The sequence below is a fragment of the Cucurbita pepo genome, chromosome LG03, assembly GCF_002806865.2.
Source record: "Cucurbita pepo subsp. pepo cultivar mu-cu-16 chromosome LG03, ASM280686v2, whole genome shotgun sequence".
NCBI lineage: Eukaryota > Viridiplantae > Streptophyta > Magnoliopsida > Cucurbitales > Cucurbitaceae > Cucurbita > Cucurbita pepo.
Genome location: NC_036640.1, coordinates 9,351,655 through 9,477,948, shown reverse-complemented (window position 1 = coordinate 9,477,948; position 126,294 = coordinate 9,351,655). Strand labels below are relative to the sequence as shown.

The 126,294-nt window shown below is 35.7% G+C and overlaps 23 protein-coding genes and 1 pseudogene across 27 annotated transcripts; 6 read left to right on the top strand and 18 right to left on the bottom strand.

Annotated features, from left to right (window-relative positions):
- The first annotated feature begins 4,849 nt into the window (after positions 1-4,849).
- Positions 4,850-20,352, top strand: LOC111790273 (protein TPR3-like). The gene is made up of 49 exons (XM_023671137.1): positions 4,850-4,996; positions 5,489-5,616; positions 5,725-5,904; positions 5,983-6,096; positions 6,166-6,324; positions 6,569-6,746; positions 6,820-6,946; positions 7,068-7,177; positions 7,295-7,460; positions 7,588-7,697; positions 7,776-7,845; positions 7,925-7,998; positions 8,076-8,171; positions 8,259-8,354; positions 8,446-8,573; positions 8,699-8,933; positions 9,032-9,193; positions 9,286-9,387; positions 9,534-9,680; positions 9,854-9,964; positions 10,052-10,231; positions 10,314-10,442; positions 10,526-10,646; positions 10,735-10,790; positions 10,878-10,973; positions 11,065-11,192; positions 11,318-11,552; positions 11,651-11,812; positions 11,905-12,006; positions 12,153-12,299; positions 12,473-12,583; positions 12,671-12,850; positions 12,933-13,061; positions 13,145-13,240; positions 13,500-13,688; positions 13,782-13,871; positions 13,990-14,117; positions 14,243-14,477; positions 14,576-14,737; positions 14,830-14,931; positions 15,078-15,224; positions 15,398-15,508; positions 15,596-15,775; positions 15,858-15,986; positions 16,070-16,165; positions 16,425-16,613; positions 16,707-16,873; positions 17,203-17,473; positions 20,300-20,352. The coding sequence occupies exons 2-48, from the start codon at positions 5,537-5,539 to the stop codon at positions 17,414-17,416; spliced, it is 6,456 nt and encodes a 2,151-aa protein (XP_023526905.1). The 5' UTR covers positions 4,850-4,996; positions 5,489-5,536; the 3' UTR covers positions 17,417-17,473; positions 20,300-20,352.
- Positions 17,488-20,308, top strand: LOC111789695 (protein TOPLESS-like). The gene is made up of 10 exons (XM_023670350.1): positions 17,488-17,563; positions 17,656-17,757; positions 17,904-18,050; positions 18,224-18,334; positions 18,422-18,601; positions 18,684-18,812; positions 18,896-18,991; positions 19,251-19,439; positions 19,533-19,699; positions 20,029-20,308. The coding sequence occupies exons 2-10, from the start codon at positions 17,746-17,748 to the stop codon at positions 20,240-20,242; spliced, it is 1,245 nt and encodes a 414-aa protein (XP_023526118.1). The 5' UTR covers positions 17,488-17,563; positions 17,656-17,745; the 3' UTR covers positions 20,243-20,308.
- A 976-nt stretch (positions 20,353-21,328) lies between the features above and the next one.
- LOC111790977 (COBW domain-containing protein 1) lies at positions 21,329-25,794 on the top strand. Its single transcript, XM_023672126.1, has 10 exons — positions 21,329-21,781; positions 22,384-22,449; positions 22,537-22,717; positions 22,847-23,043; positions 23,783-23,833; positions 23,921-24,012; positions 24,281-24,417; positions 24,831-24,913; positions 25,229-25,333; positions 25,568-25,794. Exons 1-10 carry the CDS (start codon positions 21,464-21,466, stop codon positions 25,703-25,705), a joined length of 1,368 nt encoding a protein of 455 aa, XP_023527894.1. The 5' UTR covers positions 21,329-21,463; the 3' UTR covers positions 25,706-25,794.
- Positions 25,795-25,914: 120 nt separating this feature from the next.
- LOC111790978 (triphosphate tunel metalloenzyme 3-like) lies at positions 25,915-27,119 on the bottom strand. The gene has a single exon (XM_023672128.1). It carries the CDS (start codon positions 27,018-27,020, stop codon positions 26,232-26,234), a length of 789 nt encoding a protein of 262 aa, XP_023527896.1. The 5' UTR covers positions 27,021-27,119; the 3' UTR covers positions 25,915-26,231.
- A 417-nt stretch (positions 27,120-27,536) lies between these two features.
- LOC111789606 lies at positions 27,537-29,238 on the bottom strand. The gene is made up of 2 exons (XM_023670227.1): positions 28,103-29,238; positions 27,537-27,818 (listed from the first exon to the last, which is right to left on the bottom strand). Exons 1-2 carry the CDS (start codon positions 28,448-28,450, stop codon positions 27,696-27,698), a joined length of 471 nt encoding a protein of 156 aa, XP_023525995.1. The 5' UTR covers positions 28,451-29,238; the 3' UTR covers positions 27,537-27,695.
- A 112-nt stretch (positions 29,239-29,350) lies between these two features.
- Positions 29,351-32,175, bottom strand: LOC111789605 (calcineurin subunit B-like). Its single transcript, XM_023670226.1, has 6 exons — positions 31,735-32,175; positions 31,515-31,639; positions 31,296-31,392; positions 30,376-30,485; positions 30,186-30,260; positions 29,351-29,617 (listed from the first exon to the last, which is right to left on the bottom strand). The coding sequence occupies exons 1-6, from the start codon at positions 31,802-31,804 to the stop codon at positions 29,567-29,569; spliced, it is 528 nt and encodes a 175-aa protein (XP_023525994.1). The 5' UTR covers positions 31,805-32,175; the 3' UTR covers positions 29,351-29,566.
- Positions 32,176-33,025: 850 nt separating this feature from the next.
- Positions 33,026-36,977, bottom strand: LOC111789722 (NADH dehydrogenase [ubiquinone] flavoprotein 2, mitochondrial-like). The gene is made up of 10 exons (XM_023670394.1): positions 36,855-36,977; positions 36,746-36,778; positions 36,570-36,635; positions 35,561-35,677; positions 34,654-34,731; positions 34,430-34,535; positions 34,080-34,126; positions 33,720-33,797; positions 33,552-33,617; positions 33,026-33,424 (listed from the first exon to the last, which is right to left on the bottom strand). The coding sequence occupies exons 1-10, from the start codon at positions 36,909-36,911 to the stop codon at positions 33,317-33,319; spliced, it is 756 nt and encodes a 251-aa protein (XP_023526162.1). The 5' UTR covers positions 36,912-36,977; the 3' UTR covers positions 33,026-33,316.
- Positions 36,978-38,545: 1,568 nt separating this feature from the next.
- LOC111790745 (pentatricopeptide repeat-containing protein At1g52640, mitochondrial) lies at positions 38,546-41,033 on the bottom strand. 2 transcript variants are annotated; one of them, XM_023671777.1, is made up of 2 exons: positions 40,943-41,033; positions 38,546-40,788 (listed from the first exon to the last, which is right to left on the bottom strand). In XM_023671777.1, exon 2 carries the CDS (start codon positions 40,754-40,756, stop codon positions 39,164-39,166), a length of 1,593 nt encoding a protein of 530 aa, XP_023527545.1. In that variant the 5' UTR covers positions 40,757-40,788; positions 40,943-41,033; the 3' UTR covers positions 38,546-39,163. The 2 variants fall into 2 exon arrangements, with proteins under 2 accessions (XP_023527545.1, XP_023527544.1); XM_023671776.1 differs by having other exon boundaries at positions 38,546-40,771.
- An 858-nt stretch (positions 41,034-41,891) lies between these two features.
- LOC111790746 (DCC family protein At1g52590, chloroplastic) lies at positions 41,892-43,819 on the bottom strand (the record flags this gene model as incomplete). Its single annotated transcript, XM_023671778.1, has 5 exons — positions 41,892-42,150; positions 42,236-42,328; positions 42,913-43,020; positions 43,347-43,404; positions 43,594-43,819. Coding segments are annotated over 5 exons (567 nt in total), but the record flags the coding sequence as incomplete, so codon positions are not given.
- Positions 43,820-44,876: 1,057 nt separating this feature from the next.
- Positions 44,877-47,822, top strand: LOC111790744 (protein FAR1-RELATED SEQUENCE 8-like). The gene is made up of 2 exons (XM_023671775.1): positions 44,877-45,004; positions 45,475-47,822. The coding sequence occupies exons 1-2, from the start codon at positions 44,936-44,938 to the stop codon at positions 47,638-47,640; spliced, it is 2,235 nt and encodes a 744-aa protein (XP_023527543.1). The 5' UTR covers positions 44,877-44,935; the 3' UTR covers positions 47,641-47,822.
- Positions 47,823-48,864: 1,042 nt separating this feature from the next.
- LOC111791755 (signal recognition particle 54 kDa protein 2-like) lies at positions 48,865-54,330 on the bottom strand. Its single transcript, XM_023673226.1, has 9 exons — positions 53,976-54,330; positions 52,371-52,470; positions 51,873-52,026; positions 51,221-51,371; positions 50,992-51,140; positions 50,553-50,653; positions 50,312-50,469; positions 49,628-49,742; positions 48,865-49,515 (listed from the first exon to the last, which is right to left on the bottom strand). The coding sequence occupies exons 1-9, from the start codon at positions 54,204-54,206 to the stop codon at positions 49,187-49,189; spliced, it is 1,488 nt and encodes a 495-aa protein (XP_023528994.1). The 5' UTR covers positions 54,207-54,330; the 3' UTR covers positions 48,865-49,186.
- Positions 54,331-55,202: 872 nt separating this feature from the next.
- On the top strand, positions 55,203-56,791 carry LOC111791721. The gene is made up of 2 exons (XM_023673191.1): positions 55,203-55,504; positions 56,521-56,791. The coding sequence occupies exons 1-2, from the start codon at positions 55,295-55,297 to the stop codon at positions 56,710-56,712; spliced, it is 402 nt and encodes a 133-aa protein (XP_023528959.1). The 5' UTR covers positions 55,203-55,294; the 3' UTR covers positions 56,713-56,791.
- A 76-nt stretch (positions 56,792-56,867) lies between these two features.
- On the bottom strand, positions 56,868-59,408 carry LOC111791720. The gene is made up of 5 exons (XM_023673190.1): positions 59,065-59,408; positions 58,583-58,715; positions 57,703-57,923; positions 57,356-57,529; positions 56,868-57,218 (listed from the first exon to the last, which is right to left on the bottom strand). Exons 1-5 carry the CDS (start codon positions 59,233-59,235, stop codon positions 57,132-57,134), a joined length of 786 nt encoding a protein of 261 aa, XP_023528958.1. The 5' UTR covers positions 59,236-59,408; the 3' UTR covers positions 56,868-57,131.
- A 1,136-nt stretch (positions 59,409-60,544) lies between these two features.
- Positions 60,545-63,830, bottom strand: LOC111791627 (PTI1-like tyrosine-protein kinase At3g15890). Its single transcript, XM_023673032.1, has 4 exons — positions 63,477-63,830; positions 62,920-63,067; positions 61,485-61,747; positions 60,545-61,409 (listed from the first exon to the last, which is right to left on the bottom strand). Exons 1-4 carry the CDS (start codon positions 63,518-63,520, stop codon positions 60,779-60,781), a joined length of 1,086 nt encoding a protein of 361 aa, XP_023528800.1. The 5' UTR covers positions 63,521-63,830; the 3' UTR covers positions 60,545-60,778.
- Positions 63,831-67,206: 3,376 nt separating this feature from the next.
- LOC111790061 (SNF1-related protein kinase regulatory subunit gamma-like PV42a) lies at positions 67,207-69,229 on the top strand. Its single transcript, XM_023670850.1, has 3 exons — positions 67,207-67,634; positions 68,169-68,508; positions 68,581-69,229. The coding sequence occupies exons 1-3, from the start codon at positions 67,207-67,209 to the stop codon at positions 68,911-68,913; spliced, it is 1,101 nt and encodes a 366-aa protein (XP_023526618.1). The 3' UTR covers positions 68,914-69,229.
- Positions 69,230-72,318: 3,089 nt separating this feature from the next.
- On the bottom strand, positions 72,319-73,566 carry LOC111790062. Its single transcript, XM_023670852.1, has 2 exons — positions 72,680-73,566; positions 72,319-72,359 (listed from the first exon to the last, which is right to left on the bottom strand). The coding sequence occupies exons 1-2, from the start codon at positions 73,512-73,514 to the stop codon at positions 72,325-72,327; spliced, it is 870 nt and encodes a 289-aa protein (XP_023526620.1). The 5' UTR covers positions 73,515-73,566; the 3' UTR covers positions 72,319-72,324.
- Positions 73,567-74,606: 1,040 nt separating this feature from the next.
- LOC111790105 (palmitoyl-monogalactosyldiacylglycerol delta-7 desaturase, chloroplastic-like) lies at positions 74,607-79,284 on the bottom strand. 4 transcript variants are annotated; one of them, XM_023670912.1, is made up of 5 exons: positions 78,985-79,284; positions 78,566-78,913; positions 78,353-78,459; positions 77,715-77,743; positions 77,534-77,626 (listed from the first exon to the last, which is right to left on the bottom strand). In XM_023670912.1, the coding sequence occupies exons 1-5, from the start codon at positions 79,267-79,269 to the stop codon at positions 77,544-77,546; spliced, it is 852 nt and encodes a 283-aa protein (XP_023526680.1). In that variant the 5' UTR covers positions 79,270-79,284; the 3' UTR covers positions 77,534-77,543. The 4 variants fall into 4 exon arrangements, with proteins under 4 accessions (XP_023526682.1, XP_023526679.1, XP_023526681.1 ...); XM_023670914.1 differs by lacking the exons at positions 77,534-77,626; positions 77,715-77,743 and adding an exon at positions 74,607-74,742; XM_023670911.1 differs by having other exon boundaries at positions 77,346-77,743.
- Positions 79,285-84,822: 5,538 nt separating this feature from the next.
- LOC111791262 (palmitoyl-monogalactosyldiacylglycerol delta-7 desaturase, chloroplastic-like) lies at positions 84,823-86,861 on the bottom strand. Its single transcript, XM_023672533.1, has 4 exons — positions 86,478-86,861; positions 86,036-86,401; positions 85,842-85,948; positions 84,823-85,120 (listed from the first exon to the last, which is right to left on the bottom strand). Exons 1-4 carry the CDS (start codon positions 86,802-86,804, stop codon positions 84,907-84,909), a joined length of 1,014 nt encoding a protein of 337 aa, XP_023528301.1. The 5' UTR covers positions 86,805-86,861; the 3' UTR covers positions 84,823-84,906.
- Positions 86,862-91,468: 4,607 nt separating this feature from the next.
- LOC111791453 (palmitoyl-monogalactosyldiacylglycerol delta-7 desaturase, chloroplastic-like) lies at positions 91,469-92,856 on the bottom strand. Its single transcript, XM_023672805.1, has 4 exons — positions 92,560-92,856; positions 92,204-92,476; positions 92,020-92,126; positions 91,469-91,720 (listed from the first exon to the last, which is right to left on the bottom strand). Exons 1-4 carry the CDS (start codon positions 92,854-92,856, stop codon positions 91,525-91,527), a joined length of 873 nt encoding a protein of 290 aa, XP_023528573.1. The 3' UTR covers positions 91,469-91,524.
- A 3,862-nt stretch (positions 92,857-96,718) lies between these two features.
- On the bottom strand, positions 96,719-98,917 carry LOC111791331 (palmitoyl-monogalactosyldiacylglycerol delta-7 desaturase, chloroplastic-like). The gene is made up of 4 exons (XM_023672622.1): positions 98,615-98,917; positions 98,221-98,517; positions 97,846-97,952; positions 96,719-97,064 (listed from the first exon to the last, which is right to left on the bottom strand). Exons 1-4 carry the CDS (start codon positions 98,909-98,911, stop codon positions 96,848-96,850), a joined length of 918 nt encoding a protein of 305 aa, XP_023528390.1. The 5' UTR covers positions 98,912-98,917; the 3' UTR covers positions 96,719-96,847.
- A 3,739-nt stretch (positions 98,918-102,656) lies between these two features.
- Positions 102,657-105,039, bottom strand: LOC111790272 (annotated as a pseudogene).
- Positions 105,040-107,014: 1,975 nt separating this feature from the next.
- Positions 107,015-108,821, bottom strand: LOC111791868 (palmitoyl-monogalactosyldiacylglycerol delta-7 desaturase, chloroplastic-like). Its single transcript, XM_023673370.1, has 4 exons — positions 108,493-108,821; positions 108,112-108,408; positions 107,691-107,797; positions 107,015-107,310 (listed from the first exon to the last, which is right to left on the bottom strand). The coding sequence occupies exons 1-4, from the start codon at positions 108,787-108,789 to the stop codon at positions 107,115-107,117; spliced, it is 897 nt and encodes a 298-aa protein (XP_023529138.1). The 5' UTR covers positions 108,790-108,821; the 3' UTR covers positions 107,015-107,114.
- A 3,232-nt stretch (positions 108,822-112,053) lies between these two features.
- On the bottom strand, positions 112,054-113,817 carry LOC111791869 (palmitoyl-monogalactosyldiacylglycerol delta-7 desaturase, chloroplastic-like). Its single transcript, XM_023673371.1, has 4 exons — positions 113,524-113,817; positions 113,160-113,429; positions 112,722-112,828; positions 112,054-112,355 (listed from the first exon to the last, which is right to left on the bottom strand). Exons 1-4 carry the CDS (start codon positions 113,815-113,817, stop codon positions 112,160-112,162), a joined length of 867 nt encoding a protein of 288 aa, XP_023529139.1. The 3' UTR covers positions 112,054-112,159.
- Positions 113,818-119,063: 5,246 nt separating this feature from the next.
- Positions 119,064-120,581, bottom strand: LOC111791870 (palmitoyl-monogalactosyldiacylglycerol delta-7 desaturase, chloroplastic-like). The gene is made up of 4 exons (XM_023673372.1): positions 120,310-120,581; positions 119,867-120,163; positions 119,501-119,607; positions 119,064-119,385 (listed from the first exon to the last, which is right to left on the bottom strand). Exons 1-4 carry the CDS (start codon positions 120,541-120,543, stop codon positions 119,190-119,192), a joined length of 834 nt encoding a protein of 277 aa, XP_023529140.1. The 5' UTR covers positions 120,544-120,581; the 3' UTR covers positions 119,064-119,189.
- Positions 120,582-126,294: the final 5,713 nt, after the last annotated feature.

The following is a 126,294-nucleotide window of genomic DNA, read 5'->3' as shown; positions in this document are numbered from 1 at the left end:
AAAAAAAAAAAAAAAAAAAAAAGATATTGCCGAAAGTGATATCCCATCTCATCAATCCTCTTGTCCATTTGTGCATCAACTTTTATCTCCCAACACTTAATTTAATCATGTAATCAAATTTTCTTAATTTCTTTTTTCTTTTAATATTTTAATTCATTATTATTTTTTATTTCCCAAATTAAGTTTTAAATTATATTCATACCGTATTTGTCGAAGCGGGTAAAGAATAAATTTAGTTTATAATATTTTATAAAAAAAAAACACGAACTTTAAAAAAATCAAGTGAACGTGTACAGTATAGAACGATGATTTATTTGGCATTATTTAAGTCAATTCAAATTTAATACTCACTCTATTATACTATCTTAATTAATTAAAAAAAAAAATTGGATTTGATAAATAAGGGAAGCTAACAAATATTCTCATGAGTGATTTTATTCTCAAATTTGTTTATTTTCCAAAATTTGATTATTTTTTATCCCATTTATATAACTACACTTATCATAATCTCCTTTATTTTATATTTTAAATAAAAATATTTTTTAAAAAAATTAAATTTGACCCTAAAATTATCGGGTCGTATCAATTTAAATTGTATAGTTATTTAGTTCGTTTTTTATTATTCATTTACTCGGTAATTTTTATATAATAAAGTTTCCATATACAAATTAACTATCAATAATTTTATCGAAATTTTTAACTCTTAAATAAATAAATAATTTTATTTTCATTTAATAATTTATGAATCCTAAAATAATTGATTAAAAAAAAAAAAAAAAAAAAAACTAGGAATATCTTTTGCTTGATCTCTTTGTTAGGGAAGGTAATTATTAGTTCTTTAATAGGACCACCATGCCCTACTACTTCCTAATTCTTTCTTTTTTCTAGAAGAATATATTTTTTTAATTTCATTTAAATATTTGATTTAATAATTCATCTTTTCAAACTTTATATTCAATTATTAATTTACCTACTTTTTATTTTTTTTAATATATACTTTTTATTTATTTTATGTGAATTGTAGCGATTTAATACTTTGTTAATAATAACTAATAATGTATTATTCAATAATTCGTGGGTCAATTATAATTTCTAAAATTACGACATTAAATTATTTTATTTATTGTAATTATGTTGAGAATAGTGAGATAATAATTGAGCTGAAAAAAATAAAAAATAAAACCAATAAAAAAATCCACACGATTAGTTTCTTTATTATTATTATTTTTATTTTTTACTTTATTTTTTTGCTTTTTTGTAAAGGACTTTTCTTTGTTTAGCAAATGTTTGTTCTTGTAAAGTATTGATTCACCTAATAAACAATAAAAAGGAAAATTTTGGAGAACCCGACCTAATAGACTCACGTTCATAACTTCGATACGAGTTGATACCGACAACGAGCCTCTGCATATTCATTGTGAGCATAACGTCTCGTGGTTTTGATATTAGATCTATTCTGAAAGGCCCGTATCACTGAATAAGAGTCATTACTTATATATACCATAGAACTCTCCCTTATCTAACGAACATGATTTTTTTTCGAGATCAGTAACATGTGGGCAGAAATTTAAATATTTGATCAACTAGTTGAAACTGTAGTTTAGTTGACGTTTGACTATTTAGATTAGTTGGGTCGGATTGATTTTTGTAAATCTTTTTAAATACATATTTTTTTTACAGTGAGATTCGACCTTTGATTTCAATTATAAAGAAAATTAACGGGTATTTAATTTATTGAGTTGGGCTCTAATTGACATCTTACACGTTTGAAAAATGTACTTTTTTTTTTTTAATTTTAAAATTGATTTTTTACAAATAATGTCTCAATCATAAAACCAATAAACAAATTCATTTACCGGTCTACATATATAGTACAAATTATTGCTCCCTATCAATAGGTGATATCAAATGCGTGGCACGACATAAACGTACGTTGATGTGATACTCATATTCAATAATTTTTTTCAATATTTATTAATGGTAAGAACTATTAAAATTCACGAATTTCAGTCCCGAGAACGAAATTGAATAAAAAAAGTTCAAATTATTAGACGTAGGCTTATTCGTATACTATAACAATTAATTTTTAATCAGAAATTAGTGGTTTGAAATTAATTTTTTTAATAAATTAATGATAGATTTTCATTTAAGATTTGTTCAAAATATAAAAAATTACTTTAGATTATTATAAATAAATAATAAAAATCATAACAATTATAACCACTAGGGTTGAGATAGAACATGTGGGACCCACCAGATAGATTAAAAAAATCACACGCGCTGACTGACTGACTAAAAAAGATCCAACAGTCACACGGAGAGAGATCAGTATTACATACAATCGTACGGTTCTAACTTACCCCCGACGGTATCAAATCTGCTTACGCCCACACCGGATTATTTTAATTTTAAATTATTTTTTTTCTACTTTTACCAATTTTTTTCGGGGGGCAAAAAACAGTCTGGGTCCCACCTGGCACAAAGTCCTCCGGTCATTTTTGTTCACCTGTCAGTCAAATCCGTGCAATCACGCGCTTCCAAGGCGCGTTATGACTTTGTCGGCTTTTTTTATGAGTACAAGTCGTCCTCTCTTTTTAATGTTGTCTGTTCGGCAGGAATGTCTAATAATAATAATAAATAAATAAATAATATTATTATTTCATCATTTATGGAAATGGATTTTCATTGTTATTGTTTTATCTCCAACTAAAAATGGGGGGAAAAAAAAAGAACAAGAAAAGAGAAGAAAATGGTCCCGCTACCTAATTCTCATTAATAGCCCGGGGTCCCGAGGACGGTCCAATTCTATCTACGTTCGGTCTAGAATTAAAGTTCAATTGGTATAGCTCGATCTTATTCATTTAGTCAATGAGTTGGCCTATTTAGACCATATCGACCGATCCGTGTGAACTTATCATTGAATTAACTTAATAGGCACGTGTATATATAACATTTTATACAAAAGTAAACTTATTAAAAGCAGTTAGTATTCAATAGGTTGACCAAAGTTCGACGCAAGGTTCGATCTAATGAACTTATTGCTTCGTATTTAGTGGTTAGTTACTTCTGTAGGCTTGTGTGAGTGTATGCAGACATAGTGTCTGTAGAGATACTCGTATGGTAGGTCTAATGTGCACGTGTTAATGATCAGATGAGTAATGCACATTTAATTATACCGAAAATAGAAGTGATGGTCAAAGTCGGTATGTGTTTGTATTTTTTTTATCGTTAACATTCGAGTTATTTAGTGGATATTTTAAAAATATTTTAAAGCTTAAATTTGGAAAATATTAATATTTAAAATTTAAATAATAAAAAAAAATAATGGTTAGCCAATCAGAATTCAAAAGATGGGGCGCTAAACTCAAAAAGCCATGAAAATATACGTACTGCTGGAAAGGGACAAGGGGCCCACGCTCACCTCTCTTACCAAACAGTCCCTACACATGTTTATTAATTACGATTTTGCCACACACGTATTGATCTTGATTTGAAACAAGTTTCTCACGAAAAGTCGTGATATATCGTATTTATCCTTCTCGTCTCGCAAATGATGAACCGTAAAACTGTATCACGTGATATAATGAGTAACGCATCTCTTTGGAGTGGGTCCCACGGCTGTGTAAATTTTGACAAATCTGGGGGCCAAATTTTGCGGGTCCCTCTCCCGATAAATCTTGTCGTTTATTGGGGGATCTGAGCGACTAATTAAATTAATTAATTAATTAATTAATTTATTTTCTGAATTTAGGAAGCCGGGAAGCCATTGTGGAACTCGCCGCCACCGTCTGATGCGGCGGAGAGTTGATCTAACATGGTTGACATTTTAATCCAACGGTTTGGATACTTAGAGCTGTGGATCCGTTTCACATCCGACCAGATCCATCTTAATAATCAAATTATTAATAAGCTTAATTAAATCGTTTAATATACTAATTTTCCGTTAATAAGCAAACATTATTTAAAAAAATTGGTTGAATTATATATAGAAAAATATATGAATATATATAAAAAAAGAAAATTTTAAAGCATAACTAACCCATTAAATACCAATTAATGGCAAAAAAGGTTATCTGTTATTTTAAATATTTATTTGAATTTTTTATGTTCACAATATTTTATAATTTGTTTTGTGAGTAATTAGTAAAAATATGTTTTTATTTAAATACGTTGACTTATTCTTAAAAAAAAAAAATGAGAATTTACAATTTAAAATTTAAAATTTTAATTTTATTCTAAAAAAGTTTAAAATTTTATTTAAAAAATGGAAATATATAGATCATGTTTGAGAGTTCTATATTTTTGTTCTCTTATTTTACTAAAAAGGAAAAGCCTAGATTAGATAATTGCGGTAAAAAAGAAAAAGAAAAAGAAAAACAACATTTTAAGAATAAATTAATAAAAGAAAAATAAAATGGGAATTATTTAAAAGATTTGGAACCGTATTTTAACCACGGAGGTAAATAAAATATTTTATTTATTTAATTTTTTTTTTTCCTTTCCTATTCTTAGCTTGCAGATTCCGCGCCGATGAAGTCGACAAACTGAAGCCGGCTAAGCGGGGCCCACTGAAACTGCACTTATTACGAATCGGGACTGTAGTTATAATGATAGCTTATTATATTTTTAATATTTTTTGTTATTTTATCCGTTGATAAGTAGGTTCGCTTATCATCTGCTTTAGCTGTCTTCTGGTCCCTATATAAAAATCACCATTCTGCAACTTCATGAATTTTTCTCTAGAGAGAGAAAGAGAGAGAAAGAGAGAGAAAGAGAGAGAAAGAGAGAGAGATAAGCTTAGGAGAGAGAGAAGAAGAAGAAGAAGAAGAAGAAGAAAGAAGAGAGAAGAGAGAGTGAAAGTCTTCATTCTTAGAGAGAGAGAGAGAGAGAGAGAGAGAGAGAAAGTGAGAGAGAGAAAGCTTCTCTTAGCTCTCTCTCTGTTCTGAGTTTCTGTTTTTTTGTTCTCTGAACCAACCCTTCTCGTTTTGCTTTCAAGGTATGAGGAGAGCCTCTCTCTCTCTCTCTCTCTCTCTCTCTCAGTTTCTCGATTTCTCGCTCTGTTCGACGAATCTATCACTTTAAGATAATCTTTCTTTTCTGGATTTGTAATTTTTTTAATTTATTTATATGGTTGAACTATTAACCATCCTTTCTCTCTCCATTATTTGTTCTTTTGCATCTTCGATTCCCGTAGGGTTTAAAGCCGCTTTCTCTCTCTGTATATAGAAAACCCTAAAATTATTTTTGACTTTTCAACCAATTTTAGTCGAAGTAATATGCCTCTCTGCTAATTTCTTTTTGTCGTAATTTTATCTATTCCTTCGATTTTGTATCTATTTTGTTGGTTGCTGAACCCAATTTTGTTTCCATCGTGTTCTGATTTTCGGTCTGAGGAACAAAATTTCAGTGCTCCTTTTAATTTTCTGTTTGATTCTTTAGGTATTTTGCTCGATCTCTTACATATCTGTGTTTGATTCTTATTTTCCAGATCTAGCGGTTTTTTCTGCTAATACTGATAAAAACGGAGGCGGTAGTGATGTCGTCCCTCAGTAGGGAGCTGGTGTTCTTGATCTTACAGTTTCTCGATGAGGAAAAATTTAAGGAGACAGTTCACAAGTGGGATATTTTAGTCTTTTATTTTGGGTGCTTTTTCTGTGGATTAGTTTGTTTTTCAGAATTTGGTGCTTAAATTTGCAGCATTAATTGCTTTGTTTTCCATAATAGGCTTGAGCAGGAATCTGGATTTTTCTTCAATATGAAATATTTTGAGGACGAGGTGCACAATGGGAACTGGGATGAAGTTGAGAAATACCTCTCTGGTTTTACCAAAGTTGATGACAATCGCTATTCAATGAAAATATTTTTTGAGATTAGGAAGCAGAAGTATCTCGAGGCATTGGACAAGTAAGCGCACATTTTCCATTTTGATGCTGTTCTCTGTTTGCAAATTTGTTTTTAAAACTTCTTTTGCAATTGTATCAGGCATGATCGCTCCAAGGCTGTAGATATTTTAGTAAAGGACTTAAAAGTTTTTTCCACGTTTAATGAAGAACTTTTCAAGGAGATTACTCAGCTATTGACGCTGGAGAATTTTAGGTATGGCATTACATTCATTGGATATGATTTTTAGAACAGCTAGTTGTTAATGCACTGCCTTATTAATAGGGAAAATGAACAACTATCTAAGTATGGCGATACGAAGTCTGCACGAGCAATTATGTTGGTCGAGTTGAAGAAGCTAATTGAAGCAAATCCTTTGTTCCGGGATAAATTGCAGTTTCCTCACCTTAAGAACTCAAGATTGCGTACTCTTATTAATCAAAGGTGATTTATCCTGCATTTCTAGTTTTTATTCCACGAATCATTCACATTCTAACAATTATCTCATTCCAATACAAACACAGTTTTTTTGCTTAATGAAAATTTATTTACCTGTGATTCAAAGTGTTGATTGTTAACATATGTCATTACTTACTGACGTTTTCTTGTTCTAGAAACTCGAAGCATTCATTTGTACTTAACGAATTTATTGTATAAATGAAACACTAAGTCAAATTGTTAATTGCAGCTTAAATTGGCAGCATCAACTTTGTAAAAACCCTAGACCAAATCCAGATATTAAAACCCTTTTTGTGGATCATTCTTGTGGACAACCAAATGGTGCTCGGGCTCCTTCGCCTGCAAACAATCCACTTCTTGGATCCTTACCCAAACCAGGAGGTTTTCCTCCTCTTGGAGCGCATGGGGTGGGTTATCTGTTGTAACTGTTAATCTCATTGACTTAACATGCACCTTAAAAAACTGTGTTTTTCTGTTCAGCCTTTTCAGCCCACGGCAGCACCAGTTCCAGCACCTCTTGCTGGTTGGATGTCCAATCCCTCAGCTGTTACTCATCCTGCCGTTTCTGGTGGAGGTGCCATTGGTCTTGGTGCTCCATCTATCCCGGGTAAGTTGATTTCCTATGTTTTTAAGTGCTTATAGTTATTGACTTATCATGCTGATGTAAGCTACTGTAAGGGTCTTGTATGATTGAGAGTTTTTTTTTTTTATAAAAAATTTATTTGTAGCTGCTTTGAAACATCCACGGACTCCTCCAACTAATCCTTCTGTAGAATACCCTTCTGCTGATTCTGAACATGTTTCTAAAAGGCCAAAACCTATGGGGATGTCTGATGAGGTAATTTAGTTTTTCCTTCATTTTATGTTCTCATGATTCTAGATCAATTCCAGGAATGTCAGACCTGTGCACAACTTATGTTTTGTTCATACTGCCTCTTTTTTCCATATAATGAAGGTAAATCTACCAGTTAATGTTCTGCCAGTATCATTTGCTGGTCATGGTCATGCACAAGCTTTTAATGCTCCAGATGATTTGCCGAAGAACGTTGTGCGAACACTGAATCAAGGGTCATCTCCTATGAGCATGGATTTCCATCCTGTCCAACAAACTCTGCTTCTTGGTATATTTAAATTTATTTGGTATTATCTAACTTTTAAACTATCAATATAATAATGTATCTGTAGATGATATCTTTATTTGGGCATTCCTATCAAAATTGACAAATATGAAGAAAAATCTCTTTTCAGTTGGCACAAATGTGGGTGAAATAGGCTTATGGGAAGTTGGATCTAGGGAGCGACTTATTTCAAAGAGTTTTAAAGTCTGGGATCTCAATGCATGTTCAATGCCTTTACAGGTATTCTGTGTATACTAATGTTGCAGATTACATCTTATCACAATTAGTGAAATCTGAGTTTATCTTGATGATTTCCAGGCAGCTCTACTTAAAGAGCCTGATGTATCAGTGAACCGTGTTATTTGGAGCCCCGATGGTTCTTTATTTGGTAAGATAGTATGTTTCCTTGTAAATTTTATGTTATCAAAGTGAGCGTTGGTTGTTGAATAAATGCCAATCTGGTATAGGTGTTGCCTATTCGAGGCACATTGTTCAAATATACTCCTATCATGGTGGTGATGACATGCGACAGCACCTGGAGGTGTGTATGATTAAGTGTATCGTATCGTTTGTTTACTCTTCCCGTTTTGTAGAATGACACTGAAATTTGTAAATCAGATTGATGCTCATGTCGGTGGAGTTAATGATCTAGCATTCTCTAACCCCAATAAACAACTTTGCGTCATAACATGCGGGGATGACAAGACGATTAAAGTAAGTCTTATTTCTTATTTGGGTCATTAAATGAAGGGAAAAGGGATTCCGTTTGTTGACAATTCTCTTCTCTTTGGATGTTGTTAGGTCTGGGATGCTGGAAATGGTGCAAGACAATTTACATTTGAAGGCCATGAGGCTCCTGTTTACTCTGTTTGCCCTCACTACAAGGAAAGCATTCAGGTTTGCCCTTGATGTGCAACCCAAGTTTTTGTGAGGCTGCTTGATGCTTATTCTGCCTAATCTGCTACATGTATGTTTTTGTCTCTCTTAGTTCATCTTTTCAACAGCACTGGATGGAAAGATAAAGGCGTGGCTATATGATAATATGGGCTCACGAGTTGATTATGATGCTCCTGGACGTTGGTGCACAACAATGGCATACAGTGCAGATGGTACTAGGTGTGTCATACTTACTCAGTTGTATTGGGGGTTGCTTGGACTTGCCTTTTTTTTGGTCCATAGTATAGAAGTTTAAAGAATTGTTATTTCTATCTCACTTTTTCGTTTGGTCATGGGTGTTTTAGGCTCTTCTCATGTGGGACAAGTAAAGATGGAGAGTCCTATATTGTTGAATGGAATGAGAGTGAAGGAGCTGTTAAGAGAACTTATCAAGGGTTCCGCAAGCGGTCTCTAGGTGTTGTACAATTTGATACGACGAAAAATCGGTTTTTGGCTGCTGGTGATGATTTCTCCATTAAATTTTGGGACATGGACAATGTTCAACTTCTAACGACTGTTGATGCTGATGGCGGGCTGCCGGTAAGTTTTCATGCAAGTAAACTGGAAAATTGAAAACTACTATAGTTGACAGTTGCTTATTTCTTACTGTTTTCTTTTCATTCCTCTCAATATCATAGGCAAGTCCACGCATCCGCTTTAACAAGGATGGCACCCTTTTAGCTGTTTCTGGCAATGAGAATGGAATTAAAATCTTGGCTAATGTGGATGGAGTCCGGCTACTAAGAACATTTGAAAATCTTTCATATGATGCATCTAGAACGTCAGAGGCTGGGACAAAGGTAGATTGATTGTATGTTTTAATTAATGTGACCCTTCACCATATTGTTAACTCTTCTGCTAAATATCTAATTTACCTTGTTTGAATTTTCAGCCCACAATAAATCCAATCTCAGCTGCTGCAGCTGTGGCAGCAGCAGCCGCAGCTGGTAGTGCCTCCGATAGAGGCGCCTCTGTCGTCACCATGGCTGGAGTGGTTGGTGTTGCTTACTAGAAAATTAATGTTTTTAGTAGGAGCTTGTTTATTTTTATGTCTCCATGCATGTATGAATAAATCATGATAACATTAATTCACACTTTTTCTTACCAATTCATTTAACATCAAGCCTATAAATCTGCCAGGCTGGGGATACCCGAAGTTTGGGGGATGTGAAACCTAGAATTCCTGAAGATTCAAATGACAAGTCAAAGATTTGGAAGCTCACTGAAATTAACGAACCATCTCAATGTAGATCCTTGAGGCTGCCTGAGAACGTACGAGTAAACAAGGTAAGTCATTCACGCTATACGTTGAAATTTAGCTTTCATTCCTGTTCATATGGCTTCTCTAAATTGTGTTATAGAGTGTTTTTTGGGTTTAGTCTGAGCATCGGTAGCTTGAGATTTTCTGGGGATCCTTTGTTATCTCTTCTCTGACTATGCCTTGTTCTTGATGTACTCAGATATCTAGGTTGATCTACACAAATTCTGGAAGTGCAATCTTGGCATTAGCATCAAATGCAATTCATCTGCTATGGAAATGGACGCGAAGCGATCGTAATTCAACTGGCAAGGTATCATAAGATATTATGTTGTCAGTTTTCTGTTTGCTATCTGGAGCCTCTTTCATTCGGCATAATCAACACTTTCCTATCTTGCAGGCAACTGCAAATGTTTTGCCGCAATTATGGCAACCATCAAGTGGCATTCTAATGACCAACGATGTTGCTGACACTAGTTCTGAAGAGGCTGTGCCCTGCTTCGCTTTATCTAAAAACGATTCTTACGTCATGTCAGCTTCTGGTGGAAAGATATCCCTCTTCAATATGATGACATTTAAGGTAACTTATATTACCTTTCGATCGGTCATTGCAATTATTTTCCGGTGAGTTATACCTATGTCAACCTTCCTTGCAACTGCAGACAATGACGACTTTCATGCCGCCACCACCTGCTGCCACATTCCTTGCCTTTCACCCACAAGATAACAATATAATTGCCATTGGCATGGATGATTCCACAATTCAAATTTATAATGTCCGCGTGGATGAGGTATAATATCCTCTGGAACCCACCTAATTCTCTAATTAAACCTTGTGGCAATCATTATGCAATCAAATCTTTGGATGCTGCAGGTAAAGAGCAAGCTTAAAGGCCACTCTAAAAGAATAACTGGCTTGGCCTTCTCTCACTTACTGAATGTGCTAGTTTCATCCGGAGCTGATGCACAGGTATTTGACTATGCCATATCGTTGGGTCTGTGAATTCTTTTTGTTGTATGGTTTCACCTTATTCAGATATGTAGCAATCTAATTATGTGTCGAATTGCACGGGTTGACTGAAGACTNCCCCAATAAACAACTTTGCGTCATAACATGCGGGGATGACAAGACGATTAAAGTAAGTCTTATTTCTTATTTGGGTCATTAAATGAAGGGAAAAGGGATTCCGTTTGTTGACAATTCTCTTCTCTTTGGATGTTGTTAGGTCTGGGATGCTGGAAATGGTGCAAGACAATTTACATTTGAAGGCCATGAGGCTCCTGTTTACTCTGTTTGCCCTCACTACAAGGAAAGCATTCAGGTTTGCCCTTGATGTGCAACCCAAGTTTTTGTGAGGCTGCTTGATGCTTATTCTGCCTAATCTGCTACATGTATGTTTTTGTCTCTCTTAGTTCATCTTTTCAACAGCACTGGATGGAAAGATAAAGGCGTGGCTATATGATAATATGGGCTCACGAGTTGATTATGATGCTCCTGGACGTTGGTGCACAACAATGGCATACAGTGCAGATGGTACTAGGTGTGTCATACTTACTCAGTTGTATTGGGGGTTGCTTGGACTTGCCTTTTTTTTGGTCCATAGTATAGAAGTTTAAAGAATTGTTATTTCTATCTCACTTTTTCGTTTGGTCATGGGTGTTTTAGGCTCTTCTCATGTGGGACAAGTAAAGATGGAGAGTCCTATATTGTTGAATGGAATGAGAGTGAAGGAGCTGTTAAGAGAACTTATCAAGGGTTCCGCAAGCGGTCTCTAGGTGTTGTACAATTTGATACGACGAAAAATCGGTTTTTGGCTGCTGGTGATGATTTCTCCATTAAATTTTGGGACATGGACAATGTTCAACTTCTAACGACTGTTGATGCTGATGGCGGGCTGCCGGTAAGTTTTCATGCAAGTAAACTGGAAAATTGAAAACTACTATAGTTGACAGTTGCTTATTTCTTACTGTTTTCTTTTCATTCCTCTCAATATCATAGGCAAGTCCACGCATCCGCTTTAACAAGGATGGCACCCTTTTAGCTGTTTCTGGCAATGAGAATGGAATTAAAATCTTGGCTAATGTGGATGGAGTCCGGCTACTAAGAACATTTGAAAATCTTTCATATGATGCATCTAGAACGTCAGAGGCTGGGACAAAGGTAGATTGATTGTATGTTTTAATTAATGTGACCCTTCACCATATTGTTAACTCTTCTGCTAAATATCTAATTTACCTTGTTTGAATTTTCAGCCCACAATAAATCCAATCTCAGCTGCTGCAGCTGTGGCAGCAGCAGCCGCAGCTGGTAGTGCCTCCGATAGAGGCGCCTCTGTCGTCACCATGGCTGGAGTGGTTGGTGTTGCTTACTAGAAAATTAATGTTTTTAGTAGGAGCTTGTTTATTTTTATGTCTCCATGCATGTATGAATAAATCATGATAACATTAATTCACACTTTTTCTTACCAATTCATTTAACATCAAGCCTATAAATCTGCCAGGCTGGGGATACCCGAAGTTTGGGGGATGTGAAACCTAGAATTCCTGAAGATTCAAATGACAAGTCAAAGATTTGGAAGCTCACTGAAATTAACGAACCATCTCAATGTAGATCCTTGAGGCTGCCTGAGAACGTACGAGTAAACAAGGTAAGTCATTCACGCTATACGTTGAAATTTAGCTTTCATTCCTGTTCATATGGCTTCTCTAAATTGTGTTATAGAGTGTTTTTTGGGTTTAGTCTGAGCATCGGTAGCTTGAGATTTTCTGGGGATCCTTTGTTATCTCTTCTCTGACTATGCCTTGTTCTTGATGTACTCAGATATCTAGGTTGATCTACACAAATTCTGGAAGTGCAATCTTGGCATTAGCATCAAATGCAATTCATCTGCTATGGAAATGGACGCGAAGCGATCGTAATTCAACTGGCAAGGTATCATAAGATATTATGTTGTCAGTTTTCTGTTTGCTATCTGGAGCCTCTTTCATTCGGCATAATCAACACTTTCCTATCTTGCAGGCAACTGCAAATGTTTTGCCGCAATTATGGCAACCATCAAGTGGCATTCTAATGACCAACGATGTTGCTGACACTAGTTCTGAAGAGGCTGTGCCCTGCTTCGCTTTATCTAAAAACGATTCTTACGTCATGTCAGCTTCTGGTGGAAAGATATCCCTCTTCAATATGATGACATTTAAGGTAACTTATATTACCTTTCGATCGGTCATTGCAATTATTTTCCGGTGAGTTATACCTATGTCAACCTTCCTTGCAACTGCAGACAATGACGACTTTCATGCCGCCACCACCTGCTGCCACATTCCTTGCCTTTCACCCACAAGATAACAATATAATTGCCATTGGCATGGATGATTCCACAATTCAAATTTATAATGTCCGCGTGGATGAGGTATAATATCCTCTGGAACCCACCTAATTCTCTAATTAAACCTTGTGGCAATCATTATGCAATCAAATCTTTGGATGCTGCAGGTAAAGAGCAAGCTTAAAGGCCACTCTAAAAGAATAACTGGCTTGGCCTTCTCTCACTTACTGAATGTGCTAGTTTCATCCGGAGCTGATGCACAGGTATTTGACTATGCCATATCGTTGGGTCTGTGAATTCTTTTTGTTGTATGGTTTCACCTTATTCAGATATGTAGCAATCTAATTATGTGTCGAATTGCACGGGTTGACTGAAGACTGACCCAGTATAAAGATTCTTGTAATTTGAGCTCTGCACCATTTATCTCAACTTCTTAGTGAACACACTTTGCCCGTGTTTGGGCCTATCGATGTTTGGCGAATTCTTACATTTGAGCCACTTATTTATTTGTTGCTCATCCAGCTCTGTGTGTGGAGCTCTGATGGGTGGGAGAAGCAGAGAACAAGAGTCTTACAACTTCCAAATGGGAGGCCATTATCCTCCCAGTCTGACACTCGTGTACAGTTTCATCAGGACCAGGCGCACTTTCTTGTCGTGCACGAGACTCAGATTGCAATATACGAGACTACAAAGCTTGAGTGTGTAAAGCAGGTCCTTCTTTTACCCCTCTCCTGTTCGTTCATCTGTTCTTTGTTTTTTGAAACAACGCCTTACCCACTTCTCTGTTGTTAATTTACATTTTAGTGGACGCCACGGGAATCTGGTGCACCAATCTCTCATGCAACATTCTCTTGCGACAGTCAAATGATATATGCCAGCTTCTTGGATGCAACTGTCTGCGTGTTTACCGTTGCTAATCTCAGATTACGTTGTCGAATTAGTCCTTCAGCTTATCTTCCTNTTGATGCTTATTCTGCCTAATCTGCTACATGTATGTTTTTGTCTCTCTTAGTTCATCTTTTCAACAGCACTGGATGGAAAGATAAAGGCGTGGCTATATGATAATATGGGCTCACGAGTTGATTATGATGCTCCTGGACGTTGGTGCACAACAATGGCATACAGTGCAGATGGTACTAGGTGTGTCATACTTACTCAGTTGTATTGGGGGTTGCTTGGACTTGCCTTTTTTTTGGTCCATAGTATAGAAGTTTAAAGAATTGTTATTTCTATCTCACTTTTTCGTTTGGTCATGGGTGTTTTAGGCTCTTCTCATGTGGGACAAGTAAAGATGGAGAGTCCTATATTGTTGAATGGAATGAGAGTGAAGGAGCTGTTAAGAGAACTTATCAAGGGTTCCGCAAGCGGTCTCTAGGTGTTGTACAATTTGATACGACGAAAAATCGGTTTTTGGCTGCTGGTGATGATTTCTCCATTAAATTTTGGGACATGGACAATGTTCAACTTCTAACGACTGTTGATGCTGATGGCGGGCTGCCGGTAAGTTTTCATGCAAGTAAACTGGAAAATTGAAAACTACTATAGTTGACAGTTGCTTATTTCTTACTGTTTTCTTTTCATTCCTCTCAATATCATAGGCAAGTCCACGCATCCGCTTTAACAAGGATGGCACCCTTTTAGCTGTTTCTGGCAATGAGAATGGAATTAAAATCTTGGCTAATGTGGATGGAGTCCGGCTACTAAGAACATTTGAAAATCTTTCATATGATGCATCTAGAACGTCAGAGGCTGGGACAAAGGTAGATTGATTGTATGTTTTAATTAATGTGACCCTTCACCATATTGTTAACTCTTCTGCTAAATATCTAATTTACCTTGTTTGAATTTTCAGCCCACAATAAATCCAATCTCAGCTGCTGCAGCTGTGGCAGCAGCAGCCGCAGCTGGTAGTGCCTCCGATAGAGGCGCCTCTGTCGTCACCATGGCTGGAGTGGTTGGTGTTGCTTACTAGAAAATTAATGTTTTTAGTAGGAGCTTGTTTATTTTTATGTCTCCATGCATGTATGAATAAATCATGATAACATTAATTCACACTTTTTCTTACCAATTCATTTAACATCAAGCCTATAAATCTGCCAGGCTGGGGATACCCGAAGTTTGGGGGATGTGAAACCTAGAATTCCTGAAGATTCAAATGACAAGTCAAAGATTTGGAAGCTCACTGAAATTAACGAACCATCTCAATGTAGATCCTTGAGGCTGCCTGAGAACGTACGAGTAAACAAGGTAAGTCATTCACGCTATACGTTGAAATTTAGCTTTCATTCCTGTTCATATGGCTTCTCTAAATTGTGTTATAGAGTGTTTTTTGGGTTTAGTCTGAGCATCGGTAGCTTGAGATTTTCTGGGGATCCTTTGTTATCTCTTCTCTGACTATGCCTTGTTCTTGATGTACTCAGATATCTAGGTTGATCTACACAAATTCTGGAAGTGCAATCTTGGCATTAGCATCAAATGCAATTCATCTGCTATGGAAATGGACGCGAAGCGATCGTAATTCAACTGGCAAGGTATCATAAGATATTATGTTGTCAGTTTTCTGTTTGCTATCTGGAGCCTCTTTCATTCGGCATAATCAACACTTTCCTATCTTGCAGGCAACTGCAAATGTTTTGCCGCAATTATGGCAACCATCAAGTGGCATTCTAATGACCAACGATGTTGCTGACACTAGTTCTGAAGAGGCTGTGCCCTGCTTCGCTTTATCTAAAAACGATTCTTACGTCATGTCAGCTTCTGGTGGAAAGATATCCCTCTTCAATATGATGACATTTAAGGTAACTTATATTACCTTTCGATCGGTCATTGCAATTATTTTCCGGTGAGTTATACCTATGTCAACCTTCCTTGCAACTGCAGACAATGACGACTTTCATGCCGCCACCACCTGCTGCCACATTCCTTGCCTTTCACCCACAAGATAACAATATAATTGCCATTGGCATGGATGATTCCACAATTCAAATTTATAATGTCCGCGTGGATGAGGTATAATATCCTCTGGAACCCACCTAATTCTCTAATTAAACCTTGTGGCAATCATTATGCAATCAAATCTTTGGATGCTGCAGGTAAAGAGCAAGCTTAAAGGCCACTCTAAAAGAATAACTGGCTTGGCCTTCTCTCACTTACTGAATGTGCTAGTTTCATCCGGAGCTGATGCACAGGTATTTGACTATGCCATATCGTTGGGTCTGTGAATTCTTTTTGTTGTATGGTTTCACCTTATTCAGATATGTAGCAATCTAATTATGTGTCGAATTGCACGGGTTGACTGAAGACTGACCCAGTATAAAGATTCTTGTAATTTGAGCTCTGCACCATTTATCTCAACTTCTTAGTGAACACACTTTGCCCGTGTTTGGGCCTATCGATGTTTGGCGAATTCTTACATTTGAGCCACTTATTTATTTGTTGCTCATCCAGCTCTGTGTGTGGAGCTCTGATGGGTGGGAGAAGCAGAGAACAAGAGTCTTACAACTTCCAAATGGGAGGCCATTATCCTCCCAGTCTGACACTCGTGTACAGTTTCATCAGGACCAGGCGCACTTTCTTGTCGTGCACGAGACTCAGATTGCAATATACGAGACTACAAAGCTTGAGTGTGTAAAGCAGGTCCTTCTTTTACCCCTCTCCTGTTCGTTCATCTGTTCTTTGTTTTTTGAAACAACGCCTTACCCACTTCTCTGTTGTTAATTTACATTTTAGTGGACGCCACGGGAATCTGGTGCACCAATCTCTCATGCAACATTCTCTTGCGACAGTCAAATGATATATGCCAGCTTCTTGGATGCAACTGTCTGCGTGTTTACCGTTGCTAATCTCAGATTACGTTGTCGAATTAGTCCTTCAGCTTATCTTCCTGCTAGTGTGAGGTATTTCTCTCACTCCACTTTGCAGTTTAGGTAATGCTCCCGCTTTAAGGGTATGCATAAGTGGGTAAAGTTTTGCTGTAATGAGCTCTCTTGGAATGGGCTTGTTGACTTGATCTGTTGGTTTATTCTGTCACCTGTTCGTCATCTTTTTTATTTTAAAAAGCATAGGATGAGTTAAAAGGATACAAATTGTGTGCTGCGAATGGAAAACACAATGTTAGCTTCAGCTAAACACGATGAGAATTTTCTGCTCGGCGGTTCTTACTCGTTCAAAGTTCAAACTCACCATGTCCATTTTTTCTTACCTTTCATTCTATCATTCTTTTCAGCAATGCTTCCGTACAACCACTAGTGATTGCAGCACATCCCCAAGAAGCAAACCAATTTGCTTTAGGGCTGTCAGATGGCGGGGTTCATGTCTTCGAACCCCTCGAGTCCGAAGGAAAATGGGGTGTGCCTCCTCCCATCGAAAATGGATCAGCATCAAGTGTGCCGACGACTCCATCAGTTGGAGCTTCAGGTTCAGATCAAGCCCCAAGATGATCGAGCCAGCTAGCACGAGTACTTTTACATGCTTGGTTGCTGGCTCTCCAACTTTAGGTATACTNTAATGTGGATGGAGTCCGGCTACTAAGAACATTTGAAAATCTTTCATATGATGCATCTAGAACGTCAGAGGCTGGGACAAAGGTAGATTGATTGTATGTTTTAATTAATGTGACCCTTCACCATATTGTTAACTCTTCTGCTAAATATCTAATTTACCTTGTTTGAATTTTCAGCCCACAATAAATCCAATCTCAGCTGCTGCAGCTGTGGCAGCAGCAGCCGCAGCTGGTAGTGCCTCCGATAGAGGCGCCTCTGTCGTCACCATGGCTGGAGTGGTTGGTGTTGCTTACTAGAAAATTAATGTTTTTAGTAGGAGCTTGTTTATTTTTATGTCTCCATGCATGTATGAATAAATCATGATAACATTAATTCACACTTTTTCTTACCAATTCATTTAACATCAAGCCTATAAATCTGCCAGGCTGGGGATACCCGAAGTTTGGGGGATGTGAAACCTAGAATTCCTGAAGATTCAAATGACAAGTCAAAGATTTGGAAGCTCACTGAAATTAACGAACCATCTCAATGTAGATCCTTGAGGCTGCCTGAGAACGTACGAGTAAACAAGGTAAGTCATTCACGCTATACGTTGAAATTTAGCTTTCATTCCTGTTCATATGGCTTCTCTAAATTGTGTTATAGAGTGTTTTTTGGGTTTAGTCTGAGCATCGGTAGCTTGAGATTTTCTGGGGATCCTTTGTTATCTCTTCTCTGACTATGCCTTGTTCTTGATGTACTCAGATATCTAGGTTGATCTACACAAATTCTGGAAGTGCAATCTTGGCATTAGCATCAAATGCAATTCATCTGCTATGGAAATGGACGCGAAGCGATCGTAATTCAACTGGCAAGGTATCATAAGATATTATGTTGTCAGTTTTCTGTTTGCTATCTGGAGCCTCTTTCATTCGGCATAATCAACACTTTCCTATCTTGCAGGCAACTGCAAATGTTTTGCCGCAATTATGGCAACCATCAAGTGGCATTCTAATGACCAACGATGTTGCTGACACTAGTTCTGAAGAGGCTGTGCCCTGCTTCGCTTTATCTAAAAACGATTCTTACGTCATGTCAGCTTCTGGTGGAAAGATATCCCTCTTCAATATGATGACATTTAAGGTAACTTATATTACCTTTCGATCGGTCATTGCAATTATTTTCCGGTGAGTTATACCTATGTCAACCTTCCTTGCAACTGCAGACAATGACGACTTTCATGCCGCCACCACCTGCTGCCACATTCCTTGCCTTTCACCCACAAGATAACAATATAATTGCCATTGGCATGGATGATTCCACAATTCAAATTTATAATGTCCGCGTGGATGAGGTATAATATCCTCTGGAACCCACCTAATTCTCTAATTAAACCTTGTGGCAATCATTATGCAATCAAATCTTTGGATGCTGCAGGTAAAGAGCAAGCTTAAAGGCCACTCTAAAAGAATAACTGGCTTGGCCTTCTCTCACTTACTGAATGTGCTAGTTTCATCCGGAGCTGATGCACAGGTATTTGACTATGCCATATCGTTGGGTCTGTGAATTCTTTTTGTTGTATGGTTTCACCTTATTCAGATATGTAGCAATCTAATTATGTGTCGAATTGCACGGGTTGACTGAAGACTGACCCAGTATAAAGATTCTTGTAATTTGAGCTCTGCACCATTTATCTCAACTTCTTAGTGAACACACTTTGCCCGTGTTTGGGCCTATCGATGTTTGGCGAATTCTTACATTTGAGCCACTTATTTATTTGTTGCTCATCCAGCTCTGTGTGTGGAGCTCTGATGGGTGGGAGAAGCAGAGAACAAGAGTCTTACAACTTCCAAATGGGAGGCCATTATCCTCCCAGTCTGACACTCGTGTACAGTTTCATCAGGACCAGGCGCACTTTCTTGTCGTGCACGAGACTCAGATTGCAATATACGAGACTACAAAGCTTGAGTGTGTAAAGCAGGTCCTTCTTTTACCCCTCTCCTGTTCGTTCATCTGTTCTTTGTTTTTTGAAACAACGCCTTACCCACTTCTCTGTTGTTAATTTACATTTTAGTGGACGCCACGGGAATCTGGTGCACCAATCTCTCATGCAACATTCTCTTGCGACAGTCAAATGATATATGCCAGCTTCTTGGATGCAACTGTCTGCGTGTTTACCGTTGCTAATCTCAGATTACGTTGTCGAATTAGTCCTTCAGCTTATCTTCCTGCTAGTGTGAGGTATTTCTCTCACTCCACTTTGCAGTTTAGGTAATGCTCCCGCTTTAAGGGTATGCATAAGTGGGTAAAGTTTTGCTGTAATGAGCTCTCTTGGAATGGGCTTGTTGACTTGATCTGTTGGTTTATTCTGTCACCTGTTCGTCATCTTTTTTATTTTAAAAAGCATAGGATGAGTTAAAAGGATACAAATTGTGTGCTGCGAATGGAAAACACAATGTTAGCTTCAGCTAAACACGATGAGAATTTTCTGCTCGGCGGTTCTTACTCGTTCAAAGTTCAAACTCACCATGTCCATTTTTTCTTACCTTTCATTCTATCATTCTTTTCAGCAATGCTTCCGTACAACCACTAGTGATTGCAGCACATCCCCAAGAAGCAAACCAATTTGCTTTAGGGCTGTCAGATGGCGGGGTTCATGTCTTCGAACCCCTCGAGTCCGAAGGAAAATGGGGTGTGCCTCCTCCCATCGAAAATGGATCAGCATCAAGTGTGCCGACGACTCCATCAGTTGGAGCTTCAGGTTCAGATCAAGCCCCAAGATGATCGAGCCAGCTAGCACGAGTACTTTTACATGCTTGGTTGCTGGCTCTCCAACTTTAGGTATACTTCAGATTTTAACTGGTTGACCTTTTTTTTTTCTTCCTCCTGGGAACNTGTTCATTGCTTGAGTTGTGTACTGGTTGATTGCATATTTGCTCAACTTAAATTGGAGTTCATTTGCATAGTTAGGTTCTATCAGTCGAAAGATTTCTAAAGATTGGAGACTTAATTTCAGTTTGGAGGAGGAGAAGATTTCTTGGTTCAACAACTTTGGTGATACCATGGTGTATGAGCTATTGCCTCAACAAGCTCAATAAATTCGGTCATATATAGCTGATTCCCGGTGACAATCATGGTTCGGTTCGGTCGTGTGGTCATGGACAATAACCTTAGTACCTACTTCCTCATTGAGTACAAAGGCATAGGATTTCGCCTTGAATAAATGGGGAGGAGGGGGATGTGGAAGCTCTGCATCTATTAAGATTGAGGAGCGTTTGCTTCGCTAATGGTGATATTTTGACAGTGGAATGACTCATTGTCAATTGGTTCTAAATCCAAAGTCCAATAGATGGGGTTTGTGGCATTATTTTCAGGTATCGAGTACTAGGTGTACTAAGCGATACGGCGCTGAAGTAACTCATGCCATACTCTCAAGAAAAGCTGGAACTACCTTCAACAAAAGGGTACTTGTACCCGAAACCGATACAGGTGGGTAGGTAGAGAATACCTAGGGGTGCGAGACAGCTCTCACAAAGGCGGTCGCAGTGACTAGGACCCGTACAAACGAGGTAAAAACTATGTTTAAACTAGAAATTTGTTAGAATGTTAGAATGAATTTTTGTAAGAATTTGAGATATGCATTACTCAAGGAAATGAACGATTCATTCTCGTTAGCAAGTCTTATGCCTGGAAGTTGGAGATAAAGTCTTACCATATTTAAAATAATATATTTTAATATCAAATATATTAAAAAAATAATTTAGCATTTTTTACTAAAAAAAAAAAAAAGCTAAATTTTGCATTTTGAGATCAAATGAAAAATAAATAATAATAATAATAAAAAAAAAAGAAAATGTAATGAAATATCTAGAGGCGAGGAAGAAGGGTTGCACGCATGCGACATCGGGAAGCATCCTCAAAATAATCTTCATCCTTCATCTTCTTCCTCTTCCTTTTGAATTCTGATACAGATACCATTTTCTTATCTTCTTCACTTCCCCGGCAATGGCTTCCATTTCTCTGGACATTGCTTCCGCCGCTTTTATGACCCTCACTTCTACCCGCTCCAACCATATTTCTACCCGCCTTCCTTCTGCTTTTCTCCCTTTTCGCCCTTTCACCTTCACTCTCACGTCTTTTCAATCACCACCTCTCGCCCCCCTCCACTTCTCTCTCGCGTCCAAACGAACCTCTCGAAGATTCTCGGTCGCCTCCACAGCTACTCCCACATCGGAGAGCGATGAATCCGATGTATTGACGAAGATTCCCCCCGATGACCGGATTCCAGCTACGATTATCACTGGATTTTTGGGTTCTGGGAAGGTATGAACTCTCTCTCTCTCTCTCTCTCTCTCTCTCTCTCTCTTCTACGGTTGCGTGCGTTTCTGTGTGTTGGACCGTTTTAGTTCTCTATGAACTATCGGAGTAGACTTCGGAGTGTTGTTTTGGTGTCTTATGCTGTTTGGATTGGGATTAAGGGAGTGTTTCCCTAAATCAGTTCCGAAAATATAGTTCAAATCCTAAAAATAGAGAGGTTATTGATTAAATGAATTTCACTCTGAATTCTAGGGGCTTTTGTTTGTTTCCATTTACATCTTATAGATCCTTGTTTTGGGTTTTTTTTTTCTTTTTTTCATTTCCATGAAATTTCCAATCCTGCTGTTTGTTTACTTGTCGCCCTTTGAGTTAAACAATATGAGGGGCAGAGGAGTCGAACCTTTAACCCTTTGATATATGTTTATGCTAGTTGAACTATGATTATGATTGAATTTGAGTCTTTGAAGCAAAGAAGTGGCTTAGAAGAATTGCAATTATTCGTCAACTACTTCGGGACAAAATGAGGGATTATTTCGTTAAGTTTCTAACAGTGGACAGTGCATTGGGTTATTATTTGGAAAATATAAGAAAAATTTTGGATCTTGCAGACAACATTACTTAACCATATATTAACAGCAGAGCATGGGAAGCGAATTGCGGTTATTGAAAATGAGGTACGAGATAAAACTTTCTGTGCATGATCGCACGACTCCGTCTTCTGAATTATATATTTAACTTTGTGTCATGTCTTAAAACTACAGTTTGGAGAAGTAGATATCGATGGTTCTTTGGTTGCTGCAAAAACAACTGGTGCTGAGGATATTGTTATGTTGAATAACGGATGTCTTTGCTGCACTGTGAGGGGTGATCTTGTCCGGATGATATCAGAGCTGGTTAATAAGAAGAAAGGAAAATTTGACCATATTGTGATCGAGACTACAGGTATGAAGAGTCTCTCAATCACGAGAATGGATTCGTTGTGTAGCAACGAACGCACGTCTGTCGTATTTATTTATGATAATTTCATGTGACGTCTTCTTATATATTCTATTACATCATTGGAATATGTAGGATTGGCAAATCCATCACCAATCATTCAGACATTTTATGCCGAGGACTCGGTTTTTAACGATGTGAAGTTGGATGGTGTTGTCACGTTAGTTGATGCCAAACATGCAGCATTTCACTTGGACGAAGTTAAGCCGGAAGGAATTGTCAACGAGGCTATAGAACAAATTGCTTATGCTGATCGAATCATAGTAAACAAGGTATTCATGATAGATGACTGTTTTAGCCCCTCGAGATATAATGTTCAAACAAGTCAAATTAAATTGCGATTGGGTTTTTCCCCAAACCCAAGCATGCTCACAATTTTATTCACTAAATTTAGTGCCATAAGTTTTTTTAATCCCGTGGCAATTTTGATAGAAAGTCTGCTTGTTATTCTGATTGTAAGGACTGTGCATTCAAGTTAATGTCAATGTCTGCCCAACTGATAATGTAATTTAGAAAATTTGGTTGTGGTACTCTTAACTAGGTGTCACAATCGCTCTCAGTCAAGACTTGCAACGCCATTGTGCAGCACTTACCTTTACTCTCACCCTCGAGTAAGTTAACAAACTAGAATTTGGGTCTCCGGCCTCTAGCCCTGTTCTTAAGAAAAGGTTTTAGCAAATGGGGAAACAGAAAGTTTTAGAAAACGTTTGGAAATTGATTTTAGAATGCATGTTATAGGTTAGCAAGCAATTAAGTAACAACCACGACTTAGATAGCATATAACCCGAGTTGGAAGAATTTACAGCTAGTCATATCCCTTTATATTTCATTTTGAGTCATTTCAGCCTTGGTAGATGTGGACATGATTTTGGTGAACGAACAAAAATGGTACTGATCTAACTATATGAATTAAACAAGGAAAGTAGAATAGAAACCTTAACATTTTTAATTGAAGTAATTTTTAGTTTTTGGGCAAAATGCTGGGCTAATTCATGAACTGTATACCACTAGACTGATCTTGTTGGCGAGCCACAAATTGCTGATCTGGTCCAACGGATAAAGGTTAGTAATACTCGACACTTCTTTTTGTATATTGATTCATTAGCTTCCGAATACGTCATTTATGTTTTTTTTTTCTTCTGATGGTAGAAAATAAACCGGATGGCTGAACTGAAGAGGACAAAGTATGGCAAGGTTGACTTGGATTATGTTCTTGGGATAGGAGGCTTTGATTTGGAGAGGTACTTTCATCCCATCTAAAATTATTTCCATCGTCATTGAAAGAACTCTGATTCTTTTGTCATCACTCTTTCTGAATGCTAACATCTTGTTGGATACAAGTATTCATTTTTATTCACCTTTATATTCCATTTATTGTGTTAGTTACATTTGTCTTATTGCCATTTTTTATCGTCCTGGTACTAATTAATTTGTTCATACTTACCATTCCTGCTTAATTTTGAATGGTTAAGTTTGGATCTTCTCCTCATCCTCTTTTCATCTTTTCAGGATAGATAGTGCCATTGATACTGAATCGAAGGAAGACCATGCCAGTCATAGTCACCATGACGAGCACGAGCACGAGCACGACCATGACCATGATCATGACCATCACCACCACAATCATGAACATGACCACAAGCACGGTAAAATTATGCGCTCATATAATCATGTCACATCCATTCTGCATTATTTGACTGATACATTTTATATTCAGCCCTGCTAGTCTTCAATCAAATTGTCTTTTGGAGATTCGTTCATACATGGGTAGCCTCATGAATTTTGCCTTCTATTCTGTGAACATCATCCAGATTTTTATTGACGTTTTACCGAATCAAGTTCATTTTACAGCAAGAATTTACAAAGAACTTGCGTATTTTGTTCTCATTTATAACGTCCCTATTGGTGAATTAAACTTGCTTACGACTTTATAACACATTACTCAAAATGCAATGCTTGAATAGATTGCTCAGCATCTTGATCATGGAAGTGTAGTACTAAGTCTTTGCACATCCTTAGTTTTCTGATCTAGCGTCATTTTTTCAACTGTTCACTGCAGATCATCATTCGCACGATCACACGCACGACCCTGGCGTTTCTTCTGTCAGTATTGTCTGTGAAGGAATCTTGGATCTTGAGAAGGTTGGTGTCGAGATGGTTTTTTTTTTTTTTTTTTTTTTTTTTTTTTTTTTTTTTTTTTTTTTTTTTTTTTTTTTTTTTTTTTNTTTTTTTTTTTTTTTTTTTTTTTTTTTTTTTTTGTCATCAAAATGAACTCTAGTATTCTTTTCATTGGATTAATAATATTTTCATGCCTTCCCGTCTTAAGAATGTTTCATGAGTATTTTCTTTAACTATTGTTTCTTCATATACGATGTCGATGGGTATCGATAAAATCGATAAATACTAGCTTGTTTTGCTCAACTGAAAGATTTTCACCATTTTGTTGGTATCGATCAGGCAAACATGTGGCTCGGTACGTTATTGTTAGACCGTAGTGATGACATATACCGGATGAAAGGTCTCCTATCAGTTCAGGGTATGGATGAGCGATTCGTGTTTCAGGTGAGTGAGAAAAATCAATGAAACTAATGACTAATGATGTTTTCCCGTTCCATGACTGTGAACAAATCTATGCTTCACTAAACCATCAAACATAACTTAGGTCATCTTTAGTTTTCTAGTTCATGGTGTCAATTTTAGAAGATTTATGGTATTAATTCCTTTCTCTTCGTTTTCACGTCAGAATGTTTTTCGAGTTCGAGTTCGGTAATGTGTTCTTTCTGTTGGGTGTGACAGGGTGTTCATGATATATTCCAAGGTTCGCCCGATCGATTATGGGGTCCAGACGAGCCGAGAATCAACAAGATTGTGTTTATAGGAAAAAACTTGGATGCAGAAGAGTTGGAGAAAGGCTTCAAAGCTTGTTTACTGTGATAACCTGATTATTTATGGAAACATAACATGATTTTGGAAAAAATATTGCATTTGAACCATTAATAGAGTTTTTTGTTTGTTCTCCTCCATTTTAATGATAGCAATAACTAATATTATCAATATTATCAAATACATTGATGAATCGAATCAATCCATTCAAAAGGTAGGTGATCGATCATCGAGAGGTGTAATAGAGAGGTGTAATAGTATTGTTGAGAATCACAATGATGGGATGATAGTATGATATTACATTCGAAGGACTTTGGCTCGAGTGAGCTACATGATTTGGCATAGAATAGAGGTAAATTAGCTAGAACGTAGCGAGCAAACTTGCATGTATGGATGGCATGTGGCCGAACATTTGATCAAGTTGCAAAAGTGGGCGAAAAATAAAAATGAAGTTTGAGTTTGTTGAAGACTTATCGTGAACGTGTCGGTGTCGGGCGATGGTTAATCATGTTTTGATTGAAAAAGTACAACTTGATTATGTGGGAAAAGAAACCAAACAAATGGAAACAGAAAAGTTTCAGAAGGTTGGCAACTTCCCGGATCGAAAAATTGCGAACTTGGAAGCCTCCGAATACGAATAATCGATCCCGTTCTCCTTCAAAAACCCTTCCAACAAATCCATAACTCGTTCCGGTTCCTCACTCTCGCATTCCATCTCATAATTCCTTCCGAAATCGAAAATAGTTTCATCCAATTCCAATTTCAATCCCTTCCATTCATAAACTCTTCTCACGTTCCTGAATCCTCCCAAGCACACGAATCCCTCTCTCCCAATCCCGTACTCCTTTTTCACTCTCTCCAAAATCTTCGACCATTCCATCAACTGCATACGATTTGGTTCCTCCACGCAGGCGCGGCCGATCGACGGCTCCAGCGGTTCTTCATGTTCTTCGATGCGGCTGATTCCGCCGGAGATTACAGGTTTCGCTTTGAGAGAGAGGATGCAGTGGCTGTCATCATCGTAGAATCGGATGCGGAGAACGGCGAGGCTGGAGGAGAGCTCGGCGTTGGCGCCGTCGAAGAAGATGTTCTGTTGATTGTGCGTCTTGATGTGGTGAGGAGAGAGAAGATCGGAGAGTTTCTGGTGAGATGAAGAATCTGGAAGGCGGAGCTTTACTTCGACCTCCATTGGTGGTTCATTTAGGTTGGAGAAACGCTCTCTGGCGCTGGATTCTGCGCGGAGTGAAAGAGAGGGATTGTGTTTGGGCGGTGAGAAAACTCTCAGGCGATGGTTGTTGAAGCGGAGGAATGTGGGGCGGCGGAGATGGAAGGAGTGGCCGGAATTCGGAATCAATCGGAGACTCATTGTTAAGAGGTTTTGGGCGGAGAAAATAATTGGATTAGGCTTTCAATTTGAACCACTTCCGATCATATCATCATCCTCTTTGCTTCCTAAACTCTTCTTTTGGATTTCCCACTCAAAAATCATTTTATTATTATTTTTTTAAAAAAATTAAATTAAATTAAATAGCCCTTTTAAAAAAAAAAAAAATAATAATATTGAGAGTAACAAACATTTCTATTAAATATTTTTAAAAGTATCCTCAAGTTATTTTTTTAAAAAAATTATTGGGAACTTAACAGATGCTATATCGTAACTTATAGGTTTGGATGTAACAAAGATTTATTCGATGTTCTTGGCACATCAATTTATTAATCGAAAAGAACCCAAATTTGAGTTTAGTTAGGGCCATCAGGTAGGCGGGTGTGCATGCCTTTCTCGTTTAAATTCTTTATAATCAAGCAATTGTTATTAAAAGTCGAAGGATTAAAGTTAAGTTATAAACAAAAAAAAAAAAAAAAAAAAAAAAAAAAAAAAAAAAAAANTCACGTGCCGTAAAATTACATCAAAGATGAAGATGAAAAATTACATCAAAGATGAAGATGAATTCATTTCACTGTAATAGCCAGCCTAAATATAGCTCAATTGGTTAAAAGACGAACTCGGAATACTTACATTCTTCGAGTCTCTCCAAATAGATCATTTTTCTGTTGGAAGATAATCAGTGAATGCCAACAAATTTGGTTTGAAATGTTTGAAGACGAGAGATATATTTGGTTGGTGGTGAAAGATTTGTGATAGGCCAACACCACTTCTCCATTCCTGTTTTCTCCACCATACCACATAAGATCGATCAGTCATATAGGAGCTGAGGGCTTTAAGTAAGTAATGAAACAAAATGATGCAAACCTTAATGTGTATCTATGAATTTCAGTTCCTAATCCTATTCTTTCATCCACAGCGAGGCTATGGAATTCATGTAAAACAAAACAAAAACAAGCTCTCTTTGTTCTGCAAACAATGTTCAGACAATCTATATTCTATATTCCATTCGAAGTATGAATTCAAGAGATTTGAAGTATATCAGAAGATTCAAAGCATTTTACCTCAGGGAGTTGGAGTGTCTCATCATGATCTTCAGCTACCTCGTTACAGAGTTGATGGTGTTTGCTTATGCTCTGAAATTGCTGGTTTATCTCATACACCAGATTTCTTCTTTCCTCCAAACTCTCAAACAAAGCTTTCTTCATAGCTCTAGTATCTTCTTCAAGAAGGCTCAGTCTTCTACTGATCTTCTCAACTTCACAAGGTTCAACTCTCCAACTGGGACCGTCTTTTGATGAGTTTCTCGAAACCCCATTTTGATCAAATGCTCTTAATAAAGCCTTCTCATGGCGTGAATCATCTACTACTTCCAATCCATGCCCAACAGGGCGTTTTTGGTGTTCTGCCATTGTAGCTGCCTTAGAAAACAGTCAGCTTCACCAATTTCTGAGGCCAGTTCGTAAGCTCTCTCGGTTGTGGTGTGAAGGTGGAACACAAGAAGACTTTTTCTTACTTGGGCTTCGGGGAGAGAGAGAGAGAGAGAGAGAGAGAGAGAGAGAGAGAGAGGGAGGGAGAGGAGGTTGTCCTTGGGAAACAGTGCCTATGGAGAATGTGAAGTGGATGATAATAAAGTTTAGCTTCAACAGTATTGGAAAAATAAAACACGTCGAAAAGCTTTATACTTTTCATGTTCTCAACAAACGAGAGATTAAGGGAGGAAAAGAAAAAAAAGAAAAAAGGAAAAAAATGAAGCGGTTGGGTAGGAGACATGATTGTGACATGTGAATGAATGTTGCTTATCTGAGAGGGTTGCAGTGGCAAGTAACCAAGCTTCAATGATACAAGAAATAGACTCAAGAGAACATACCAAAATTTGCTGCACATTTCTCAAGATGAAGCGTTTAGAGTAAAACCTGTCATCGGGATGAAGATGGTAAGTCGGTGGATACCATGCGTCTCTAATGGCGGCTTTTGGAGGATTGTCGCTACACGCTGGCAGGTTTTGGCTCCATTTCTACAGAAGCTTTGGCGTCATCAAAACCCTGCAGCATATTAAAACCATCAACCTTATCTTCACCATATAAGCCAAATATGATGGTCTTAGGAAGTATATTGTATAATGAATACCCAGAACCAATTCAGATGATCCTCATACATACATACATACATCTAAGACAATCTAAATGGCTAATCAGATTCCCTCAGTTTATGATAATAGATTTCTCCTACTTATCATGTCTCAATCGCTCGATCTTCTGAGATCAGTCGAAGTTAGAGACGGTAGTTGATGCAAATTTGACAAGAAATAATTGGTTTTAGGGAGATTTTCATTAAGATAGTTCGTAATCTTTGAGATCAATATCTGTCTACAAAAAGACGAGCCACAGGCTTAAGTTGAGTAAATAATTGCATAAATGAACATGTTTGAGGAATTGAAGTTGTCCATCGACAATGAACATTGCTTGAGAAAGACATTGACATATGATGCTTCAGCTAGTAATCTATCGTTTCCAAACTTCACCATCTTAATCGACAGGCACCTCAACCTCCATTTTCAGGCCAGAATTGCCAAGAATCTGCAAAAGAACAAAAATACATATAACATATATATTGCAGCACAAGAAATATATGAATCAAGCAAATTATGAATGATTCTCAGCAAGTTCAGATGACAGAAGGCCGTACAATAATAGTTTATACGGGATCTCAAAATTCATGGAATAGTTGACATAGAGTTAGAGACCATGTGGTGAACAATGAAGTAGTTCTTCTAAAGTGTAGAAAAGAAGCAACTCGACCATGATTAGGTGGAACGTGTTTGTTCAGATGCTGAAGAATCAGCAAGTTTAGATTTGAAAGGACTAAACTTCAGCAACGAGCTACTGTTATTGATAATAAGACTTCAAATATGATTGTGAATGTTAATTACTATTCATGTGTTTCCTCGACATTTCAGCTACTTTATCTTTGTGGTGATATTTGGTTAATTTTAGGCGATTTATGTACACATTTTTTCAATTTGATTAATCCAAGTTTCAAATAAGTATCAATTATTTTTGTGTTTGTATAGTGTCAGATAAGCATGTCACTATGCCTCGTTGGTCCAAATGAAACACAGTGAGATTTATGCTAGTAAGAACAAACCATAACGAAATCCTCCTGAGTTAACTGGGATTCCTTTGAGTAACCTGCTTCCTCCAGAAGTTGGCTCAAGACTTGCTGCAGAAGAGATAAAAGGGCAAAACTTTAGAACATGCCATATCATGAGCTATGGAAAATATATACAAATCTCCCAGTGAGTGCCTCCTAAGATTTAGTGCAGCGTCTTGAGTACCTTTCTTTGGTCATCAGACATGAAGGGACCAGACAAATCCTGTAGCACTTCTATTATGTCATTGAAAGACACCTTCCCATTAAAGTCCACATCGTACACTTTGAACATAACTAGTGAAACAAGAACAAATTATAAAGAAAAGATTTTAGCTACTCAAATTTGTAATACGTTAAAAGAGTATAATGTTAGTGGCTGTAATAAAGAACAAGAAAAGAAAAAAACAATGAAAGAGTGCCCTGAAGGAGATATAACTACTAAAGGCAGCCCCCCTCCACTAGAAAGAAAGAATGCTATTTAAGAGAGAAGTTTATAGTCCAACTTGGTGAAATACCTTCCCGCACCTAATTGATCAAAAAGTTCGAAGATATACACTTTGACCCAATACTCTTACACTATCCAAGAAAATATCAAAATGGCTACTCAAAATCATGCACATAACTTTTAGGATCAAAAACCGTACATTAACTAAGAAAAAAAACCAAATTCACTACGTTACTCTATCTTCCTAGGCCCTAATGAGTCAATTACAATACGTTGAATTTGAAAACTCCTCAATAGAATCCCATTTGACAACTTTTTCTCACTGTTTCATACTTCTGGAAGAACACTACAATCAAATTGGATAGTTATTTCCCAATTCCTAACACCATCGAATCGAAAACATAAGAATACTAGCATTGTTTTGACAGAAGTGCAAAAGGGGAAAAAATGATCTTAAACATTCTGTTTAAATATTAGAATGTCTAAATCATGTGATAAAGGGTGTACAATCAAGTATGGAAAGTCGGAAATATAAACCAAAATTCTGCTCCAAACTTTGAAAATGACTTTTGAATTACAAGAGAACACTATCAAACAAGCCAATGTCGAGTGTTATCAGACAGGATCTAAACAATTGGAAGACTGCATTTTATACGTACATTCAATTTTACGTTGGATGCTAGCTTTAGCACTAAATGCAGACAAAAATGCCACGAAATCTTTGAAGTTCAAACCATCAACCATCTTCAGCACCCTCTGGGGAATACCAAAAGAAAAGGATAAACTATCATTCACCAATTTTAGTACACGAACTTCGCAAACTCAGGCTCAGAATCTAACTATTTCAAGAAATTAATCATAGACATCGTTCAAATAACCTGAGAAAGAGGATTCATAGCGAATTCTGGGACTGATAAGAACTCGTCGGACAAGATGTATCCCTTTGAGTTTCGATCGAGTTGACAAAATCTCTGATACAGTGACACTATTTCTTGTTGCGTAACTGAATTGCAGACCCAAAATGAACGAGAACCGAGAAAAATTAGAAGCGTAGAGTATCCAAAGAAAGAACAAAGAACAGAAATCGAAAACACTCACACAGATTATCGCAGTGCTGTTGAACTTCTTCAATATCATATTGAGTGAGCATCGAGGAGGAATTTCCCATTGTTCGTCGCTGAGATTCAATGAACGCAAATCAAAATCTACGTTCTCACCTCGAGGAAGAAGTAGCAAAATGTAGGCAATTTGTACGGAGGAAGATTGCCTAGAATTTGCTACAGAAAGAGGCGAAATCAAAACAACTGTGGAAATCACCGAGGATCAGAAACTCGTCAAACTTCAGAGAACGAACTTATTGAATTCTGTGGAGTAATTCGTTGATTGATCAGAAAATTTTCCACGAACCCAAACAGAAAGTGATCAGAAATGGTAAAAGGATCCGAGTAGTGGCCGATCTGGGGCGGAGAACTCCGAATTCGGCTGCTTTTGTTCGATTTCAGGACATGTTCAGAAATTATTCTGAAAGTATTATAATTAATTTTTTAAAAACATGTTTAGTATTTATTGAAATTGTTATAAATGTCTTCAAAGTGTTTATTTATTTTATTTTATTTTATTTTATTTTGCAAAGAAAGAGATGGGAACTCAAATCACAAACAAAACACAATAACAAAAATTATAAACAAAACAAAAATACCACTCACAAAATCACCCCTAAACCCAAATGTAATATCAATTAATTCATGTATTCTTTCTTTTACTCGGACATTGTTCTTCTCGAGACTACATGTTAAGAACGAGAAATAGAAATAGGATAGAAGGTGTGTGTTCTCATTAATATTCATAAGCTTTAAATAAGATACAAATTAGCAATTAATACCTGTCACTAAGAAAATATAAACTAATTAAATAGTGAGAATAAAATAAAATATACTATAAATCAAATCATAAAAGAAAAAATATTAAGATATAATATCTAAGATATATTCCATAAATAATATATTCTCCAAATATTATATCTCAACACTACACCTCCTTGAAGATACCATTTGTAACACCTCCTTGGAGATACCATTTGTAACACTGTAACACTCATGACCGATTTGGACTAGGTGCCCAATCTAAATTCTAAATCATGGTCCAAATTCGGGTCATGCGATGTTACAAAATATTGAAAGAGGCCTTCACGAATTTGAATACAAAATAGCGAAATCTCTTTCAATAGGATGTGGTTTAGAGATGGCCAATGTGGAAGTTGGTGGACATATGTAAATGCAACCATATCTGAATGAGAGTGATCCTAACCATAGTTAATATATATGTTTGGACTAATATTTAAATTTAAACTTATAGAATCATAGTTAAACATTTTTACCTATATTTCTAGAGAATTATCTAAATTTGATATGCATAAAAACAGCTGAAGTCGTCTGTAGTTTATACAATATTCCAAAAAATGAAGCATGCATAGCTTGGACAACAGGACATGAAACCGTTGCGTGTTACTGAAAAGTCCACCGGAATCCATTCTGGTGGTAGAAAATATGAACTTTTCCTTTCTGGAAGGTGGATGAGATTTGACAAAATAGCTATTAATCAAACCAACAATCTATGGCAGCTTGATTGATTGAAAACATCCCAGATTTGCATATTATTGGATGAAATAAATAGAGGCTTTTCAGCAAGCATCAAGATCCCGGCACGGAGGCGGTTTTGGGTCGCTTAACAAAGTCGTGTTTCCTCCTTCTGGTCCACAACGTATGCGTCCTGGGTTTTGTGTTCCGTGCTGAATATGGGGTATGGATGTTACATATTAGATCATGCAAGACATCATGAAGGAAATCTGATAACTAGAAAGGGAACTCGACATTTCGACATCGACATCAGCTAGGCTAGCTAGTTAATTTCCTTACCGGTGGTTTCTCCCCTCTTCTCAACATCTCCACTATCTCAACGACCCGTTTAGGAGTGACATCTTCCTGAAAATGAAGAAAAACACATGAATTCAAGATAATACTTGTGATTTCAGCACAATGAGTCTATTTTGCGTTGGATAAATGAAAATATTATGCTGCACCCACATAGTAATTGTATGTGTATCCTTCAGATCCGTTCGAGTAATCGGCGACTGTGATCATTGGAGCATTAACACAACATCCCTACAGAAAATAAGCAGATAGCAGATCATCATTAACGTAGATAACTCAACACATTGCCAGACATAAATACCAAAAACAAACAGGCCAAAAGACAAATCAAGCTGAAGTACTAATAATCGGCCCTCTTGGTAGTTTGTCTCCACCATTTGTGGGCTTTCTTTTTGTATGACCTCGTTTTCTTTCATTTTTTCTCAATGAAAATTTGGTTATTCATTAGAAAAGTATATAAGAAGGTCGGGGATGATGCCAAGGAAATAGAATAAGAGAAAAGAGTAATCGCACCATGCATTCCATTTCTCCAACAGAGAACAGACCATCCTTTGTTACTTCTGCACATCACAAACATATTATGGGCTATCTTCAGATCTATATACCTTCGAGGTTTTAATGTATAAATTGCAAAATAAGAAAAAGTAAATAACTTTGTATCAACAACATAGTCGTGATTATTATTCTAAAAGCTTTGTTGTAAAAATTTGGATTGATGTTCATGTGGATCAAATATTTTGAACATATAGGGACCAGCTGAACAGTAATAAGTTGATTAAGTTCAACTCTAGACTTCTAATCGCTTGCAATAATTATGAATTCTACCATGGCCTTTCATGAGCAAACAGCTACATAACACTCACCGTTGCGCTTCACTCCCAAGTGCTTCAGTAAAGCCTCTTCTATTTCCCGAGAGCCACGAATCATACATGGAGTAGTGCCACAAACTAATAAGTGGTACTTGCCTACCTGAAAATCAATTGATGAAGTTCAGCAGGTTTGTTGGTAGCCACACAATTTTTAAATTTATATACTAGAAATCCAAATATAAATGAAGAAACAATATAGACTTATTTTATTCTCTCACCTTTGCTCGATTAAACATTGAATAAAATGTTGCAACTTCATATACACGGACGGGAGCAACCTCTACAACCTTAGCTACCTGAGTCAATCATAAAAGTACCTTTACAATGAAATATGAACATAACATTCATCATAACCAAAGACTTAAATAAGTTTCCTATTAATACAATAAACTTCCAACCAACCGAAAGTGCATTCCTTTGTGATTAAGAACAAATAGATTTGAAGAGGCTTCGTCTTATTACGAGTCTCCCAAATAATGGAAAGCAAATGAATTGTAAATAGCTGTACATGACAAATTTAAATATAGAAAAAGAAGCAATTGTATAATTTAAGAATTTGGAGAGCATGAATTTCCTCAGTAAAAAATCGCCTTATTTAGTTTTTTAGATTATTTTCTTTTGAAGACGCTCCCAATTTTGAGATGCGCTTGTCTTGTTCCAAAGGGTGAAGTTGGGAAAAGTAGTTCAAATTAGCCAAGCTCAGGGATATCTTTTTCTAATTTATAATTAAGATCTGGGATGCCTTTATATCCTTGACCTAAAAGGTAGTTGTTATTTCAACAGAAGCTGAACAAAACCTGGGGAGACAAAAGGTTCCTTGGGACTGGGAGCTATATTCAAGATAACTTTTGGATGCTATGCACAACACGACTATTTGTGTGCAGCAAGACAAAAGGTTCCTCTGTTTTCATGTTTTCTGTAGCAGCAGGAGTTTTCTACCAAGTTCCTGTCTATATATTGGACTTTTTCTGTATTGTTTGAGTGCAATAGTAATTTTAATATCAAAAGGTTTTCTCCTGCATTTTCCTCTATCAATATTAAAGCATTCATTCATTTTTGGGAATGCTCCAAATTACTGACACGACGTCAAATTAAAGAGAAACTTCAAAGTATAGGCCAACATACTGCATTCATTGCAGAAACAGGAAGCCATCCTCCATGCTGCTGTTGTGCAAGATCTAACAAAGGAATGACAGCAGATTGTTTATAGTTGGAGGGGTAGTGGGATAATATCTCTGCAACCTGCACATGAATACGGTAAACTAAACCATATAATTTCTTTGATGATATGAAGTTAAAGCGAACATCTATCCCTATTCTGTACAACAATATTAAACCATAAAACTAAAAATAAAAAATCAAGCAAAAATCAGTAGGAATGGTTGTAAAACCCAGTATAGAAACGTCCCAATGAATATTAAGCCCACTAGAAAATCTCTCTTTACAAACAAAAAAGAGAGTTAAGCTTCTGTCCATGACACAATGTCAAAGATGATTTTAAATCTTCATCACATTTTTGTGATAATAAGGTTTTCTAGAATCAGTTTCTAAAAGCACAGCATGTGATGAAAACAACGATGCAGACACTACTTCATTGTATCAATCATCAAATACAGAACCCACGATGATAGGATATTGCGGTTTCATGTCCGGGTGGGGAAAGAAGACTTTTAAGCACTATCTATCAATCCTTTTGTGGAATCATGTCTATTGTCTATTATTTTGGTTAAATCCTCCACAGCAACATTCTAACCATCAAAGATCCCAAAAAGATATGCGGAGGTATCCATTGCATCATCCTAGTTACATACATTGGTCTCACACTTGCATTGCTCTTTCCTTTCTTGTTTAGATAAGAGGATGTGCCATAAAATTGATGGGCTCGAAGCAAAACATGGCTATAAACAACATATCGTAGCAAGTCTCCTACATCCTTTCCGGTTGTTCAATCAAATTAGCAGAATAATCCTCTATCTTTTTTTATAAAAAAATTTGTCAAAAGACAAGCCAAATACAGAAGAATATCGATCTAGAAGGCATCCAGATTTCCTAGATCAATAAAGGTTAAAACATTCCCGTCTTGGAACAAAAACGCCAGAAATCCTCAAATTCCGAGAGCATTCAAAACACCAACCTTGTTTTTGTTCGTCTCGGAGAATTCCCAGGGAAGATCGGAATTGTTATCCGGCGTATCTATATGCTGCAACACGTTAAAATTCATTATCTCAACACAAAAATTGTACATTTCACTCAATTCACACAACACAGCGAAGAAATCAAGAAAACAAAGCACAACAGTCATGAACTCACATAGTTAAGGGCAGTTGAGAAGCATCGCGAAGTCTGCAGCAGACAAAAACTCAAATTAGGGAAGGCAATCGGGGAATGGAAGAGAGTGAAAGAGAAAGTGAGATAAAACCTGACGGAAACTTTGACGGATTCCGGCTAGACGATTGGCAGCCAGGCGAGGTAGCATTTTGGGTGAGAACGAGAGAGATGGATTTAGGGCCTGGAAATGGAGCTCGATTCAAACTCAGACTCCATATGTATATGAGAATTTGCACTAAAATAGTATTAGTCAAATAAAAATAAAAATAATAATAATTTAAAAATAGATCTCTAATAGGTCTACTTGGTGTCACAATCACACTTTTGATGGCAAGGAACTTGCTATTGTGCTACACTCACTTTCCAATTACAAGTGAGCTAAGCCAATTCGTTCTTGGGTCGCCTACGGCCAAGCGACATATGCTCGAGCCTCTGGCCTCGATTTTAAGGGAAGGTTTTAGAAAACGAGGGCAGAGAGAGATTTTCGCAAGAGAGATTTTTGAAAGAGACATTATATAAGCAAGCAAGAGAGAAATAACAACGGCTCACAATATATAACCTTGGGTAGGGAGAAGTTGACAACTAGTCGTATCCCCTTATAGTACATTCTAAGGCATTTCATGTCTGACAAGTCTAGACATGATATTTCTGAAACGTCATACTTCCTAAAAAATACAAAAGTAAAACACTAGAATATGAAAAGACATAAAGGGTTGGGCATGTCATGGGCATGCGGCCATGGGCAACACGCCTTGGACGAGCATGATCGTGATACTTGGCTCGTTTCAACCACTTAAACCATCTTGAAATCATTTATGACCTATTTAAGATCAATATAGCTACCATTTTTAGACGATAAATAATATTAAGCATCGTTGATGACTCAATGAACAGGCTTTAAGCTTTGTTTCTGAATGAATGAAATATCATTGATGCAATTGAAATCTGATTGAGTTGAACATAGAAACGATCGGCTAGGCTGATTTCAATAGCATCAATTTGAATTTGAAACTGGAAGTGAACCACCGTTGACATACTTACGGGTTGGTAGGGTGAAATTGTTGTGTTTGCATGTGTTGAAATTTGTGTCATAAAGTCTCATTCTTAATTGTTTAATCTTTATAATGATTTTGATTATTTTAGTACCAATTAACCATATCCATTCTATGAAAAATCTAAGGTTATTGTTGTAATTTTTCACCAAATGTTATTGATATATGGAAAGATTATGTTCGGTTAATAATGTTTTATCCGGAAAACATTATTCATATAGTTAGCCTTGTAATTGTTATAAATGATAACATTATTCATGTAGTTATGATTTGATTCAAATCGTTGATGTGGAAACATGTGAGTTAGAGTGTCCTATATAATGAGTTCGTATAGAACTGAACTACAAAATATTTAATTTATATTTATAAATTTATAAATTTAAAAAATTAATATTTCATAAGATGATATTATAAATTAGTTTTAGTTTTGAGTGAGTTAACTTCTGATTCAATATGCCAAATATTTTGAAATAACGAGTTGAGAACATAGTCTTACGAAATGAAATTCACTTATTATCCGGGACAACCAAACATTTTGTAAGAGTTTTTAAACTAAACATTTTGAAACAATGACATAGCTGACAAGATGGTTATTGTTTGGTCATTAGGACACTTACGGCTTACAACGTAAGCAAATCTATAGAGCTTATAACCTCCTATAACCTCGAGTTTTGATATCAACGGTTTAGTCGTTACTACATATTTGCTATGAATTTACTTCCAAACTTAATTGAATTGAAATGACTAAAATATATATTTCCTACAATTGCTTGTTATCATAGATAGATTTTGAAGGGAAAAAAAAAACATCTGCCAAGCAAAGCAATTGGCAGTCCCTACCATGAGAAGTTGGTAGTTTTTTTTTTTTTTTTTTTTTTTTCAGTCGGGCAGCTTCGCCTTCGCCTCTCTCCTTTACAGTCGAGCAACTTTGCCCTCAGAATATTGATCTCACAGCAGAAGTACAGCGCTCGTGATTTCCTGATTTTGGTCCACCGTTTGATTGTAGTTTCTGCTAGACGAACACGAACGGGACTCTCCACAATAGTATGATATTGTCCACTTTGGGCACAAGCTCTCAGGGCATTGCTGTGTACTTTTTCAAAATGCCTCATTCGAGTATTCCTTTATTATAAACCCATGATCATTCTCTAAATTAGTCGATGTTGGACTTTCTGGAACTTTCATCGTCAGAAAGTTCAATTAGATTGGGCACAGTTGCAAACTTGCAGCCCCCAAAACCATTTTGTTGCATGTTATACACATTTTTTCAGATGAAGAACAGAACAGTACCGGCAATACTCAACTCACCAAACAATTACTTCCTCCACCAAAATCATTTCTTCTTTCTTCAGTCACTTTCAAGCTCTGTGTCTTCACTCTTAGACGACATGGTATGAACCTCATGATATTTGCGGCCACTCATCGCGTTAGCCAGCTCTTGTATGGAGCAAGAAGTGCTCCGTCTCATCTTATCACCGAGTATCTCGACCTGATCCTTTAAGCCTATCCCCAGAAGCCGATTCTTCAACAACTCCACAGTAGCAATATATGGAGGTATTCCCTCGTCAATCATCATCTCAAAGTACTTGCACGCTTCTTCTAACTTCCATTTTTTCTTGCAGAGGCCATGAATCATGACAGCATAAGTTGAAACAGAAGGGTAAAATCCTCTATCTCCCATACTCTCCCACACTTCATTGGCTCTGTCAAATCTTCCCACTCTTATCAGCAACTTCAAAGCCATATTGTAAGTGTGTCTATCAGGAACACAATTGTGTCTATCCATTCTTTTGATCAACTTAAGAGCACCATTGACTTCGTTATGATCACAATGATATGCTAGGATTACATTGTAGGACCATGTATCTGGCGTAACTCCACTCTCAATCATTTCATCCAAAAGTTCGTAGGCTTGTTCCACCTTTTGATCTTTACAAAGCTTCTTGATGACCCAGTTGTAAGTAAACACATTAGGGAAAAGGTTGTGTTTCTTCATTCTTTCTAAGGCCCTATAAGCCGTATGCAAATCGTTCTCTTGACAGCTCGAGCGGATGAAAATCGAATACGTACCTGCATCCGGGGTGACGCCATTTGAACCCATTTCTTGAAACATTTTGTGCGCTTCATCCCTTTTCCCAGCTTTGCACAGAGCTTCCAAGAGACTATTGTAAGCAAGCACATCTATCAAACAACCTCGTTCCCGCATTTCATCAAACACCTTCTGGGCATTGCCTGAGTCACCCACATCTCCCCACCCCCTTGTCAAAATGCTATACGTTTTCACACTCGGATTGAACTCACTCTTAACTTTATCAAAAAACTGCTGGGCATGAGCAACGTGTTTCCTCTTACATAGAACATACAAGAGCTGATCAAGATCATCAACTCCAGGTCTTATCCCAAACTCTACCATTCGATTGAAAGCTCGAACAGCATCTTCAGGCAAGTCAGCTCTACTATAAGCTCTGAAAACAAGCCAGAAAAGTTCCCGATTGATTACAGCACATTGAGTCTCCCTTATTTCTATAAGAAAATCCCACAAAATAGCAAATTGCCCACTGCTTCCCAAGATGTCAACGAGAATGCGATAGCTATCGGCGCTGGGTTCGAAACCCGGAATTCTTTTAGCCCAGAGGAAGAATCTGTGAGCAGAGAATCCGATATTCTTGCACCTTTTGAGAACCTGCTCGACGAGATCGGACGATACATTGGAGGAGAAAGAGGAGAGAGCGAACTCCAAGTCATGGTGAGGGCTTCTGCGATCGCTGAGGATGCGAGATATCTCACTGACGAGAAATGGAAGTGGTGAGTCTAATCCTGCGGTTGTTGCTGTAGCGAGAGAACTGAATGGGCGTTGGTGAACGAAAATACCGATTCTTAAGAAAGGGCATAAAAGTGAAATGGAGACCTGGAATTTGGAGGAGAATGCTCTGATTGCCATTACAGAGCTCCTTGCCTGAAATTATGGTATTTCTGAGATCATAAACCATAAAATGTGAAATTAGTTGAACAGAATTCTCTATCTAATTCAGTGGAACAGACTATGAAATCTAATTTCAATTTAACACCAAAATAAGATTTGAAACTAAACAAATTTCAGGAGATTTAAGAAGAAAAAGAAACAAACCATGAACAGCGGCGGCGAACGATTAAGGAGGACAGGGGAGAGATGATGAAGGGAATCGCGTGCGGTGTGGTGGCCGTTAGTGAATCGCGCGGGCGTGGGCTTTGCGAGAACGCTTAGATGCTGCCTTAGGGTTTTAAAATTGTAATTTTTCTTTTATTTTCTTTACGTTTTTTTATTTTATTTAAAAGGGAAAAAAATTACCCTTAAGCATTTACACGTGCATCAAAAAGTTAAAAATAAAATAAAAAAACTTTCTTAATAGTTAAAATTTTTGTGCAAGACCTAATAAAATTTCCCGCTACCTACACTTAACGGTCAAGTAGGATTCAAACCTACAACCGGTTAACAGTTGATCTTCAAAGCCCCAAGTAGGATTCAAACCTACAACTAATCGGTTAACCGTCAATCGCTTTACCACTGAGCTGCTAACCATGACCAATATGAGTTTGAGGTTTCCTTCGTAACTCCCGGAACACTCCCGGAACTTGTGGCTCCATTCCATACCTTATGGCTATTTCAGTATATTCCATCTATATCTCAATTCCATTCATTTAATATCTCCAGAGCTCAAAACTTTAACAAAATTCTAGCAGTTTTTTTTTTCTTTTTTCAGTTTTTTTTTCTTTTTTCGGACAATCCTTTCAACTTTCAATTTTATATCTAATAAATTATTATCAATTTCATTCATTGAACATCTCCGGACCTCAAAACTTTAAAAAAATTCATGCAGTTTTTTTTTTTCTTTTTTTCGAGTAACCCTTTCAACTTTCAATTTTATATCTAATAAATTATTAATTTGCAACCGAGAGTACAATCCTCATATATATATATATATATATATATATATATATATATATATTAGCAATAGTTTGGTGAAAGAGCTAATTTTTCAACCAAGACCATGCATGTGCTTTGGTAAATGAAGGGAAGAAATATTTATACCGAGATATTACGCAAGTCAATTATGCTTGTTGTCACAATCGCCTTTCAAGCATAACCGTGACAGGCGACGCTTATCAGCTCCAATTCCTGAAATTATTATTCACCAAACAAAGATCATCTTAATTTCTAATTCCCAAATCCCAAGTATCATTCTATACAAATTCTACAATGATAGGACTAAATTCTATATTTCACACGACTCCGAGCGCCCAAATAGCGTATAGCGATTATCAGCAATATTGTCGTAGGCAATGTTTCTAACAAACCTGCAGCAACACAATCAATATTCAGAATTTGAAAGATAATGCTCAAAACTTGAAGAACTTTACATGATAGTAAGGAAGGACTTACAGTGGCACAAACTTGAGAAAAAGTGCAAGCTGAGGAAAGGGTAACTCTAAATGTTCCATTATTCTTAGAACAGCTTCAGACTTGATATAAGATCTGCAGTCCAATACATAGAATTTATCATCCAAGTTGAGAGAATTTTTCCCAGAAAAGACAGGAAATCAATACATTAGAGAAATCTATTGTCATGTGATTATGACTTTTATGTCTTCAAGAAAGATTGGAGACGCCCTATCATGAATAAGATAGGCAAATATAGCTCATCATTGTTGTAGCGGAAGTAGAAGCAAGATCAATCGCACTCACACAGTCACAAACAGAAATTAAACAAAGAGATACAAAGATTTACGTGGTTCGGAGAGAAGAAATTCCCCTACATCCACGGGTAGCAACCAATCTCGATAATCAAAATGTTTACAAAGTGTATATCTCATATTCTCACCCTACAAAGTCCTTCAACAAAGTTCTTCCCAAATGTCACTCAACAAATACAAAATGACACTCAAACTCAATACATCTCAACCATCCTAGACAACCCTTTATATAGGCATAAATGATTCATATATCAAAATGAGAATATGATCATTAAGGGTTATGAACTAAACGAGAGTTAGAATAATACATTTTCATGACAACTTACAACAATCGTAACCTTCAAATAACGAGATGCAAGCATATACCTGTCCTTTTCAACAAGAACAACACTCGAAATATCATCCGGTGCTCTTCCTGATCTTCTTAACAGCTTCTTCCCAGCTTCACTTTGGAGAGCCTCTAGTCGTATTCTTCTGTCAATGTCAATGGTAAATCCACAAAGACAGGGAGCATAGTGTTTCAAGGTACAGCTATAAATAATTTTAACCTCTCCTCAAGAACAATGATCGCCCATTTACATAAACACACAATCGTAAATCTATTTAGGCTGCAACTCAATCATGGCAACAATATTATGAAGGTATGAAATCATATAAACCATGGATCTTGAAGATACAACGGCATTCAATTTCACCATATTACAGGGGAGCTATACGGGGCCTCTAAATCAGCTTCAAATTTCATTATCTTTCCAAGAATTTCCTTAGAAATCAAAAATGAAAAGAACAGGAAGACACACCTGTTTCGATCATTAGCACGAACAAATCTCACACCTCCATTGCACAAATTGCACACACCTGCGAGATTAATAAAATCATCGATACTTCACTTTCACCGCGAATTCGAAAAACACATAAAAACCCTACACAACTACTTCACTTTCATTCAATTATATCAATAAACCAAAAATTTCATGACATAGAGACGAATTAGAGGTTAAAGAATTCAAAAATAGTAGCAATCGATACACTAAAAGAATATCGTACCGTCAAATAGCATTATTGGTCTTGTATCTTTCTCGAAGAAGTCAGAAGTTGCTTCGACCCAATCTATCGTTCCGTCATTGGTTGCAGAAGATAAAGAGACGAAAGCCACTGGCTGTCGTGGTCTAACGTGCGCCATTGACGGCAGGACAAAACGTGCCGGAACTCTGCCGGATAGTGGAAGCGCCATTGGAGTCGGTGGAAATGCACGACTGGCTTTTCCTCCACATATTTAAAGGAATTAAGAAAATAAACTATAAAATTGAAAATCGATAACATTAATTTTTAACCTTGTTATTGGTTATAATTACGGAAAAGTCCTGAATATAAATAGTTAGCTCGGGGGTATTAACGTAATTCATAATATTTTAATTTAGTTTGATTTAATTATTAAAAAACATTAAAATATATCCTTTTAAAAACAAATTATGTTTATATATATATATATATATATATATATATATATATATATATATATATATATATGTCTCTAGACATAATTTGCACAATAAATATGGGTCATTTATACAACATACGAGTCATCCAACCAAGCCTATGAATATCTAACAGTAAAATCACTTACTTGATTGGTCTAAGCCGAAGTTACTGTACTTTTGTAATACTAAGTTTGAATATGCTCCTTGAAATCCATATTTCCCTTAAGAGTTCGATCACAATGGGTTAAGACATACGTAATGACCTAATTAACCTAACAACATCCATAGATTTAACTTTTGGTTCTTAGGAGTTGGACCAAGCTGGTGAAGACAATTAATGATCTAACTAACCTAACAACATCCATAAATTCAACTTTTGGCTAAAAATACTATAAATTGGCTAAACACAAGTTGTATTGATCTTAAACGCCTCTGAAAGTGTAAAAGAAAAAAATAACTCTAGAATGATAAAAAATGGTATGAAAATGTCTCGGATAAACTAAGAAGTTGAACTAGAACTGTTAGGAGTCATCAAGTCGAGTCGGAGTTGGTTGGATAGAGTCGGGGCTGAGCCACGTGCAAGGAGAACAACGGGGCCAAGCTGTGCGCTTGTTAGATTGGGGTTGGATCAGGTGAAGGCACGGGTTGCTAGGTCGGGTCGTGGATCAGATATTGGGTCGGTCAACCAGTGAACGTCTAGACGACATGTCGTTGAAGGCATGGCTTGCTCCTTTTACAACCTTCATGCCTATCGGCCAACCAGTGAGACGACATGTCGTTGGTACAGGAGGAATTTATTCAAAATATATATATATATATCAGCCCAAGCCCAAGCCCAGTGAGTGGCTTGAAGGAAAGGCTAATGTATCAGACTTTGACGCACCGAAGCTGAACGCTGTGCACCCACCATGACCGCCGATGACTCGTTTTCTCTGAACGACGACGCCTTCGCGGCGAACCCTAACGTCGATATCTCCGTAAGTTATTTCGCTCTCCATCTTTGTTCTTGAGTTCTTTGTTTTCCTGTGAGATTAGAGTTCCTCTCTTCTGTCACTGTCATTGGTAGGGTTTTAAGGCCTGAATTTATTTTCCGAAATTTGTTACCTATCCCTTTAGAAGGCGCATTAAGGAAACTGAGTGGTTTTTTACTTAGAAACTTCAAAAAAATCCGATGAATTAAGGGTGATTTTGTTCTCTGGTTTCTGAAATTTGAATACAACTTTATATGTGGCGGCGAGGAGATTCTGTAAGCTACTGTTATTAAAGTGAAGGATGTACGGATATGGAGTCCTTTCATAGGCTTCAATGTCAGTTGATGCTCAGAAATTTTCTACCTGTCTGGATATGTTTATTTTTTTTGAACTTTTCCTCTTAACAATGTGTAGAATTTCAGTGTTCTTCATGGCTCTGTTTTTTTTTTTTTTTGTTTTTTTTTAAAAATATATAGATAGAAGAAGGCTGTCAAAGCAGTGGAGAATTGCTCGAGGAAGAAGGAAATAATCTTGAAAATGATTGTGAGCAATTATTTCGGATGGATGATGATGATCTTGATGATAGAGATGAAAAAGTCCTGTTAGATGGTCATCGAAATCATGGAAATGATTTAAGCATAAGTGATGGTAATGAAAGCTTTGATGGTGATATAAGCATAAATGCTGACCATGAGCATGACAGAGATGAAAGTCCTCTGCTTGATTGCCAAATTGATTTATCTAGAGATAAGAATTATCCCTCTCCAGTTGCCGGGATGGAATTCGACTCATATGATGATGCCTATAATTATTATAATTGCTATGCTAAGGAACTTGGCTTTGCTATTCGAGTGAAGTCCTCATGGACTAAACGTAATAGCAAAGAGAAACGTGGGGCGGTTCTCTGTTGCAACTGTGAGGGGTTCAAAACCCTTAAAGAAGTTAACAGTAGAAGAAAAGAAACTAGGACAGGGTGTTTGGCAATGATTAGGTTGAGGTTGGTAGAATATAACCGATGGCGAGTTGATGAGGTAAAACTTGAGCATAACCATTCTTTTGATCCTGAAAGAGCTCAGAACTCCAAGTCACACAAAAAGATGGATACTACTGGGACTAAAAGAAAGGTTGAACCAACTATTGATGTAGAGGTTCGAACAATCAAGCTATATCGGAGTTCTGCATTGGATGCAATGGGCCATGAAGGCTTAAATTCAAATGGAGAATCTAAAGCACATGTCTACAAGCCTAGGTGCCTGCTGCTCAAGAAAGGTGATGCCCAAGTCATTCATGATTTTTTTCGTCGAGTTCAGCTTACTGATCCAAATTTTTTCTATGTGATGGATTTTTATGAAGAAGGTCTTTTGAGAAATGTTTTATGGATCAATTCCAGGTGTAGAGCTGCATACAGTTATTTCAATGATGTGATAGCATTTGACACTACATGCTTGTCTAGCAACTTTGAGATTCCACTATTTGCGTTTGTTGGAATAAATCATCATGGCCAATCTATCTTACTTGGCTGTGGATTACTTGCGGATGAGACGCTAGAAACATATATTTGGTTATTAAGGGCGTGGCTTACATGTATGTCTGGTCGTCCCCCACACACTGTCATCACAAACCGATGCAAGGCTTTGCAAAATGCAATAGCTGAGGTTTTTCCGAGGGCTCATCATCGGCTTTGTCTATCATATGTTATGCAAAGCATTCTTGAGAATGTGGGAGAGTTGCAGGAGTCCGAAACATTTCATGCCGTGCTAAGTAGGACAATATATGATTGTGTGAGAGTGGAAGATTTCGAAATGGCTTGGGAAGATATGATCCAGCATTTTGGGATAAAAAATAACGAGTGGCTCCGAAGTTTGTACGACGAGAAAGAGCGCTGGGCTCCTGTTTTCTCAAAAGAGACATTCTTTGCTGGAATGTATAATTGCCAGAAAGGCGACTGGATAATTCCTTTCTTTCATGGCTATGTGCACCAACAAACTTCTTTGAAAGAATTCTTCGACATATACGAATTAGTTCTTCTGAAAAAGCAAGACAGAGAAACTCTCCAGGATCAAGAGTCCAGTGAATTGAGCCCCCTGCTGAAGTCGAGATGCCCCTTTGAATTGCAGCTTGCTAAACTATATACAAAGGAGATATTCAGCAAATTCCAAGATGAAACAGTGATGATGTCTTCTTGTTTTAGCCTTCCTCAAGTCGAGACGAGCGGTGGACCGATCATGACGTTTGTGGTCAAAGAACGTGGAGGGGAGGAGATTCCCCAAGATGGAAGGGCTTACGAGGTTATGTATGATAAAGCAGGAGGAGAAGTCCGCTGCATTTGCAACTGCTTCAACTTCAAAGGCTATCTATGCCGACACGCATTGTTCATCCTAAGTTACAATGGCATAGACGAAATCCCATATCAGTATATTCTATCGCGGTGGAGGAAGGATTTGAAGCGCGTTTATGTCCCAGATCTTGGCTGCAATAACATAGACATTACAAACCCAGTTCAGTGGTTTGATCACTTACACAGAAGAGCAACGCAAGTTGTTCAAGAAGGCATGACATCTCAAGACCATTATATGGTTGCTTGGCAAGCACTTAAGGAGTCCTTGAATAAGGTGCGTCTCGTTCCTGATAGGCATGTATAAAATGGCTATACCAATCCTGTAAATAACCTGACATTTTTGTGTACATTATATCTCATTAGTTCAACCATGTCTCTGAAGATTAGATTGAGTTTCGTTTTGACTTTTCAGTTTTTAAGATTAAGCTTGTATATAGACCTTATTTTTTAGTTTTTATAAACAGAAAAGGAAAAATAAAACTGTTATCAAATGGGTTCTGCTTTATTTACGTTGTTCAATTTTGTATTAGAACATCTATGCTCTGTTAGGCTTTTGATGTGGTTGGGTTCTCCAATTATGTCTCTGTGCCAATGCGTTGAGATGGATACTGAAACTGAAAAGAAAGTGCTGCATATTCGCATATTCTTATGGTCGTAAGTATTCTTATGGTCGTAAGTATCTCTGTCCACTTTGAACATAGTTCAATTAGTAGTCATACTTTCGATCCGTTCCTTGTTGAACTCATAAAACCAAATTCTCTTTCTAATAAAAGAGAGAATTTTAGCCACCAAATCCATTTTAGTGTTCCATTCCTTTTTCTCATCTCATTTATAGTATTTATTACATAGGGTAAAAAGTTCCAAATTTATATCTTCGAGTTTATATCAATTTTTATAGTAAATTTTCAATTTCATCTAACACTATTTGACACTTACTTTACTTTTGCTAGCTAATTATAGCAAAAGGTAAGATATAAAACTCTAAAAGCTCTCTAATTTGAAACGAGTGGATCAAGCAATTTGGTTATAATCCACTCATAAATTAAATTAAGTGGATCAAGCAATTTGGTTATAATCCGGAGTAGAGTTACTAGTGAGAGAGTAGGGTTAGAGTTCTAGTTCAAGTAGTGAGATCAGACATAAGAATTACTCATTAGAGTTCTAGAGAATTATTCATTTACTTATCTATGTACCGGGAATGAGTGAATTTCATCCCGACAAATTATATTTTATCTCCTTATTTGGCCAAGTCCCCAAAATGATTGATATAACCAATCAACTACAAGAATCATTCTCACTCATGCAAATCAAAATGTAAAAGTTCATAACTCATTATTAAAATCGAGTTATATACGATCATTCTATGAAATATTAATCTTAAATATTTCATGATTCAGTCTTATAAAAGACATATTATATCACATTCACATGTTTCCACATAAACGATTTAAATCAAATCACTAATAACAAATACAAAGGGGTCGTATCAATAATTTTTTTAAAACTCTATTTATGATTTGACAGAGAATTTGACAGAGAGCATTAAGAATCTATATTCTCTTCTAAATATTTTAAACATCTTGAACAAAGAACAATTGGGGGATGAGGGGAGGGCGAAATTCCGGAGTCAAAAAGGGGTAAAAACAATTAGCTCCAACTGTCCCGACTGCAACCATGCTAGAGAATAAATCAAGTATACATATTTGTCCTATGACTTAATCAATCCAGTAAAATCGTCAATGTCATCGTCTTCTTCCCTCTAGAAAATCAGTATTGCCACGCGTTCTACGTGCTGCATGACGATCCAATTGTTGCAACATGAGAATTTAAACCAAACTTCCAATCAAAGCCTACTTGTCTCCACCTCCAAACATCCCCATCATATCTTTATTCGAACCCATTTGCTTCATCAAGCTCTGTAGGCCACCCATCCCGCCAATTTGCTTCAAAATCTGGGGAGGAAGGACCTTACTCATGTGCTGTGCATTCATATTTCGAGATAGCGCGCTCATTTCGCCCTTCTTTGGGATCTTGAGCCCTTTCATCTTGCTCCATACCTTGGCAAGACGCTTGTACTCTTCCATCATTTCCATTACTTCCTGAACACGGCGACCTGAACCTCGTGCTATCCGCATCATTCGTGACTCATTCATGAGCTTTGGGTTTGAGCTATCCAATTCTGTTTAAAATATGAAATCCATGCATGAGGATCATTAACAAATAATTCAAAAGGAACCAGAGTATTCATAGCAAGAAAAGAAGGAAAGGATATATGGATAATTTCAACTTGCCTTCATCTGTCATTGAGTCCATCATGGTCATGTAACGCTTTAGTTTCGCCTGGCTTTCCTTTTCACGTCCTTTCGGCATCAATTCATCTCTAAATCCAGGAAGCATTGAAAATACCTAAACAGACCAGTTCTTAGAGTAATGCTTATACATTGAAAAAGTCATTGATATAAAGAAAAACTGCAACAAGAGAATAACAAGCTCAACCGCCTACTTTTCAGAATAAGCAATCACAGTATACCAAGTATTTAGAGCAGGCCTATGTTCAAATTACAGAAAAACACGCATTTTTTATCCTGTGAACTGGGGTAGCTAGCACTTATAATGCTCTGGACCCCAATGTCTCAATCTTACCAATTAAAAAACCTATTTGCTATGAAAGTTGCAGAAGAAACGCTTCTGTAAATAAAAATGTGTAGGAAAACATATTGTTAACGTGATTAATCAATATTACAATACACCTTTGTCTTCCCCCATAAAGTGTCGTATTGCAAGAAACAGAAGGTATTTCTAAGATTCAAATTCATTCATCTTAGTAGTGTAAAGATTAGAACCAGAGGAAAAAGCTCTTACTATTGTGAACCTTTAAGCCACACTACTACCCACAAATGTCCCTCAGAAATTTCAAAAGGTCAACCTACTTGTTCTTCAAAATTACAGTGCATTGTATCGGGTATGAATAATACCTGGCTAATTGGACCCATCTTAAGTAATTTCTGAAACTGCTCGTACATAATTCTCAAAGTAAAATTTCCTTCTGAAAGCTTTTGTAAAAGCTCGGGTTGCTGATCCATTGGCACGACTTCATGAATTTTATCCATGAATCCAGACCAGTCTCCCATGCCTAAATAAATGACAGTCTGCTTAATGAACAGGAACCATTACGGCAACTGACGTGAACAAGGTCAGATTTAACAGAAAAATCACCTAGGAGACGGCTGACAAATGGCTTAACATCAAAAACTTCAAACTCATCCATGTGTTCTCCTGTCCCTATGAAAATGACTGGACTCTTTGTTGCTGCAACACTGCAACAATAAGTAGAACATGAAGAAAGAGATTTAGCTCAATGATACTCTGTTCATCAATATATTGTTCACAGACAAATATGCACACAGTGTATCCCGGAAAAGAGAACCATAAATGCAAAACAAAATTTGACAAAATATCTTTCTACGCATCAATTGATGAAGTCATTTGATCAGGAACTTAATCAAACAATAAATCTGAAGAATTTCAACAGAAAATTTTCATGAGGCTCACAAACTACAAAGCACGGTTTTTCGCAAAACAATCTGCACAGTATGATTTTTCATCCCAAAAAAATAATAATAATAAAGGAGAAAAAACAGCTCTGAAAACTTACGCACTAAGAGCACCACCTCCCTTTGCGTGACCATCCATTTTGGTCACAATCACAGCGCCAACTGCAACACTTTGTTTGAATGCTTGAGCTTGGTCAAATGCTGCTTGACCAATACTGCTATCCATGACAAATATAACAAGATCCGGTTTCTGGACAAGGCAAAGAACGGTAAGTAATTTTAACAAGTCATCATCGAATGGCCATAAAAAAATAAGTACAAGAAAAATACCGTTGCTTCAGAAACTTGACGCATTTCTTCAAAAAGAGCAGCTTCTTGTTTGTGACGCCCACTGGTATCAACAATTATGAGATCACAATTTTCTTTCTTGAATCTTTCCACACCTTCCTCCGCAATTTTTACAGGATCTGATTCCATGTAACTACAAAAGGGGAAATAGAGAATAATTGAAATACTGAATAACACCTTGATGAATAAATCAAGCACACTGCAGACAGAAAGAAATTTTTTACGTATAAACGTAAGAAATACAAAGCAAAGGAATAAAAAAATGAGGAAATGCGCACACATATGAATAAACATTTTTATGGTCTAAATACGCCTGGAATCATAAACTAGGAAGGAAACATGTGTCCCAGTTCTTTTACGGTGTTGTCCTCTTTAGAACTCTTCTTGCTAAGAGGAAACTACTTTCCGGCATCGATCCTTGTGTTTGACAGTATTGGAGTTTTAAGCTTTCTTTCTTTTAGCACAGCACATTTGTGATGTGGTTGGGGATTGGGGGAGGGTGAGATATGGAAGGTATAAATCACTAATTTGGTAAAACCGCCCGTCATATATAGTTACTATTATTTAAAATAAAAGTAACTTCCATGATCACAGAAATGCATAGTCAACTCAATAATACATATGCACTATCTACCTTCCATAAAAGGGAATCTTTGCTTTGGTTGCATTCTGCTTCAATTGATCAAAAGCACCAGCTCTGAATGTATCTGCACAGACCAAAGCAGGCTTCCAGCCTTTCTTCTGATGATAATATGCATACTTCGTACATGTTGTGGTTTTCCCAGACCCTGAGTTTTAGATATTTAAAAAAGTATATAATAATCAATAACACGCAGAAAAAACTGAGAGAGTAAAAAGAAAACATAGATTCCATGCTTGGGCAATATAATTCAACAGGAATGTATTATGTATGAGAGAAATCCTTAATCAAAATATAACTAGAAATCTTTCCGATGCTCAATCATGATTAAAAAACTCCAGATAGTAGCTTTAAATTTCTTCTTGACAGATTCAAATAGTGACGAAAAATGATAAGAGCAATGAGCCCTTATCGTTCTAAATTGTAGCACACCACATTTAAGTGGATCATTAAACAAGTACTGAAGGCAACAATCTTACAGCTGTTACATACCTTGCAAACCAACAAACATGACAACACTTGGTTTTCCTTTCTTTGGTGTAAAAGAAGGCTTCCCAGGATCTAGCATTTTGCACAGTTCATTAAATACAGCCTACAGAGGGAGAAGAGAAAACCTCTTAAAACCTAGCTTACCAATAAATAGTACAAATAGGTGAGTTAAAGAGTTGCATTAGATGGATCATGTAGCGCAAGTTCTAAAGATTCCCATCAAAAGAAATGTAATATCTAAGAAGGGTACAGTTATAGAATGGCAAAAGTAACCAATAAAATGAGTAAAGTTGTTCGGCATGGTTTTAATATCATAAATAGTTTTAAAAATGATGAGGGATATAGCATCTTCAATTACTTACTGCTGGAAATGAACCTTGGTTGGTTATAAATATCACACACACTGTGAAAAGAAGAATGTACTCCAATCACCTTCGTTTATCCACTTCAGTTTTGCTTTTACTACCTTCAACTTGTTTCTTCCTTTTTATCACAAGGTCACACTCTTGAGGCTAACCTCTCTTTCGTAAGCTTTTTAAAAGAGCGCTTATTTCATCCAAGTCATCCAAAGGGTGGAGGACCACATTTAATAAAACAAGTCCATAAAGAGATGGGCCAAAGATCTGAAGTTGATCTAGGATTTTAAGATTGTTTAACGTTCTAAAAAAACATCCATTCAACATCTAGAAAGCAAGAACAGGTCTACCCTACAGCTCGTCAACATTGAGCAGAAAGACTAGACAAAGTGATAGACCCATTCAGGTGAGGATGAACCAGTCTACAATATTCCTATTGAGAGACCTCATGGACTTAGTGGTTCTATCCCCCCAACAAAACAGAGCCAAATAACTTTGGAATCCCCAGCCAAATCCAAAAAATGGCCACGAAAATCAAAAAGGCCCAACACATCCCAAGGTTTCTCTCTACCCCTGGCCCTTAGGTTGTTCTCTATTTCTCTTGTTTAATCCTATTGCGTTTCTTATCTAAACAGAACTCATCCCAAAATGCATCTCTCATCCTGTAGGTGGCAAGGCCATGAACACCACTAAACCAAACAGACCGGTCAACCAAGCAGGAAAAGTGAATGGATAAGGTGAAACAGCTCTAAAATAGAACAAAACTCGGGTCCCATAGAACAATGAAGCCAATGGAAGTACCAACCAACTCTGGCCGGTTATCTCTACAACAGCATTTTATTTCATTTCGAAAAATTGGAATGCCAAGTAGCAATTGCAACAATAATCCTGAAGTATACAAATCCCAAAACATGGTACATTTATAAACTTCGTCAAGTACATTATATATATATATATATACACACACACACACACACAATTAATAACGCTTAGAAAGATTTTCCATTGCACTTAAATTCTCGTAGTATGTAATCCACTATATGGACGGGAAATTAAAAAGTCGTTGAGCGCTGAGATAGAGAAACAAGAAACTAGTTCCACATTCAGCTACAGCTATCACAATCAACTTTAGTTTCATAAATTACCTCCGCAACACCAAATCATCAAAAACAAACAATAAAAGAACTCATCGCTCACGACGAGAATACGGAAAAGGAAAATGAAATACAAAACGAAACGAAACAAAACATACCTGTTGAATGATCTTGCGCTTATTGTGACCAGCGGCGAGGTCATCCAGATTGACAATTTTCTTAATATTGGTCTGCATATCACGGACGAGCTTGAATTGAACATCGGATTGAAGAAGAGCGCGGGTGATCTCGTTGAGACATTCATTCAAAACCTTCTCGTCGATCACCGTCGCATTGCTCATCTGCTGGAGAGCACGAGAAATGCTCCCCCCAAGCTGTGCTAACACCATCTCCGCTGACTCTTCGAAATCTGGATTCGAATTGTTGGTCGATTCAGAGAGGTTTTAGAATAGGGTTCCGATTTGGGGGTTTCTGAAAATTTAACAAACCTTCTTCTTCGCCTTTCAGAGGCTAACGCGGAGTGGTAATATCAAAAATCCGATTAGAAAACTAAATGGCTATCTTATTATTATGAGCCTGCCACAGGAGATCCCAGCTCTGGGCCGTTTTTTTGTTTTTTTGTTTTATTTACTTTTAATTAGATTTCATTTTCCTCTTATTATCCATTAATTTTAAAATTGGATCATTATTAAGATCAACCCAATATTATAAAAATAAATCCAAAATAAAAATTACCCTCAATATGATCTTCATGATGTTATAAGAGTTGAAATTCTCGCCCATATTTATATTTTTTTTTCTTCTGATGATATTACTTGTCACAATCACGCTCTTGTAGTAACGAGACAACAATGCATCACTTGTTTTAAATCAAACCAGTTAAAAATTAGTCGTGTAAAATTTGGACTCCACAGACAATGTTCACATATACTTGATCCTTGGTTCAGAAAAAACGTGAGTGAATAAATACATTACGTTAAATATACAAACAATAATTAACATTCATTGTTATTTTAATGATAAATTAGGTTGCTCTTTGTTCTAAATCTTCAATTTTATTTTTTAAATTTTAATTATTTTATAAAATTGTGTTAATTTTTACTTTCTTTATTTAAATTCCTCACATTCACTATTGACATTTTTTATATATAAAAATAAAATAAAATTTTTAAAAATATATAATGTAAAAGTCTATCAAAATTCAACAAGTTGGATAAATACAATATATATATATATAATTAATTAATTAATTAATTCATGTCATATTTATTTAAACAATATGATTTGAAAAATTGAAATAAGGCTGCAAAATGGATAAAAAATGATTTTTTTTTCATTAAAATTAAATATCTGATTAAATGGAAAAAGAATGAACCAAACAGAACTTTGCGGACGTGGCCAACAACTACGGGCGCAGAGTGAAGGAGCAAAGATAATTTTGCGGTGGCCGTTAAAAGAGAAGAGGATAAGAGAGAAAATGGCAGCGACGGCGGCAGCAACCGGAGCTTTGAAGATCGGCGTTCTGTCTCCGGTCAAATCTGAAAAGAAGCCGCCGACGAACTTCACGAGGCTCACAGTTCGCTATCCAAATTGCTTTCTCAATACGCGGCCGAAAGTTCCTGCCATTCGAGCACTTGGACAAGAAGGGAATTCGAGCGGCGGCGACGACGACACCGGCATCAGTCATGTGTGTGTTTCTTTCTAATTGTCTTCTAGCTCATACGCATTGCATATTTCTGTTACCACCTGCTAATTCTAGGGCTAATTAGCTGAATCTAGGCTGAATGCGGGAGAAATCGATAGAATTCTATAATTGACCACTTCTACTGTATTTGACGAGGAAATCTGGAATTGAGTAAACCAGCTGCATCAGGTTCTTGTTAGGTTGAGTATTCGTTCCTCTCGTCTTTTCAATAATCAAACTTGGAAAAAGAATGGATTTCATGTTCACGATGATTTTTTGTAACGGTACAAGCCCACTGCTAGCAAATACTATTCTCGATCTTTCGTTCTCCTCCCCCACCGATGTGGGATCATTTATTGTAACGGTACAAGCCCACTGCTAGTAGATATTGTCCTCGATGTTTCGTTCTCCTCCCCAGCCGACGTGGGATCTCACAATCCATCCCCTTTCAAGTCTCAGCGTCCTCGTTGGCACTCGTTCTCTTCTCCAATCGATGTGAGACCCCCAAATCCACTCCCTTCGAAATCCAGTGTCATTGCTTGCACATCGCCTCATGTCCACTGTCTTTGAGGCTCAGCCTCCTTGCTAACACATCGCCTTGTGTTCACCCCCTTTTGAGGCTTAACCTCCTCACCGGCACATCACTCCGTGTCTGGCTCTAATACCATTTGTAACGGTCCAAGCCCACCGCTAACAAATAGTGTCCTACTTTAGCTTTTCCTTTCGGACCTACCCTCAAAGGTTTTTAAAACATGTGCTAGGGAGAGGTTTCCACACCCTTTATTATAAAGGGTGTTTTGTTCTCCTTCCCAACCGATGTGAAATCTCACATTTATCCAATGCATTCTCAACTCTGATATGTATCCAATTCATTTTTAGACAATTTCCTTTCACGATTATCATCATAGTTCAGTAAATTCAGAATGATTATAATCAATAAGTATAGGGTAAGATCTAAAGGAGGATGATATGAGGATATATAGCAACAATTTCTTCACTTACTGTGTACTATAATGCAGGAGGATGTGCAGTTTGTGTTGAAAATGGCAGCAGGTTCCATAGCAGTGGGCGGTGGAATAAAGTATGGAAGCATAATCTTTCCGGAGATGACCAAACCCAATATTGTACAAGCTCTTATTATGGTATCAACTCCTGTGGTTGTAGCCATATGGCTCTTGATCAACCAAAGTCGTCAAGACAGACAAAGCTAACAACAATCAACTACTTCTTTCGTTTTTTATAAGGAATTGCTTGTTAAAAACACTGGAAATTGAATTGTTTTGTTATCCAGATCGTGATGAAAACCATGAAATCGCTCTGAAAATGGGTTATAATCAAAATGACAATAATTTCATCGTGATCGTGATTCGAGCTAAACAAGGACTTTTATTGAAATCTATGGGGGAAACAATAGTTGATGGTATGACAGTCACCAATCCAGGTTGATGGTATGACCAGACTCAAACTAAAAAAACAACCAAACTGACTAGCAGTACCTCTATTCATGGGAAACTGATATGATGCTAATGAATATGCTCCGTTCCTCCCTGCTCTTCCTTTCCTCCCCTCACTCACGCTCAACTAGTTTCTTTCTGCAACCAATAATTTAGATCAATTAAATTTCTCTTTGCTAGAACACATCGGGATGGAAGCGTCCCGGAATCGAGCTGCTTTGTTCAGTCTGCTTCAAATGCATTGTCAAGGCATAATTGTTTATCTGTATAACAAAACCAACAGGATTTTTTTTTTCAACTGGTCAGAAAAAGTTGTATCAACACAAACATGTTTAAGAACTTAAACCAGGACAGTTGATAATTGGGAAGAAACTTAGAAAAGTTGTACATTTATTCTCACCTCTAGGGTTCTGAGCTGCTCCTGATATTGACATACCAACTGTTTGAGATGCTGCAACTCTATATTCTTACCCTCAAATTCCTTCTGACGTTCATGCTGAATGGCGACCGCCCGCTTAAGAATCGTATTTTCTCGTAGAAGTACTTCAATTTGTTCCTTCAGTTGCATATTTTCCTGGGAGACAGTGAAAAGAACATAAGTTTACAAGCAAATAGCATGTTTAACAAGCAAATAACCCCAAACCAATTCTAACTGCATTCTAATGCTCCAAAAACCCTACCAGTATCCCAGAATTGTAACCCAAGGATGTGGAAAATTATTTGTAGTGGCCATTAAAAGTTTAGTACCTTGTGGAAATTTTGTGCAGCATCAACACCAGCACTTGCACTAATTGAGTTCTCTAAAGCCTCCAATGCCCTTGCTGCACGACTCCTAGCATCAGCTACGTCAATAGCACTCACCATTTCCACAACAAACAAGTCAATCCATTTTCTACCATCGAGAGAAACACTGCTCGGTACTGAACAATTCTCAGAAGCAGCAGCCTCTCCATCATTAGCAAATGAACCTGAGAATTTTTTAGGCATGCACTGAAATATTGATCTTTATAGAGAAGAAATAAGATAAAATTTCAAGGATTACAAAAGGTTAATTAAAGTGCTTTCTGCAGAAACATGTACGATAAGTCCAACATTAATATCGTTTTAACAATAGACAGTGCTGAGAGGCATGGAAATAAATGTCAAAGACTAGAAAAAAAAAAAAAACACATTATAAAACGATCAGGGGCAACACAAGCATCAACCACAAATGAATTAAGGAAGATTATCGTTCCTCATACAGCTTAACCTCCAGCATTTCAGAACTAAGGTAGCAAACCATTGAGTCTCTTACATGAGAAAAGAATACATCTTATTCTAAGAAAATGGATTCATAGTACTCTGAATGAGAACTCCGTTTCTTGTTTTTCAAATCTTAAATCAAAACCTAAACCGTCCTCTAATCTGCACATGGCAAGGGTATAATTAGGATTCCAAACTAGGGACAGCAAGTTAGGGGGACCCATTGGATCACTTCCATGAAATAAGCATGCATCAAGTTCTTGAACAGGGAATTAATCTTGAATGAGATGAATTCATCATCATAATATAATTAAAATCTTGAGCGCATAGAAACAAAAAAACTACATATGAAGCATGTCCTTTATTGCTTAGAATTTTGTGATACCTTGATCCAAATTTGGCTCTGGTTCTGCAGTAGCAACAGGATTCTCAACAGCAGACCCCAAACACAGGTCACTCAAACTTTTGATGGCAGCATCCAAGTCGTTGCCACATTCTTCAAGGGCTCTTACAAGAAGCTGGAAGGAAAAATCAAATTACGATCAAGAAAACCCTGGGGGATAATATTAATTATAGCATACATGCAGCAATTATGAAACAAGTCAACGAAAGAGATGCATTGCATTGCAAAATAAAACTGAATAGAACGACTAAAATTCCATGCCGCAAGTAAGTCGAATTAGTTGATATTGCACAATCCAGAGGCATATTTAAGCAATACATACAAGAAGAGAATAACAAGAGTCCCCCAAGGCCATCAAGATTCAGGCTATAATGGCATCAAGAAATATGAGATTACACAGAAGCAGGGAGTAAAAAACAGGAATTAAAATCGAAGTGAAAGAAAAAAGGGAAGTAAGAAGAAACCTGATGGTCCATGTGGGGAAACAAATGGTGGAGGTGGTCAATAAGAGAGGAGGGCGCAGGGAAAGTAATGGGAGAAGTAGAAGAGGAGCAGCGGAGGCGCTTGGAAATGGGAGGCGAAGGGGGGAGTTCTTCAAAGAAGGATCTCTTGGTTCCGCACACCACAGCAGACATCGTCTCCGGGTAGTCGGTTGCAGAAACTAATGACTAAGACCACCTTCGTCGCCGGAGCAACACAGGAATTGAAATCGGAGACGACGAACAGAAAGGGAAAGCAGAGAGGTTAGGGAAGGAAGGAAGAAGAAAGGGAATGAAAGAATTTGATTTGTTTGGGGGTTAGGTTTTTGTAACTCTCCGTTTCCCCCCTCTTCTAATGCATTAACGGAAAGGAGCGTTTAACGGCTTATTTACATATAATTAATTAATTAACAGAAAAAAAATAAAATTAAATATCAAACGGCAGCTTCAGAGGTTATCTCTCTTTTACTAATTAGGTTAAATTATCAATATATATATATATACTTTAAAAAATATATATCCAACGGTAATTTTTTTCTTTTTTTAGTAAATTTCAAATTTTAAGTTTATTTGTTGAGTTCTTAAAATTTTAAAATATCTAATAAAATTTTTAATCGATGTCTGAAAGAATTGAAGTAATTTTGGGTTAGTTGAGGCAGTAACAACGATGAACTTGGTAGAAATCATGTTTCAAATGATTGTTGAACTGAACAAACGAACTTACTTATTCTTGCTACTTTTATTTTTTAGATGATAATTGAGTTGTGCGAATGTGGCTGGCGACGACGAACTTAAGCTTTGAGGTTTTAGAGTTGTATGAATATGTCTGTATATAGTTTAAATTACGTTGCATATATTTGTACTTTTTAACATTCTCCATTCTACGCTGTTTTGCAATTAGTTTCACTACAATACTTATTGTTCTCAACTACGAAATCGAAAACCTTTCTTTTGTTACACGAATCTACCTTTTATTTGAGCTTTCCTCTTCGGAAGCTTGCGTGTAGCCCAAGAAAAAGCAACTTATCTCAACAAATATTTGTTACTTGCTCCACAAGTATTTGTTTAGATAGGAATAAAATTTGATAATCATACTAATAACTTCTGAATTAGATAATGAACAATTAGTTCCTAAGTCATCTCTGGCGATGAAATATTCTAAAATGCTAGTGTAAGCAATCGCACCCACCAAGGTTCCAAGTTTAGGAGGAGGAACAGAAAGGTCGAAGGTGGCTGAATTCTTTCCATTCTCATCGAAACTAGCAACGACTCACTTTCCCCCAAAATCAAAAGCAAAATGGTCAGCCTCCCAAATCTCATCAAGTAATTCGACCTTGAAAGAATGCGTAATAACTCACTAATCGAGTGCGCACGTGTAAAATAAAATAAAATAAAAACTAGGTGGTGTAGAGAATCTTCTCCCTCCTAATAAAGCAACAAAACAAACAAAATGGAAACAAGAAAAAGTGAGAAGCACCAGGTTGGATACAGATTGATGCCACTTACAATATATATTTATATATATCAAAACATCAATTTGAATCCCCAAAAATAAAGTCTAAAAGGGTAACCACAAATCATACAAATCTCAGCTGCACTCATAAAACAATGCTTGAGAATCAATACCCAAATGAACACACCTTGCCATGCTTTTGTAAACAACAGCCAGAGCTAAGCTAAGTAGACTTACCTACTATTCTCATGTGGGGTTCTGTGTTGAATCCTTTTCTTCTGATATGAACTCTGAGCTATCTTCACCAGCTGCTATTTCTGTAGATTGTGCGTCTACTTCATGGCTCTTGAACAGTTCATCATCTTCTAATTTAGCTACCTTCTCTTTTGATTCTCCTTTTAGCAGCTCTACCACCTCGACCATGATCGGTCGTTTCTCTGGCCGTGAATGGGAGCATCTGAGTGCAACAAGGACGACTCTCTTTAGCTCGTCTGCGTTGTAATCTCCATTTAGCTTTGGGTCTGCAAGTTCGTTAATCTTTTTCTCAACTACTAACGGTAACGCCCAATCTACGATTGTGCGTTTTGTTGTTGCACTTGACTTCTCAAGAGGTCTCTTGCCAGTGGCTAGCTCAAGAAGGAGAATGCCGAAGCTGTATACGTCACAACTCTCTGATGCCTTACCTAACATAGCATATTCAGGTGCGAGGTATCCGAGTGTGCCCTTGACTCTTGTAGTTACATGTGTTGCACCGTCGGGGATGAGTTTTGCGAATCCAAAGTCGGCGACACGAGCTTGGAAATCTGGATCTAACAAAACATTACTAGCTTTGATATCTCGATGAATGATGTGGGGAGTTGCTTGGTGGTGAAGATAACTGAATCAAACAAAATGAGGAGTGATCAAAATGCATAAGAGAATGTTGAGATTAAATAGAGATGGTTTTACGTACGCAATTCCCTCGGCAGATCCAACCGCGATTTTCATGCGACGTTTCCAATCGAGATGGCATTCTGATGCGTGATGTCCATGTAAATGGGAGAGTAGACTTAGATTGGGCATGTAGTCGTACACGATCAAACGTTCTTGCCCTTCGGCACAGTAGCCACGTAAACTCAATAGATTCTTGTGCCTAACTCGAGCCAGTATCTCGACTTCCACAGAGAATTCCATGTCTGCCTTGTTGCTCCAAGCCTTCAACCTCTTAACTGCAATCTGCGAAGACATGCCATTCAGATTTCAGAATAGGTTGCTGTTTCTAAAATTCTAAAATACAATTAATGTCAATGTAACCGCCCAAGTCCACCGCTAGCAGATATTGTCCTCTTTGGACTTTCCCTACTGAGCTTCCCCTCAAGGTTTTAAAATGCGTCTGTTAGGGAGAGGTTTCCACACCCCTATAAAGAATGCTTCGTTCCTCTCTTCAACCGTTGTGGGATCTTACAGTCAACATGGTATATGAGATATTGTCCTCTTTAGACTTTCTCTTTCGGGTTTCCCCTCGAGGTTTTAAAGCATGTCTGCTATCCCCTCAAGGTTTTAAAGCGTGTCTGCTATCCCCTCAAGGTTTTAAAGCGTGTCTTCTCCACACCTTTATAAAGAATGCTTCGTTCCCCTCTCCAACGGATGTGGGCTCTCACAGTCAACATGGTATACGGTATTTCAATCCTTGAATTATGCAAACAATATTCCTTCTTTGAACTTTATGGTATTAACTTCTTATCACGAACGCTCGAGTGTCTCAAGCTAAAGTATACGTAGCTCACAACAACTTATTGCAATCCTAGCTTCAACAAATTCAAAATTCTAAACCTTTAGAGCCCGTCATAGATGATTGCCAAGTCAGCTTACGTACACGTCAACTATTCTCACAAGACAACTAGATGACCCTACTACATTTGGTTCCCAATATAGGATATTAAATCTTTCGTAGGTGGTCATTATAACTTGAACTCACTCTCTAAGTCCCAAACCGCCATGGTAACATTCTACTGGCATGGTAAGGTAACGAAACAGAAAAAGAGAAGAATCTTATTGACAGAAACCGTACCAAACAGCCTCGGTCACCGTCCTTTCACAATCATAAGATGAACATTTCGAAGATGAACATGATACAAAGAACATATATGAAGTTCAAAAGATTCTAGTACATTCAATAGATTATTCAGCACAAGCAAACTCTTAACTTGATCGATCGGCGTACTAGTAATTTAAAACTAACGAAACAAGCATTTAAACAGAGCTAAAACGACTCGGTAAGTTCGAAACAACCAAGAATGGTAGCACAATTTCCTTGAAACAAATTGAAAAAGAACATCCCAAATTTAAAACAAGTCTACGCCATATGAATTGATAGGATAGAACAAGAAAAATGAAGGCATATTTACTTGTGATCCATCCCACAGCTGACCCCAATAAACGCTACCAAATCCTCCTTCTCCAAGCTTGTTATCGTAGTTAAAATTATTTGTGGCTGAGTGTAATTCCTTCAATGAAAACACCCTCCATGTTTGCTGTTTCTTCCCTCTTTCTTTCCTGCAGAATAAGAACAGTCAACAAACAAAAACATCCTAGAAAGTTACAAAATCTTTCAATCATACCAGCCAGGATCAGGGAAACAAACAGAAAAACCAAAGCAAATCATACAGTTTCGGAATCAGATCAACAAAATGAAGTAAAATTCATTTAAACTTTTTATGTTATCCCAAATTCAAGTTGAACATGTAGAAACTCATCACTCATTCCCCCAAAGACATCATGCCCACAAAGTGTTTGATAAAATTCCCCAATGAAGTTTGAACAATCTCTCACAAGCTCAAAGTCAGCCCGAGCCCACAATTGGAATCCAATACAATACACATCAGATTTTCAGGAATAAAAAAAGAGACAAAAACAGATTCTAAGCTCAACCCAGAAGCTAAATATATCGATCAAGTAAACGTACCGATCCGAACCAATTCCACAGCAGAACATTAGGCGAAAGGCCATCAAAACGGAGCCAAATGAAACCCACTTACTCTGTAAATAAACTAAGCTACCGCTTTCTTAATTTGCTCACAGTCTGAACAACAGAGAAGAGAGAGATGCGAAGGAGGAAGAAACAATCATTTGAAAAAAAGAGGAAAAAAGAAATGGGGTTTTGATTTTGATTTTGGGTGTCAAAAAGTTCGCCGAATGTAAGGCTTTGGAGACAGAGAGATTGAGACAGGGGCGATCCAGAGCGATTTATAGAGAGAGAAACGAGGAGAGAGAGAGAGAGAGAGAGCGATGGCCTCCTGTAGTCTTCTTCACGCCTCCATGTCTGACTTTCTCTCTCTTTTTTTCTTTTTTTTTTCTTTTCTTTTTTGGTTTGTGATTTTCAAATTTCCAGCTCGACTCGAGAACAATTTCATTTTTTTATTTTCAAATAATATGGGAAAATAATATTTTTAATCTCCATGTTTTCGGTGCGTTTGGTTACTCAAAAAAATATATTTATGAAAATAATTTCTCTCTCTCCTCTCTCTCCCTCATCCTCTCCTCCGCACCGGATTCCTCTCCGCCCCTTCTCTCCGACGACACACCGTCATGGCCACTATGGAAGTTCCATTCGCCGCCCCTCCACCCAAAAACACTGCCACAAGTCTATAAATGTTTTCTAAAAAAAATATGACATAATATTTAATATAATTTAATATTACAACTTAATGTTTAAAAAATATTTATTTATTAAAATATATAAATCTCTGTTTAAAGGATGATTTTTTAATATATATATATATATATATATAGGAATTGAGCATTTAATATTAAATCAAGCTATCAACGTTATAATAAAAAAGACATCATTTGAGAAAAAATTGAAAAAACCACCGACGTTCAAAATACCACATTCAAATCAATATTGTTCGAAGGGCATTTTAGCTTCTCGACCCTAAGAAAATTAAAGTGGTAGGCGTTCCCTCGTGCCCTTTTTTGTGTGTAGCATCTTAACGATATCCTGTCATCTTTGAGAAAAAAAGTGTGTCTTGGGACGGTGTCTCAAGGCTGCTTCAACTGAACCATGGAAACAATTTTTTTGAAAAAAAAATTATATTTCAATTTGTACACTTATTTGAGAGTAAGAGATCCGTTTGATCGATATATTACATCGTGTTGGGTTACCTCATTAATAATTAAAATGATGAAATTAGCTTAAAGTTCTGTTTAATGATTGGATATTAGGAGAGAGAAAGTGAGGTAATTGCTCAATCAAATATTAATTTTTGTGAAATCATTTAAGTGTATAATTATATAATTATATAAGTGAAGTGGACAACTTTTTAATTATATTAAATCAAAATATGAGATTAGTTTAAACTTAGCATAATGTATTTTTAACTCATTAGTGAGCTTTAATATTTAATAATACCAATGACATGACTTGATTAAGAAATTACAAATGAGGTGAAAATTAAATAAATAAAGCAGCCATATTGCACGCGAATGTCCTTTCCCAATGACGAAAGATCTTATAATTCACTTCCTTAGGGGCCAGTGTTCTCACTGGCACATCGCTCGGTGTCTGACTCTAATATCACTTGTAATAGCCCAAGTTCAAGCCCACCGCTAGCAAATATTATTTTCTTTAGGCTTCCCTTCAAAGTTTTAAAACAAGTCTACTAGAGAGAAGTTTCTATACTCTTGAAGTGTACCAGCAAAGACGTTAGAGCAATTAGGTGTCGAATCTGTATCAACATGTTGGAAGGACTCGTGTTAGTATGTGAGGATAGTTTTCACTCTTAAGAAGCAAGATGTAAGTAATGTAACCATGTCGCAGGGAGAATGGTGCGGCAATCAGTTGTCGAATCTAGATTCTAAATTCTGATCCGAATCTTGGGCATGAGATGTTACAGTACCAGTGCTATTAATTTGGAGTGAATTTCAAGTATGAACTTTATTATGACGTAAGTTTCACGCATGAGTATTATAGTGACGTAAATTTCAAGTATGAATTTTATGGTGATAAATTAGAGTGTATTATTTGGACGTATGTATTACCTTAACTTTAATGTGGAATAACCGTTTTGGATTATATTTTTAAATAAAAGAAAAGGAATATTTGGAAATCAAATACCACCAATCAAGTGATTCCAATCCTGTCAACACAGCTTACCACTAAGTGGGCCAGGCCCACGTGACAAAGTTTAATGGGCCTAAATACGAGGGCTTTTTAATATCCTATTTTGTTTAATTTTGAATTATTAATTTAAATAGTTTAATTTTGAAGAGATTAAAAATATAGCATTTGACGTTTGTCTCTTCTCGCGGCGGCTTTGTAGGGCGCCATTTGCCTCCTGATTTAAAGTTTATTTTATTTATAATTATTTAGCTTTAGTGACATATTTAAATCTTATTTTGATAATTAATATCGATCGAAACTATCCTATGCTATGCCATGCATCTATGCTAGTTTTAGCTACATTTTCCTAAGCTACAAGTAACATTTTCTACAATTTGAGTAAAAAGGTGTTACACGGGTTTTTACTAATATTATACAGTGAGCTTGAGATATCAGTAGCATAATCCTAAGTTAATTATAATATAAGCTTCTGCTTCATTCTCCATATCATAGTGATATGGAAATCAACCAGAGGGAAAGTATGAAACAGATTACCTTGATGATCAAGATCAAGAGTAAAGAAAACTCGTTTCTAAATTCGGGATTCGAATCACTCCACAAGAGGTTTGGTCAATACCACTTGAATGATTCTACATGTCATCTAAACTACATAGAATTGAAAAGAAACTTAGCCATTGACTAAAGAAAAGCACAAATGCTTCTTTCTATATTTTCCAAGTCTGCTCACAAATACAACATATATAAGGCTGTATATAACCTAAAAACTGAAACTACTGAAGGTATTACAAGAGTGGTAACATCCCTACTTTATGGCCATAATTAGCCATTATGTAAATGTAACCGAAATTAAATAAAAAGTCTTAAAATACAATAACTCTAAATTAAATTATAACCCACCTAAAATTTACAACAATCAAACTTCATTCTTCTTCAATGTAGCATGAATTGAAACATCTTTTTGTAATTTTGACAATCTTTTCTACACATCTTCGTTGAAGTATATTGTATGATTGATGTCTCTTAGTTCATATCACATTGCCTTCCACAATGAAATTGGTTTAGTAATATATAGTCATCGAGACTTAAATTATTACGGTAGATATTGTACTATTTGGGTTTTTTCTTTCGGGATTTTTCTCAAGGTTTTTAAAACGAGTTTGCTAAGAAAAGGTTTTTACACCCTTATAAAGAATGCTTGGTTCTCCTCTCCAACTAAGGTGGGATCTCACAATCCATCCCATTCGGGGCCAGTGTCCTCACAGACACTCGTTCCTTTCTCCAATCGATGTGGAACCCCACTAAATCCACCCTTTTTGGGACCTAGCGTTCTTGCTGGCATACCACCTCATGTCTACTCCTTTGGGGCTCAGCCTCGTTGTTGGCACATCGCCCCGAGTCTGGCTCTGATGTAATGGCCGGACCTTTTGATCTCAAATGCTAATGCCAAGCTTTGGTACGTGTCAACAAAACCACCCCATGCAAACGAATCCCCTCCAGAGCTCGACACCTACAAAACCCTCTCCAAATAAATAAATCCCTCAAATCCTAAAATCACAAAAACAACCAAACAAAAATGCAACAACCGACGGCCAAGAAACCCGACACCACTCAGGCGGTGGTGGACAAGAAGGTGAAAGATCTGATGAGGGATTGGAGGCGGCTGGTGGAGGTGCCTTACACCGCCTCTCTAGCTCACACAATGAACGTTCTCGTAGCCAACTGCGTCGTGGCTGTTCCCGTGGCTGCGCCGCCTGGCCACTGGATCGGCGCTGGCGGTTCCATGATCATGGAGGCTGATAAGAGCACTGGGGTGGTAAGAAAGCATTATATTGGGATGGTCACCATGCTTGATATCTTGGCTCATATTGCTGGCAGGGAGGATGCTCATGATACTACTGGTGATCTGCTCGATCTCGATCGGAAGATGGCGGTTCCCGTATCGTCGATAATTGGACATAGTGTTGAAGGGTTGAGTCTCTGGACTTTGAATCCTAACACCAGGTAGGTGAATAGATAATACATGAAAATGGTAATTCTCAATAATTTTTTAGCCTTAAAATGAAACTTTTGATCACGAACACATTTTAAGAGCTATAACCTCAATACTTTATGACCGTAAATAGCCCTGAGGTAGTGATATCACCCTCCACGTGCTAGAACGTGTAACCATCTAAGAATAAATGAATCCTAGCTTGAATCTATTTTAGTTAAATTGACATTAATTGGAACTTGAATTTATCTCGGATAATTTGAACAACATTTTTTTTTTACATTTAAGTTGAATTGATCTATGATCGAAATATGTCGAAAAAAACTAAAAGGGGAGATCTTCTGGAGAAACTTTAAGCACGTAGCTTTTCAATTCAAATTTTAAGCACTTAGCTCAAATTAAAAACACGACAAGCTCAAAACTTGGTCGATAATTTATTCTACTCAGTCTACTACGCAATAAATATTGAAATTTAGGGATTAAATTGAATGTAAGTTTTTAGGTGTAGTAGTAAGTGAAGGCTGATTCATTGTCCGGTCTCATAGCATATTAGATTGTATGGAGATATTCAGCAAGGGGATCCACAGGGCATTGGTTCCCTTCGATGGGCAGGCCGAGGAGGCCGTGGGCGTGAAGCTTGTCGAGTCGGCAACGAGTTACATGATGGTGACCCAAATGGATGTGTTGAGATTCCTTAGAGAAAAAGCACCAGAAATTAAAGAGATTTTGAGACGAAGTGTGAAGGAAATGGAAGGGATTAATGAGAATGTTATGGCCATTACAGATAAAACCAAACTTATAGAAGCAATTAAGTGCATGAAATCTAGCTTCCTCAATGCAGTCCCCATTGTTGGCGGCGACCATGTCCACACACAGCTTATCATTGTATGCCTATCACTTTCCCTTCATTTCAATTGCTTCTTTTGGGATCAAATTGATAGTTTAAGTCTCTTTCAGGGAAGAGGAAGGAAGCTAGTTGGGACGTTTTCGGCAACCGATCTGAGGGGGTGTCAGCTCGCGACGTTGCAGACGTGGCTGCATCGGTCGGTGCTAGACTTCACCGATGCAGTTCGAAACAGCTCGTTGTTTGAGGGGAGTGTGGCGGTCGGGAGAGAACTGGTTACATGTCGGCCGGAAAGTTGGTTGGAGGAAGTGATGGAGAAGGTGGTGTCAAAACATGTGCATAGAATTTGGGTAATTGATGAACATGGTTTGCTTCTTGGTGTTGTCTCCCTATCAGACATGATTAGAGTTGTAAGGCATTCACTTCTCTCTCAACTCCAAACCTAATAGCCCTTGTTCTTCATGTGTGTGTGTTTTTTTTTTATATTTGTTTCTTTTAAGGTTGTATGGTTTTGTGGGGGAAATTGTTTTCCTTAGAACTATATTATTAATTTGGAGAAGTCACAACAATTGATTGAAAGCTAAGCTCCTTGACTGCGTAAGGAAGCTCCGTTGGTATCGGAGTGGCGAACGTCTCCCCTTTGCTAGCGTGCTATTTGGTAATCGACAGATCTACAATAGGCGTGCAATTCTGATTGAATTGGTGCCTTTTGTAGTGAAGTTAATGGCATGCCCGGGATAGCTCTCTTTTATGTCTAGACTGAGTGTTAAGAATGAGAAATAGAATTGGGATCGAAAGTATGATCTTCATTCATGTTTACCACGTTTAAATAGGATACAAACTATCAACTAATACCTAAAAATAGAAAAAAATATATATCTAACTAAATCTGGTAAATAAATAAAATATACGGTTAATCAAATCTATACTAACAACTCCCTAAATATGTGAGATATATTCTAACTATGTGAGATATATTCTAACTAATTATCACCGCAAAATATCCTCTTAATACTCCCCCTCAAGTTGGAGAGTGTATGTCGATCACACCCAACTTGTCCTTCAAAAAGTCAAATTGTTGTCTTCCCAAAGCTTTAGTAAAAACATCTGCCAATTGCATTTTGGTCGATACATAATACGGTTTGATGATTCCAGCTTGTAACTTTTCTCGAACTATATGACAATCTATTTCAATGTGTTTCGTACGTTCATGAAAAACTGGATTGGCTGCTATATGTAATGCTGCTTGATTATCACAATATAATAATGCTGGTTCGGACAGTGGAACATTCAAGTCTTGAAGAATGTATCTTAACCAAGTTAACTCTAAACAAGTATTTGCCATAGCTCGATACTCGGCTTCTGCTGATGATCTGGACACATTAGTCTGCTTTTTAGACTTCCAAGAAATAATTGAATTTCCGAGGAAAATGCAGAACCCAGAAATAGATCGTCTGGAAGTTCGACAACCACCCCAGTCAGAATCGCAATATGCCTGTAATCTTAAATTGTTTTCAGATGGCAGTAGAAGTCCTTGACCAGGAGTGCCTTTGATGTACCTCAGAACTCGAAGAGCTGCCTCCCAATGTGGTTTTCTTGGTTCATGCATAAATTGGCTAAGCATACGAACTGAATAAGCTATGTCAGGCCTAGTGACGGTCAAATATATTAATCTGCCAATCAACCGTCTGTATTTACTTGGATCATTCAACTTCTCTCCTTCAGTTAAAGAAAGTTTCAGATTTTGCTCCATAGGAAATTTGTCTGGACGTGCTCCTGTAAGACCTGTGTCTTGAAGTATGTCTAGAGCATACTTCCTTTGAGACATAAAAATTCCTTTTCTAGATCGAGAAAATTCAATGCCTAGAAAATATTTCAAATTTCCTAAATCTTTGATAAGAAATTTCTGGAGTAAACTAGTCTTGAGATATTGAATTTCTTCGAGATCATTGCCTGTCAACAGAATATCATCAACATAGATTAGAACTGCAGTGAAAGAAGTACCTTTACTCTTAGTAAACAAAGAGTAATCTGCTTTGGACTGAGTGTAGCCTGCATTTTGTATAGTTGTAGAAAATATGGAGAACCAATTGCGAGAAGCCTGTTTTAATCCATAAAGAGATTTATGGAGCCGACATACTGTATTCTCCCCCTGTCGGCGAAGACCTGGTGGTAAAGACATATAAACTTCCTCGTCTAGATTACCATGGAGAAAGGCATTTTGAACATCCAACTGATGGGTGAACCATTTTCGAGCAGCAGCAACAGTGAGTAAGCAACGAAGTGTAGTAAGTTTCGCTGTAGGGGAAAATGTTTCTGTGTAATCAATACCTTCAACCTGAGTGTATCCCTTTGCTACTAGTCGAGCTTTATAACGTTCAACAGAACCATCAGAGTTGTATTTAATTTTGTACACCCAACGACAACCAATAGCTTTATGACCAAGTGGTAGAGGAACGAGAGACCATGTATGATTACGTTCCAAAGCTGCAATTTCATCATTCATAGCCTGCTGCCATAACGGGTCGCCAACTGCCTCGTCATAGGTTTTAGGTTCTGTCTGGGATGTAATAAGAGCTAGAAAAGCACGTTGAGTAGGAGAAAAACGAGAGAATGAAAGGTAATGATGAAGGGGATACCTGGTGCCAGTGCCGGGACTTGAGCTAGAGGTTAAATGATTGGCTCCAGAAGACATCTCATAATCCTTATGCCAAGCTGGAGGCTGTTTAGTACGAGTAGAACGTCGAAGTGGAGCTGATGTATCAGGTGGGATAGGATTGGAATTAGTGGGCGAATCTGGAGAAGGTGGAGGAGACGACGGAGTAGGAGGTGAAGGAATAGAAGGTGGAGGATGGATGTTTGAGTAGGATGGATCATGAAGTGGTACAACAGGAGTCGAAGGAGCTAATGTCGAAGTTTGTGAAGCTGATGAAAAAGGAAAATCATCTTCACAAAATTTGACATCACGGCTGATAAAGAATTTGTGAGATTGCATGTCATACAACTTGTAACCTTTATGACCACAAGGATATCCTACGAAAACACAAGGAGTTGCCCTAGGTTCAAATTTTTGCTTAGGATGTACTATAGTTGCATAACATTTACAACCAAAAACTTTAAGATGATGAAATGTAGGTGGTCGTTTGTAGAGTGCTTCAAAGGGTGTCTTGTTAGATAATAATGGTGATGGCGTTCTATTTATAAGATAAACAGCCGTTAAAATGCACTCTCCCCAAAAATTAAGTGGAACCTGTGACTGAAAAAGAAGAGACCTAGCTACATTTAGGATATGGCGATGCTTGCGTTCTACGACTCCATTTTGTTGTGGAGTATAGACACAAGTGCGCTGAAATTCAATACCACAAGAAGTAAAGAATGGTTGCAAAGATAGGAACTCAGTCCCATTGTCTGATCGAACTATCTTGATAGTAGTATGAAATTGAGTTTGAACGAATTTAACAAAGTTCATTAACAAATGATGTACTTCTGACTTATGTTGCATTAAAAAAACCCAAGTACATCGAGTAAAATCATCAACAATAGTGAGAAAAAAACGCAAACCAGAATGGGTAGGAATTTTATGTGGTCCCCAAACATCACAATGTATCAGATCAAAAGCAGAATGGGTTGTTATTGAACTTCTTGGGAAAGACAACCTAGTTTGTTTTGCTAACGGGCAGATACTACAATTATGAGAATAACTCGCATTATTAAGATGCAATTGATCAGCTAGAAATTTAAAACGAGAAAAGGAAGGATGACCTAGGCGTAAATGCCACAAATCAGATGACTGAGATACTTGATGAGCTGAAGATTTGATTGGAGATGAAGAAATATGATAGAGACCTCCAAATTGTTTACCCGAGCCAATCATCTTCCCCGTAGCCAAGTCCTGCATAACACAAGAATCAGGATAGAAGGTGACATAACATTTCAAGTTATTGGTAAGTTTGCTGATCGACATTAGGTTTAAATTGAATGAAGGCACACATAAAACGTTGTTTAATTGAAGGTTAGGGCTAAGAGAAATATTGCCAGTATGTGACACACGTGCTGTCTCTCCATTAGGCAAATTTATTGTAGACATGATGGCAGCCTTTGGTTCAGTCATAACAGAAGATTTTGATACTATATGATCCGTAGCTCCACTATCGAGAATCCATGAATTAGAACTCGCAGAGTTAATAGATAATGTAGATATGGGAAGCAAACCTGCAACATTGACGTGATTGTCGGAATTACCAGAAGGGTGATGATTGATTGCAGATAAGGCTTGTGCTATCTGTCGTAATTGCTCAGAAGAAAAATTTGGAATGGAATTAGGTGACTGTTCTTCTGTATTCAACTGTGAAACATCGGCCATATTTGCAGATGATCGATATCCACGGTTATTGTGTTGATTGTCTTGTCTTGTCCTTCCAGAATTATTTTTCTGTCGACACCGATCTTCTGTATGGCCCCTTCTATCACAAAAGTTACAGTGAAACTTAAGAATTCGACACTCATTGATTGTATGACCACTTTTATTGCAGTGTTCACACTTTTTGTCCTTGGCGAATTTTGAATATATTGTTTTCTTTTGCACTGCTGATGCAATCGAGAAATTCTCAGTAGGTTCGGAAGTTACCTGACGCTGCATCTCTTCTTGTACAAGTAATGAATAGGCTTGCCTCACATTAGGTAATGGAGACATCATCAATATGTTAGATCTCACCGTTTTATAAGACTGATTAAGCCCCATGAGCAATTGCATCAATTTGTCTTCTTCGCGTTGATCAATATGTATTTGACGTTGATTACAGGTAAATGGTGTGCGGTACGCTTCCAGTTCATCCCAAAGTGCTTTGAGCTTGGTGAAATATGTTGACAGCGCCATGGTTCCTTGTGACATCGTTGCTATCGAGTTTTGTATTTGAAAAATTGCTGGAGCATTCTTTTGTGAGAATTGATCGTGAAGATCAACCCACACTTGATGAGCTGTCTTGGCGTGAATAATGCCTTTAGCGATATCTGCTTCAACGGAATGAGTTAACCAAGATATTATCATACTGTTGCACTGATTCCAGAGTTCGAATTCGGTTGAATTTGCATCTTGGGACGGTTCCTCAATTGTGCCATCAATGAAGCCAATTTTCTTCTTGGCAATAAGAGCATGCATAACTGATTTACTCCAGGATTGGTAATTTGCTCCATTTAATTTGATTGGAACAAGTGAATATCCTGGCTGATCAGAGTGATGAATATAGTACGGATGTGTTAAATCAACATCCGAAATTTTGAAGCTGGATTTGGCTGATTCCGCCATAAAGGAAATTTTGATATTTAAGAACACCAAGATCGGTGCTCTGATACCATGTTAAGAATGAGAAATAGAAATAGAATTGGGATCGAAAGTATGATCTTCATTCATGTTTAACACGTTTAAATAGGATACAAACTATCAACTAATACCTAAAAATAGAAAAAATATATATCTAACTAAATCTGGTAAATAAATAAAATATACGGTTAATCAAATCTATACTAACAACTCCCTAAATATGTGAGATATATTCTAACTAATTATCACCGCAAAATATCCTCTTAATACTGAGATGTTTCGTTTGTGACCCATAACCCGAATGACCCAAGTTAGATTTCCCGTAGTCCAAAGAGTCTAGTTATGCAATTTTGAACGTATTTGAACACAAAAGGACGAGTAAGTCGACTCTTTTAACCTACCTTAGAGTTTGGTTGGATAGGTATGAGCATGTAATGGTGGAGATAGGTATGAGCATGTAATGGTTGTACATACATATATGATGCATAGCATCATGTTTGTCTAAGCATGTATGATGTATAGTGTCATGATTGTCTAAGCCATATTGCCCATAGCGTATTACGTTACGTGCTGAAATCCTTGCCTTATACTGCTTTATTGTTTTGGTATAATTTTCTTTTTTGCAGTGAAGTTGCAACAAAATCATGTCTACGCCTAGAATCTCTTATAGAGAGACGTCAAATTCTCACTACCCAAAAAGTGTTATATTATCACAACCCGAATTTCGAGGCTTCGAAAAAATCAAATCGTGACTAAAAAGACGAAATCGAAAACAAATAAAATTTAAAAGAAGATGAGTCAATGACACCAAAATTAAATACAAAATTAAAGTCAAATATTACAAAAAGAAAAATGCAAAAGAAGACTCTAAAAGACCAGCAAGGAACTGACGCTCTTGAACGACACTCCCCTGTGATAGTGTAGCTGTCGAACACCTCCCCACTTCAACTGGTACCTGAAGAAAAAAAAGGGGAAACGGGGTGAGTATAAAAATACACTCGGTAAGCAACCTACTTGTAGGCTCTTAATCGCATCCAAATTTAGGAGAGAACCACGAACTCTATTCTAGACCCTAGAGTCTCAGTACTCTCAGTACATAGTTCAGGGTGGAAGGACTTAACCTTTGAAGCGGTATTCAACGTTTGAGGATGAGATGCTCCCTCATAACTACATGTATCACTCGTATAACCTAGCTAGAATTAGTCACTGCATGGTCAACGTCCTTCTACAAGATGGACCCATCATGCAGGCGACCTTGACCCACTCGCGTGATCATGGTCAACGTCCTTCTACAGGACGGACCCATCATGCAGGTGACCTTGACCCACTCGCGTGATCAACATCTTACCATAAGACGGATCCCCATGCAGAGTAGTCGATCTACCACTGAGTAACACTTCCTAACAGGCGTCTCGCCAAGCTCAACAGTACCACACCGGAGTAGGAAGGGAAGAGTAACACCTCCCTAATTGGCGTCTCGCCTAGCTCAACTGGTACCCCGAAGTAGGAAGGGAAGAGTAACATCTCCCTAACTAGTGTCTCGCCTAGCTCAACGGTACCACATCGGAATAGGAAGGGGAGTGTAACATCTCCCTAACTGGCGTCTCGCCTAGCTCAACGGTACCACACTAGAGTACAAGGGTAGTGGAAACTATGGAGTTAGGGCCCTGGCTTCCAGATTCACTCAATCAAGGCTCCCAAGTCCATAACACTCCAAGATTAAAGGGTCTTTTCCTCTAAGCGTCGCTCACAACATCATAGACCGTAACATCAGAGGGGTCCCCTAACTAATCCAACTCAATCCCTACAAGAGTTCACCCTAGGCATATCACAACACTACAGCTTATCAATCATATCATAAGTTCACACAATCATTCAAGAGAAGTTTATGTATGATTAACAATGCATACAACCATACAAGCTCAACGGGGCAGTAACATCCATCAACACTCGGAGCGCAGATACACAAATTCTCCCGTCCGCCAACATAGTATGAACAGATAAAAGCAGTAGTAAGATAGTCCAGCAAGCATACAAACAACGAGTACAAAATCTCACTAGGACAGCAAGTCCAACATATATATATTTAATTCCCTAAGTACAGAGGATCATTACATCTAGCCACCTCCCGGTAATTTGTTCTAGCATGCATGCAAAACCAAGCGTACCCTACAAGTATTACTTCCTAAATCTGTATGGTTACTTACAAGTATGTCGCGTGCGAAAATTACGAATTATCTATACAGAGACCTAGTTCACAGTAAAATAGGATTAGCACTGGAATCGGGACGAAAAATGGGTGAAAACAAAGCACTCACGCTCCTGCACGTGCTCACAGAGGACTCCCACGCGCCTTCACACTTCCCCACGCGCGGGCTCCACCCGCTGGGCGTACGCGCGGGCAGAGGGGCGTTTCAAACCCTGGCGAACGTACACTTACCCCTCGAATTTTCTGGGTGTGACACGTGTCGTACATCGGTAGGTTTCAGGTTGGACTGCGGGTCGTTAGGTTGCTTCACGAAGTGCAAGTCGGGTTTTCAGGTCAACCGTCTGACGCGTGTCAGTGGAGGCGCCAGACGCGTCTCTCCACCATTTGCTCGACGCGTGTCCTCCCGTTCCGGAGGCCGCGTGTACGTCGCCGATTGCCTGAGTTTATCCCATTTCCAGATTCCGGTCAAATTCAATATCAACCTATTTATTTTGAATTTTTCTATCTTCCAAACCGTAACTTGAATTAAATTGATTTCTTCACAATCTCAAGTCCTATCCAGATATATTTTTATTGTATTTTTTTTATACTCACACCGCTTAATAAATGAAATAAAAAACTGAGAAAAATTCAGTTTCTTATCGAACTAGGACGGTTTCTCGATTTTGTTTTCTGACGCGATTTTTCGCCGCATTTCCTCTGAAAAACTTACAAGACTCCTCACCTAAAATGTTGCAACTAGATTATTAAGATTTAAATCATCTAAAACTCCGTGATCTATAGTGAAATCTTGAAACAAGAGAGGTCGCGGACTTACCTCGCGTTCTTGCTTGTTTCTTGCGAGAAACGAACGATCCAATGCTCAGACCACTCCTCTTGATACTCTAAGTAGCTCTAGTAGGAGACCTAAGATTGAGAGTGCTTCCGTTCGGGTTTGNCTTTCTTCTGCACCATATGAAAATCACACTCTAAGTCCTCCAATAAAATTTAGAAACTCACAATGGTTAAGAAGATGCTAGTCACAAGGATAGAGCGAATTGTACCTATTGGGCTCGGGGTGTTACATATATACTCTTCTAGTTGTCAAATTTTTCCTATCCAAAAAGTCTATATACTGTTTAAGCCGTTGTAGTATTTTTGCTTGCATGCTATATAACATCGTTTTCAATCCCTCACTCAACCTTACTTTCAAACTCTCTTTTAAAATTCTAGGGCCCTTTTCAAAAACTTTCTTCTTAAATTAGGGTTAGAGGTTTGAACATTTATTGTTTGGATGTAGGCAACATGATCTAAAGTTAGCTAGACTCACTCAGTGGTGTGAGAGAGTGCCCCACAATAATCAATATAACTTTTAACACAAAAAAAAAGCTCGTCTCAATAAGATCAATGTTCAATTATTTAAGAAAAAGCTCTCTAACCTTGAAAAAATAAAGCATACTAACGTTCATATAGTACGGTTTACGCCATCCTCTAAAAAGGGTAACCCTCTTGCAAATAAGAAACATGATGAATTCAACATAAAACTCATTATATTCCAATGGAAGGGGTTACGGGTTTGTGTATAAGCCTTTGCTTGTGAATTTGTGAGGGTAATTTGACTTGAGTGGCCACTCCAATGGCTTGAAGAAACCTAATAACATACCAACCAGGGTCATATTCCCACCATTCAATGCCAAATCTAGCTGAATACTCAAAAGCATGGTGGTTATTGTGCCAACCTTCTCCAAATGCAAGCAAACCTACCAACCTTTATTAACCAAAAAAAAAAAAAAAGGAACCAAACCATGTTAACTATCTACAACATAAAAGTTCATACATGATTGTTGAATATTTCTATGAACAATGTTATAATAAAGGTTGTAAAACTTATTCAACAAGATTAACACGATTACAAAAGTCTCATAGGTTAGATAAGGGAACAACCACATGATATATATAACGACAATGTTTCCATTAGTGTGAGGCTCGACGAAACCTTAAAGCAAGACTTCGAGTGCTTATATCTAAAGTGGACAATATCACATACCAGTTAATTATATAAATATATGAAGGATTCATTGTCGAATAGATCTAATAAGAGTAATTTGACATGCATGAAGAAGTGTATCAAAATAAAAAAATCAAATCACAGACTAAATTGGCTAACCAATCAGATGGTCCAACAGTCAAAGACTCTAACCATGAGTCAATAAGCAATATAAGAAAAATCAACCGATTTAATTTGTGGGATAAGTTTAGAAGATTTGATTTGTAAAGTAGATTTAGGAGATAACAATATCTTGTCCCGCATTACAAACATATGAATAGTGTATATCCAAGTATTAAATCATCTTGACTTTGTGGTAGAGCCACTTACCAATTGTTTTTCGATAAGTCTTTAGTATTCCATCGTCGTTTTCCCCATATATGACATACCGAGTTCACCATAAATGTTATGTGCAAGAGCACGACAATCCTTACACACTGCATAATTTCAAGTAAACGACTTAATTACTCTTCAAGCAAGTAGAATATGAGGATCTTATGCATATCTATAAAAAACGGTGCAAGCCAACTAGAGTATATGTACCATGCCCCATATAAGGAATGGAAGTCCTCCAACTTCATAGAGTAGGACTGCAAAAGCAACGTGATGAAGAAGATATGTCTTATGGATAAACCTATAGAAGGCTTGCTTCTCCAAATCACGAACGTTGTCGGGTCTCCCATGCTTCGAGAACCATATAATGATACTTCGTTCAATCTTTTTAAAATTGGTAAAATATTTCGGACAAACTCGTTTGGTCAAAGTATAGGAATCAAAAAGCCAAAGAATATGACTAAACCAAAATCCTTGAACAGGGCTATGTGGGTCTCTTTCTGTATCGACAAATTGATGATGACATCTATGTGTACTCACCCAATCGATTGGATCACCCTAAAAAAAAAAAATTTAAAAATAAGTAAATTTCTAACGGAAATAAACAAAGAAGGATTCATAAGTCAAACCTGAAGTGCGTGAGCTGCACAGTAAGCAAAGAAGTATTCGAGTAGTTTGGGAAGCTCGAAACTTTTATGAGCAAGATTTCTATGATACGAAACACTGATGCTTAGACCAGTAATAACGTACAACGCAAAGCTAACCCAAAATGCACGCCAATTGAAATGAAACGGAGCGAAAATACAAAGAATATGAAGTATGAAAAGGGCAATGGAAATGTATTGATCCAGCTTCGTCCATTTTTCCCTCATGAATGAGGTTGGAGGCTTCACCATTGCCTTTGGCTCATGCATTGGCGAGTGCTTCACCACCTCCCTCGGCCATATGAATTTTATAGCGAATTTCAACCTTGGGATTAATTGTTTCTTACATAGGACAGTTATTGGACGAGGTGGTAGCTACAAAATTTACTTCATGAATTAAAAGGAAAAAAAAAAAGTTGAAAATGTAGTTGAGAGACTGCAAAATTGTCCCCTTGAATATGTTTTAATTGATAGAGACTGTTTTTTTTTTTTTTTTGTAATACTTTTACACTTGATTTACGTATATTTGTTGATATCGATATTTTATTGGTATATATTAATTTATATTTTCGTATTTATGGAAACATGAATGCTAATTCAAACTTGTTCCGACAATAGTTGAGGCGGTATGACACAATTCATATTCTCTGATTTACCTTTCTTTTTCTTCTTTGCCTCCCGTTGAGGATGGTTGACAGGAGTTCCACATTACTAATTTACGGAATGATCATGGGTTCATTACTAATTTGTATGAAACCTTTTGAGAAGTCTAAAGCAAAGCCACGAGAGTTTATGTCCAAAGTGGACAATATCATACCATTGTGGAGGATCGTGAGTACTGACGCAGTTTGAAACTTTGTTTATTCTCTTTGTTAGATCTTTTTCATAACTTTTTTGGTTCATAGGTATATTCAATTTGGAGATTTCAATGAATGGCCATAAATACTCGGCAGAAAATTTGTGTGTTCCATGCATTGGTGAGAGCTTTGTTGGTTTGAAAAAATAATTAATTATCCTCTCAAGTGGACGCCAGAGAGAAAAAATGGAGTGGGAGAGAAAAATGAAACAAGAGAGAAATTCATTGGCTATTAAGAAGGTGCATGTGAAAAAAAAAAAAAAAATTAGCTCGGTGATTTATTAGTAGTTGCCAAATTGTGGACGCATCTCTGATGCAGTCATCAATTATCCCGAGAGGTTACAGTTACTGCAAGCAAACATATTAATGACGAGGAACACATTTTTGCTATTCTACTAATACTTGTACTTTTTCTGCTATTTTGCCGAAGTTTGGCTGAGGAAGAATTACGGGCGTAAAACAAAAAAAATATGCTGATTCGCGTAAGTTGAGTGATTTACTATCCCCACTTACCAACATAAGTCCTTTTAACATGTTTGTCCTAACTCACATGCATCCTAAGAAATTTCTAAAAGGTCACTCAACATAGAATTGCTCAAAGTAAAACACGTTTAACCATGAAGTTTTTATGATTGAGCCACAAAAAGGAAGGTGCACCTTGTTGGTATAAGTAGCAATTCTTTGAAGTATTTCTTAGTCATCCTATCCTCATGATCGCTCTCATTCGGATGTGGTATCGGTTCATTTTTGTACCTTTCATTTACTCGAGTGTCACAAATGGATACACCATAATCTTACCTAAAAGCTACAACTTAAATGAGAAATACAATTACTCTAACTTTATTTTCATGGCATCGATAACAGCATCGTCATTCGTAAATGAGTGTCTTGCCTTTACTTGGAAAGAAATAGCGGATGTGGCTTGAGTATTTAAAAATATTCAGTAAGTTACTCCACTATTGGAGTCGAGAAATGCAATCACGGTTAGACCAATCTTTTCATAAACTCTTCCTTGAGTTGTACTTTCTAGTTTAGGGAAGGTTGGATATTTCTCTACACATGATCCACGTAAACGCACATGACCTACCAGGCAGGCGCGTATACGTAGCCCCTAGGCCAGACTACGGAATAACACACGTTCACGTTGCTAGAAGCCACAGAGAGAAAGAAACGCGTATCATATCATGGTGTACGTGTCTGTATTAATCGTACTAGGGAAGTATCTCAATGTTCGTAACATACAATATGCATGTGATCCCATAGTTTCAAATTACAGTACATACTTGTGATGTAAATCATACTTTCATCATTTTCATGACATAACATTCCTATGAGATATGTATACATATCCTCGACATATCTATCATGGTTAACATGTACATGGCTTATCAATGTCTCATAGACATAGTCTGGACATGCTATCATAATATACATGGCGTGACATATGAAAGTACATGCATCATATAACATTCATATCAGAATATAATTCATATCATAGCATAATCATCATATTTCATATCGTATATAACATACTATAGCATTATAAAAAAAATATGACATGTACAAGGACTGCAAGGTACGTGTCATTCATACAACACGCAAGTTATCTAACTAAGCTCGTGGGCGTCTAATAGTAAAATCACTTATTTGGTTGGCTTAAACTGTAGTCATTAAATCCTCCCTAGCGCTAGTCTGTTTCTACTCTTTGAAGCCCTTTTGCATCAAGAAGTCCCACGACATTGATAGTAAAGGACTTAATTCACTTGAAATGGTGTCACTTAAGCCAAGCTGGAGATGAAAGAAGTCATCGAGCTGAACCAGTAAGAGTGTCCAAAAGCAACCATTATGTGTTGTAGGTAAAGATGAGGTAATTGGTTTCAAATAATAAATGTGGGAACATGCTTTTGACTGTTTGCATTAATGTTGTTATGGCTATAAACGTTTTAGGACGATACCTAATTCAATTTAATCACTATGGTCGAAAAGTCTATGCATATCCATTATGGTGTCGAAGATCAAGTGTGGCACATCGAGTTCGTAGTAGTGGAACGATCGGTCGGTCATGAAATAACCATAGTGATCAATGTATGGTTTATTAGTGTTGCCAACTTTTTCCGCTACATTTCTTCACCCCAACATCATTTCTTCACTATTTGAATATCATATGCCACCTTTCATTTTTTTCCTTCATTATTGTTACTTTAATAATTGTATACAATAGTTTTTGGAAGATGTTCGGTTGAGCTAAGTCCTAGAATTTATTGAGTATTGTCGGCTATAAATGTACTAGTTCTGGATATGTAATGATTCATGAGTAAAATTTAGATTAAGATTTGATGTTTGGATTCGACATCTCGACATGGTCACCTTCTAAGATTGAAAATTATATATATCTCTATATACCAACACAAATCATTTCAGAATGTTTTGTCTTCACTCACATATTTCTTAAGAAAGATTCTAGAAAATCATCAAATAAAAAATTGAGTTAAGTACTACATACTTAAGCTTAAAGTTCTTATGATTGAGTCACTAAAAAAAATGTGCACCTTATCGACATAGGTAGTAATAGAGATTTAAATGGAATGAATTAGATTTAATAAGATTATTAACTATTTTTTAAATTTTGGACGAGATATTTTTAATTTGAAGTCTCCAATATAAATATAAATATGGTAGGTGTAGAATTTAATCCTCCAATAAATTATATTTGAAATTTAGAAGGTCTAAGACTTATTTCTTGAAGTTCTTTTCTTATGATAATTTGAAAGATACTTATAAAAAATATTAACTCCATTGGTAGGAGGCCTTTTGGGGAAGCCTAAAGCAAAGCCACGAGAGCTTATGCTCAAAGTGGACAATATCATACTATTGTGGAGAGTCGTGTTCATCTAACATAGTATCAGAGCCATGCCCTAAACTTAGTCGTGCCAATAAATTGGTAAATCCTCAAATATCAAACAAAGAAGCCAAGGCTCCTCGAAGGCAATCAGAGTCATGCCCTAAACTTAGTCGTACCAATAAATTGGTAAATCCTCAAATATCGAACAAAGAAGCCAAGCCTCCTTGAAGGCAGTAAAAAATGACTATCAAACAAAGAAGCCAAGCCTCCTCGAAGGCAATCAGAGCCATGCCCTAAACTTAGTCGTACCAATAAATAAGATGAACAAGAAAAATAGTTATAAAAAATATAAAAAATCGAAATATGTTTTTTGGGTACATTTGATTGATTTTGTAAGGGATAATTGAAATGTTAATTCATTTGTTATGCAAAGTTGAACATATGCGAAAATGTAGATGAAAATTTGAATGCGCAACATGTTTTTATTTATGAGTGTACGGCTTGGCATTGAGTATTGTTGTCTGTTCATCCATCCCCAACCACACACCATAAATACTCCCCTCTTCTCCAATCAATCTACATTTTCTTATGCAACCATTTAATTCATATCTATATTTTACTCTGTCAACTTCTTATCTTAAAAACTATTTCTTTTCATGTAATAATAAAATACTTTAACTTTACATTCATCTAAAAAAAAATACCCTTAACTATGAACGGAACAATTAGTACTATATTCCAAAAATACCTATGAACTTTTAAAAGTAGCATTCGTACCAAGAAAAAAATTAAAAGTTTTGAGATGATCTATGTAATGCCACAAGTCCACCGCTAGCAGATAATTGTTAGCATGCATTATGACTAATTTAATCATGAAATTTGAAATCTAAACTTAGGAAATGGAATCTTTACCTTCTATTACTTTGATATTGAATCTAATTGATTTGATTGCTGTGTTGGGACTCTGACATGATATGTATGATTATACCATGTTAAATAGACATGGTTTATGAAAAGTATTGTCGTTATTGTTCCTTAGAAGCCGGTTAGGAGGTTGGAAAACTTGTTTATGCTCCTAATTGATATTTGGACTTAATGCTATGTGACTTAATGTTATATATGATTATTTAGGAAGCCTTAGCCTATGTTTCACTTTTCCTTGGTTCTTGAGCCACCGTTAAGGTTGGTTAGGATTGTTAGGATTGTGTGGGTTGACTAATACTATGTGGGGTAACTCTAATTAGTAAACTTACCAAAACTAGAGATGGTCTACCAAGTATATAAAAATGCAATGTCGCCAACTTAGAGCTCGTAGGCATACTAGAGGGTAGTATTGAGGGAGCTTTAGTTATGCTTAGTGGAGAGTCCGTCTTGTCCTATTAAGAGCATGGAATGATGTAGAGTTAAGGATTTTTTTAAGCACCATTAGGAGAGCTTTCAGCGATCACTCAGTTGTACACAATGGAGTTATAGAAAGAATGAGAGTTATGTATAGTGAGTGACAGCTCCTCCATACCTATTAGGCTCATTCTAGAGACCGAGATAAATGAGAGCACTCCAACTAGTGTGTAGAAAACGCGATGACTAGATGGCTCATTCTTTTTATCTATGTTTTTCATATTGATCGTAGGATGCGAGTCGTGAGCGGAAGCATGGGGAGTATTTGTGGATATTGTAATATTTTGTAAACTATTTTGTATTTAAATCCTAAATTGTTTTGTTTTGTTATTTTTGTATATTCTAAATTTTATGGTTGAAATTATGTTCTTAAATCTCCAAATCGTTACTTGTGTCACCTTCTTTTTAGCCTTGTATCCACGTGACCGTCCATAATTCAAAGCCTTGAAAATTGAGTCTTTATAAAGTCTCACACGTGCCAATGAGAAGATGAGTTCCTATCGTTCAAATTTCGAAATAAACATTTAAGAGAACTACTCATGTTTCCAACGTCTTATTCAAATTCTCAAAACGGTAGACATTTCTAATCAACGCCAATGGAAAGGAGTTAGCACCCATTTAGTGAAACAAAGTCACTCCAAACAAACATTTAATTTGGAAATTTTATTAAACTTAAGACATGTACATGTTTCCTTAAAAAAAAAAAACACAACCGACAGACAAACACTGGTCTCAAAGGGACAAATGGATTTATTTTTAGGTAAACAGCTGAATACTAATTAGTGCATAAGTCAATAATACTCGAAAGGAATCAGGGTGAAGTGATTTTGTCTTGGATGGCCAACTTTTGCATATGACGTTGAGAGGGTAATTTCACATCAGTTGCCAAACCAAGAGCTTGAAGTAATAATATGACCCACCACGTGAAGTCAAATTCCCACCATTGAATCCCATGTCGAGCTGAGTATTCAAAAGCATGGTGGTTATTATGCCAACCTTCCCCACACGACACCAACCCAATCACCCTGTGTCAACATATAAACACACAATGTTAACTTAACAAGATATCAAATAAGAAATTAGTTTAGAGATGTTTAATACATAACCCATTTAATGTATGTTACCATGTTAGTATAGGAAGTAACTTTCAGTTCTTTTAAATTTTTTTTGATCATATTATTCTCAAGATCGCTCTCATTTGGATGTGATCTCGGTTCATTCATATACTGTCAGATCTCATATCTGTTGGAGAAGGGAACGAAACATTCTTTATAAGGACGTGGAAACTTCTCTCTAGTATGAGCGTTTTAAAATTTTTGAGAGAAAGCCCAAAGAGGACAATATCGGGAGAAACTTGGGCTGTTACAAATGGTATTAGAGCCAGCTTCCGGGCAGTGTACCAACAAAGAAGCTGGTACCCTAAAGGTAGTAGATTGTGAGATTCCACATCAATTGAACTTGGTTAAAGAGTGCTAGAGAGGACGCTGGGCTCCGAAAGGGAGAGAGGGGGTAGATTGTGAGATCCCATCTCGATTGGAGAGGGAAGCAAACGCATTTTAAAACCTTGAGCTGAAGTCCGAAAAGGAAAATCCAATATCTACTAAGAATGGGCTTGAACGGTTGCATATACCCGAGTATCACATAATAAATTATAGATGAATTAGACACTATAATTGAAAACAAATTTACACATTTAAAACCCACATGAAAAAAAAAAAAAAAATTAAGAAGAAGAATTGACAATACCAATTGTTCTTTGACAAATCATTGGTGTTCCATTTCCGATAGCCCCAGATGTGGCATGCTGAGTTTACGAAGAAAGCAGCGTGCAGCACACAAATAAGCCTCACTCCCTGCCATCGCCAAAGCCAAAGCATATCCATTTTGAATGTCTAATTGTAATAACCAACAATTGAAAGCAATGGTTTATTAATACTTACCATTCCCCAAACAACAAATGGAAGTCCTCCAAATCCATACAGGACCATTGCAAGAGCTATAGGATGAAGAAGGTATGTTTTTCGTAGAAACCTATAAAAACCTTGTTTTTGCAAATCCTCTACATTCTTTGGTCTTCCATACTTTAGAAACCCCACGAACCAATTGCGAGAAAGCGTTCTCTTAGCATCTCGTTCCTCAAAATCTTCGACGTATTTTGGGTAAATCTTATTAGTCAAACCATACGAGTCAAACATCCAAGTTACGTGACTAAACCAAAACCCTTCTAAAGGACTATGTGGATCTCGTTCTGTATCAACAAACTGATGGTGATATCTATGCGTACTAACCCAATCAATTGGATCTCCCTGTAACAAAACAAAAATATATAACTTAATTCAAATCGAGATACGTTTAACCTAAGATACTAAGACGATAAATTACCTGAAAGGCTTGCACTCCAAGATAAGCAAACGAGTACTCGAGCCATTTGGGAAGTTTAAAACTTCTATGAGCGAGATTTCTATGATATGAGAGCGTTATCCCAAGCACGCCTGTAGTAAAATATAGAGTAAAGGCAACCCAAAAGGCTGGCCAATTGTAGTGAAATGGGGCGAAGAGACCAAGAACATGCAAGAACAAAATTCCAGCAGCATTACGTCGGTCTAAAGTTGTCCATTTTCTGTTTAGAAATGGGCGTTTAGGGTTCACCATTGAAAATGGCTTCTTCTTATCATATTTATCTTCCACCTCTTTCCTTGTTGCTTCCATAATCAAATGGATAAGAAACAGTCAATATAAACAACGCAGCCACCTTTCTTATTCACCCTTTTCTACTTGTTCGTATATTTATAGTGAGGGTGTGGATCTCAAAAAAAAAAAAACAATAATAATAACATTAACACCCTCTACTTCAGTTAAAAAATGTAAATTTTCTTTTCAATTTTCGGTAAAGAATGTTACTTACCCCTGATGTACGGCTAGCAAATATTGTCCTCACTGACACTCTATCTTTCCTCCAATCGACGTGGGACCACTCCTAAATCCACTCCCTTTGGGGCCAACGTCCTTACTGGCACACCGCCTCGTGTCTACCTACATTGTCCGGTGTCTGGCTCTAATACCATTTGTAACGACCCAAATCTACCGGTAGCAAATATTGTCTTCTTTGGGCTTGCCTTGAAGGCTTTAAAACGCGTTTGCTACCCTTATAAGGTGGTTTGTTCTCCTCCCCAACCAATGTGGGACTTCGTGTTTGGTTCGTATATTTTAATGTTTTTTAAAAAAATTAAATATACGAATTAAACTTTTAAAAGTAGCAAGGATTTTTGATTAATTTAGGTGTTTAAAAATGTAGAAAATATGAATATGAATTAAATGGTTGCATAAGAAAATGTAGATCAGTTGGAGAATAGGGGACTATTTATGGTGGGTAGTTGGGGAGAATGGACAGACAATAAAACTGAATGCCAAGAAATGAATATAAATAAAAAAACGTCGCAATAATAATCATATTGAACTGAAGTAAGTTTTCAGATTGATACAAGAAATGAATATATAATAATAATAATAAGTATCTAAACTCATTTGAAGTTGTACGATGTTAAGTTTTCAATTTATTCTTTTAATTACAACATCTTTTTTTTACACATATCCATCAACGTTAACATATTATTGATATTGTTAGTCTGATACCAATTATTGGAATCACTTATCAACGCATACACTCAATCAAGACGAACACAAAGAACAAGAGACCGAAAATTCAAGGACGAATATTGACTAAATTTTTTATTATTGATGGTAGGTTTTGAGAGCAGACATGTATATATGGTTTTAATTTACTAAATATAACTTCCACAGATTTAATCCTACCTATATCATCTAACAAATATATCTCTATCAAATTTTTACGAAATATCTATCATATATATGTCTATCACATCAATATCTTCCAAATATATCTCTACAGACATTAGGCTCCATATCCCAATAGATATCTTATAGCATTTTGTAATTATTGTTTCGCATTTCATTTGGATTTTGACGGTAAAGATTACATTTTCTGACAACTCCATGTCAGCTTTTCGACAAATTCAATTTTGGTTTGATATCGTTCGAACGGTTTGCTACTAGTTTCAACTTTTGGGGCATTTAAGGTTAGTAGGTTTAATTTAAATTATTTGAAGTTAATTTTAAATTATTTTATGCAAAATTAGTGAGCCAATTTTGATAATAAAATTCAAAATTATGATTATGAGACTTCTTAGGTAGACCTTAAGCTAACATCAAGGGAGTAGAGACTTCCGCCTAGACCAACCAAATAAATTGATCTATTGATCTATCGTTGGCTTGGTTGGATGAATTATATTTTATATGATGATGTGTGTCCCATGACCTTTGCATGTGTCATATGTATGAATGATATGATATTCTATGTTGTTCGATGATATGTTATGTTATGCCATGTATATAAACTATGCTATAATGTGACCATGTCATGTTGTATAAAATGTTATGATATCGATAATTTATGATTTAAAAACCTCGATAAAACATGTCATGAAAGTTATGCTATGTATGAAACATTGACAGAAATTATTATTTGCATTGAGATACTTTTTCGTTATGATGAGTACAACATGTATATTCTGATTACGATATTTATGTTTCCCATAATTTTATGTTCACTCTTTTCCTTCATGGGGTCTCGCACAGCCAGTTAGCGAGTGCTAGTCCGATAAGCTAGGCCCAGGGGGTGTGCGAGCCTACCTGGTGGATCACATGTGTGGGCTAGGTGTAAAGAAGTACTACATATCCAGTCCTACCTTGATTTGAAAGTTACCTAAGGCCATGCCATGATGTTTTTAAATGATAAGTCCGCATATGTTTGCATTTTTCGACCTCAACCGTAGAGTTGCTCACAGAGTATTTGTTAAAATACTCAAACCACATGTTACTCTTATTTTTTATGTAAAAGTAAGCACACCCATATACGAATGATAATGTTGCGATGAAGGTCATGGAACATGTACTAAGATGGTTGCGTTTATGTTTGTTGAGTAGCGTCTAAGATAGTTCACAACTTGTTTATTTTATTTAAATTATGATATTATCTCCTCTTTGCTACTTACAATTATGTTGTTTTAAGGTAGCTATTATGAATGTGTCCCTAAATTTCCTTTGGGGCTGACTTGTTCCTACTCTTTGAAGTATGTTTGCATCTAAGAAATTCAACGACATTGGGTTGCGTTTTGGGTTATCAATCTAACCAACTCGAACTTTTAGATTGGTCAAAATAATTTACTCAACCCAATTCATATACACTCGAAGACCAAAGAATAATCATTGTAGCCATTATTGTAATCCATTGAATCAAAGGATTATTTGTAATCCTTATTTCGTTCATGAATCTAGGAAGATCGGTCAACATATCTTTCGGAGCAAATGCTCATTCGTTCTAGATTAGCTTACATCTATAACAATGGGACACATGAGTATTCATAATAGCATATTGCTTTTGAGTGTTTGCATTAATGTTATTATGGCTATGTATGTTATAGGAGGATACCCCAATTCAATTTAATCACTACGGCCTATAAGTCCTCGCATACCTATAGTGTAAACATAACTTAATTTGGAATTTGGATTCGATACCTTGCGTCTAAGAGTGAGAACTATCCCCATATGGAGACCCATGATCATTTCCTAAATTAGCCGATGTGGGACTTTCATCCAACACCTCTCTCTCGAACAAAGTACGTCATTTGAGGATTCTATTAATATGGCTAAGTTTAGGGTATGACTCTAATACTATATTAGATGAACACGACTCTCCACAGTGATATGATATTGTCCACTTTGAATATCAGCAGACTTTCGGCTTCCCTAAAAGGCCTCATACCAATGGAGATAATATTATTTGATTATAAACCCATGATCATTCCTTAAATTAGCCCATGTGAGATTTTCATCCAACGGGTATTAACCCTAGGACAGAAAAAGTATAGGAAAACCATCCTCAACTTTCAAATCCGGTTTGTTTAGGACATTTTTTTAAAGTAATGAGTCCAACGAGTCCAATCAACTTAAATCGAACCCTAAGTTAATTGAAATGTTAATTAAATTCTTGAACATATGCGACAACATTTTTGTATTTATGACTGTACGGCTTGCAATTCAGAATTATTGTCCATCCATAAATCCTCAACCATACACAATAAATACTCTCGTCTTCTCCAATTAATGTACATTTTCTTATGCAACCATTTAATTCATATTTATATTTTACTTTATCAACTTTTTATGGTGTGAAAGTGAAGCTGCAAATTCCAATATCAAACCTTTAGTCAAGAACATATTTTAAAAAAAAAAAACTTTTCAAAGTTTTAATAATAAATTTAAATCTTAAAAAAAAACTATCATTAAATTTTACAAAAATTTCGAAACTTTTCTCAATGGTTTGTTCAATGACCTAGCGTCTTCGCCGACACTCGTCCCCCTCTTCAATCGATGTGGAATTTCACAATCCACCCCCCTTTGGGGTCCAGCTTCCTCGCTTGCACACCATTCGGAACCTGACTCGGATCCATTTGTAACATCTTAAGGCCACCATTAACGGATAGTGTCCTCTTTGGGCTTTCCTTTTCAGACTTCCCCTCAAGATTTTTAAAATGCACTTAATAGGGAGAGGTTTCTACACTCTCATAAAGAATGTTTCGTTCCCCTCTCCAACCGGTGTGAGATCTTACGGTATATGAATGAACTAAGATCGCATCCAAATAAGAGCGATCTTTAGAATAATATGATTAAAAAATGTAAAAGAATCAATGGTTACTTCCTATACTAACATGGTGCACATTTATTTTCGGTGGCTCAATCATAGAAACTCCAAAATTAAATATGTTACGTATTAAACATCTCTAAACTAATTTCTTATTTGATATCTTGTTTAATTAACATTGTGTGTTTATATGTTGACACAGGGTGATTGGGTTGGTTTCGTGTGGGGAAGGTTGGCATAATAACCACCATGCTTTTGAATACTCAGCTCGACATGGGATTCAATGGTGGGAATTTGACTTCACGTGGTGGGTTATATTATTACTTCAAGCTCTTGGTTTGGCAACTAATGTGAAATTACCCTCTCAACTTTGGCCATCCAAGAGTGTATGAATCATGCGTATATAATTTCGTCAAATCTTTCTTATGTAATATAATTTAAATGGAGTAATATATGGAAGTTTGTGCATTATAGATTATCAACATGATAATATAATTCTACAGCATAGCTTATAAACATGACATAACTCTACCTAACATAGCATAACAAGGCATAGTATAGTGTATCATAATGTAAATTTATGCATAATAGTAATAATCGAGACTAATTTATATTGGCATTTTCTTATAATCCACATTATTCCACATTATTCTTAGAAGCATAATTATTTCCATACAAAGCATCAGTCAAAAGAGAAGGTTCTTTTAGTTAATCTTTGGCCAATTTTTGCATATGGGTTTGAGATGGCAATTTGACATGAGTAGCCACTCCAATGGCTTGAAGAAACACAATAACATACCAACCAGGGTCAAATTGCCACCATTCAATGCCCAACCTAGCTGAATACTCAAAAGCATGGTGATTACTGTGCCAACCTTCTCCAAATAGAAGCAAATTCACCACCCTGTGGAGGAAAACACAAAAAAAAATGATAATAAATAGCAAAATATTTTTCCACAGTTAATATAGTATTGATCCATTATGGAACGACTATACAGTTACCATATAGTTACCTAAAAAGGTAAGTTGTTAAAATATATTTGTAATTTTGATAGATGTGTCTATACAAACATAACTTAGTGGATAAGACACTAATCACTATCTTAAAAATGGACACTTCAACCTTCTATTTTTGTCATGATTGGTATAAGTTTGATCATATTTTACTCCAAATTGATTTAAAGATGAGCTCAAGAAACATACCAATTGTTTGTGGATAAATTATTTGTTTTCCACGGTCGTTTTCCCCACATGTGACATATTGAATTTGCCGAAGAAATTGCATGTAAATTTATTACCATTCTCACACACTGTCTCACAAAAAAATAATGTATCACATTTGACAAATTATCATAAATAAATGAAGATAGACGTGTTTTTTTGTTACCGTTCCCCAAATGAAGAAAGGAGCGCCTCCAATGCTATAAAGTATGACCGCAAGAGCAATTGGATGATATATGTATGTTTTGCGAAGAAACCTATAGAATGTTTGCTTCTCCAGATCCCTTTCAATCATTTTACTTGCACTTTCATCAATCTCTTGAAGGTACCAAATAAGATGGCTGAACCAAAACCCATTAATTGGACTATGTGGGTCTTTTTCAGTATCAACGAATTGATGATGATATCTATGCGTGTTCACCCAAGCGATTGGATTGCCCTATTTAAAAAATATATAAAATATTTAAAACATAACATATTAATCCATTAAAAGTAAAAGAAAAAATGAGTTAAATGTCAAACCTGAAAGGCATGAACTCCACAATAAGCAAACAAGTATTCAAGCCATTTAGGAAGTTTGAAACTCTTATGTGAAAGATTTCGATGATACGAAATAGTGACACCGAAGAGACCTGTAATAATATATAGGATAATACAAATCGAAACGGCAGCCTTATTAATTTGAAATGGTGCGAAAACACAAAGTAAATGCAAAATGAATATAAGAAGAGCCAATTTTTTGTCTATCTTGGTTCCTTTTCTCTTCCCCAATGACAATGGAGGTTCTACCATTCTCTTTGGTTGTGTTGGTGCATCCATTCGAGTGGGGTTGCTCTAGTTGAGGAAGCCTCGCCACCTCTTGCATACATATTTATAGTGCAATTCTAAATAATTCTAAATATAGGTTAGATGAGGAAAATATGCCTAATTCAACATGGTCCATTATGATGATGATTATGAAAAGATAGATAATTCATAGCAATAATAATATTAATAGCAACAATAATAATGACAAAATAATCCTAATTTATTAAACATTTGGAATAACTAAACTAAATTATTATTTTCAGTTTTTTAAACGTGAATCTTGGTCCATTTTTTCTTCCCAAATGACATTGGAGGCTTCACTACCACCTCTTGCATATGTATTTATAGTTCAATTTTTAAGTCTCAAAGTAGAAATTTAAGTCTCTTCCAATTAAATGTATAGATTATTTAAGTGCAATATAATCTTGATTAGGAGGAGATCGATAGATAGATACATGCATAGTTATATCTAGTAGTTACAATAATACTTATAATGACACTAATAATGATAATTTATTACGTTTAAAATAATTATTTTCACTTATTTTTAAAACAAACATAGAACAACGCATTGTTGAGTAAGCAATGATGTGAGATTCCACATTGGTTGGAGAGGAGAACGAAACACCCTTTATAAGGGTGTGGAAACCTCTCCCTAGCAGACCGTTTTAAAAATTTTGAGGAGAAATTCGAAAGGGAAAGCTCAAAGAAGACAATATCTACTAGTGGTGAGCTTGAGCTGTTATAAATATTGATGTAATGTCCCCCTTACCAAATTGGAGTTAATAGTATTGCTCCGTTTATTTATAATACGATGTAATATTTTAAGACTAATTGAAAGGGTATTATATAAGCAATATATTTTGTTTTAGAAAAAAAATATATATATATATTTACATCATTAATGGTAATTAATTAAATTTGCTATTAGAATTAAATTATAAAATAAAAAATTTATATTTGATGCATAGTGTAACGACTTGGACCATTTGGAAGACATGTACCTCTTTAAAAAGCATTTGGTAGACATGTGTTTTAACCAAACAAACCAAACACTACTAGCTTTATTTGAAAAATACAATTAATTCCATCCATAGTGTTAAGGATATTTAGTAATAAATTATACTTTCCCGTATATATTATATTTGATATTTTATTATAAGGCAAATATTAGATATTTGCCTTATTACCATAGGTATCTTTCCATTTATTGTTATTTCCATTTATTACTATTTCCATATCTTGTAATTTATTTGATTATAAATAAGATAACTTTCACACCATTTAGGTGTGGTGGATTAATCAAACATTCACATGGTATCAGAGCCATTTTGGTTTAGCAACCCGGATTCTTTCTTTTCAATGGCTTTTGAAATCTTCTACTGTTCTTCTCCACCACCCCTGCTGGCTTTGACACCGCAGGAGCAGTCTTCATGGCTACCGCAGGCGGAGCTGATTAATTACTCTTCGGCTCCACCCTATTGACCTCCAAATCATCCTTCACCATACTCTGTACATACAACCTCACCTTTTCCAAATATAGTCTCTTTCATTTTCTTCTCAATTTTCCCTTTATCCTTCATCCTTCATAGAAACCCTAATCTTAGGATCTTCATCAGCATTTCTCTTCGGAAATATACAGAATCTCGATAAGCCTATCGACCTTTTGCAGAGATTCACCTTTGGAATCTAGGCGCCGCACTGGCATCTTCGCCAACCAAGTTGCTGCCGCCCTTCTCGCCAAAATTGGCTCCTTCGCCCCAATGTGGCGACTCTTCCGGCTGCCCTTCTTGCCAAAATTGGCTCCTTCGCCCAATGTGGCGACTCTTCCGGCTTCAACATTGTCTTTATCCCTTGCTCTAGGTTTCCCCTTCTACTTCTTGGGGTTAGACATATTCTCACCAGAGCCAAGGTAGCATCGTCGCTAAGCGACAATCCCTGTTTATGGGTTAGACATATTCTCGTCGAAGCCAAGGCAGCATCGCCGCTGAGCGGCGATCCCTCTGCAATTCTCGATGGCCAAGAAAGTGTTTCTTTACGCCTCATCTGAACCAGGTTGTTGACATCTTCACGAAAAGTGTTTCTCAACCTCTTTGAATTTTTCAGATCCAAGCTTCACGTTCGTTCAAATCCGACGCTCAGCTTGCGGTGGGGTGTTAAGGATATTTAGTAATAAATTATACTTTCCCGTATATATTATATTTGATATTTTATTATAAGGCAAATATTAGATATTTGCCTTATTACCATAGGTATCTTTCCATTTATTGTTATTTCCATTTATTACTATTTCCATATCTTGTAATTTATTTGATTATAAATAAGATAACTTTCACACCATTTAGGTGTGGTGGATTAATCAAACATTCACACATAGCTATCCCATGGTTAATGGGATTAATCACTCATCACCTATCTATCGAGGATTAGCTCAACCCTAATCGGTGCATAAAGACAAAGACTACTGAACTATATGTTGGTCATCAGTTCTAAATTATGATTATGGGACTCATTAGGTGGAATTAGATTTCACGAAGTAGCTTTAAGTTAGTATTAAAGGAGCTTGGTGATTTCGGTTTAGGCCAACCAAGTAAGTAGTTTTACGGTTGGCTTAGTTGGTTGGATGATTTGTTTGTTGTATGAGTGACACATGCCCTATGGCTCCTGCATGTATCTTGGTTTATGATTATTTGACGTGTGTTATATTATGTTTATATTATGATATATGTTATGTCATGTTGCAACTTATGCAATATTATCAATTACCCTATGATATGATTATGCTACGTCATGTAACTATGTTATGTTGTTGATGTTGTATGATACATAAACAACCATATGTCACACCATGTAAATTATGTTAATACGTTCGCTATGCCTATGAGATATTAAAAAGTTATGTATGTTAATCATGAAAGATATGACAAGTATTATGTATGTATATCTTAGAGTAACGTCATGTCATACAAAATTGGATGTATAACTTGCATTATAAGTGTGTAACGACTCAAGATTTTTACTGTCATCATAGCATAATCATTTTTGTCCGAAAATAAGCATTTACAACTTCATCATAAAACATAAACTTTATCTAAAAACACTCTAATGGACTAAGGCGTTTGAAAACATCTTTAAAACAACACAACGAAATATTAAATGAAATAAATAATCATTAAAATTAAAAATATCATATCCTAACCTAAGTCTAAGGCGCTTACACATGTGAGTCGTGTGTAGATGAGTACTATCCATCCAATTGTTTGGATTGAAGGCCACCTAAGAGACTGATTTTAATTATAGGTCCCTATTCATGATTGTATGTATTTGAATTCATTGATCCCAATAACCGAGTCACTTATGGAGTATTTCTTAAAATATTAAAGTCATGTATTACTCTTATATTTCAGGTAAAAGCAAGTCACTCCTATATGGCGAACGACGGTATCACATCAAAGACCATGAACCTACATAGGGTAGTTACATTTCTTTTCATAGATCTTAGGTTAGTATAGGACATTGCTTTTTTAACATTTTTCCTAGTTTTATTTTTAATTTACTTTGTGTTGTTTTGAGACTCTTTTATAAACGTACAAGTCAATGACATCGTTTTATGAAGTTGTCTTAAATGAATGTTTCAGCATAAAAAAATTGTGTCATGCATGGAGCAGCGACTCTAAGTCAGTAGAAAATTGAGGTCGTTATAAGGTGGATTAGAGATAAATTCGGGGAAGGGGGTGGGACGTTGTTACAATTTGTGAATTGTTCTATATTCGGATTAGGAAGTTTTTTTTTTTTTTTTTTCCCTTTTGAATCTTATAACATTTTGGGATAATGATCATAAAATGAACACAAAATTAAACACAAAAACATCCAAGGTCATAATGTAAATTGTTGCATAAAGATTGATTATAATAGTAGCACCAATTTATATTGGCATTTTTTTTAATTCCACATTCTCAAACATTTTTTCTAGAAGCATAATTATTTCTATTTAAAACATCACTTAAAGAAAGGCTTCTTTTAGATACTCTTTGGCCAACTTTTGCATATGGGTTTGAGATGGCAATTTGACATGAGTAGCCACTCCAATGGCTTGAAGAAACACAATAACATACCAACCAGGGTCATATTGCCACCATTCAATCCCCATCCTAGCTGAATACTCAAAGGCATGGTGATTATTATGCCAACCTTCTCCAAATGCAAGAAAACTCATACACCTATGGAAAATAAAACCCACAAAAGTTTTAATAAACAGCAAAGATATAGGTCTATTATTAGTATATAAACATTGATTACTTAATAAATATATACTTTAATTATTATTTACTAGTATTGTTATATATCTTTAAAATTAATTATGTTCAAATATCATTTTGTTTAATTCTAATTTCGTTTATGTATCCTGAAATGTATAATTTTTTTACCTTTACTGAGTTAATAGGTAAAATAAATTGACTATTTTAAGATTTATTGAGAGCACCGTGACTAAATTTATATATTTAAAAGTATAAGAAGGGTCAAAATACACCTAACAAAATAATATTTTAACAAAACATATCAATATTCATATTGGATATAAATATTATCATTTCATGATTATTAACTCATAAGAAGACTAGTATGGAACGTAGAAATGGTTGGAAATACAATTTCCGTATGCTTATACACAAAGTGAACAGTATCATATTATTGTGGAGATTCGTGATTCATAACATGGTATACCATGTCTTTTACTTAGTCATGTCAATAGAATCTTTAAGTGTTAGAAAAAAAAGTTGTGAATCTTGAAAGTGTAGTCAAAAGTTGATAATTGTTATTAATTTTGATACGTGGGTCGACATAAATATAATTTTGTGGATAAGACATTAATTACTACCTTGACAATCTATTGCTTAATCTTCCATTTCTGTAATAGGTAGTATTACGATGAAACAAATACTCATACAATATATGAATTTCATCATCTTTTACTCAATATTGATAATGCAAGATACATACCAATTGTTTGTAGATAAATCATTTGTTTTCCACGGTTGTTTTCCCCACATATGACATAATGAATTCACCAAGTATGTCGTGTGTAAAAGCATTACCGTTCTCACACACTGCTTAACAAAAAAAATAATGTGTCACTTTTTTTTTTCTCTCCGGTCTAATAAAAACTATATCTAAGAACTTTAAAATCATATCTTATGGGTTTCATTTGCTTATAACTCAAACCAATTTTCCAAAAATAGACTGCTAAAGTCCTTAAGAGTCTTATTTTTTAAAAATTGAAGTAAAAACTTGAAAGTAATCAATTAAATTAACATACCATATAGATATACAAGTAAAAGAAATTAGATAAACGATGACAGAGGTGATCTTTTTTACCGTTCCCCAAATGAAGTAAGGCAAGCCTCCAATGCCATAGAGTATGAGTGCAAGAGCAATTGGATGAAGAACATATGTTTCGCGAATAAACCTATAGAAAGTTTGCTTCTCCAAATCACAAGCATTATCCAATTTTCGATGCCTTCCAATCATTTCACTTATGCTTCCATTGCTCTCGTAAAGAAACCAAGTAATGTAACTAAACCAAAACCCATGGATTGGACTATGTGGGTCTTGTTCGGTATCAACAAATTGATGATGATATCTATGCGTGCTCACCCAATTGATTGGATCACCCTAAAATTTTATGAAACATTAAAAGACAACACATGTATTTATATGCTTTAAAATTAACTTGTAATAGCAAAAGAATAAAGTGTGTTAAATGTCAAACCTGAAAGGCATGAACTCCACAATAAGCAAACGAGTATTCAAGCCATTTAGGAATTTTGAAACTTTTGTGTGAAAGATTTCGATGATACGAAATAGTAATACCAAAGAGACCTGTGATGATAAATAAGGCAAAACAGATCGAGAGTGCACCTCGATTCATTTGAAATGGTGCAAAAATGCAAAGAAAATGCAAAACGAAAAACGCAAACACTACTTTTTTGTCTATTTCGGTCCATCTTTTCTTCCCAAATGACATTGGAGGGTTCACAATTCGCTTTGGGTCTCTTGATGTATCCATTAGAGTGGGGTTGCTCTAGTTGAGGAGGCTTCACCACCACCTCTTGCATATGTATTTATAGTGCAACTTTTAAGTCTCAATGTAAAAATTTAAGACTCTTCCAACTAAATGTATAGCTTATTTAAGTGCAATATACCTACTTCAAAATCATCAAATATAATATTGATTATGAAAATATGGATAAATACGTAGCTATGTATAATAATAATAATTTATTATACATTTAAACTAATTATTTTCATTTTTCTTTTAAAAAAAAACAAATATATCATATTGAACTATTAACTTTAGCCTATCTTCAAATGGCGTTTGGATAGTTGAGTTGGATTATAAACTGAAGGTTAATCCGGTGGTGTTTAGGGGGTTGAGTTCTAAAGTCGAAATTTAGGATGTTATTGTTTGGGGGAGCTAAGTTGGTGGAGTTCTGTAATAGGAGTGCTTAATTGGATTGAATTTTGAAATTTGAGTTTCATAAGTCAAAATTAGAGAAACATTTGAACTAATAACTATACACCAAAAGTGTTTGGTTCCATTTCTGGTTTGCAAATTTACAATTACAATCAAACTGATATTTGAATCAAAATCTTCATTGTTCTTGTATGAACAAGATTTTACTCTTCAAGCTCAATATCACCCTTACAATCCCACCCGATCACTGGATTAAAATCATACCCATGTCAAAATCGAAATTTAAAAAGAAACCCGCTTGAAATTCTGGAGGGACAGAAGGAAACAACAAACAAAGAAGGAACCGCTCTTCTTAGAATGAATCAAAATCATTGATGTAATGGTCTGAGTCCAGGAGAGATAGAGATGTGGATTAGGCCCTTACCTGATAATGTCTTCCAACAGGGAATAAGCCGAAATCGAAGAAGACAGATTGAGTTCACTCATTCGCATGTGTCACACGTTCGGAGTAGTGATGTATTGACTTTAACTCGATCTATTTCGTGATTGGATGAGTGTTCTATGGGGGTGTTTAGGCAGGCCTTATTGAGAAGTCAGAGTGGAGCGCTTGATATTGTCTTCTTTAGGTTTTTCCTTTCGTGCTTTCCTTTAAAGTTTTTAAAATACGTCTGCTAAGAAAGTTTCCACAAACTTATAAAGGGTGCTTCGTTCTCCTCTCCAACCGATGTGGGATCTCACAATCCACTCCGTTCGGGACCAACGTTCTCGCTGATACTTGTTCCCTTATCCAATCGATATGGGACCCTCCAGTCCACATACTTAGAAGCCAATTTCTATGTTGTGGATTCCAGGGTCCACCAAAATAATCGATGTAAGTTTTAGAGTAATAGATGCTATGGACGATAGAGAAAACGAGTAAGTTGGAAAGTGGAAATTGATGGAATTAGTTATTAAATGGGGAAGCTACCATGTTGGTGGACCAAAAGGATTTGGGTTCAAATATTTTACCCAACCCCACCCAACCTAACCTAACCTAACTTAGTGATGGACCGAAAGACGAATTAATTTTTGTAGGACCAAACAATGAATTTGTGATACCATTTATGCCTTATAAAATAGCTATATTCATGGCGTCCATTAAGAATAATCAATCTTATTAACTGTATGTATTATGAAAAAAAAAACTTTAGTGTAATAATCTGACTTTGATACGAAATACTTAATCTCTTTTTTATAAATTTGTTAATTAAGATAGATCAATATTTCACTAGACATTCGATCTTAGTCCGAATTGAGCTATGAATTCTTGACTATGAAAATTTATCCTTTGATTTGCAGGTGTGAAAATGACTTTTGTAGTAATTCAATATGTCTACCAATTTTAGAGATATGGCTAAATAGAGAGTTGAAAACATAATTTTACTAGATAAAATCAAGCTATTCTCATACAGACAAAGTATATGAATAGTTCCCGGGTGTGGATTTAGGGAATTGAAAATTGGGGAACATTCCCTCTCATTAGTCTGAAAAGGATTTAGTTTGTTCATTAAAGCATCAATGATATTTAAGGTGAAAGATACAACTGTAGTAGTAAAACATACTTTTGATCTAGTTGTAATTAGGATCAACTAGTAAAGAATTAAATTTTCTGTAATGATTATATCAATGAACAAAACTTGTCCTACAATGGAGAATTTAATTAATTAAATTTGTTTCATTAGAGGTTATAATTCGCACGTCATATGATCCTCTTGTTGCCTCATAGTAATACTATAAGAGCAATCATGAAGATATAATAGTTAGAAAATACTAAAAAGAATTAAAAGTTATTATATATATATACTAAAACGATGTACATCCTTTTTTCAGTGGGTCAATCATAGTAACTCCAAGGTTAAGTACGCTATGTTGGGTAATTCTTTAGGAATTTTCCTTAGATGCATGCGAGTGAGGACAAACCATCATGAAAAGAGTCGTGTTGGTATGTGGGGATAGTCTTCACTCTTAGAATCGAGGAGTAAGTAACATGACCATGTCGCACGAGATGTAGGGGAATATCGAGGCTATCAAGTGCTAAATTTGGATTTGGGTGGCCTCTTGAAATTTTTTTAGGATACATGTGAGTGAGAACAAAAAAATGCTGGAATGACTCGTATTAGTCCATAAAGAACGACAAGAGCCCAAGTGGCTCCCGCCACAAGGAATATAGAGAAGAGAGACGTCTTGAAAGAAAAAAAAAAAAAAAAAAAAAAAAAAAACAGAGAAGGGAAACAAAGCATAGCAATCACATCCCGTATCATTTACGTATTATTTCATAGTAGTCTACCTATACGGTCTATGACACGTGCGAAACAATGAGCACATGTCAACATACAACATTGAATTCATAACCTAACGAAGGTAGGCCCATTTACATGGTTGGCCTTAGCCGACGTTCTCCCTAATTAATTTATGTAAGCTCCCGCTCTTCAAAAGCGTTCCAAACTATCACCGATTGTCATTTTCTGTTAGATCGTTCGTAGGAATACCTTTTAATGATGTTACAGGCCACCAGAGACTTTAGTAGACGGGTCTTAGTTGACCGAGAGCGAGCCTTATATACGTGTCTGAAAATTGAGATAAGCATATAATGAGTCAATAGTCTACGCTTGAAGCAACTGAAATACCTTTTAATGAACAAAAGATCCTAGTAAAAAAACTAGAAGACATTGGTGAATAAAACTTAAGAATGACGAAAAAGATGATTAATTAAAATTGTAAAGTACAAGTTAGCTACTTATTGAATAACTTGAATAACTTAATTATTCATCGAAATTATTTTAATTTTTCTTTTCAGATAGGCATAATGTTGAGTGATCAAGACGATGAAGTAGCTGAGTTAGAGACTATAGAGAATCCTATTTAGATCGGACTCTATTTTTTAGTACATTAACTTTTATTGTTTGTGAACTTATAAAGGGTGCTTTGAGTAGGTAAAGTATTCTATAGTTTTATGTTTATGGAATGTAACACACTTGTTTTACTCCATTTATGTTTATGCTTTATGGTTTTATTTTAAAAATAAATTATCTGTGTTAATAGTAACATCTATTATTCGACTTTCGATAAACCTGCGTTATATAAGAGGATAGTCTTTACTATTAAAAACAAGAAGTAACTTGACCGAGCCATCCTATTTTTAGTGTGATTAGTTCTTTCTCAGTTAATTAATTTATAGGACAATAATTTTTTATAAAAAATAGGAATAAACCTCTACAATTTCGGTAGAGAACCAAGTTATTTTTGGAAGTAATATTATTTCCACGTAAAACATCACTCAAAGAGAGGATCCTTTTACTTAATCTTTAGCCAACTTTTGCATATGGCTTTGGGATGGTAATTTGACATGAGTGGCCACTCCAATGGCTTCAAGAAACCTAATAACATACCAACCAGGATCATATTCCCACCATTCAATGCCAATCCTAGCTGAATACTCAAAAGCATGGTGATTACTGTGCCAACCTTCTCCAAATAGAAGCAAATTCACCACCCTGTGGAGGAAAACACAAAAATATTATAATAAATAGCAAAATATAGTTCTATGGTTTATATAAACATTATTATTCCACAATCATTTAATAATAACAAGACTATAAATTGCAATAATCCATTTATGAAACAACTAATTATATTTGTAATTTTGATACGTACGTCGATACATGCATAACTTAGTGGATAAGACACTAATCACATTCTTAAAAGTCGATGGTTCAATGTTCTATTGAATTCAAATCACAAAAGGAAAATATTATTAAGATGAAATAAAAATTTATGCAATAAACAAGTTTGATCATATTTTACTCAAAATTGAGATTCATCCAAGATACATACCAATTGTTTCTAGATAAGTCAGTTTGTTTTCCATGGTTGTTTTCCCCACATATGACATATTGAATTCATCAAGAATGTGGCATGTAAAATCATTACCGTTCTCACACTATTCAACAAAAAAAATAAAATAATGTGTCACGTTTTTTAGAACGATATATACCTTTAATTGAGTAATTAATTTCCATAAACATAAAGCTAAAAAAGTAAAGTTATTTGTTACCGTTCCCTAAATGAAGAAAGGAGTGCCTCCAATGCTATAAAGTATGGCTGCTAGAGTAATTGGATGAAATATATATGTTTTGCGAAGAAACCTATAGAATGTTTGCTTCTCCAAATCGCCAACGTTATCCAATTTCCGATCACTCTTATGAAGGAACCAAGTAAGATGACTAAACCAAAATTCATTAATTGGACTATGCGGGTCTGTTTCGGTATCAACAAAATGATGATGACATCTATGCGTACTCACCCAATAGATTGGATCACCCTATTTAAAGAAAAAAAAAAAAAACATAAATCTTGATAAACTTTAGGTTGGATCAATTTGTTTTTAAATCCGTCACCAAACCTCAAAGGCATGAAGTCCACAATAAGCAAACAAGTATTCAAGCCATTTGGAAAGTTTGAAACTCTTATGTGAAAAAATCGTAATGTCGAAGAGACCCGTGATAATATATAAAGTAAAACAAATTGGAAGTGCACCCGAATTGATTTGAAAGGGTGCAAAGATACAAAGAAAATGCAAAAAGAAAAAAAACAAAAGCCAATTTTTTTGTCTATCTTTGGTTCTCTTGATGCATCCATTGGAGTGGGCGTTGCTCTAGTTGAGGCAACTTCACCACCTCTTGCATGCGTATTTATAGTGCAATTTTAAATCACAATATAATAGTTTAAGGCACTTCCAACTAAATGTCTAGCTTATTTAAGTGCAATAGATATAGGTTAAGGCACACATACCTACTTGAACAGATAGGTACGTACATAACTTTATAGTAATATTAATAACACTAATAATCATAATTTATTATATAGTTGAAACAAGTAATAAGTAATAATAAACCTAATTCATTATAAGTTTAAAATGGTAACAACCTTCTTTTAGAACATAATTTGGATGTTATGGATGTTACCACACGAATGTTATTGTAACATTCGAGCTAGGAAGATATAAACTTTCATCATTTTTCTTTTTGAATTTCAAATTAACAAATTTTATTTAGGATTTTAGAAGTTGAATATCATAAGTAAAAATTTTAAAGTATAAAATAAAATGAGAGAGAAAAGAAAAGTCAAAAGTCAATGATCAAAAGTCGAAGAGCAGGTCATTTTCTACATTTAACTCAATAGATAACTTATGAGTTACAATTTTGGAATATTGAGGAGAAAGGAATAAAAGAAAGTACTAGTTATTGGAGTAAATACCTCCATATGAGTTAACTTAGAGTTAATTTTTGGCTAGCCTCCTCAAAAGTTTCTCATTTTTTGGGCTTTGAATAACTAGAATCGGTCAATAATCGAGGAAGAACTGAAGATATTATTTGTCGGTTTAAGAACACCGATTTTGTTTAGATCCGAGTGTTTAGGTGATTACTTGCTTCTGAATATTGTTCATTTTGATTTGAGAAATTATTTTGAATACATATTGTGAAGGAAGCTGGGAGAAAACTGCTCGAAAGATCGATTTTCAATTAAGGTCCAAAAGTAGTACAAATTCAAGCAAATACTTGAGTTCTTTTCGTATCGATAGTTATTCTCGCAACTTGAACTCCAAGGGAACTGACGACCATATGTCCAAGTCTATTGTGCCGTAGACTTGAATTAGAAATACTCTCACCAACAACAACCATGTTTATACACGCAGTCTTGTATAAGGTTTCGGATTTTGTGCCACATGCGATCACCCTAGCATCTTTCATAATCTTCCACGAACTCTTCCGAAACTCTACAGTCTTATGGTATCAAAGCCCTTCTGGTTTAGCAACCCTGATTCTTTCTTTTCAATGGCTTATAAATCATCTACTATTCTTCTCCGCCACCCCTGCTGGCTTTGATGCCACAGGTGCAGTCTCCATGGCAGCCGCAGGCAGAGCCGATTGATTACTCTTCGGCTCCTTTCTTTTGACCTCCAAATCACCCTTTGCCATATGTACATACAACCTCACATTTTCCAAACATAGCCTCTCTCATTTTCTTCCCAATTTTCCCTTCATCCTTCATCCTTCACAGAAACCCTAATCTTAGAATCTTCATCAACATTCCTCTTCAAAAATATATAGAATCTTGATAAGCCCATCGACCTTATGCAGAGATTTACCTTTGGAATTGGGCGCCGCACTGGCCTCTTCACCAACCAAGTTGCCGCCGTCCTTCTCGCCAAAATTGGCTCCTTCGCCCAATGTGGCGACTCTTCCTGCTGCCCTTCTTGCCATAATTGGCTCCTTCGCCCAATGTGGCGACTCTTCCGACTTCAACATTGTCTTTATCCCTTGCTCTAGGTTTCCCCTTCTACTTCTTGGGGTTAGACATATTCTCACCAGAGCCAAGGCAGCATCGTAGCTAAGTGACAATCCCTCTTCATGGGTTAGACATATTCTCGCCCAAGCCAAGGCGGCATCGCCGCTGAGCAGCGATACCTCTGCAATTTTCGATGGCGAAGAAAGTGTTTCTCTACGCCTCCTTTGAACCAGGTTGTTGACATCTTCACGAAAAGTGTTTCTCAACCACTTTGAATTTTTCAGATCCAAGCTTCACGTTCGTTCAAATCTGACGCTCAGCTTGCGGTGGGGTGTTAAGGATATTTAGTAATAAATTATAGTTTACCATATATATTATATTTGATATTTTATTATAGGGCAAATATCTATATTTGCCTTATTACCATGAGTATCTTTCAATTTATTGATATTTCCATATCGTAGTAATTTATTTGATTATAAATAAGATAACTTTCACACCTAGATTGTGCGGTGGATTAATCAAACATTAACACTATAGTATATCCTGTGCTACCCAACTGACCAATAGAGATTAGGTTATTCTTGAGATCATGAATATATCTAATATTCTTTAATGCTCATTGATTTTATGGGGGAGTTTTTATTCCAACATCCCCTCTCCTTCAATCTCCAAGATTTTGTTGCCGGCAAGATGCATCTTCTCAAAATTTTCAGATTTGAAATTTCGAAACAATTCTTTATTTGGAGATGAACAAAAGGATGCATTTGAATACAAAATCTAGAATTTAATCGGGTTGCCACGCTAAGGGTTAGAGTTTCCCAATGTTTTCCAGTACATTTCTAGAATATTCATCATGGCTAGATTTGTAATTCTGGTTATTATTGAGTTTTGTATAATTTGTTAGAGTATCCAATATTATCATTTATTATATATAACTATTTACTATATATAGTTTTATTATGTATAATCACTGAGTAAGCTATAAATATGTGTCAGACTCTATAACCTAACATTTAGAAACAAAGGAAAATAAATCGATAATAAGAGGATTGACGATAAAGAAGGAGGCATCATCCGAGTATGAATATTGTATACAAACCCAAGAAGTATACCTTCTAATTAATATCATTATTTCTTTGGTTTAAAAGTTCTCTTCAAGGTTTTTTTGTTTTTTTAAAAATTATATTTACTTTATTTCATTGTATTGGCAATTCAAACTTAGAAGTATATTTTTTAATCGGTTAAATTATACACAAATTAATAACTTCTTTTCTACCTTTTAAATAATGAATTAGAATATGAACACAAAATTAAATAAAGAAATATTCCATGCATAGTACTATGCATGATCCATAATAATAATAATAGCAACTAATTTATATTTGCATTTTATTTTATTCCACATTATTTTTAGAAGCATAATTATTTCCATACAAAGCATCAGTCAAAGAGAGAGTTCTTTTAGTTAATGTTTGGCCAACTTTTGCATGTGGGTTTGAGATGGCAATTTGACATGAGTGGCCACTCCAATGGCTTCAAGAAACCTAATAACATACCAACCAGGATCATATTCCCACCATTCAATGCCCAACCTAGCTGAGTACTCGAAAGCATGATGGTTATTGTGCCAACCTTCTCCAAATACAAGAAGACTTATCCACCTATGAATTAAAAAAAAAAAAAAAAAAAAGATTATGATAAATAGAAAAATATAATTCTATTTTAGCAATTGTAAAATTTAAATTTAGATGTTCAGACTTAAGTTTTATCTAAATTGGGAATAATAGTAATAAATTTCATGAAGAGAACTATGTAAAAATGTATTGAAATTTTATAGAAAGAAAGAACAATGAGATCATCTTTTGTTTGGCAAAAATAATATATAAACCATTTTTAAGATTTATGGAAAGAGATTAAATTTAAAAATTTTAATTAAAGGGGCTATTTTTCTTTTAATTTCGAGGAGAACTGTTTTTAAAATTTATTAAAAATACAAACCCTAAATTGATTCGGTAATCCTTTACTTAACAATGATACATACCAATTGTTTCTTGATAAATCGTTCGTTTTCCAAGGTTTCTTTCCCCACATATGACATACTGAATTCACCAAGAATGTTGCATGTAAACCCACTACAATTCTCACACACTGTCGAACAAAAAAAATAATGTCACATTTTATACCTCATATTTCTAATAATCACAATATCTACTTTATTTATTTTTAAAAACATTTAAAATCATATCTCATATACATTCGTTTAGTTGAGTTCTGAGCTTTGTAATATTTAGGTTATAAACAAATTTAATTTCTAAAAATCGAGCTAAAAAGTAAAATAACCCGACGTGTTATTTGATCAAATTGAAAGTATTTTTGTAAAGTTATTCATCAAATTATCATAACATATAAAATTGTAACTGAAAGGAAATAAACAAATGAAGAAAGAGGTGTTTTTTTCATACCATTCCCCAAATGAGGAAAGGAGCGCCTCCAATGCTATAAAGTATGACGGCAAGAGCAATTGGATGATATATATATGTTTTGTGAAGAAACCTATAGAATGTTTGCTTCTCCAAATCCGTAGCATTTTCCCATTTTCGACGTTTCGGAATCATTTCATTAATGCTTCGATCCCTTTTGTGAAGATACCAAGTAAGATGACTATACCAAAATCCTTTAATCGGACTATGTGGATCTTTTGGAGTATCAACATATTGATGATGATATCTATGTGTGCTCACCCAATAGATTGGATCACCCTATCAACAAATATTTAGAACTAATCAACGTGCTTTTAAAATCAATCTTGAATGCATTTAATTTGAGAATAAAGTTTGTCAAACCTGAAAACTATGAACACCACAATATGCAAACAAGTATTCAAGCCATTTCGGAAGTATGAAACTTTTATGTGTAAGATTCCGATGATATGAAATAGTGAGGCCAAAAAGACCTGTAATATGATATAAGGCAAAACAAATCGAAATTGCCCCCAAATTAACTTGAAAAGGTGCAAAAATACAGAAAAAATGCATAAAGAAGAGAATGAATACAAATTTTTTGTTTATCTTGGGCCATTTTCTCTTCCCAAATGACATTGGAGGCTTCACAATTCGCTCTGGGTCTCTTGATGCATCCATTAAAGTGGGGTTGCTCTAGTTGAGGAGGCTTCACAATTCACCACCTCCTCTTGCATATATATTTATAGTGCAACTTTTAAGTCTCAATGTAAAAATTTAAGGCTCTTCCAATTAAATGTATAGCTTAAGTGCAATATATAGCTATATATAATAACAATAATAATAATCATTTATTATACATTTAAACTAATTATTTTCACTTTTTTTAAAAAAACAACTATATTATATTGCACTATTAATTTTAACATAGCTTGAGGGCGTTTGGATTGGATTGATGAGTTAGGTTATAAGTGGAGCTAACGAGTTGGTAAAGTAAAGTTAATAAGTTGGGTTCTTCCATTAGAGACTAAGTTCTTGTAGCTTTGCTTTGGACTTTCCAAAAAGACCTAAGAGTAATAGAGATGTATTTCTTATTTATAAATACATGATCATTTCAAGAATTGGCCAACGTGGGACTCCTTCCCAACCATCCTTGAAATTTTGGGGAGACAGAAGGAAACAAGAAACAAAGAAGGAATTGTTCTTCTTAGAAACGAATCAAAATCACCGATCTCCTGCATATGTCGGGTTCGATCTTTGTTGAGTTAACTCAAAATTCATTAATATCGTGGATTTCAATTCTTTAGCTGGAATTGCCATTCGAGTTCTAGCTTGTATGTGAGGGAATTAGTTATTAAATGGAGAGCTAACATGTTGGTGGAGCAATCTAAGGAGTTGGGTTTGAATATTTTACCCTACGCCACCCAACCTATGGCCCCTTAGTTTTAGTGTTAGTGAGTTTCAAATTGGTAATATCATTTATGGCTTATAAAATAGCTATATTCATAGCATCCATTAAGAATAATCAATCTTGTGAATGTATAAAAATAACTACAAATATTTAATCTTTTCGAAATTCGTTATTTGAGAAGATTAATATTTTACAAGATGATTATATGGGATTCGATTTTAATCCAGGTTGAGTTATGTACTCTTGACCGTGAAAATTTATCCTTTGATTTGCATTTGTGACGGGTTGTGAACATAAATGTACTAGATGAAATTCACTTTTTTCCGGTAAAGAAAAGTATATGAATAGTTCAAGTGTTGATTTCAAGACTTGAAGAATGAGCCCTTCTTCTTTCCATGATTCGAAAGAGACGTAGTTTATGATTGGATGATTAGCAAATAGTTTATTAAAGGATCAAGAATACTTGGTGAAATATTCAATTGCCGTGGTTAAACAAACTTTTGACGTATACGAATAATTTGTAAAAATGAATTTTTCAATTGCGTTATAATTAATTTTATATCATTAAAATTTATAATTCTTAAATCCATACGTCATCAATTCCACCCTCCACCAAAATCTCTCTCCTCATTTTTTTCTCCCAAAAAGAAAAACTAAATTCCTCTTCAGATTTTCCATCTATAGTCAAAGGTCTTCTATCATGATTCATCTTGCAGCAATGTTGTAACGACTCGAAAATTTTCACCTAAAATTTTCACCTAAGATGACTAAACCAAAATCCATTAATTGGACTGTTCGTCTTTTTTATTGTCAAAGAACCGATGATGATATCTATGCGCGCTCACTCAATAGATTGGATCACCCTATTTAAAAAATATTAAAAAAACATAAATCTTCAAATACTTTTGAACTAATCAATTTGTTTTTAAATTGTCTTTTTTGTCTAACTTAACCACTTGTAAAAGTACATGAATAAGGTGTGTTAAATACCAACTCTGAAACTTATGAAGTCAAAAAAAAAAAAAAAAAAAAAACCATTNCCATTTAACAACTTTGAAAATTTTATGTGAAAGATTTTGATGATACGAAAGTATGATGCCAAAGAGACCGGTAATAATATATAAGGTAAAACAAAGTAAAAGGACAATCCGAAAAAAATATAAAGACATTGGAGGCTTCACAATTCTCATTGGTTGTCTTGATGCATCCATTAGAGTGGGCTTGCTCTAGTTATGGAAGCTTCACCACCTCATGCGTACGTAGTTATTATCTAGGTTAAGGGCACATACCTATTTGAAAATGGTCCATTATGATCGTGTAATTCATTATAACTTTAAAATAATTCACTTTTTTTAACCGCTCTATCCTAGCTATTGTACAATTGTAGTAGCCATTCTCTTAAGACGTAACTTAATGTTACCACACAAATGCTATGGTAAGATTTGAGTTAGAAAGGGTATGAACTTTCATAACTTTTCTTTTTAAATTTTAAGTTAACAAATGAATGAAATTAAATTTGGTTGGATTCTAGAATTCTGTAGAAAAAGATACGAAAATCATAAGAATTTCATGAAAAAGAAGGAAATCTTGAATTTCTAAAAAAATTGTTTGACATTCCTATGTAAGCAAGTTTCATACATGAGTTAGTAGAATTTGAAAATTCAAAAGAAAAAAGAATATGGTGCACACGTGAATTAATCACGCATGAGTCCGTGTGTGGTTGCATTAAGGAGTGTGAGGCATGTGATAGGTGCATAGTGAGTTGTTTTTCCTTCCCTTCAACTTTTGTTGGTTTTCGATCCAATTTTGACTTGAATTAGGATTAATTTGTAAAATTTGTTGAGATTTGGAGCATCGGGTGATCACGAATAGGAGGAGCATGTAGCTAGGGTGATCAGGAATAGGAGCATGTAGGCGAGCCGTACTTATAAGGATTGGTAATATACACTATATTGATGATCATCATGTCTCATATGACATTCAATAGTCTACTAACTTCTAGACATCGTTATGGACAGCTAGCACGACTATGATGGGTCCAGGGGATGCGAACCACCTGGGAGTTTACGCTTGCACATGTGGGTCATGTGTAGGGAAGTACTACACATCCAATTTTATCCAGACTAGAGGTCACCCTATGATAGTTTTAAGATAGGTCCTTAGATCATGAGTAACATGTATTTGCATTATTTGAGACCAGGCATCTCTATACGTTTGACAGCAACATTGTAAGAAGAGACCATGACAAGTGCATAGAACAGTAATATTTTATTTTCTTAGACTTAGGATAGTATATGACGTTTTTACTTTTAGTGTTTTAATTATTTTATTTATTATTTCTTTTACGTTGTTTTAAGATGTTTTCGAACACGTAAGTCCATGACAGTAATTTAAGATGAAGTTTTAAATATTTAATTCTACATAAGAGTACAGAGGATGACAATAATGACTTTAGGTTAACAGAAATCTAGAGTCGTTAGATAATCATACATCCAACATGTTAATTCACTGCATAAAGATTAATTAGAATAGTAGCAACAATTTATATTGGCATTTCTTTTATTTCACATTATTCCACATTATTTTTAGAAGCATAATTATTTCCATGTAATACATCACTTAAAGAAAGGCTTCTCTTAGTTAATCAGTGGCCAACTTTTGCATATGGGTTTGAGATGGCAATTTGACATGAGTAGCCACTCCAATGGCTTCAAGAACCCTAATAACATACCAACCGGGATCATATTGCCACCATTCAATGCCCAACCTAGCTGAATATTCAAAGGCATGGTGGTTATTGTGCCAACCTTCTCCAAATGCAACCAAACTTACCAACCTATGGAAAATAAAACCCATAAAAGTTTAAATAAACAGCAAAGATATAATTCTATTATTAATATAAACATGGATTACTTAATAAATATAAAACAAAAATAATATTTTAGCAAATAATAATATTGTATATTTTGTGTTAGAAGTTATTTAAATAGGTAAGTTGATAAAATATGTTAGTAATTTTAATACGTAGTCAAAAGTTACCTATAAGTAATCAATAAAATACTAATCATCATTCCAAAAGACGATGATTCAATCTTACACTTTTATCATAACTGAAGTACATATGTATGATGAAACAAAAACTCATACAATAATTAATTTGATCATTTGAGTATTGTTACAAAGATGGGCACAAGATACGCACCAATTGTTTCTAGATAAGTCGTTTATTTTCCATGGTTGCTTTCCCCACATATGGCATACTGAATTCACTAAGAATGTTATGTGTAAAACCATTACAATTCTCACACACTGTCGAACAAAAAGAATAATATGTCATATAATTCATAATACTAATGATAAAAATAAATTGCTTATTTATTTTTAAAATTTTTAAAATCATATCACATATGTATTACTTTAATTGAGTTATTGAAGTTGGTTGGGTTATAAACAAATATAATTTCCAAAAATCGAAAGGAAAAAAGTAAAATAATCGAAAGTGTTATTTGATCCAATTGAAATCTTTTTGTAAAGTTATTTATCAAATTATCATAACATATAATAAAATTGTAACTAAAAGGAAATAAACAAAGGAAGACAAAGGAAATAAACAAAGGAAGACAAAGGTGTTTTATGTTACCATTCCCCAAATGAGGAATGGAGGGCCTCCAATGCTATAAAGTAGGGCTGCAAGAGCAATGGGATGAAGTAAATATGTTTTGCGAAGAAACCTATAGAATGTTTGCTTCTCCAAATCGGTAGTATTTTCACTAACGCTTTGATCCCTCTTATGAAAATACCAGGTAAGGTAACTAAACCAAAATCCTTTAATCGGACTATGTGGATCTTTTGCAGTATCAACGTATTGATGATGATATCTATGTGTGCTCACCCAAGAAATTGGATCATCCTATCAACAAAAATCATGATATGCTTTAGAATTAATCAACCAACTAATTTGAGAGTTATAATATTAGAAGAATAAAGTTGATCAGTTATTAAACCTGAAGAGCATGAACTCCACAATAAGCAAACAAATATTCAAGCCATTTGGGAACTTTAAAACTCTTATGGGTAAGATTTCGATGATATGAAATAGTGATCCCAAAAAGACCTGTAATAATATATAAAGCAATACAAATCGAAATTGCACCGAAATTAATTTGAAACGGTGCAAAAATACAGAAAAAATGCATAAGGAAACTAATAAAGACAAATTTTTTGTTTATCTTGGGCCATTTTCTCTTCCCAAATGACATTTGTTTCACAATTCCCTTTGGTTCTCTTGATGCATCCATTAGAGTGGGATTGCTTTAGTTGAGGAGGCTTCACCTCACCACCTCTTGCACATGCATTTATAGTGCAACTTTTAAGTCACAATGTAATAATTTAAGGCTCTTCCAACTAATGTATAGATTATTTAAATGCAATATGCATACTACAAATTAAATATTGATTATGAAATGATGGATAAATACATAGCTATAATAGTAATAATAATAGTAATATTATTAATAACAATAATAATCTTAATTTATTATACATTTAAATTCATTGCTTCCTGAACAATGAGCTATTCAGAAAGCAATGAATTGGCTTTCTGAACAATGAGCGGTTCAGAAAACAATGAATTGGCTTTCTGAACCGCTCATATTATATGGTGGGATCTATCTTTTCATAACAATATCGTGACTTGGCTTTGAACTCCGCTTTCCAATCTTTACAAGGTTGGATGTGTAGTAATTCCCTACACACAGCCCACACACGCGTATATAGACCCACTAGGTGGGCTATATACATATCTTTGAGCCTGACTTGTCGGGCTAGCTTTCGCTAATGGATTATCGGACGCCACAAAGGGAAAGGGCCCGCATAAGATCATGGCGAACATAAATGTCGTAAGGTATGCAACCTTACTAATCGTAAAGGAGAAGTATTATAATGACTCATTTTCAAGGTTTCGAGAAATCGGACTGCAACAAAAAGATGAAAACAAAAATAAATAAAACAAAAGTAAGGAAAACATACCCTTGAAAATGTAGAAAAATACAATAAAATTTGCATAATTTAAAATCATACAATACAATGGACGAAAATAAAAATCGAAATCAATAGAATATACAAAGTAGGTACTGAATTACAAATGGGGAACATAGAATATACCATGTAGGTACTATATTAGTTATTTACAAATGGGGAACAGGTGCACGATACCAAAAGAATACATATAACAACCCTAAAAGAAAAAGAATCCAAATTAATACTAACGCCCAAGGTCGACAGCCCTCTGTGATAGTGCAACTCTCGAACACTTCCTCACCTCGATCGATACCTAAAAAACAAAATGAAAGGAGTGAGTATAAAAACACTCCGTAAGTAGCCTACTTGTAGGCTTTCATCACATCCTTAAACTAATAAGTTTTTACCGGTTTGTCATAAAGCTCTAGAAAATTTGAGCCTAGCTGAGGTATTCCTTACTATTACTTCCCTTTACATCGTGCCTATCCCAAACTAAACTATTTTGTAGTTCCTCATTTCCTCTCGGAGTGAGTTTTCTCCCCCACATAATTGGAATTCCTCTATGTACTATTTATATAGTCCCTTTTCCACTCTCACGGTGGGTTTGTTTTACACACAATAATATGTCTTCAATTAGCTATCTATATAGTCCCTCGTCCCCTCTCAAGGCGGGTTATTATACACACAATAGCTATTCCTCGTTTTATCTACTTATGCAGTCCCTCGTCTCCTCTCACGGTGGGTTACCGTACATACAATAGTAATTCGTCATGTTACCTACTTATGTAGTCCTTCGTCCCCTCTAAAGGTTGATTATCGTACATACAGTAGTAGTTCAACATGTTACCTACTTATGTAATCCTCGGTCTCATCTCAAGACGGGTTATACCCTACACAAAGTAGTGAGTCTTAGGTCCCTATTTATGTAGTCCCTCATTCCCTATAAATACGGGTTATATCCTATACACATAGTGATAACTCAAATAGTTCTATTCACGTCACCATCAATTTTATAAGTTCTCATAGTTCTCCTTGGGTGCCATAGATGCCCTAGAACAAGTCACATCTCACATTTCCAAGCCGCTTAAGATTAGCTCCTTATAGCTAAGCCAAATCTCGGGATGCACCTAGGTCTTTGATCGCCGCTTACAATCCTTGGGTGCTCAACATATTGGCCTAAGACTTTACATAATCACTCTAGTTCTAATGCTCTAAACTTATTCTGATTCATGCATGCTTTACTAGGGAGATATTCTATCGTTCACCTAATGCATAGAAAATCATGATCTAAAAATATATGCATGCTTAATAAAGATGTATTCCTATCGATCAAGTCAACGTAGATAATTTGAACATACATTCACTTTAATCCAGCATACAATTTCATCATACAATTTAATCATGCTCAACCGGGAGTTAACATCCATGTAGCACCGGGTCAGAAAATCACAAATTTCTCATCCTCCCTTCTAGGGATGCATTTAATAAACATGCATTTTCTATTCTCATGCTATGTGGAGTGGGAAATTTGACCCTAATATAAAAAGGTGGTCCCTTGGCTTACCGAGTCATAACAATTGCTCTATTTCATTCCACTTGAATGGTTCAATGCCAGTCTGATAATACATTTTCTGTAGCTCCAGCTCGACCTCTTAACCAATCCGACTTGGGTTTGATATTTTTAGATCCTTTAAAGGTCGGCTGTACTGGCTCGCATTGGATATTTTCAAACCCTTTCCAGGCTGGTTTTATGGCTTGGGTCTGATATATTTCAGACTCTTTCCTGCCATTTTTTATTTATTGAGAGGCATTTTTCACACTTTGGAAAGTGTTTAAGATTAAATTAGACTGCAAGGATAGCTTTAAGCTATCATTAAGGAAGCATATTGATTTTGGCTTAGGCCAACTAAGTACTGGTCTTACGGTTGACTTGATTGAATGATGTGTACTCATGATATATATGTTTTGCCATGTTACAAAAGAAGTTGTGTTATTTGCTACATTGTGATATGATTATGCTACAATGCATGAATCTCCAAGTGTCATGCCATGTAAACTACGTTAATAAGAACAATCTATACCTATGAAACATAAGAAAGCTATGTATAAAATTATGGAAGGTATGACTAGTAATATGTATGTATGTCCCATAGAACGATCTAACGCTTTGATCTCTCTTAGGAAGACACCAAGTAAGATGACTAAACCAAAATCCATTAATTGGACTATGCCGATCTTTTTCAATATCAACGAACTGAGGATGATATCTATGCATGCTCACACAATAGATTGGATCACCCTATTTAAAATATATTAAAAAAACATAAATCTTGATATACTTTAGAACTTATCAATTTGTTTTTAAATTAGTCTTTGCATCTAACTAGACACTTTTAAAAGTAAAAGAATAATGTGGGTTAAATACCAAACCTGAAATACATGAAGTCTATAATAAACAAACAAGTATTTAAGTATGATACGAAATTGTGACAATGAAGAGACCTATAACCGTATATAAGGTGAAAGTACAATAAAATACGAAGAAAAATGCAAAAGCAAAAGGGAGGCTTTACAGTTCTCATTGGTTGTCTTGATGCATCCATTAGAGTGGGCGTTGCTCAAGTTGAGGAAGCTTCACCACCTCTTCTAGGTTAAGGGCACATACCTACTTCAAAATGGTCCATTATCATCATGATTATGAAAACATAGATACGTACTTAAAAGCTATATAATAACAACAATAATAATCGTAATTTATTATAGAGTTAAAATAACAAGTAATAATAATCGCAATTCATCATAACTTTAAAATAATTGTCTTCACTTTTTTTTGAACATATCATGACCATTCTTCAAGGATGGTAAGTTTCGAGTTAGGAAGGTATGATTTTTTTCTAACTTTTCTTTTTAAATTCAAGATCTTAAGTGTTAAATTTCATGATGCAATAGAAGAGTAAAATTCTTAAAGTAAGGTCAAGAATTCAAGAAATATATAAACTAAAAAAAGTGAGAAAAAAGAAAAATCAACGTCAATGATTAAAGCTAAAGGGGCATTTTTGGTCTTTTCCCATATTTAACTCAAACAGGTAACTTATGAGTTACTATTTAGATTAATTTAGAGACAGTTTTTTTGGCTGAGCATCCTTTACAAAAGTTTCTGAAAATGTTATTCTCTGCTGATCGAGGCTTTCAATTGCTGGAATTGGTCAAGAATATAGTAAGAACTATAGTTTAAGAATACCAATTCAAGAAATGTTTACTTTATATGCGTTTATCTTTTTCCATAGTTAACGAAATTGAATTAAATAAATTTGGTTGAATTTCTAAAAACATTTTAGGTTTGATGAAGTATCCAAGTTTAATAGAGTTCTATACAAAAATATATGAAAACACAATTTCATGAAAACGAAAGAAATCTTGATCCTCTAACATTCATATGCAAGTACGTTCATGGAATGAACTCGCATTGTAGAACTTGAAAATTTAAAAGAAAAAAAAAAAGGTGCACACGTGAATTAATCACGCATGAGTCGGTGTGTGGTTGCGCACCTAAATAACTAAAATGTTCATTGGAAATATTTTAAGCAACTATCCTAGCTTTGGTCCTTCGGCCTCTATTGCCACCCTGTCATTTGTATAAGAAGTTCCTTACCTTTATCTTAAAAATAAGAGTAACACGTGTCTTAAGTATTTTTAAAAATATTTAGTAAGTAACGCTACTATTAGAGTCAGACAATGATTACACAAGTAATCATGACCTTAAATTTTGTTTTCTAGTCAAGACATAAATTGGATGTGTAGTGGTTCTCTACATGTGGATTCTCTAGGGGGCGTATACGTACCCCTTAGGCCTTCTCTTTAACTAGGGAATGCTCGCAATGTTAGAGCCACAGAAGGAAGAGTCTGCATAATATCATAGACATTCATAGATATTATTAAATGGAATGAACGGAATGAACTCTTTATCCATATAGTGGAAGCATTGGTAACTGTTTTGATTTTATTAAGAATTAAAAGAAAAAAATAAATGTGAGTAAGAACTCTACCTTTGTAGAAACCTTTACTGTCAGAACTCAGTAGAAATTTTCTTCTACATTCCACAATATCTTCCTTTCTATCACTCGAACACAAAGTAGAGACTTGTAGTAACCTCTTGAAAGAAAATCACGAAGGGATGGGAGAATGACAATTTCAAAAGAATGACCGTTCATGAGGGGATTGACGAACCATTCTCAAAGTGTGAGATCTTCCTCTCTATGAAAGGAACATAGGCCGAGATTTGAGGGAGCCTCATGATGAATGGATTGGAGAATGAAGAGATTGTGGCGGCACAATCAGCCAAAGACAACAAAAACGAACATGAAGAGACGGCAAAACTCCAATTCGATCGTTGATGAGGCTTAGATATGAAACCACAAGGAAGATTGTAACACAGTGGGGTGAGATTTGAGGAAGTTGGTCGGTGAGGATTTTATGTTTTGTTGTCCATCGGTGATTGTGCATAGTATATATTCATCCATCAAAATTTATTATAGAATAGCATTAACTAATTTATATTGCCATTTTATTTTATTCCACACTTTGAAACATTATTTATTGGAGCATAATTATTTCCATACAAAGCATCACTCAAAGAGAGGCTCCTTTTTAGTTAATCATTGGCCAACTTTTGCATATGGGTTTGGGATGGTAATTTGACATGAGTGGCCACTCCAATGGCTTGAAGAAACCTAATAACATACCAACCAGGATCATATTGCCACCATTCAATCCCCATCCTAGCTGAATACTCAAAAGCATGGTGGTTATTGTGCCAACCTTCTCCAAATAGAAGCAAACTCACCCACCTACGGAGGAAAACACAAAATGTGTATATATATATTATCATGAAACAAAAACTCATGCAATGAATTAACTTTGATCATCTGAGTATTGACATAAAGATTGACCTAAGATACATACCAATTATTTCGTGATAAATCGTTTGTTTTCCATGGTCGTTTTCCCCACATATGACATACCGAATTCACAAAGAATGTTGCATGTTGAATCATTACAGTTCTCACACACTGTTTAACAAAAAAAAAAAAAAAAAAAAAAAAAAAAAAAAAAAAAAAAAAANGTTACATTTTTTTTATCTCATATTTCCAATAAAAACAATATCTATTTATTTATTTAGTAAAGATTTTAAAGCTTATGAATGAGTCAGAGTAGTGTTATTTAATGAAATTGAATTCGTTGTTCAAAGTTTAACAAAATTAGTATGACTTATAAATTTGTAGCTAAAAGGAATTAAGCAAATAAAGATAGAGGTATTTTTTCTTTTACCGTTCCCCAAATGAAGAAAGGAGTGCCTCCAATGCTGTAAAGTATGACCGCAACAGCAATTGGATGAAGTAAATAGGTTTTGTGAAGAAACCTGTAGAATGTTTGCTTCTCCAAATCTGTAGCATTTTCCCATTTTCGATGTTTCGGAATTATTTCATTAGCGCTTCGATCCCTCTTATGAAGAAACCATGTAAAATGACTAAACCAAAATCCTTTAATTGGACTATGTGGATCTTTTGCAGTATCGACGTATTGATGATGATATCTATGTGTGCTCACCCAAAAGATTGGATCACCCTAATATAAAAAAATTATTAAAAATATTTGAAAGATAATATATATCTTCATGTGCTTTTAACACAAAATTGTTTTTAAATCCATCATGAACGTATCTAATTTGTCACTTTTAATAACAAAAGAATAAAATGTATCAACTATCAAACCTGAAGTGCATGAACTCCGCAGTAAGCAAACAAGTATTCAAGCAATTTGGGAATTTTGAAACTCTTATGTGAAAGATTTCGATGATACGAAATAGTGATGCCAAAAAGACCTGTGATAATATATAAGATAAGACAAATCGAAATTGCACTCCAACTAATTTGGAAGGGTGCAAAAATACAGAAAAAATGTATAAAGAACATAACGAAAGGCGGTTTTATCTTTGGAAATGACATTCGCTTTACGCCTCTATTTTGTTCTTTTGATGCATCCATTAGAGTGGGATTCCTTTAGTTGAGGAGGCTTCACCACCCTTTGCATATGCATTTATAGTGCAACTTTTAGGTCACACCCTAATAATATAGGGCTCTTCCAACCAAATAAATGTATAGGTTATTTAAGTGCAATATATCAACTTCAAAATCGTCCAATATTATATTTCATTACGAAAAAAATAGATAAATGCATACCCATATGGTATTATTATTATTATTATTATTATTATTAATAAGCATAATAATGGTATGTATTATAAGTTATTACCACTATTACTATTACCACTATTATTGACCTTAACTTTACTTGAATCAGGGTCTATTAGTGAGTTTTCGTAAAATTTGGACATTTCAACAAAAGCGGAAATATAAGTTAGACAGGGTATGCTTCGTCTCGATAAGTAGTCACATGACTTTTATGCAAGTAATACTTGTAGGGATCACTAGGATGTGCTAGCATGGGAGCATATTTTACCTTAGGTGATTAGAATATGCATGGTTAGCACTTAAATGGGAAAATCAAAATAAGAATACGATGCATGTTATAAAATATTACGAAAATACCCCTAGTTTGGAATTAAGAGATGCATGTTGTTTTTCATGCTTTCAACCGAGCTAGGAAGGAAATATGCTGGTTAGAACTCAAGTAAGATAATTTGGTTGAGTAAGTTAGGCATGTTATGAATAATTATCAAAATGCCCCTAAATCGAAATTTTGAGACTTGTCTATATGTTTTTTGTTCCGATAGAGTGGAGCTAGGAATGTGCTAGAAAACTGTGCTGTCATAGAGCGTGTCGACTTGAAACATCAATTCTATTCGTAGTTTGTGGGTTGTCATTGAAATTCATTTGTACCCTACTCTCGTCCCCCTTTGTAAATAACGTTTAGCTTGAATGTAGTTGTTTTAGTTGAGAAGGCTTCACCGTTTCTGTCACGTGTTTATAGTGCAACTTTTAGGTCATAATGTAATAATTTAAGGCTCTTCTAACTTAATGTATAGGTTATTTAAGTGCAATATACCTGCTACAAAATCGTCAAATATGATTAAATACATATCTGTATATAATAATAATAGTAATATTATTAATAACAATAATAATAATAATTGGAGTTTTGAGACTCGCTTTCCTTGTCTGTAATGTGATGTAATACTCGAAGACTAATTGGAAGTGAATTATATAAACAATACATAAAATCTTAGATATTTACATCAATAACTTAACTTAATTGAATTCCTCATCAAAATTAAATTATGAAAATTATACTGTAACTCACATTTTCCATTTGTATTTCTAAAAACCAAAAATTAGAAGAAAAAAAAATTAATAATTAAAATTTAGAAAAGTTATCTAGATTTAGATTGAGAAGGCAAGAAGTTGGACCCAATATAAAATGGAGTTTCCTAGGCATACATGTTTCATCCCAATTTGGCAATTTGGAGCCAACTAGAATATTTATATTCTGATGACTCGAGCTCGATTTCTGGTCTGAACCGACATTGTTTTGATACATTCATACCCATTCCTATAATTTTAGACTCTTTGGCACCGTTTCTGACATTTATGGAGGTTAGTATGCCTATCCAATTCAAATTATTTGGATGAGTTGTCAACTAGGTGGAATTAGATTTCATGGAGCAATTTTAAGCTAGCAATAAGGGTTTAGGGCCAAGTAAGTGATTTTACTATTTGTTTCGTTGGATGACTTGTATGTTGTATGAATGACGTGTGTCATGTCACTCCTACACGTATCATGTTTTATTATTGCTTGAGAGGTGTTATATTATGTTAAGGCTATTATATTAGTTATGTCAAAATAGTTGCATTTTCATTTTATTTGTAGCCTTAGTTCACGACTTTCAATTTCACTATTCTATTGGTATTTACTTTTTATTCAAAATGAATTTGCAAAGGTTTAAGTTCATGACATCATTTACGTGTAAATATTAATAAATGAATTTTTGCACATACTTAACATATCATACGTGTAGTGGTGACTTTGTTTTAGTAGTAAAATTTAGGTCATTAGTTGGTATTAGAGCTTTTCTATATGGTTTCGTAATTGTACCCCGATCCATTTTTCTTATATGTAATAAACTTGAACAACAGTGTCATGTAAGTTGGATTTTATTTAATCTTGGTGTTGTTTGTTTGTTTTTATTTCGATTTAAATTTTATCGATTTTCATCTTATATTTTATTTTTATTTGATTCCGTCTTCATTTTTTTAGTCACAGTTTGAGATTTCAAGCCTAAAAAATTGGGTCATGAAAAATTGATTTCAGAAGAGTCAAGTTTTAGTTATGTAGACCTTTTACTAGGATAGAGAGTCATACACCTATGAGACTCAGATCAACAACACGTCTCGCCTTGACTACGTATGCAGTGTAACATTACTTAGTAGTTTATAATATGTTGTAAGACCTATAACAATTTGATGTTTGTATTGGGTTACATGGTAGTATGATTACGTTTTAGAGTATTAAATAGTGAACGTTTACTCTTTATGTCGAGTGGATCTGAGTTGTAGAGTTTTGATATGGTGATGAGGTCGAAAGGGGTCACGTGATAGCACACTGGCCTTAGGGAGATAGAGATGTGATGTTGTAGAGTGCATAATGTCCAATCCTTAGGGATGGCCACGAGATATCTTAAGGCTCGATACGAGATGAGGTATCTATGACCCAGCCTCCCGTGACCATAGTTCTGGATGCCAAGCAGCCTCCATGGAGACCACATAGTAGGCTTAAACAAATAACATGCCTCGGTGCTGACAACAATGTAGGCTTAGACAATATTGTTCATTCACGTAAAAGTGACCACCATAGGAATTAAACACCCCTCAAGTAAACAACTACCTCAAGTGAGTTTGGGTTCGGTTGGCAAGTCAAGAGATAAGATTCACCAACGTTGAGAGAGGAGCTATGTAAGTCAAGGCGGCAAGGTTTTGGTTGGAGTCTTCGGGAGATAAGTTCAAGTTTATGGACCTCCAAGAACGTGATGTGCGCGATATACCACTTATGAGTTACGAGGTGAAGGATATTTTTGTTGAAAGATCACCCAAGAGACGACAAGTTCTTTCGAGCTTGAGTGGGGAGGTCCAAGCCTAATAGTAGCCTGTGGTTATCTAGATTGTGTGACAAGCATGTTCACTAAGACAAGGATGTAGAATCATCAACGTAGACTAGTGTACCTTGGAGTCACATGTATTTACATTCTCTGACACCAGGCATCCCTATACGTCTGACAGCGACATTGCAAGAAGAGACCATGACATGTGCCTAGGATAGTAGTATTTTATTTTCTTAGACTTAAGATAGTATAGGGTGTTTTTACTTTTAGTGTTTTAATTATTTTATTTATTATTTCTTTTACGTTGTTTTAAGATGTTTTCGAACACGTAAGTCCATGACAGTAATTTAAGATGAAGTTTTAAATATTTAATTCTACATAAGAGTACAGAGGATGACAATAATGACTTTAGGTTAACAGAAATCTAGAGTCGTTAGATAATCATACATCCAACATGTCGTCGTCAGTGGTACAAGAGTGTCTTGTTTTTGCCTGAAATAGAAGTAGCACACAGCTTGGGGTCAGAGAATGCAAACACATGTAAATCATGATTAGGGATCTATGGTAAAAACCACCATAGGGGTGGCCTCCCGTTCGGATAAAATTGGATGTGTAGAACTTCTCTACACACGATCCACACGTGCAAGCGTGGGTCCCCAAGCAATTCGCACCTCTTGGACCAATCATAGTCGAGCTAGCTGTCCATAGCGATGTCCAGAGGTCAGCAGACCTCGAGTGTCATGCGAGGCATGATGATTATTATCATCGTAGTGTACACATCCGTACTCATCATCATAAATTGGGAAGTATCCCGATGTATATGAACACACAAAATGCATGAGGTGCCTATATCTTTAAATCATTTTTATGACACAAACTTATACATCGTTCACACATTACTCGAAGTAACATGAACACATTGGCCTTCATACATTCACCATCATTAACATTAACTAGGGCCGTGTCTTTGAAAACTTGTCATCATAATGCATCGTGACATTTAATACATGTACATCATCTTAATATGAAACATGATCATATTAAGTCATTTCATCATCATACGTCTCACATTATCTTGTTATCATGCATCATCATCATCATGTCAACATCATGTACATCATATGACAACATCACATTATCATATAATATCATCACATCATCATTTAATATAATCATATAATGTCATCACATCATCATATAACGTCATCACTATAACACCGGCTCAACGACAATGCGATTCACAGGAGCTACTACCGATGTCACTAATAAATTCCGACAACCAATCATAAATTTCAAAATATTTCTATATACACCCAATAAAACATTTAAAATCACTATCATTTAAAACTTAAACAACAACATAAATTTTAAACAGCGAAAGCATAAATACACAAAACAGATCCAGACATGGATTCTATGTAGTCTCTAGCCTGCTGGTCTCGCCCTCGGTTGGTCTGCATCATTTAAATCTCGAAAGAAGAGTTATTCATCAAAATACAGAAAAAATGTATAAAAAACATAACAAAAAGCCGTCTTATTTTTGGAAATGACATCGGCTTCACAACTCTATTTTGTTATCTTGATGCATCCATTAGAGTGGGATTCCTTTAATTGAGGAGGCTTCACCACCCTTTGCATATGCATTTATGGTGCAACTTTTAAGCCACAATGTAATAATATAAGGCTCTTCCAACCAAATAAATGTATAGGTTATTTAAGTGTAATATACCAACTTCAATAATAATAATAATAATAATAATTGCCATTCGAGTTCTAGCTGGTATCTGAGGTAATTAGTTATTAAATGGAGAGCTAACATGTGGGTGGACCAATCTAAGGAGTTGGGTTTGAATATTTTACCCAACGCCACCCAACCTATGGCCCCTTAGTTTTAATGTTAGTGAGTTTCAAATTGGTAATATCATTTATGGCTTATAAAATAGCTAACTCGTAGCGTCCATTAAGAATAATCAATCTCCATATCCATATCTGTTAACTTAGAGCCATTTTTTTTGGCTGAACATCCTTCACAAAAGCTCTTCAAAACGTTACTCTGTGCTGATTTAGACTTTCAATTGCGAGAATCGGTCGAGAATAAAGTAAGAGCTAGAGGTATGATTTATGGGTTTAAGAATACCAATTTTGTTTTGACCTAAGAATTTTTTATTCTAATTTAGCAAATTATTTTGAATAGATATCGTGAAGAAAGCTAGGGAAAGAAAATGCTTGGAAGATCATTAAAAGTACAAATTCAAGAAATACCTATTTGGAATGTATTTATCATTTTTCTATAGTTAACAAAATTGAATAAAATTAAATTTGGTTAAATTCTAGAGTTCTATAGAAAACGATACAAAAATCGTAAGAATTTCATGAAAAAGAAGGAAATCTTGAATTTCTAAAAAAACTGTTTGACATTCATATGGAAGTACGTTCATAGAAGAATGAACTCACATTGTAGAACTTGAAAATTCAAAAGAAAAAAATATGGTGCACAAATTTTTGTTGATGTTTTTGATGCTATCTAATTATACTTTTACTCTAATTAGGACTAATTTGTAATTTTTTTGGAGATTTGGAGCATCGAGTGAGCAGGAATCGGAGCAAGGGATCGCTAATATATGCTAGACGCGTACACTAG

Bases quoted from the DNA above. Each gene is read 5' to 3' on its own strand.
- LOC111789695 (XM_023670350.1), top strand. The intron at 18,335-18,421 runs GTATCATAAGAT...CCTATCTTGCAG, and splicing joins ATCGTAATTCAACTGGCAAG to GCAACTGCAAATGTTTTGCC. The intron at 18,602-18,683 runs GTAACTTATATT...TTGCAACTGCAG, and splicing joins TCAATATGATGACATTTAAG to ACAATGACGACTTTCATGCC.
- LOC111790977 (XM_023672126.1), top strand. From the start codon at position 21,464: ATGGCTTCCATTTCTCTGGACATTGCTTCCGCCGCTTTTATGACCCTC. The intron at 22,450-22,536 runs GTACGAGATAAA...TTAAAACTACAG, and splicing joins TTGCGGTTATTGAAAATGAG to TTTGGAGAAGTAGATATCGA. The intron at 25,334-25,567 runs GTGAGTGAGAAA...TGGGTGTGACAG, and splicing joins ATGAGCGATTCGTGTTTCAG to GGTGTTCATGATATATTCCA.
- LOC111790978 (XM_023672128.1), bottom strand. From the start codon at position 27,020: ATGAGTCTCCGATTGATTCCGAATTCCGGCCACTCCTTCCATCTCCGC.
- LOC111789606 (XM_023670227.1), bottom strand. From the start codon at position 28,450: ATGGCAGAACACCAAAAACGCCCTGTTGGGCATGGATTGGAAGTAGTA. The intron at 27,819-28,102 runs GTAAAATGCTTT...TGGAGAAAACAG, and splicing joins AGACACTCCAACTCCCTGAG to GAATGGAGAAGTGGTGTTGG.
- LOC111789605 (XM_023670226.1), bottom strand. From the start codon at position 31,804: ATGGGAAATTCCTCCTCGATGCTCACTCAATATGATATTGAAGAAGTT. The intron at 31,640-31,734 runs GTGAGTGTTTTC...TCTGCAATTCAG, and splicing joins ACAGCACTGCGATAATCTGT to TTACGCAACAAGAAATAGTG. The intron at 30,261-30,375 runs GTACTCAAGACG...TCTCTTCTGCAG, and splicing joins TGTCTGATGACCAAAGAAAG to CAAGTCTTGAGCCAACTTCT.
- LOC111789722 (XM_023670394.1), bottom strand. From the start codon at position 36,911: ATGCTACCTCGCCTGGCTGCCAATCGTCTAGCCGGAATCCGTCAAAGT. The intron at 36,636-36,745 runs GTGAGTTCATGA...AACGTGTTGCAG, and splicing joins TCTCAACTGCCCTTAACTAT to CATATAGATACGCCGGATAA. The intron at 35,678-36,569 runs GTTGGTGTTTTG...ATTCATGTGCAG, and splicing joins CCGAGACGAACAAAAACAAG to GTTGCAGAGATATTATCCCA.
- LOC111790744 (XM_023671775.1), top strand. From the start codon at position 44,936: ATGACCGCCGATGACTCGTTTTCTCTGAACGACGACGCCTTCGCGGCG. The intron at 45,005-45,474 runs GTAAGTTATTTC...AAAAATATATAG, and splicing joins ACCCTAACGTCGATATCTCC to ATAGAAGAAGGCTGTCAAAG.
- LOC111791755 (XM_023673226.1), bottom strand. From the start codon at position 54,206: ATGGTGTTAGCACAGCTTGGGGGGAGCATTTCTCGTGCTCTCCAGCAG. The intron at 51,372-51,872 runs GTAGATAGTGCA...CCCCTTTTGTAG, and splicing joins AAGATTCCCTTTTATGGAAG to TTACATGGAATCAGATCCTG. The intron at 51,141-51,220 runs GTATTTTTCTTG...TGCCTTGTCCAG, and splicing joins GTCAAGTTTCTGAAGCAACG to AAACCGGATCTTGTTATATT.
- LOC111791721 (XM_023673191.1), top strand. From the start codon at position 55,295: ATGGCAGCGACGGCGGCAGCAACCGGAGCTTTGAAGATCGGCGTTCTG. The intron at 55,505-56,520 runs GTGTGTGTTTCT...ACTATAATGCAG, and splicing joins ACGACACCGGCATCAGTCAT to GAGGATGTGCAGTTTGTGTT.
- LOC111791720 (XM_023673190.1), bottom strand. From the start codon at position 59,235: ATGTCTGCTGTGGTGTGCGGAACCAAGAGATCCTTCTTTGAAGAACTC. The intron at 58,716-59,064 runs GTTTCTTCTTAC...TTTTCCTTCCAG, and splicing joins TTCCCCACATGGACCATCAG to CTTCTTGTAAGAGCCCTTGA. The intron at 57,530-57,702 runs GTACTAAACTTT...ACTGTCTCCCAG, and splicing joins CTGCACAAAATTTCCACAAG to GAAAATATGCAACTGAAGGA.
- LOC111791627 (XM_023673032.1), bottom strand. From the start codon at position 63,520: ATGGCCTTTCGCCTAATGTTCTGCTGTGGAATTGGTTCGGATCG. The intron at 61,748-62,919 runs GTAAATATGCCT...ATGTCTTCGCAG, and splicing joins AGCTGTGGGATGGATCACAA to ATTGCAGTTAAGAGGTTGAA. The intron at 61,410-61,484 runs GTACGTAAAACC...TGTTTGATTCAG, and splicing joins GGATCTGCCGAGGGAATTGC to TTATCTTCACCACCAAGCAA.
- LOC111790061 (XM_023670850.1), top strand. From the start codon at position 67,207: ATGCAACAACCGACGGCCAAGAAACCCGACACCACTCAGGCGGTGGTG. The intron at 67,635-68,168 runs GTAGGTGAATAG...CCGGTCTCATAG, and splicing joins ACTTTGAATCCTAACACCAG to CATATTAGATTGTATGGAGA. The intron at 68,509-68,580 runs GTATGCCTATCA...AGTCTCTTTCAG, and splicing joins TCCACACACAGCTTATCATT to GGAAGAGGAAGGAAGCTAGT.
- LOC111790062 (XM_023670852.1), bottom strand. From the start codon at position 73,514: ATGATAATATCTTGGTTAACTCATTCCGTTGAAGCAGATATCGCTAAA. The intron at 72,360-72,679 runs GTTTGCTTCCCA...TGTGTTATGCAG, and splicing joins CAATCACGTCAATGTTGCAG to GACTTGGCTACGGGGAAGAT.
- LOC111790105 (XM_023670911.1), bottom strand. From the start codon at position 79,269: ATGCATGAGCCAAAGGCAATGGTGAAGCCTCCAACCTCATTCATGAGG. The intron at 78,914-78,984 runs GTTTGACTTATG...TTTTTTTTTTAG, and splicing joins GTGCAGCTCACGCACTTCAG to GGTGATCCAATCGATTGGGT. The intron at 77,744-78,352 runs GTAAGTGGCTCT...TGGTTAATAAAG, and splicing joins GACTTATCGAAAAACAATTG to GTTGGTAGGTTTGCTTGCAT.
- LOC111791262 (XM_023672533.1), bottom strand. From the start codon at position 86,804: ATGGAAGCAACAAGGAAAGAGGTGGAAGATAAATATGATAAGAAGAAG. The intron at 86,402-86,477 runs GTAATTTATCGT...GTTTTGTTACAG, and splicing joins TTGGAGTGCAAGCCTTTCAG to GGAGATCCAATTGATTGGGT. The intron at 85,949-86,035 runs GTAAGTATTAAT...TGGCGATGGCAG, and splicing joins CATTTGTTGTTTGGGGAATG to GGAGTGAGGCTTATTTGTGT.
- LOC111791453 (XM_023672805.1), bottom strand. From the start codon at position 92,856: ATGGATGCACCAACACAACCAAAGAGAATGGTAGAACCTCCATTGTCA. The intron at 92,477-92,559 runs GTTTGACATTTA...TTTTTTAAATAG, and splicing joins GTGGAGTTCATGCCTTTCAG to GGCAATCCAATCGCTTGGGT. The intron at 92,127-92,203 runs GTAACAAAAAAA...TTTGTGAGACAG, and splicing joins CTTTCTTCATTTGGGGAACG to TGTGTGAGAATGGTAATAAA.
- LOC111791331 (XM_023672622.1), bottom strand. From the start codon at position 98,911: ATGGATACATCAAGAGACCCAAAGCGAATTGTGAACCCTCCAATGTCA. The intron at 97,953-98,220 runs GTAAAAAAGATC...TTTGTTAAGCAG, and splicing joins CTTACTTCATTTGGGGAACG to TGTGTGAGAACGGTAATGCT. The intron at 97,065-97,845 runs GTATGTATCTTG...TATTTTCCATAG, and splicing joins GATTTATCTACAAACAATTG to GTGTATGAGTTTTCTTGCAT.
- LOC111791868 (XM_023673370.1), bottom strand. From the start codon at position 108,789: ATGGATGCATCAAGAGACCCAGAGCGAATTGTGAAGCCTCCAATGTCA. The intron at 108,409-108,492 runs GTTTGACAAACT...ATTTGTTGATAG, and splicing joins GTGGTGTTCATAGTTTTCAG to GGTGATCCAATCTATTGGGT. The intron at 107,311-107,690 runs GTATGTATCATT...TTTAATTCATAG, and splicing joins GATTTATCAAGAAACAATTG to GTGGATAAGTCTTCTTGTAT.
- LOC111791869 (XM_023673371.1), bottom strand. From the start codon at position 113,817: ATGGATGCATCAAGAGAACCAAAGGGAATTGTGAAACAAATGTCATTT. The intron at 113,430-113,523 runs GTTTAATAACTG...TTTTGTTGATAG, and splicing joins GTGGAGTTCATGCTCTTCAG to GATGATCCAATTTCTTGGGT. The intron at 112,356-112,721 runs GTGCGTATCTTG...TATTTTCCATAG, and splicing joins GACTTATCTAGAAACAATTG to GTTGGTAAGTTTGGTTGCAT.
- LOC111791870 (XM_023673372.1), bottom strand. From the start codon at position 120,543: ATGTCATTTCCAAAGATAAAACCGCCTTTCGTTATGTTCTTTATACAT. The intron at 119,608-119,866 runs GTAAAAGAAAAA...TTTGTTAAACAG, and splicing joins CTTTCTTCATTTGGGGAACG to TGTGTGAGAACTGTAATGAT. The intron at 119,386-119,500 runs GTATGTATCTTA...TTTCCTCCGTAG, and splicing joins GATTTATCACGAAATAATTG to GTGGGTGAGTTTGCTTCTAT.